Consider the following 122,998-nt stretch of genomic DNA (forward strand, 5'->3'; position numbering starts at 1 on the left):
ATTCACTCACAGGGATGTTGTTCGCAGGCTTGTGGGATCCGCACCCATCATTCGATGGTCGGCGACAATCAAATGATGGTGAAGATGTACGCTTATAAGAGTGACTTATATATGCGTGGACATTCGGGGGGAAGTGGGCGGGCAGCGGTGATGTAAGCTGCCCCCCCCCAACCGCGTTATCGGCATGAGAACACCCAGCTTTCTCCTATACGCTAATGGCCAACCCATGCACCTTCTCCCGCAAGGATGGATGCATGCACCCTGCGCATGTGCACATGCAAAACAACGGACCCCTTGCGAACAAAGGGGTCCATAAGCACACCCTGAATAAGGTCCATGCAGCGGCGTAACTATAGCACCGCAGCCCCCGCCACCGCGCGGGGGGGGGGGGGCGTTGTGCATGTGGGGGCGCCGGGGGCAGCGGTGCTATAGTTACACCCCCCCCCCAATCCCCTGCAGCCTTACCTATCTCGCTGGTCCCGGCGGCTCCGTTCTTCTGCTGAGGACCACCACAAAATGGCCACCCCCATATAGCACACAGTTCTCTGAAACTGTCTGCTGTATGGGGCGGCCATTTTGTGGTGGTCCTCATCAGAAGAAGAACAGAGCCACCGGGACCAGCGTGATAGGTAAGGCTGCAGGGGATTGGGGGGGGGGGGGGTTTGCATGGGCGGCGGGGGATTGGGGGTGCTTGGTGGGGCGGCGGGGGCGCCCAAAACTTAGTTACGCCACTGGGTCCATGGTTTGTTCCAGACACAAACTTATAAGATTTAGAATCAGGCCTTTAAGACGGAAATATTTTTAGAAGATAGCACTTAGCGATTCTGATATTGATTGAATTATGAAATATCCAGGCCTAAGCGATTTATTCAATATGTTTATTTAGAATCATGCATGCACCGCGCTGTCTTATGGACGCACTAAATCAGAAGTGACCCTGTAAAAAGCACACACGTACAAACATCCAGAATCCGATTTCATTTTTTTTTCTTTCTTTTCTTTTTGAGAACTTTGATACAATGAATAAAAATACTTCTTTTTTTTTTATAATATACATATTCTTATCATCAAATAAAGAAGCTGACAATAGCTTCATACTGTTTAAATATTGGCTTTTCCAAGTAAACGGTGTCATCAGCTGCGTTTCGGGCGTAGGTTGTTGGCGCAGTGGGAGGAGCAGCGGTAGCAACAGATAAAACTGGGGGGTCAGCATTTTGAGCCACTATATAAAGAGAGAAAAATACTATTTCAAATATCCCCCCCCCCCCCCCCCAAAAAAAAAAAAAAATTAAATAAAAGTATTTACAGAACTGAAACGGTTGTGGTGAACACAATAGGATCCATTTGTAGAAAAGGAGTTTGCACTTAGAAGCCGTTGTCTGAGTTCGTGCTCCACAATAAGATATCTGTCCATTCCCACCGCTGGCACCAAGTTAAGCGGCTTAATGACCTCTGTGTGGTCAGAAGTGGTCTTCAGGTTGAAACACGAGGAGGACACAGGACACTTGCAGGGGATAAGCAGCTCTCCCAGATGGCTATGTTTTGGGATGGTCATATTGGTAAATGTAACCATAATGCAGTAAAGACATTCATAGCAATTTTCTTCCCCCCTTGCCCGGATAAAGATCAACTGGAGGATGTTTAGTAATGTAGCGTTGTGTCCGTTCTACGCTAGCACCAGCTATTTCTCCCGCTCCTACGTCATGACCGGCTTCTCTTTGGTTTATTTGTTGCCGAACAGATGAGCTAAGATTTGGACTTCCTGTTTTTCCTTCACGGAGTTGAAAGAAAACCACAAAAAAAAAGGCAGATATTAATTGAGGCAAAATAATGTACAACCACCACCAACAGCAAAGAGCGATAAAGCGGATTGTTTCCTAGAATAACAATTTCAGCAGTTACAGTCCAAGCGTTGGCTTGGGAGTTCCGGCACTGCGCGGACACATGGTCTATATCTAAACAGATTGTATGTGGTCTGTCCATCTGCATGGAATCTGCTGAACATAACCCTCTACAAATGTCCACCGCCTTGGAGTAGACTGATGCTAGCGGTCCTACTGGACCTCTAGCGTCTGTCAGGGGAGTGGAGTGCGTATATTGTTTTCGGAAGTGCAACCTCTGGCGCCAGAAACATTTTTGGAAAGGGGGGTGGATGCAACATTTCCACTTACACTACTGAGTTCTAGTACCCCATTTAATTACATTTCTTCTGTTTTCGAGCGATACTTCACTACCATAGAACTTCCATACATCCTTCTAGTTGATGGAATCGCTGTGAGAGGTAACCCTCCTACAGTCCCATAACAATCACCATTGATAACAAGGATACGTTTACAAGAGCTCAACTTACAGACTGAGCTTCCGGGACTGAGCATCTTTGCTACCATTGGTCTTCTGGTCGACTGTACCGCCCCCGCTGCGGGAGGAAGTGGTTGCAGAGCTGGAGAACGCCCCCGAGGAGCTGGCACTGCTGGTTCTAGCTTTCAGTGAGTCCTCTGAAAGACATGCACACCATGACAAAATATCTGTATGTAGGATGTTTATTATTGATCAGTACTGGTGCATAAAAGTCACACCCGACAGATGCAATTATTAAGCGACTTCATCAAACTTTTAAGATATTTTGTTGCACCATGGACGTTTCTTTGTCCCAATTAATTACCCATCCCATCATGATGTTCTCCCCTCTCGTCTTGGTCCCATTCTTTCCTCCTTTTATTAAGATGTTCATTCGTTTCATTCAAATGTTTCTCCTAGAACTTCAACCTCTTGCTTTAGATCGACCTCTCCCGTTTTTTACATAAATGGCACCTCTATTCCTCTCATAAAGGGAATGTAAACTTCACAATGTCCTCAGCGGACCTGTACATAATACTGCACGTAATAGTGTAGTGTGTACACTGTGTGTACATCATTAATGACCCCATCTGTGTATGCAGCTCAATCTGACTACATTGTCAGCAACTGGATGCACAGGTGGGCATCACTGAACAATATTAACCGATATTATTCAGTGCACTACATCGTTTGCCCTACTGCCGATACAATTAACTATAATCGGTGATGCTGCTAATCGGGTATTGTGTATTTAGAAAGAGAACGTAAACACTGGTATTTCTAGTGAAAGGTGAGTGCTGCAGGCAGACTTACAGTACTAGCAGGGCTGCAAAGAGATGAGACGGCCTGGGTACTGAGGGAGTGGCCAAATCAGGAGGGGGTTAAGTTGCCACCCCGCCTCCAGAAAATGGCCTGGCGATGACTGGATGGATCAGTTGCTTCACGTTCACCTGTACCACTTCTTCTCTACCCACTAAAAGCACAGTGGGCAGCAATGGAGGCCGCTGCTCAGCAAGTGATACGTTAATAACAGGCTTCCCTAACCTGTATGTATGGAGGTTTTGATACACCCCCATGCCACGCCCACAAGTAATGGTGGCTATGTGCTTGTGTTTGTGTGTTTGCATTGTATGGAAAAACTTGATATTAGCATCCGTGCTAAGCGATCTGTATGATTTAAAATCAGGCCCTATATTTCTTGAAACAATGGGGTAGAGAATTTTAAATGCCTTTGTCATTTTGCCATCCAGAAATCAGACCCCCTTAGTGAACGATGGGTGTTATTTTGGTTCACTCTTTCTGACAAATTCCTCCTTAGATGGACAAATCCATGTGCACTGCAGGTGGGGCAGATGTAAAATGTGCAGAGAGAGTTAGATTTGGGTGAGTTATTTTGTTTCTGTGCAGGGTAAATACTGGCTCCATCATTTTTACAGTGCAATGTAGATCTCACTTTGAACTAAAACCCCACCCAAATCTAATTCTCTCTGCACAAGTAACATCTGCCCCACCTGCAGTGCACATGGTTTTGTCCAGCTAAGAAGGAATTTGTCAGAAAGAGTGAACCAAAATAACCCCCTAGGTTGTCTCATAAACTGTAAAATGAGTACTAGGTATTTGGCGGCAGATATTTTATTATTACTTACCAACAAAGGGCAGCAAAACATTTTTCCCAACTCCTATCACGGAATTACTTTTGCTGCAAAAGAGGTAAAATAGAATAAAATAAAAATAATAATAAAAATAACAGAGTGACGGATACATCCGTACGATGGCCACAACTCCGCTCTCTGATAGGTTGAGAAGAAGGATGAGCGAGATATAAGATAAACACAACTGTACACAGAAAACAAGAACCAACAATCTCCCGTCTCATCCAGGTTTGGCCTACTGCGATTCCGGAACGCCCAATCGCTTTACAAGTGTACGGTATTTATCGCTACAGGTTTTTCACACAAATTTTAAGGAGGTGATTTTACGTCAGTAAATGACCTTCGTGACCTTGATGCCCAATGGCTGATGGAGAAAGGTCACAGAGCATAGACATATCTGATTGGTTTCTGCGTCCATGATCTGTCACCTACATCAGACTCTGCTCTCTGCGCTGTGGGATGGGCACTGCATACGAGAGCTACTACAGCACACACAACATAAGAGACGTCATACTTAATGGTCTTCTCCATGGTGCTGTGCTTGGGGTGCATGGCGTGGCTGCTGAAGGACTGGCTCCGGATCAGCTTGCTCTTCTTACTTTCTCTGCTGATAACTGTAATCAGACATTAGATACTTAGTGGCACTATATGGAGGAACATACATACAATATGTACTATATAATCCTGCCTGACGCCATACTGTGGCTATGACGTGTAGCGTGGATCAGGCAGTAACGTGCAGCCCCCACACCCCCGCTCAGAGACCCATCTGTTACTATTGATTACCACCAGCCTGGCCTGCACACCCCTGAAGCCAGCCTACCTACTGTACCTCCTCCATGCAGCCTGGACCTGGCAGAAAGGCCGGACTGGCGGTACTCCCACAGAAGGGGATATAAGTTGGAGGGGTGAAAAAACAGAGACAGAGAAAGGGGAATGGGGTGGAAAGAGAGGGAGAAAGGAAATAGAAGGGAGCGAGAAAAGAGAGGTAGAGAAGGGATACAGTCAGGGGCAACACTGTAACAAGCGCGTTCTGTGCTGGTCACGCCTCCTTTACATGTGATGTCAAGCACAGGGGGCGGGGTCGTGAGCGCCTAGAAACTACAGCAGTCTCCGGAGTCCGGGCCGCAGCCGTGTTACTGGCTGTTCCATGCACCCCTCAAACCAGAAGCACGGGCAATGTGGTGGGGGTGACAGTGCCCCCGCACCTAGCTACGGCACTGGATGGGGGTGGGGGGAGAGAAAGGGATAGAGATGGAAAATAACTGGGGAAGAGAAATGGGGTAGAGGGGGACAGAAATAAAATGGTAAAGAAAGGGTAGTGAGAGAAGAACACGTAATAGGAGAGGGGGACAGAAAGGTGGCTTACTCAGCAATGATATCAACACGATAACTATGATGTCATAGAAAACACAATGCCGTTCTCGTTCACCTGTTTGCGTGCCTGACGAGCTTCCCGAAATGACTGTAGGGAGATTTTTTGGCAAAGCTGATCCCGTTTTACTGTCTCTGCCTAAAACAAAGGTACGAGTCAGTGATCAGAGTGAGCTCGGCTTATGGTGACAGAAAGAACACCCTGGTGTGTGCAGGCGATGGGAGAACGTCACCATGTAACATCTCATACTATCCTGAAGGCGAGCAGTTTGTTAGAATGGTATATGGTCATTAGGTCGACAGGAATCGGCCGACACATGAAAAGGGTCAACATGTCTAAAGTCGGCAGGGTCAAAATGTTGACACAAGCATTAGGTCTACAATCGGAATGTTGACAGTCAAAAGGACGACATGGGTTTTTCACGTCTTTTCTTAGCCGACATGTGCCGACAGGTGGTATTTCATGCCCTACCATCCACTACGGCATGGAGGGAGAATATATTACCCCAGTGAGCCATGCAAGGGGACGCGGTACACTTTTTATCGGTGTCCATGGTGACTGTGTCGACATTCGGGACAAAAAACGTGAAAAACTCATGTCGAACTATTGACTGTCGACCTTCTCATTGTCAACCTAATGCCCGTGTTGACCTTTTGACCCTGTCGACCTTCATGTGGTCGACCCAATGACCCATACATGGTAGAATGGCCTATTAAATCACCTAGAGTTCTTACCAGTCCTGTACACTAGGGGGCACTGTGCATTACACAGTGCATTACAGCACAGGACAGCCACAGTCAGGCACTTTACCAAAGTTAGGGAGGCAGATCACCGAGCACTTACGCTTCTTCTCATAATTCTTCTCATTGCTGGATCGTGCTTCACTCTGTTGCTTTTCCTTCTCTATTTGTTCCTGGAAACAAAAGAGATAGAGAAATAGATAAGTAGCCCAGGATCCATGTTCTGCAACCAAACTCTGCATTCCAACAGCAATCCTGCAGCACACAACATTGGGGTAATTCAGCCGTGGCTGGAGAAGCGCCCTGTGACGTAAAGTACCGCCGTGCCTTCGCAGTTACCGCCTGTGCAAATGTGAGTAGCTCTGAGGGTTCCACTCATCTCTGACCGATGCGGGCTGGAAGTGGTGATGTCACAGACTCTCCTTAAAACTGCGTGGGCGCGCCTGAGTTTTTCTAAACACACCCAGAGAAAGACAGATTCTGCCCCCAAACGGCGGCTTCCTGTCAGTCAAGCTGCGGCTGCAATGCTGAATCAGGATGATAGTTGTATAAATGTCCGCTACCGAGTCTCACCATTTCCAGCAGCAAATGCTCCTCTCGCTCCTTTTCCTGGTCCAGTAAATCTTTTTCAAAGAAACGTTTCTGGAACTGAACCCAAAAGAAGCAGGATTACTATGCAGTCAGCACTCATACCTGGGGGTAGATGTATGAAGCAGTGATAAGGGAGGAGAAGTGATAAAGTGCCTGGTATCACCGGCCAATCAGCTCCTGACTGCCCCTTTTAAAGCCCAGCCTCTAACTTAACAGTCAGGAGCTGATTGGCCGGTCATAAAGTACCAGGCACTTTATCACTTCTCCCTTATCACTGCTTCATTCATCTACCCCACAGTACCTACAAGGCGGCCTGGTACTTACCGTTTCCATGCACATCTCCATTCGGTCCAGTTCCAGCACAGTCTGTACAGAGAGGGAGGAAAGGCAGTTCTGTTAGATGAGAGAATGTCAGCAGCTGCGTATCTCTATGATCACAGGCGTTAGGCTGAATCTGGCAGATACCAAAAAGATCACTGGACACGTAACCGCTACAATCAGTGGCGGCTGGCACGAGCGGAGGTTGGTCTAACCCAGTTATCATGAGACTGCAGCCAATCAATTCACTAGGAACTAATGACATCACTGAAGAATTTGCGGGGGAAGATAAAATTGCGGTACTGTATACGAGTATGATGAGACGTGTATAACATGTGCTCCGCCCAGCAGATATGTCACCCTGATGTCACTCACCCTTTTAACCACAGCCAAAACATCCTTGTCCTTTTCCTGACACAACAATTTCCTGACGCACAATTCCAGCTGCTGCAGCAAATGTTTGTCAGCCGGCAGCTTCAGGGTGGACTTCAGCTTTGGCAGCATGTAGCATACCTTCATCCTGTAAATGACAGCGGCACATATGTCATGCGCTAACACACACTGAGCAGCGGCACTGCAGCGCCTCTTCTTGCCAGTATGCCAATTTGATCACAGGTATGTCCAACTGCACAGGGGAGGGTGAGGGCTGGCACAGAGATCACTAATCTTCAGTGTCGGTTTTTACCTCAGGGCTGCATTACTGCCTCACATCACTGAGGTCATGGGTTAGATTCCCACCATGGCCCTAACTGTGTGGAGTTTATATATTCTCCATGTACTTGCATGGGTTTACTTTGGGTACTCTGAACCACACATATCTACATGCTGGTGCCCCTTCAGGGCACGGAGCCCTGCAGCAGGTGGTCACCAATGTCTCTGGGAGTTCCGCCCTTGTTGAAGTAAAAGTTGTCATCACAGTTTAAACAAGTACAGAAGCATGCATGACACCAGACACAATACAAAGCAGGTATGTATTAAGTGTGATAAGGGAGGAGAAGTGAGCCAATGGAGAAGTTGCCCATGACAACCAATCAGCTGCTCTGTATAATTTTATATTATGCAAATTAAACAGGTTACTTCAGTGACGATTGATTGGTATAAGCAAGTTCTCCATTGGCTCACCTCTCCTCCTTTACCACTGCTTCATACATCTACCCCAGTGTTACATATTAGGAAGAAGATCTCTTACCTGACATTGGCGACAGGGTCACTAGTTAGCTCCAGGACGGACATATAAAAGTATTTACAGAAGAAAGACTTAGAGAAAAACTCCATGATATATTCACAAGTGTCCAGGAACCTCTGCCTGTTCCAGTAGCTCTTTCCTTGACCTAACTCTGTGACAACACAAAAAGAGCATTGTGAGATGTGGTCCCCGGAAGTGTTACACACAAGACACATCGCAGTGTGATCAGTAACTAGGCATTTCCTGCAGTGCAGAACTATTACATCGGGTATGCTTTGTATCCTACCTATAGTAACTAATTGGTGCTCTAGTGACTAATCAGAGGTGGTTTAAATACTTTAGTAGACAGTTGCTCACTCGCTGGGCAGTCCGCAGAGGGGAGGGAGGGACAGTGGCTGTTGGGGGCGGTGCTGGGCCATGGAATGCTGGTTGTTCTCATGGGTGGCAGGTGGCTGACGTCATGCGAGGGGGTGTGTCTTCCTTATTCGGCGGTGCTGTGTCACAGGGACACATTTAGAATGACCCCCTATGTCCTTCAAACATTTCCTATTCACCAGCAACATATCTCGTGTTGGAAACCAGAAATCAACTCTGAGAATTGAAGTTACCTAGAGAACTGTAAGCCAATGACGTAGCACTATGACTCATCGCATGATGTCTGATGAAACTGTGTGCTTCTCCGCCACGTTCATCTTATTCCGGAATGGGGTACATCACTCAACCTAAACCCAACTAATCTGTTCTTCTGTACTCGCATCTTGGCCCAGGAATAGTGCAAGGCATGTAGTATTACATACATCCAGGGCTATTTTTCAGCAGGCTCCAGCAGGAACTGAGGCCCTTATTCTAGTTCACTCTTTCTGACAACATATTTCTTAGATGGACAAAACCATGTGCACTGCAGGTGAGGCAGGTGTTACTTGTGCAGAGATAATTAGATTTGGGTGGGGTTTTACACCTGCCTCACCTGCAGTGCACATGGTTTTGTCCATCTAAGAAATATTTTGTCAGAAAGAGTGAACTAGAATAAGGGCCTCAGTTCCTGCTGGAGCCCGCTGAAAAATAGCCCTGCATACATCTGTATAACAGGTCCGTCATTTGGCTGCTTTATGTAATTTAGCAATCCACAGTTTAGGGGTGCACATGTTCTGTAACATCATTGCCCCTGCATCAGTCTCAGTACTGTAATAAAGTAATGATAATAACAATGGTATTGCTAATAATGTACTCACGCTCCACCAGTTTCTGTATAATCTCATGCCGCTGCTCCTGCTTGCGGTTATAGCGCAGGAATATACACAGGGTCCGACTCGCCGCTTTCTGCACCGGTAGAACATTCTACAGATAATAGAACACAATTACTATTGTACATTTGCTGTTAGTCAAGATACTATATACGGTACCTACAGTTGTGTACCTACAGTTGGGTACCTATTGTTATGGATTATTACATATATAGCTTGACACTGGGTAATTTAGCAGTCACATGTACGTGTTAGGGTGACGACATCTCATAGCATTATACAGGGGCCACAACAGTTGATATGGTAACTGTACAGTATATGGGCCTAATTCAGGCTTGATTGCGGGACAAATTTGTTATAAAAATGTGCAAAACCATGCTGCACTGCAGGTGGGGCAGATGTAACATGTGCAGAGAGTTACATGTGGGTGGGGGGTGTTCAAACTTAAATCTAAATTGCAGTTTACGAATAAAGCAGGCAGTATTTACCCTGCACGGAAATAAAATAATTCACCCACATCTAACTCTCTCTGCATGTGTTACATCTGACCCACCTGCAGTGCAGCATTTTCCTAGGCACGCCTGCATTTTTCTCAGCACTCCCACTAAATGGCTGGGTTCCACCCCCATAAGCCTCCTTCCTGTCAATCGCCTTGCGAACAGCCAGCGATTAAAAAAAGTAGCAGGATTTCATTGCAGCCCAGTCTCGCACATGCGTTCTGCGAAACGCACGTATGCACAGTGTGTCTATAATCCACCACCGTGCGATCAGGCCTGAATTACCCCTTTAGTTATGTGTAACGTCAAACACTGCGCTGTGCATATTACTAGATGGATTTTCATACTGGCTCATTCGGACCAAATTATGTCTTAGTAAATGCGTTCAGAGTTTGGCAACAGACCGACACAACTAGCAGCGCACAACCGACAATCACAGCGAACGTCCGGAGGCTCACATTGTTCAAGATGATTGCGAACAACCGATGCAGGAAGCGGTAATAAATCTGGTCACTGGAAATAATGTGCGGCAGGCAGGAGAACTTCTGTAATAGCTTCTCGTGGCTCCGCCATTTCAACGAGTTGGCGACTCTCTGTTCCGCTAAGGTCAGGGCTGGGACCAGGTCAGGAACTATGACAAGCTGGAATACAGACACATTTACATTATTTCAGGTAACTGAATATGCCAACACGTCAGAAGGGTTAGCTACCCAACATGCTACATAACAGTGCTGCTCATCTGCGGATGCGTTCAGCAACCCTCCAAATGGGATGATGGCAATCAGGATACCATTGCCGCCATCCTGACGACTGCCATGGGACCAGTGCCGGAATGCCGACTATCATCAGCATCCCACACATAAGTATGTGGGGAGTGGTAGCATTATGCAGAGGGGGTGTGAGGGTTAAGGTTAGGCTACAGGGATGGGGGTTAGGTTTAGGTGGAGTATGGAAGTTAGGGACTAGCGGGGCACTTAGGGTTAGACTGCGGTGAGTGAGGGTTAGTGGGGGGGGGGAGCGGCAGGGGAAGGTCAGGATTCCCTCCTTAAGGATGCCGGCGGCGGTTTGTTGACTGCCAGTATCCCCACTGACGGTCATCCATATGTACCCCCTCATCTGCATGTCGAAACTATACATGCTGTGTAATTATACTAAACTGGAACAATTCACTTAAAAAACTGTAACTGTGCAGATCAGGAGACAGATAACCCACACAGGTCTGACGACTAGAACACAATTATCTGCACGGCGCTGCGTAATCTATTGGCACTATACAGAGAGTAATAAAATATTGGAGATGGTGCTCACCTTGTTATCTAACCCTGAGTTGTCCCCTCCACTTGTCATAAGCTCCAGAGTTTCCGGGAGGTAATTTAATAAAGAATCTACAACCTGCAAACAGAGGGAGAGATCAGCATCATAGATCAGGCCAGAGTCATTGTGCAGAAGGGTACATCAGTATATAAAGTATAACTACCAATTTTTACATACAGACATGTTTAACCCTTTGGGTGCCAACATCTCTGTGAGAGATGTTGAAAATATCCGCTAAAAATTCCAGGTTCGCTCACATTTGTTACATAAATTCAAATAATGTTGTCTAAAAAAAAAATTATATATGCTGTATAAGGTAACATAACAAGTCATTATGATGAATAAAAATATTTGCTTGCCAATTTCCACACCTATTTTGACAAATTCACGTGGCACGCAAAGAGTTAATGTATTCACTCTGTTACACATAACTAGTTAATGATCAGGTTATTGCGTGGTGTGAAGGTGAAATATGTATTGCAGAGTATACACACAGATGAGCAAAGGGATAATTCCTGACCAGAACGTGTGCTAGTGTGACAGACTGACCAGAATGTGTGCTAGTGTGATAGACTGACCAGAATGTGTGCTAGTGTGATAGACTGACCAGAATGTGTGCTAGTGTGATAGACTGACCAGAATGTGTGGTAGTGTGATAGACTGACCAGAATGTGTGCTAGTGTGACAGACTGACCAGAATGTGTGCTACTGTGACAGACTGACCAGAATGCGTGCTAGTGTGACAGACTGGCCAGAATGCGTGCTAGTGTGATAGACTGACCAGAATGTCTGCTACTGTGACAGACTGACCACAATGTCTGCTAGTGTGACAGACTGACCAGAATGCGTGCTAGTGTGATAGACTGACCAGAATGTCTGCTAGTGTGATAGACTGACCAGAATGTCTGCTAGTGTGATAAACTGACCAGAATGTGTGCTAGTGTGATAGACTGACCAGAATGCGTGCTAGTGTGATAGACTGACCAGAATGCGTGCTAGTGTGACAGACTGACCAGAATGCGTGCTAGTGTGACAGACTGACCAGAATGCGTGCTAGTGTGACAGACTGACCAGAATGCGTGCTAGTGTGACAGACTGACCAGAATGCGTGCTAGTGTGACAGACTGGGCAGAATGCGTGCTAGTGTGACAGACTGGGCAGAATGCGTGCTAGTGTGACAGACTGACCAGAATGCGTGCTAGTGTGACAGACTGACCAAGATGCGTGTTAGTGTGACAGACTGACCAGAATGCGTGTTAGTGTGACAGACTGGCCAGAATGCGTGCTAGTGTGACAGACTGGCCAGAATGCGTGCTAGTGTGACAGACTGACCAGAATGCGTGCTAGTGTGATAGAATGACCAGAATGCGTGCTAGTGTGACAGACTGACCAGAATGCGTGCTAGTGTGACAGACTGACCAGAATGCGTGCTAGTGTGACAGACTGACCAGAATGCATGCTAGTGTGACAGACTGACCAGAATGCGTGCTAGTGTGACAGATTGACCAGAATGTGTGCTAGTGTGATAGACTGACCAGAATGCGTGCTAGTGTGACAGACTGGGCAGAATGTATGCTAGTGTGACAGACTGGGCAGAAAGCGTGCTAGTGTGACAGACTGACCAGAATGCGTGCTAGTGTGATAGACTGACCAGAATGCGTGCTAGTGTGACAGACTGGCCAGAATGCGTGCTAGTGTGACAGACTGACCAGAATGCGTGCTAGTGTGATAGAATGACCAGAATGCGTGCTAGTGTGACAGACTGACCAGAATGCGTGCTAGTGTGACAGACTGACCAGAATGCGTGCTAGTGTGACAGACTGACCAGAATGCATGCTAGTGTGACAGACTGACCAGAATGCGTGCTAGTGTGACAGACTGACCAGAATGTGTGCTAGTGTGATAGACTGACCAGAATGCGTGCTAGTGTGACAGACTGGGCAGAATGTATGCTAGTGTGACAGACTGGGCAGAAAGCGTGCTAGTGTGACAGACTGACCAGAATGCGTGCTAGTGTGATAGACTGACCAGAATGCGTGCTAGTGTGACAGACTGACCAGAATGCGTGCTAGTGTGACAGACTGACCAGAATGCGTGCTAGTGTGACAGACTGACCAGAATGCGTGCTAGTGTGATAGAATGACCAGAATGCGTGCTAGTGTGACAGACTGACCAGAATGCGTGCTAGTGTGATAGACTGACCAGAATGCGTGCTAGTGTGATAGACTGACCAGAATGCGTGCTAGTGTGATAGACTGACCATAATGCATGCTAGTGTGATAGACTGACCAGAATGCGTGTTAGTGTTTGAGCCCAAATCGTGCTGAGCGCAGCGAGCCCCGCGAGGGGACACGGAATACATGTAAAGTAATCTGCGTCCCCTCGCAGGGCTCGCCACGCTTCGGGCTCGCCACGCTTCGGGCTCGGACACTTTAGAAACTCAACTCCATGCCGACGTGGATAGTGGGGGTATGAAAAGGTCAGGGGGGCTTGCTGCGCTCGCCACACTTCGGGGAGATGTGGGGGTGTGTGGTTAGTGGGGGTGTGCTAAATCACATTGCATCGTATCAAAGTGGATATTGGGGGGTGTGCTAAATCGCATGCGATCACATGCAATTTGCATGCGATCCGCGGCCAGGGGGCAGTGAAAATGAACTAGTACCATCGAATCGCATGCAAAATTGCATGTGATGCGATGCGAACTCACTATGCACAATAGGGCACTAAGCTACTTGCTTAGTGGGCGCCCTGATAATACCCAAGTAACTGCATTTTAGTTGCAGGATTAAAAAAAAAAAAAAAAGAAAGAAAAAGCCCAGGACCAGTTTGGTTCCGCCTCTATAGAAACGGCTTCTTAGAATATTGTTGTAAATGTACTGGAAAAAAAAAAAAGTCATGGCTGCCCTCCGCAGTAATCTGCTCACAGACCTCTAATGAGTCATCTTGTAGTAAGGCGACTAGTTCTTTGTGTATTAAATACACATTGGATCCTAAGAGCTTACAGACCTGCAAAACAAAAAATACATAGATCACATCAAATGAAAAGCTTTTATTTGCACCACCCCTATACAGCGCACACGCTGTACCCATTATGTTCAATACTAAGCCAGGTGTGTGCTATGGCAGCCTTGTAAAAGCGCTGGGAAAATGGTATGGTGGCCATATTCCTGGCGTTTTGCGCATGTGCAGTAGGTGGTATTTAATGAAAAAATGGCCACTGCATCATTTCCCCAGATCCCTGCACAGAATAGTGGACTCTAATCCAGTGCTACTCTACTAGCAGCTACCGGCATGAGAAAGACGACACTGCACACAGGCTCCAACCTCTTAAAAATGCAACATTTAAGATTATAAGCAGATTTTTAAAAGACTAAAAAGTATTTTTTATTCTTCTGGCATTAGCTGCCAAACTTACTCTATGGGTATAGGAGAAATGTGTTGGGTACGGGATCCTGGCACTTAGAATGCTAGTGGTCACAAGACCAATAGCTGCACCCCGCTGCTAAAAAACCCAAGCCCTAGTGGTAAAGTATGCTGACTCTCTGCATAATCGTAACCCTCTCTTCCCACTGCCTAACCCTAGCTCTCCTCCCACAGCCTAACCCTAGCTCTCCTCCTACAGCCTAACCCTTACTCCCATCCCACAGCCTAACCCTAACTCCCATCCCACAGCCTCCCACAGCCTAACCCTAACCCAGGGATGGGGAACCTTTTTTGTGCCAAGGGCCGTTTGTATGGGGAAAAAAATCCTTCGGGGGCCATATGTAAAAAATTCTCTTACAAATTATCCTGCTGCAGCCGTCCCACGCTCCGGAATAGGATTGACAGTCTCCGGCTGCTGTTGATTAAGAGGAATCTCATGAGAACTACCGTCGTCTCGCGAGATTTCCCCTGTATTTGACTCCCGGAAAAGCCACCGGGCGGGTTGGCGGGCCACTCAGACCGGCTACGAGGGCCGCATATGGCCCCCGGGCCTGAGGTTCCCCACCCCTGCCCTAACCCCACAGCCTAACCCTAACTCCCATCACACAGCCTCCCACAGCCTAACCCTAACCCACCTCCCACAGCCTAACCCTAACTCCCATCCCACAGCCTAACCCTAACCCTCCTCCCACAGCCTAACCCTAACTCCCATCCCGCAGCCTAACCCTAACTCTTCTCCCACAGCCTAACCCTAACTCCCATCCCACAGCCTAACCCTAACCCTCCTCCCACAGCCTAACCCTAACTCCCATCCCGCAGCCTAACCCTAACTCCCATCCCACAGCCTAACCCTAACCCTCCTCCCACAGCCTAACCCTAACTCCCATCCCGCAGCCTAACCCTAACTCTTCTCCCACAGCCTAACCCTAACTCTCCTGTCACAGCCTAACCCTCCCCTCCCACAGCCTAACCCTAATCCTCCCACAATCTAACTCTAACCCTCCCACAGCCTAACCCTTATCCTCCCACAGTCTAACCCTAGCCCTCCTACAGCCTAACCCTAACGATCACTTCTTGCAGCCTAACCCTAACGATCACTTCTTGCAGCCTAACCCTAGCCTTACACAAAGTCATTTTGCTGACAGGACTGTTTGGGCATGCTTGAAAATGACCTAATGTCTGGCCAATATAATAACATTAATCGGATAGCGTTAAGCACTATTACATAACAATTGCTGAACAATAGATTACTTTATAAGAAAGAGAAACTAGAATACCTCGGACAATTACTCACATGACATAGGACATAGGGGGTTATTGTGGTCCACATGCAATGCTGCGATTTTCACAGTGTTGCATGTGGACTAAACGCTGCCTGAAGATCTGCCGGTCAAACCCCCCCTCCCGCACGCTGGGCTGCCCGCACAGCTGCGAATGGGTGTTTTGCCAAAATCGAATGATGTGGAATGTACATGCATATTTCAGGTCACTTAGATATGCATGCACCTTTGACAGGAACAGGGTGGATAGCTGTCATTCCGTGATGTCAGCTGCCCCCTCCCCGCACCCGTGTTCCCATGGGTGAATTCTCCAACCCGCACGGGGGACCCAACAAATTAGAATAAGCCCCATAATGTAATTTACATCTTTTACGGTTATGGAAACTATTACAGAGATTATTGTCACTCTTTAAACTGTCCAATCACAGAGGAGGTGAGGTTTCTGGGCTGGGCTTATCCACAGACCTGATCTAGCACTGTCCAATCACAGAGGAGGTGAGGTTTCTGGGCTGGGCTTATCCACAGACATGATCTGGCACTGTCCTGACCGACCCACTAAATCCTAATAATCCAGCAATCTGCTGAACGGAGAGCTCCATACTCACTTCACAGAAGCCGAGAGCCATAGTACATCTGATGGGCTCATCGGGGTCGTGGCACAGACAGAAGAACGTGGCATACAGCTCTATGTGGAAGTTTTTAGCCCCAACAAACACAACCATGGCCTGAAAGATATGAATGAACGGTTCAGTAAGAGATTACAGGTCATTAAGGTAGACAGACTTCATTACAAAAGAAAACAAAGTGGCCAATTCAGACCCATTCGTTTGGGTCTGAATTCTGCCCTTTCCCCGATGGTAGGGAGCCAGAGGCTTTGGTGAGTTTCGTACACGCCTAACCATTCACTCCAGGAAGGGAGGGACGGGCAGGGGGGCGGCAGCAAGGGAACGGCCAGAGGATTTTTGTCAAGGATGCCGACTCCGGAATACCAAATGTAAGTATGCCAAGGTGGGTTAGGGTAGGGCCGGGGAAGGGACAGTGGGGTTAGGCTCTAGGGGGCAACCAGTGGTATAACAATAGCCCCCGCAGAGGGTGGCTTGGTGGCGGTGGGGGTCTGCAGGAGCTACAGCCCTGCAGATACTTGTCAGCAGTCCCGGCTGTGCATGCTTCTACTGAAAATGACCCTCTAAAAATGGCTACCGCCATTATGATGGATGTTAGAGGAGGCAGTGTCCCTTTTTTGGGAGGGTCATTGCTGAGTTCAGGAGTGACGGACCCGGCGGGGCCAGTGGCTCTTGGAGGAAGGGAGGGGGGAATTTGCGGACACCCTAATGAGCAGGACATGGTGCAGCCCATGACAAGGAGCAGGAGGGGGCGGGGGGCACTTACGGAGCCCGTCAGGATTCACCATATCGGGATACCGGGGTCTGTCTTTTAATACACCGTCCCTGCGAGGTCTAGTATTGGTCTTATCTCTTTACAGCACATACAGTGAATATTCTTAAGTGTGCCCTATATATGGGCTCCCTGGTGCTTTCTTGTGTACCATCTGTCCTCCCCCTTGGCTCCACCCCTCCTCCATCTCCCAGTCCTAGGAGCACTGCAGAAAACTGATGCACACTTCGGTCCCTGGTCTAAAGGTCAACATGGGGTTTTTCACTTTTGTTTGAGCAGACAGGTGCCAACAGGCGGCATTTTCTGCCCTACCATTCACTAGGGCATGGTGGGAGAATAAAACTATGCTCTGCTCTGACCCTATAGCATGGGGAGCACAGCAAGCGATGTGAGGGGACACGGTGCACGGTTTCAATGTCCTCTGATGAAATTCAGGACAAAAAAAGTTAAAAAAAAAACAATGTCAACCTAATGAAGCTGTCAATCTGAGCCCATATTGACCTTGGCTCAAGTCGACCCTCAGTGGTCCACAATAGTGCTGTCGACCCATAACCCCCCCCCCCCCCCCCGGGGAAGCGCATATATTATACACAACATTACATGTTACCCGGCCCCCCCATTGTGTGTTACCCGGATACCGACAAGACACGGAAGCTTCTGACGCCACAGAAACAGACTCACTGGAAAGTTATAGGCACAGTTTTTTCTCACGGCAGAATACTTCTTCTCCAGCTCTATGTTCTGGATCTGGTTGTCATTGTGGCCATTCTCCTGATGGAGACCCAACCTGCAGAGCTTCTTGTAGAATTCAAGGAACCATATCTGCTGATCCTGAGAGAATAGGCCTTAGAGAGAGGAACGAGGCAATGTTACACAATGCGGCCGATAGGACAGTTCTCTCTCATATAAGGGGCTGTCTCTGATATAAGGGGTCTCCTGCAATCTATGTGCCAGATACACTACAAGGACACTACAAACATAAAAAGAGAAAAGAAAGATCACATGCTGGTGCGCTGGGTACACTTTAAAATAGAGGCCCTTATTCTGGTTCACTCACAAAGGCAAATGGACAAAACCATGTGCACTGCAGGTGGGGCAGATGTAACTTGTGCAGAGAGAATTAGATTTGGGTGGGGTTTTACTTCAAAGTGAGATCTATATTGCAGCGTAAAAAGAAAGCAGTCAGTATTTACCCTGCACAGAAACAAAATAACTCACCCAAATCTAATTCTCTCTGCGCCTGTTACATCTCCCCCACCTGCAGTGCACGTGGTTTTGTCCATTTGAGAAGGAATTTGCCTTTGCGAGTGAACCAGAATAAGGGCCACAATACCATTCAGTAGCGAGTTGCAGGTTACCTAATACGTTTTTAGTTGTTTCCACTGTATTCCCAGCCCATACAATCACTAATAGAATCATTCATGTCCATCTAGACCAGTGGTTCCCAACCTGGGGTACTAGTACCCCTGGGGGTACTCTGCAGACTAGTTGGGGGTACTTGGAAATAATATTGATAATGGCGGAAGAAGAAAACGTCTCCCAATGGCATAAGAAGTCTACCATTGACATGGAAACAAGCCACGTTGTGCCATTTCCAGTTCCATCTGCAGCGTCAACAGCGTCTCCTCGTGCTTTTGCCCAACCAGCAATTCACTGAGAGCTACCGGTGAACATCTGCCCCGCACTGACATGGGTGGAAGAAGCATTAATCCTACAGGCGTTAGCTGGAACTCTGGAGACAATACACAGCCAGCGGCCAGACAAAGACGGACCTGATTCCTGACCATATACTAGTCCACGGCTACTCCTTAATATTAGGACACGCACAGGGGCAGGATAAAATGACAGGGGGGGCACCATGATAAAAGAGGGTTTAGGTGGGGGAGGGGCAGTGTTAGTGGTGCCAGTGTACATGCTAAGAGAGCGGCAGAGAGAGGGTGGGAATGGGATTAAAAATAGGCCCTGGCATTTAAAGTATGCAGGCCCACCATGGCGACAAAAGCGAAGGATGTAGTTGTACGCGCGCCGAAGGCGCGCTCTGGAAAAGGGGTGTGGCCACTCAACAAAGGTGTGTCCTTGAGTGTAGTCTACAACACCATACACAACTTCTACACATTATGCAACAAAATACTAGACCCCTTTATACTTCCCCCTTACACATGATGCCAAATGGAATGAAACTAAATTCACATAATGCCACATGGATTGTGTCAAAATTCACATAATGCCACATGGATTGAGCCAAAATTTACATAATGCCACACGGATTGAGCCAAAATTCACATAATGCCAGATGGATTGAGCCAAAATTCACATAATGCCACACGGATTGAGACAAAATTCACATAATGCCACACGGATTGAGCCAAAATTCACATAATGCCACATATATTGAGCCAAAATTCACATAATGCCACACGGATTGAGCCAAAATTCACATAATGCCACAAAGATTAAGCCAAAATTCACAATACGCTTCATAAACAGGGACATTATCCACCAAAGACACGGATTAAACATTTACACCATAATGTCCATTACACGTTCAGTTACACGCCATTATGTCCATTATGATTTATGCCAAACACCATAATGCCTATTAAAAATTATGCTACATAAGTGCTGCTTATCTACATGCTCATTGCCAAGGGTTCCATGCTCATTGCCAGAGGTTCCATGCTCATTGCCAGAGGTTCCATGCTCGTTGCCAAGGGGGAGTACATGCTCGCGGTAAATGGGGGACAGCCGCCTCCAGGCAGAAGTGATAGCCACTGACAGTGACAGAGCCTGGCTGTATTCAGAGCACTGCAGGTACTGGCTATTTGAAATAATACCCCTTTCACACAAGAAAATGCATTCCCAGTTTGGCCCCTTTTACACCAGCCTAGTCCCTGCATTTTCTGGTGTGAGGGGGAGAGAAAACCACCCCTCCCCCGCCCCTTCCCCCTTTAACCAGTTATCTCATTTAACCGGCTATATCTTCGGAAGCAACTGACCCATTTACATGAGTATCATATTTAAGAACTTTTGAGTGGGCTTTGAATGATTTTGGTCCAGTGAAACTGTAACGTTTGGTTCCAGAGTAATCTGCCCTCAAAGAACATGAACAGCCATGAAATTACATTTCAAAAATAAAAAAATTGGTTTACAAGCAATATCTCTGGAACCGATTGACCGATATGGACCAGCCTAGTATCATTTTGAAGGCCCAGCGATTTGGAATTTAATGAGATCAACCCCAAGCTTCTGTGATGCCAGAACGGGAACTGGCAGCCGTCGGAACTGGGTGGGGGTCGGAATTGACGGGTCCCATATTATCCTATCAGGAAAAAAACGTTACAGCTTTGCCAAGTGATATCTCCGGTTCCCGGGGGGCTAGAGACACGGGGCTGGGCTCGTTGGAAAGCCCTGGTCCTCAGCTACACGTGCCCGGGTGCCCCTCCCCTGAATCCGCCACTGGACACGCATACCGCTCACTTCCACTCATAAGTACTGTGGAAAATTCAAATTGAGAGGAGGGGTACTTATAAATGAAAAACCTAATCAAGGGGGTACAGGAGAGAAAAAAGGTTGGGAACCACCGATCTAGACCACAGGATCTCAAACTCGGTCCTCAGAACACCCCACAGTTTTTGTTTTCCAGGTCACCTTTAAAATGTGACAGTTGGTAATACACAGCTCTCCTGCCATTGACCTGGTAAACATGACGTGTTTGGGGGTCCCGAGTCTGAAAACCACCGATCTAGACTCAGCTTGGCAGAGGAAAGACCCCCATTGGTATTGACACGAAGCGTGCGGTACCTTGCAGTCCGTGACAGAGCTTTCCTAAGTGTAAAGACAGAGAAGTGAGGACGGATTCATCTGCTTTAAAGGACTTCTCACAGAAGGACTTCACCATCGGGAGAACGATCTGACTTCTGTCATCTGTGATAAAACAAGACGCACAGCTTATAGTACGATGCTGTACATGGCAATATTGCTGTTATTACAGACTGGAGAAAAGTATCATTACAGGGTACATAGGGGCCCATGTATTATGGATCTCGTATTCAATGCGATCTGGGTGGGATCTTACCATACAGGACTGAATTGCAATATGCGATGCCATTGTCAGCATGTATAAATGGGCACACAATGGGACAGGGGGCCTCTTCCCGGGAGGGGTTCTGGGTGACCCTTTGTCCTCAGAACCCCAAACAGTGCATGTTTTCCAGTTCTCCTCACAGAATCACAGGGAAAGAATTATCTCTGCCTGTGGATCTTTAAAAATGTGTCAGTAAGTAATGAGTGCACCTGTGCTCCTGCTGGGTGACCTGGAAAACATGAACTGTTTGGGGGTCCTGAGGACCGAGTTTGAGTATGTGCTGTAGGGCTTTGGGATTGAAATGAGCCGATTTTGTGGGCCACTCCAAGGGCAGGAAAGCCAGTGACACTGCCTAGAGCATTGATGGCTACGCTTGACACTCCAGCTGTTGTTGAACTACACATCCCTGCTATAGTTTTACTATTTAGCCATGCTAAAACTGATGCAGGGCATCTTGGGATGTGTAGTTCAACAACAGCTGGAGCGTCAAGGTTAGCCATCACTGGCCTAGAGAATATTACTTACAGCAGCACGTTATTTGGTTCCTGGTGGCGGATGGAATGTTCTAATGTACTAACCGCAGCTAACATCATGCACATGGTTTATTACTAATTGTATTTACGTGCAGTAGCATTTTTTATGTCTTCTACCTTTTCTTGGGTCTCCAACTGCCCGTTCTAAACATAGAAAAGGGGACAAGGCCACGCCTGCTTTACCCATGACCACGCCCCTTCTGGACTTTGTACCGATTTTTGCTCTTCAGTATGTGATCCTAATATCGAGCTATCCAATTACAGACCATTTCTACCCTGCGGTAAAACACGTTTCTCATCCAATAACATACGGGAAGTTATCCAGAATCCCCTGTGTTACCGCCCGTTAATGGGTCTCCTGGGGCGGCTTATCTGGAATCCTGCTTCACTCTATCCACGGGATTAATTCGTTAGCTCCGGGGGATCCATTAGCTGCGGTAATTTCCCAATGAGCAATACAGGGCATAACATATAAAACAACCTACAGAGACCTACCGTGGTCGAACATAACTAGTAAATTAACGAGAGTCTCGAAGGCCGCGAGTCGCACGCTGCTCCCCTCATCCCTGGCCAGCTCTATGAGCTCCGGAAGAATGGCAGATTTTGTTAATTCTGTCCTGCAACAAATAACATTGGCACATTACAAACCTATCCACCAGGAAACCATCAAAGGTTTCTCCTGCTTGATAGTCATCCTTGCGCTATGACTGCAAGCCAATCAGAGCCTGGGGGCGGGGCTTTGTGGGAGCATCAGGCGGTGCAGCTCTGCTCTGTTCCGGTCATTAAGATTTATCAGGGACTTTCTACCATCGATGGTGGAGATCCATTTGTTCTCTATCATCAATGGCCAAACTATCTGCTATCAATCATTGATGGTTTATCGATATTGACGGTTGATATCGACTCTAGGGTTGCACCATTCATTTACACTGCCCATCTAAAATGCCGCTTGGTTTCTTTGCCTCATGTTTGCAATGATACATTACATTCAGGGGAGTTCATGTGTTAAAGCGCAGGCGTTGCCCCTAGCAACAAATCAACTATGACATTGTATAGACTGTGCTAGATAAATGATAGAACATATGAGCAACTTCGTCCCTCGATCTGTGTCCAAGGTTTGGTACATCTCCCCCTGTTGCCTGCACTATATACATGGAACTCTATAACAGGGGAGTGAAGGTCACCTGCTCCCAGGACCAGGGGCACTGCAGTAGCACGAAGGTGAATCACGTAACCATGGAGATTGTGAGTGATACTGGGCCCATCATAATCCCACTGCAATCATTTCTCTCCGAGCTATTAAGAGACACTCAGCGGTGAGTCATGAGCAGTGCATAACAGCATTAAGCAACGTGGATGAATGGATATTCTAGAACTGGAATCTGCGCCTTTGTTTGTATCCCGCTGTCTCTTTGTGTCACTACCGGGTCAAGGCGAGTCCCCCTCCTCCTCCTCCTCCATATTCGCAGCATACTGCAGCACAAACACAGCCCACATGTATACACCCCCACATATACTGCACGATTCTGGACTAACGCCTAGGACTTCTGGATTCAGCGGCCGTTGTACGCTACAGAGATGTGGACCTGGGAGCGGACAGCGTAAAGGGCCTTTGCTGGAGCCTGATGGGGCTCCAGCCTCTTACACACAACGGGAGGAATGTAATAGGATGACATCTTTTAGGAATCTAAAATATCGCACCAAATCGCACGAGTGATATTGGGCTGAAAATCGCACATACAGGGCCCGATTCAGAACCACTCGCTAAGCAGCGGTCGTTCACTGCTTAGCGAGCGCCTTAAGGCTGCCTGCCCCCCCCTGCCGAATCCCTTCGTTACCACGTGAGAGGATTAATGCGAACACATGCGACCCTTCGCAAATGAAAGGTGATCTAAACTGACTTTTATTTCCGTCGGAGTCTGCCGAAAAGGCATCGTCGGGCATCGCCCCGCACGAGATCCCAGGGGACTGCCTGGCGTTTTAATGGGGATGCCCGTAATACGGTGGGGGTTCCCCTGATGCCCCGCCCACTGCATGCCCCCCTCCCCTACCCGTGAGAATGCCTAGGCGGGTGTGATACTTGCCGAAGGTATTCGCACAGGGGGGGCTGCCGGTCATGTCAGGGGATCAGGGATTTTTAACATGTTTTAAAAAATCGCAATCCTCCGATCGCCGTGGGAATTGGGGACTTTTTTACAATTTCCGGCAAAAATCGCTGGATGATGCGACTGGATTTGCAGCTGTACGACGATCGGCGATATTTCCGCCAGCCATTCACAGACCTGTACACGGCGGGATCTCGCCAACGGGTTCTGCAAAAACGCACAACAGCGATCAGCTCTGAATAAGCGCATAAATTGGAAACAGTAGAACAAGCCTTTGCTATGAGTAACAGCACTATTACATACCCCCCCCCCCCCCACACACACTTGTTAATATTGCATTATAATGGAGAATAACCTTCATTTCTCTCTTTTAATACTGCATTATGGGTATGGCCTAATTAAAAGACTGATAAGTTTTAATACTTTCTAAAGTCATCCTTTCCTTTAATGAATACTTAACCACATTCATTCCACTAGAGATTACGCTAATTAAAAAAGTAGTGCCTAGAGTTTGCCTGAGGAAGTTCCTTTCTGCAGAACTTAATATATTGCTGCACAGAAAGCCACAGCTGTCAGTAATATTGGTGCGTCAGTTCCTAACTCACCAGCCGGATTCAGACTCTGTATAGACCAGTATACGTCAATCACTGCGGTAATTAAAGAAAAGTGGAAAAATGTCACAGGCATCACATCCTGCTTTGCACTCAGTCACCCACATGTCTGCCTGGCACATACACAGTAGATAGAAGTTATACGTAAATTCTGGGTCTTACAATGGCTCCTGGAAAACTGTATAACTGCCCCTGCTGGATTTCATGGGATGCTACGGAAATAGACGACCTGAAATTGACGACCGCCGCAAAAACACAGGTTTTTTTCCCTTGTGGACCCGGGTGGAGTGGAGGTGTAAAATGGGTTAACCCGTGTCCCTTTACACGGGACCGAGTGCAGTGTAAACTGGTGCGCTGGGTCATCCAACTCAGCTCCCGGGAGGAGGTGAATGGATGCCTGTATGCGGCATCCATTCACCTCTCGGACGGGGGCTGAGGGGGTGCACAGCGGCTGGGGGAAGCCCAGCATGTTACCTTGGTTCTGGGCTTGCCCCCAGCGTGACGATCGGCGGTCCCGGCAGGGTGCTCGGCGGCCCCGGTGCTTGGAGATGATGTAATCTCTAAGCACCGCCCCCATTTACACGGCGAGTCGGCACCACAGTGTAAATGGTGCAAATCCCGAATCCAACCTGGCTTGGATCCGTGTTTCAAAGACAGGATCGGATCCAGGATTTGGGTGTAAAAGGGGTATTACAAATGCGTCCTCATACATCTAGCCTCAATATGCAGGGTGAAATCCCTGGCATTAGTCAGCCGCCAGATCCCGCGAAAATCTGCTAATAACAGGCATCTTTCTTTGTCCAAAAATGCATCTTGGTCGTAACGCAATGTGGCTACGATGCATTTCGGCATAAAAGAAGCCAGGGGCTGGAAGATTCCCATTTAACCTAGCGTGCCAAGAGGCGCTGTTTGATGTTTTTGAAGTCAAGATGTATGAAGACATATCTACCTAGAAGAGGGGTGAAATAGAATGGTCTTCATTTAGGCCAGCGATTTTTCAACCTTTTTCAAGTCGCGGCACATCATACAATATTTTTAAATTGCCATGGCACTCCATTAGACCCCCACATGGAAAAACACATTTGCCCCCACGGGGGAAGAAAAAACCATTGGCCCCCATGTGAAAAACAATCACACTGGTCCCCACAGGTAACAAAAATAAAATATATTGGCCCTCACATGAAAACAAGAAACCACTGAATAACAGTTGAGCTGGTGGTGGTTTTTAAGACACATCTCTACACTCTCTGCTCTCTTTAAACTTCTTACTTAGTCTCTGGGGAACACAAATTCTCTTTCTAGAGACACTTCTGCAAATAAGAATCGCAGGGAAAAGGAATCAACCTCTTAAGAGCTGACCCTGAAGTCAGATACAATTTCCCTTGAACTCCCCCTGTACCTTCCCGGGAGTAATTCCATCCGATTTGGTATTCTGGTGTATTTCTTGCATAAGATATATCGAATGCGATTGATCAAGCCAATATAATTCACATGAGTTATATCTTATGGTATGCAATTGTACCATGAGATCTATCTGATGGGCTGGATAAGGGGGCTAGGGGGGGCTGGAAATGCCAGTCAAACTTCCTGCGATAAATTGCATGCGATATATCGCATGCACAAAAAGCACTCCATTTTCCATCTGATTCTATGTGATTCCGTTCAATCAACGGTGCAGTTCGAGCGATCTAGAGGCACCTGTCCGACACTTACGGGACCACGCATTGGATCAGATGGAAAACACGTCCGTTTTTCCACTTTACTAACGATATATCAGCCTGAATCGTGCAAAATCGTTGTAGTGTATGGGGGCCTTTACACTCCAGCTGCACCCATTTTCAGTAAATAAAACATATACAGTATGTCATATGTGTAATGTTCAATTTGGCGCCACCATGGCAAAATCCATAAACAGGAGTGTGGGGTAACTGGGACTTTATTACACATACATCTTTTGATTTTGAAGGTTTGTTTTACATTGGACAAAGCCCCTATAAATGCACTAATCTACCATAGAGACACTGAGAAATCACCTTACAATAGTGCAGAACAAGATGACGGCAGCCAGAGTTGGAGTAAAATCAGGAACTTTTTAGCAGTGGAAGGACACTAAAAATGAATCAATGAACTGCGTTGGAACAGTGGGGAAGCGCCTATTAAGCTAATACCTGCAGAATCTTACTTGGAATTGTTTTTGGACATCATTCGTAGGTTATACTGTATCGATCTCTGTATCGTAGGGGTGTGGTATAGGGTTCCGACAGTCGGGATACCGACAGTCATTAGCCCGACATCGGGATCACGACTGGGCAGACTCAGACAGCATGGCGAGCACAACAAAGCCCCTCGCTGAGCTCGCCACGCTGAGGGCACAGTGGCTCGCTACACTCGCCACCTATTCTATTCTCCCTCTATGGGGGTCATGGACCCACATGAGGGAGAATAGCCGGTGGCCGCCGGTGTAAATGACGTTGGGTAAATGACTGTCGGGACCCCGTCTGGCACCTGTATCGTAGGCATATTATGGCAATAACTGAACATCACTCCTGTCCTAGATGCAGCTCTCAGAGGGCTGAATTACTGCACTGTTTATGGGCATGTCCAGTAATAAGGGGATTGTGGACCAAAGTATGGGATTATATTAATCGCTATTTAGTTAATTGTCTACCTCTAACCGGGCAAAGGGCCTTATTCTGGTCCGTTGGTATGGACCAGAACATTCGCACAGGGACCGATGGTGGGCTTATGCGCATGCACTGGGTACGTGCAGCCCACGACGAACAGTCTGTTGGCTGGGCGCACGCACCCAAGGCTGCAGCCGGGGGGGCGTGGGGAGTGAGCGTATAGTTGCGCCTATGGGAACGCCCAACGCTCCCATGTAAATGCTGGGCGTTCCCATGGTTTATCGGCCCGTGACATCAGTGCCAGAGTCCGGCAGATGACATCACCGGATGTGAGCTGCCCGCCCACTTCCTCCCAAGGCTGCACGCATATGTAAGTGACTTGAGAGCCATTTTTATACGCGTGCACTTTGGCTATCATTCGATGGTCGCCAACCCTCGAATGATGTGATGTTCCCCTGCAGCCTGTGATTGGATGTGATTGGGGTGGGGGGGGGTTGTTGGTGCCGAATATTGGGGGTTATTCTGGTTGACTCGCAAGGCTGCAAGTTCGCTTTGCGGGTCAATCACAATAACCCCCAATATTCAGCATCTCAAATAGCCCATGGAGTAAGGAACCTGGGATAGCTATCGGCTATAGCTAAGACATATATCCTGTGTATTCGGCCCATACAGCCTGTTTCCCTCTTTTTACACATATTATAGCTTTATAAAGGACAGGTCAGAGACTCGTTACACAAGAAGAGATTTACGGAGAGGATTTTTGAGACATGGGAAAGTTGCATTGAGATCCTCACCCAGCAAGGAACACATTTTGAAGTGTTTTAGGAACAGGCTATAGGCTATACCACAATGGTCCACATTTTAAGTATACCCATGCTTGACCACAGGTGAGTTGTTGGTACTGCAGTCAATTTGATTTAACCATCTGTGCTGAGCCATAGCTATACTTAAAACCGTTGGTGTGCCTTGAGCACTGTTTTTGGGAACCAATATGCCAGGGGTGGGGAACCTTTTTTGTGCCAAGGGCCATTTGTATGGGGAATTTTTTTTTCGGGGGCCATATGTAAAAGTTTCTCTTACAAATTGTCCTGCTGCAGCCGCCCCACGCTGCCGCGGCTGCCGCTGACTAGGACTGACAGTCTCCGGCTGCTGTTGATTAAGAGGAATCTCATGAGAACTACCGACCTCTTGCAAGAATTCCCCTGTACTTGACTCCTGGCAAAGCCGCCATGCCGGTGGCCGGGCCACTCAGACCGCATACGGCCCCCGGGTCTGAGGTTCCCCACCCCTGCTCTATGCTGTGGTAAAAAGCTCATGCCTACTACAAGACCCCATTGATCTCCTCACCGATGATTACATCATGGCTAATGTTTGCCTTTGTGACCTTTTTCTTTTTTTCTGTTTTTCCCAGGGCAGGGTAGATCCACTGAGCACTCCATCAACTGCCGCCCGGCACTGCCCCTGGCAACCCAGCTGTGTGTGGCGTGAGGTTAGCAAGGTCACGCCGCACACAGCCGGGGGAAGGAGGCAGGGCCAGACGGCAGCTGAAGCTGAGCGCAGCACTGATCTCATCGCTCAGCGGCGCTGCCCGGCAGGAGGGAGCGCAGGCGTGGGCACTCCGGAGAATTTTCCGGGTTTGCCAATCTGCACACTGGAGCGTAACACGGAAAATTCTCTGGAGTACCAGGGAAGGGGTTGAAGTAGCGGCTACTTATTAGTCATTATTTGGTTGATAGGCGCAGTCCTTTTGTGTAATCTAGATGGAGCAATGGGTGTGATTCCTTCAATCCTGGAAACGTCATATTTTATGCTTACCCTATGCCTTGAGCAATGTATTCCAGCTGGCGACACATACACGAGCGGACTTCATACTCTACGTCCTGACACAAAGATTCCACTAGGGGGAATATGTCTCGCTTCACTCTGCAATAGAAGGTAAACAAGGCGGATTGTTAGTAAATAACTGCAGGATTCTGCATGCTACCAGACCAAACTCTCCGGCCAAGATAACAACGTCCGTTTCGCTGCTCTGTGAGTTACATGCCATATACTCATACGCACACTATCAGCTTCTATAATACAGCCTGGTGCATCATGAGACCCCACCATTAATCCCCCCCATCTAAACGCACACAAGTCTCAGCCACCTCCCGGCCACCGCACAGGGACGGGCAAACATGTAGAAGACGCTTCTCGGTGCATGCGTCTGAAATCGCTACCAGATGCATGCACAGTGCAGGCATGGGTGATTGAGTCGACACCTGAAGGTCGACAGGGTTAAGGTCAACACCTGAAATAGGTTGACGTGGCTAAGGTCGACATGGTTGGAAGGTCGACACAAGCATTAGGCCAACAATGGGAAGGTCGACAGTCAAAATGTCGCCATGAGGTTTTCACATTTTTGCCCCGAATGTCGACACAGTCGACATGGGCACCGCCAAGGTGTACCGCTGCGCTCGCCAAGCTTCCAACACGGTGCCTCGCTGCGCTCTGCACACTATTTCATTCTCCCACCGCGCCGTATTAGATGGTAGGGCATGAAATATCGTCTGCCGGCACATGTCGGCTCAAAAAAAAAAACATGGAAAAATCATGTCGACCCAAATCCAAATCTCTCTGCACATGTTTCCCCCCCCCCCCCCTGCAGTGTAGCATGGTTTTGACCAGTTGAGAAGGAATTGGCCTTTGCGAGTGAACCAGAATAAGGGCCATTCTCCGGGATTTCCCTCCCTGCTTCTAAATCTTAGCAGCAGAGCATTTAGTAAGTGTGAGTGCTGCAGTTAGTATCACACTGCCTGAGGGTGTACACAGATACTTACATGTGTGCTTCAAACTTGTTCGCTACTTTCCCGAGGATTTTACAGCTATTGAGACGAGACTGTAACGTCTGTGACAGTTGTGTTTTGGACACAAGTGGATTTAAAATCTGAACAGAGAAAACAAAGAGGGTAATGAAGCAAAGGAAGTAAAATATATCTATGACACAAATATCGACACACTAAAACCGTTAACCCTCTTGCGTAGATCATAGTGCAACCTAACATGAAATAAAACTGGACATGGTTAGCATTGCTGCCTCAGAGCGCTGAGGTCATGGGTTCAATTCCCGCCATGGCCATAACTGTGTGGAGTTTGTATATCCTCCCCGCGCTTGTGTGGGTTTCCTCCGGGTAGTCCGGGCTCATCCTACAATCCAAAAATATACTGGTAGGTAACAAAATTAACCCTAGAAAGAATGTGTGTGCGTGTACATGTGGTAGGGAATATAGAGTGTAAGCTCCAATGGGGCAGGGACTGGTGTGAATGTTCAGATATTCTCTGTAAAGCGCTGCGGGATATGTGTGCGCTATATAAATAACTGGTAATAAAAAGACATCTTTGCATTGTGTATTCTATCCTTATGCGTTAGAAATCAGAGTGCTGTAGTACCTTAGTGTAACCTGTAGATGTCCCTGTTACAGCTGTCTATAAATGTCCAATTTACATCACACGATGCAATAGGATTATTATAACAAAAATGTTAATTCCAATAACAATACATGTATTTACGGAAAATGTTTGTATCAGCTGTAGGCGGGCTTATCCCTATTTAGCAAGAAGGTCAGCAAATGTTATTTTTGAGTATCACCGGAATTCGCATCCTTGCAAATCAACCAGAATAACCCCCAATGTGCATCATTGACACACACACACATATAAACATTTCACATTATCCATTATGTACATCCAAGGGGCAGCCAAGCAGAGACAGAGCCGACGGCATTTCACATACGGTGCAGGCCACAAGCCAATCGAAGCTTGTGGCCCAACAGCCAATCAGGAACCGCTGTTGTGGCTGCTCTTGATTGGCTGCTAGTCCTGGAGTTCTTGCGACTGTCTATGTGTTCAAAATCCCACCACCACTCTTTCTGCCTGGCTGCCACCAGGTGCCCCAGCTGCAATCAGCTGGTATTACCGATCAACACAGTTGCCACCCAGGCCCCCTGTCTGGTACGCCAAGGCCCACAATAAACCCCCCGGGCTGCAGCTGGACATTATTATTATTATTATTATTGTTTATTTATATGGTGCCACAAGGGTTCCGCAGCGCCTGACAATACATAGACGAGCAAAGAACAATTCAAGAAAGATTGTGATTTACAGACAAATGCAAATTAGAACAAGTACATAGTAAATTAAAAAAACAGTTGCAACAGCGGGCACTGAGGCAATTATAACAGTGGCAGAGATATATTCTAAGAAAAGCACACGAGGAGAGAGGGCCCTGCTCGTCAGAGCTTACATTCTAAAGGAACATGTAGTTCCATGACAGCTGGTATGCCATAACTTTCTTATTTATTGGTAAATTATGCAAATAACCAGGTTTTCACCCATATGCTGGCCCAGCCAATGTTCTCACTTAACTCTGCGTTTCCCAGGCAGAAGCAGTCGATGCCAGAGACACATACTGATAGAGTGTAATGGAATAATGGGATGGTCACCCAGCAACCTGCACCCTACAGTGTCTCGGAGAAAGGAACCGGTTACTGTACAATAAATATGCCGCTCTGATTTGCATTGCAGATTGTCTGCGCTAGGACTGCCAGTTACCAAGGAGTGAACAGCACTCAGATTGTTAAGTACTTGCCAATTTACTAACATAATTCACTTGTCTTGGAAGACATCTCTGGTCTGTTCTGTGAATATACAGAGAATGAAGAACTGTTTTTCTTTTACGCTTGTCAGCATTAAAGGGACGCGGTAGAAAGATGAAGGTAGAAATACAATAGGTCGACCATTAAAGGTTGACAGGGCTTGGTCGGACGTTTTCACAAAAACATTAGGGAAAGTCGGCAGTCAAAAGGTTGACATGAGTTTTTCCCGTTATTTTGTCCGGAATTTCAAAGTAAGTCGACATGGACACCGTATCAGTGCACCGCGCCCCCTTGCTACGCTCGGAACACTGTGATATTCACCCTCCACGCCCTAGTGGATGGTAAGGTATGAAATAACGCCTGTCGACAAAAGTCGGCTAAAGTGACCTTTTGACCTTCCCATTGCCGACCTAATGCTTGTGTAGACCTTCAGACGCTGTCCACCTATTCCATGTGTCGACCCAAGCCCTGTGCACCTTTAGTGGATGACCTAATGTATGTCAACCTTCACACTGTCGACCTAGTGACCGTGTCGCCTCCTGTGTACCCAGCTTTAATCTCCGGTTTGCATACAGCTGAACAATGCAAATGATACGTTTAGACACAATTATCACGGACATACAGTAAAGGGAAACATTGAAAAAATATGTTTCAAAAAGATTTAGCATCTCTGGGGGGTATTTAATCCCGGTCCTTCAATCTATGGAGAGTATACGTCCCAACAGCCGTGACCCTGGCCCGTTTTGGTTTTGCTCGCCTGCATCAGCGAAAGGAGGGCGTGTCCGCGTAAACTACCGTGGATCGCCGAGATCCAGCCGTGATAGCGACAATCCGCAGCCGTTCTGGGCTAAACGGACCTGACAGCTTTTAAAGTGGGGCCCGTTCTGTCAATCGGGTTGGGATCATTTGGTCTATAGCATGATGGTCGCCATTCATTAGGTCGACACCCTTAGGTCGACATGGGAAAATGTCGACGTGGTTATAGGTTCAACAATGTCTAGGTTGACAGTGAAAAGGTCGACATGGGGCTTTTCACTGTTTTTTCACCTGAATGTCAACACAGTCGACATGGACACAGTTTAAAGTGCACTCGCGATGCATCGGGCACATTATTTTATTCTCCCACCACCAGTGGCGGAACTTGTGAGTGGTGGGCCCAGGTGCAAAAGTATAATTTAGGCCCCGCACCAGTGGGTGACAAGGGTACAAGCTGCTTGTCTGGGCAGCAATGGGCCCCTTGGGCATGAAATACCGCCTGTCGGCACAAATCCAGTGAAAAACACCCTGTCGACCTTATTACTGTTGACCTAGACACTGTCGAACTAATGACCTGTAGAACTAACGACCTGTCGAACTAATGACCTTTCGACCTAGACCCATGTCAACCTAGATCCACGTCGACCTTTTCTTATGTCGACCTAATGGTGTCAGCCTAATGACCGCATCCCCTGTCGATCTACCTCTTCAATGCCGTCAGGAAATTTCTATAATTCGCCCGTCGGAAAGAGCCGAGGGGATTGAATATCCCTCCAAATGGTAGAAACAAATCTAACAGGAATCTAGTATTTCTGTCTGAATGGAGAGTGAGCTGTAAGCCGTCTGCTCCCCCTTCTGCTGGTAAGAGATCCTGCCAAAAACTCCCTCTCCCGCTGAGTACACATATGTATCAGTGATTCGCTGCAAACTCCTGCAGATACTAAGGGGGACATATATATGAAAGACATGTTGGTGAAATTCCCCCAAAGCCAAAACTCCCTAGGACTGAAGATGAAGCTGGGACTGCAGGAGATGTCTCCTGGGCTTGCATGGTGTTCCTCCAGGTACTCTGGATTTCTGCTAGAATTCCAATACTGGAAGGTCAATTGTCTTCCCCAAAAATTAGCCCTAGAATGTTTGTGTATGTGTGTGGGTGTACATATGGTAGGGAATATAGATTGTAAATAGGGTTGACAATCCCGGAGCATTTTTTCAATCCCGGAATTCGGAATTGAAAAATGCCCGATCCCGGGATTGGCTTCCTTATTTAAAAAAACCCGTCCCGCATATTTAATTACATGTGTGGTGCGGCCGGGAGGGTGGGCGGCTGATCACTGATGAAGCAGCGGGTAGGCATGCAGGCGGGCGGGTAGGCAGGCGGGCGGGTAGGCAGGCGGGCGGGCGGGTAGGCAGGCGGGCGATGTAGCCATGCTGCGCGCCCAGGATGGGTCTGTGCAGCTACTTGGCCTGCACACCGTGACCTCTGGCTTCGTCACGCTGCGCAATACGGAATATGGGGTTTATTCTGGTTAATTCGCCAGACTGTGAATTTGCAGTCTCGCAAGTCCACCAAACCCCGCCTTGTGAATGGCGGCCTGGCCGCCACCCATTCACAAGGGGAGGTTCGCTCACAGGGCCTGCGAATGGACATGCACAGCCTTAGGGGATCCTCCCCCATCATTCGCTGGTCGGTAAAGGTGCCGGCATACAAAAGGGACTCTCAAGTCACTTATACATGCGTGGACGCTCAGGGTGATGTCAGTTGCCGCCCCCCCTTCCCGCATCATCGGCCCATTAGATTAGGAACACCCATGAAACGCTGGGCATTCCCATATGCAAATGGGCTGGCCCGCAACCCCACACCCCTTTCTGCTCCCCACCCGCACACTTGGGTGCGTGCGCCTGGTGAACACCATGTTCGCATGGACACACGCACCCGGCGTATGCACCTGACCATGCGCATGTGCATACGCAACTATCGATGCCCTTGCAAAGGTTCTGGTCCATGTGAATGGACCAGAATAAGGGCCTATGTGTGCGCTATATAAATAACTGGTAATAACTAATAATCATGTATAAATTCTACCGATATAGGGGAAGTACCTCCAATAACTAATAAACACTGATCTATGAATTCTACCGATACAGGGGAAGTACCTCCAATAACTAATAAACACTGATCTATGAATTCTACCGATACAGGGGAAGTACCTCCAATAACTAATAAACAATGATCTATGAATTCTACCGATACAGGGGAAGTACCTCCAATAACTAATAATCAATGATCTATGAATTCTACCGATACAGGGGAAGTACCTCCAATAACTAATAAACACTGATCTATAAATTCTACCGATACAGGGGAAGTACCTCCAATAACTAATAAACACTGATCTATAAATTCTACCGATACAGGGGAAGTACCTCCAATAACTAATAAACACTGATCTATGAATTCTACCGATACAGGGGAAGTACCTCCAATAACTAATAAACAATGATCTATGAATTCTACCGATACAGGGGAAGTACCTCCAATAACTAATAAACACTGATCTATGAATTCTACCGATACAGGGGAAGTACCTCCAATAACTAATAAACAAAGATCTATGAATTCTACCGATACAGGGGAAGTACCTCCAATAACTAATAAACAATGATCTATGAATTCTACCGATACAGGGGAAGTACCTCCAATAACTAATAAACACTGATCTATGAATTCTACCGATACAGGGGAAGTACCTCCAATAACTAATAAACACTGATCTATGAATTCTACGATACAGGGGACGTACCTCCAATAACTAATAAACACTGATCTATGAATTCTACCGATACAGGGGAAGTACCTCCAATAACTAATAAACAAAGATCTATGAATTCTACCGATACACAGGGAAGTACCTCCAATAACTAATAAACAAAGATCTATGAATTCTACCGATACAGGGGAAGTACCTCCAATAACTAATAAACACTGATCTATGAATTCTACCGATACAGGGGAAGTACCTCCAATAACTAATAAACACTGATCTATGAATTCTACGATACAGGGGACGTACCTCCAATAACTAATAAACATTGATCTATGAATTCTACCGATACAGGGGAAGTACCTCCAATAACTAATAATCAATGATCTACAAATTCTACCGATACAGGGGAAGTATCTCCAATAACTAATAAACATTGATCTATAAATTCTACCGATACAGGGGAAGTACCTCCAATAACTAATAAACATTGATCTATAAATTCTACCGATACAGGGGAAGTACCTCCAATAACTAATAATCAATGATCTATAAATTCTACCGATACAGGGGAAGTATCTCCAATAACTAATAATCAATGATCTATAAATTCTACCGATACAGGGGACGTACCTCCAATAACTAATAATCAATGATCTATGAATTCTACCGATACAGGGGAAGTACCTCCAATAACTAATAAACACTGATCTATGAATTCTACCGATACAGGGGAAGTACCTCTAATAACTAATAATCAATGATCTATAAATTCTACCGATACAGGGGAAGTATCTCCAATAACTGATAAACACTGATCTATAAATTCTACCGATACAGGGGACGTACCTCCAATAACTAATAATCAATGATCTATGAATTCTACCGTTACAGGGAAAGTACCTCCAATAACTAATAAACATTGATCTATAAATTCTACCGATACAGGGGACGTACCTCCAATAACTAATAATCAATGATCTATAAATTCTACCGATACAGGGGAAGTACCTCCAATAACTAATAAACATTGATCTATAAATTCTACCGATATAGGGGAAGTACCTCCAATAACTAATAATCAATGATCTATAAATTCTACCGATACAGGGGACGTACCTCCAATAACTAATAATCAATGATCTATGAATTCTACCGATACAGGGGAAGTACCTCCAATAACTAATAAACATTGATCTATAAATTCTACCGATACAGGGGACGTACCTCCAATAACTAATAATCAATGATCTATAAATTCTACCGATACAGGGGAAGTACCTCCAATAACTAATAAACATTGATCTATAAATTCTACCGATACAGGGGAAGTACCTCCAATAACTAATAAACACTGATCTATGAATTCTACCGATACAGGGGAAGTACCTCCAATAACTAATAATCAATGATCTATAAATTCTCCCGATACAGGGGAAGTACCTCCAATAACTAATAAACATTGATCTATAAATTCTACCGATACAGGGTAAGTACCTCCAATAACTAATAAACATTGATCTATAAATTCTACCGATACAGGGGAAGTACCTCCAATAACTAATAAACACTGATCTACGAATTCTACCGATACAGGGGAAGTACCTCCAATAACTAATAATCAATGATCTACGAATTCTACCGATACAGGGGACGTACCTCCAATAACTAATAATCAATGATCTATGAATTCTGCCGATACAGGGGAAGTACCTCCAATAACTAATAAACATTGATCTATCAATTCTACCGATACAGGGGACGTACCTCCAATAACTAATAATCAATGATCTATAAATTCTACCGATACAGGGGAAGTACCTCCAATAACTAATAAACATTGATCTATGAATTCTACCGATACAGGGGAAGTACCTCCAATAACTAATAAACACTGATCTATGAATTCTACCGATACAGGGGAAGTACCTCCAATAACTAATAATCAATGATCTATAAATTCTCCCGATACAGGGGAAGTACCTCCAATAACTAATAAACATTGATCTATAAATTCTACCGATACAGGGTAAGTACCTCCAATAACTAATAAACATTGATCTATAAATTCTACCGATACAGGGGAAGTACCTCCAATAACTAATAATCAATGATCTATAAATTCTACCGATACAGGGGAAGTACCTCCAATAACTAATAAACACTGATCTATGAATTCTACCGATAAAGGGGAAGTACCTCCAATAACTAATAAACACTGATCTATGAATTCTACCGATACAGGGGAAGTATCTCCAATAACTAATAAACATTGATCTATGAATTCTACCGATACAGGGGAAGTACCTCCAATAACTAATAAACAATGATCTATGAATTCTACCAATACAGGGGAAGTACCTCCAATAACTAATAAACACTGATCTATAAATTCTACCGATACAGTGGATGTACCTCCAATAACTAATAAACAATGATCTATGAATTCTACCGATACAGGGGAAGTACCTCCAATAACTAATAAACACTGATCTATGAATTCTACCGATACAGGGGAAGTACCTCCAATAACTAATAAACACTGATCTATGAATTCTACCGATACAGGGGAAGTACCTCCAATAACTAATAATCAATGATCTATGAATTCTACCGATACAGGGGACGTACCTCCAATAACTAATAAACATTGATCTATAAATTCTACCGATACAGGGGAAGTACCTCCAATAACTAATAATCAATGATCTATGAATTCTACCGATACAGGGGAAGTACCTCCAATAACTAATAAACACTGATCTATTAATTCTACCGATACAGGGGAAGTACCTCCAATAACTAATAAACACTGATCTATGAATTCTACCGATACAGGGGAAGTACCTCCAATAACTAATAATCAATGATCTATGAATTCTACCGATACAGGGGAAGTACCTCCAATAACTAATAAACATTGATCTACAAATTCTACCGATACAGGGGAAGTACCTCCAATAACTAATAAACAATGATCTATAAAGTCTACCGATACAGGGGAAGTACCTCCAATAACTAATAAACATTGATCTATGAATTCTACCGATACAGGGGAAGTACCTCCAATAACTAATAAACATTGATCTATCAATTCTACCGATACAGGGGAAGTACCTCCAATAACTAATAAACACTGATCTATGAATTCTACCGATACAGGGGAAGTACCTCCAATAACTAATAATCAATGATCTATAAATTCTACCGATACAGGGGAAGTACCTCCAATAACTAATAAACAAAGATCTATGAATTCTACCGATACAGGGGAAGTACCTCCAATAACTAATAATCAATGATCTATGAATTCTACCGATACAGGGGAAGTACCTCCAATAACTAATAAACATTGATCTATGAATTCTACCGATACAGGGGACGTACCTCCAATAACTAATAAACACTGATCTATAAATTCTACCGATACAGGGGAAGTACCTCCAATAACTAATAAACACTGATCTATGAATTCTACCGATACAGGGGAAGTACCTCCAATAACTAATAAACACTGATCTATGAATTCTACCGATACAGGGGAAGTACCTCCAATAACTAATAATCAATGATCTATAAATTCTACCGATACAGGGGAAGTACCTCCAATAACTAATAAACATTGATCTATAAATTCTACCGATACAGGAGAAGTACCTGCAATAACTAATAAACACTGATCTATAAATTCTACCGATACAGGGGAAGTACCTCCAATAACTAATAAACAATGATCTATGAATTATACCGATACAGGGGAAGTACCTCTATGACAGAGAGGTAAGGGGCTAGCATTGTTAGCTCTCTTACGGCTCTGTAATACGAGGTGTCGCTTGTATATTCTAAACTCTCTGAACATTAGTTTTTATATTACTGTTTTGCTGCCCTGGTACTGATGGGAAGGAAGAATATATAATACTATACAAGACGTGAAGGGTGGAGATATATCTGCCGTTACCTCATGTCTGATGGTCTCCTTTGGCAAGACATCTATGACGGCGAGGAGGGTGTCCAGCCACGCACTGCTAACACCTGCCACGGGGACACATAAAATAACAATGATTACGGTACATCCTCCCAGTGGAGCGTTTGGTGGTCTGTCACCTGGGACATAACTGCAGGGTGCTAATCTGCTTTCTCATTGGTTCCCTATTACTGAATGAACATCATGAGACCGATTCGTTCATCAAGGAACCTACTATTAGGACAGGCCAAACTGTGGCCCTCCAGATGTTGTGAAACTACAATTCCCAGCATGCCTAGCCACAGTTTTAACACTCCTTTATAGCAAAACTGTGGCAAGGCATGATGGGATTTGTAGTTGGACAACATCTGGAGAGCCACAGGTTGGCCAGGCCTGTAACTAGATGATCTTAACAAGGGGATACGGTCACTAGGTCTTCAAGCATTAGGTCGACACCACTAGGTCGTCATGCATGAAGATTGACATGACTGAAGGTCAACATGGGTTAGGTCGACAGGGTCTTTAGATCAACACAATCATTAGGTCGACATGGGGCAGGTCAATAGTCAAAAGGTCAATATGGGGTTCTTCACGTTTTATTTGGAACCGACATGTGCCGACAGGCGGTATTTCATGCACTACCATCAACTAGGGCATGGTGGGAGAATAAAATAGTGTGCCGAGCATAGCGAGGAACCGTGCCCAAAGCACGGTGAGTGTAGTGAGCCATGAGAGGGGACACGGTGCTACGTTTCAGCGTCCATGTCGATGTTCTCTGTCAACTGTGTCATCGCCCAGGGCAAAAACCTTCAAAAAACCCCATGTCGACCTTTTTACTGTCAACCTTTCAATTGTCAACCTAATGACCCTGGTCGACCTAACCCATGTTGACCTTCAGTCATGTCGACCTTCATGCATGTCGACCTAGTGGTGTCGACCTAATGCTTGTAGACCTATTTTCTGTCTATCCAATGATCCCATTCCTTACAAAGAACCATTTCCGTTAGGGTCCGTGGGTCACCTGTTACTTGCGTAGAATCCAATTTTAGGGGCTACAATACATACAGTGAGTACATGATTTCCTGACATATGTTTCTTATGGTAATTGTGCCTGGTACTAATTGATCTCATCTTCTGAAGATATAAATAAATGAATATATAGCAGCAGTCTCACTTTGAGAAGTGACATCAGGAACCCACAGAACCGGATACATCCAGATCTTACCTTCCAGCTGCCATTTGGGTCAATTTAAAAGCCACAAATACAAAACAACTCCAATGATCTGGATAAGTTCATATATGGCTTGTGTTCAATTGATCCATTTACCGATCCGACGCCCACTGGGAACGATCCGTCCCCTGCTACATTGCAGAGTAGTTTCTGAAGTAACTCACGTGACCCTTCCGGGCAGCGGCACGAGCCAGAACATATTCTAATTATGAACAGCAACAGAAAGTAAAGTGGGAAGAATTGAGGGATTTCCATACAAACATTCAGCTGGAGGTTTTCCTTTTAGTCAATAGAGGAAGATGGTACTAAAGTCTTGGGGCGAGATGTATCAAATGGAAAATGCGGTAAAACCCCGGTTTTACCGCATTTTCCTATGTATCAAAAATGATACCGCAGTGAAGGGTATCGCCACCCAAAGGTGCCTATGGGCTTCTTTTCGCCGCCCGCCGACGCAAACCCGCCGCCTCGCCGACCCCCCCTCTGGCTTACCTTCCTGAAGGGTCCTCCTGGACGACGGAAGGTAAGCCCTGCCTCCCCCTAGTGAAGCAGCCGGACATCCTTCCGGCTGCAGGGGGAGGAGGAAGCGCCGGGGACAGCATGCATAGCTGTCCCTGGCGTGAGGGGAGAGCGTGGCGGCAGGGAGGTGACGGAGACCCCCCGCACACCAGTGTACAGGTATCGCAGGGGGCCTCCGTCACCGCACCGCGATGCCAGCCGCATATGTTAGTACATATGCGGCAGCATCGCGGCGAAGGGCGGCAATGTATTTTAATACATCCCGCCCTTGGAGAGTTATAAAGTGGAAAGGGCCTAATTTAGAGCTGTTCGCTAGGGAGCATATATTCTCTGTGTAGCGGGCAGGTTACCGCTGCCCCGCCGATCACCCGCCCCCACCACCCAAATCCCTTCACTAGCGTGTGAGCAAACGCATTCACTTACACATCCGCTCGTACGCGGCGCACAACGGAGAAATCAATCGATGTTTGCTCACCATCGGATGATTTCTCCAGGCTTTGCTCTGAAAAGTAAGTCTATACTTAGTTTTTAGATGCCCGCTATCAGCCGAATTGGGGGGCAGGGGCTGAGGTCATGTGACGTCAGCCGCCTGCTCCAAGCAGGCATCGCCAGGAGTACGTCCAGCGTTTTCGTGGGCACGCTCATAAAACACCAGGTGGTCACCGGCGTCTGCTTCTTGTCCACTCATCCTGGTGCAAACGGGGGTATGGATCATTGGGTAGACAGCAGGATGGTCGACACCATTAGGTCAACAAGCATTAAGGTCGACATGACTTTAGGTCAACATGGGTTAGGTCGACACAAGCATTAAGTGCAGTTTTTCACAATTTTTGTGAGCCGACATGTGCTGACATCATATCGACCTTCCTGCATGTTGACATAATGCTTGTTGACTGTATCCCGCAAATGCACCCATCTGAGCCAATCAGCCCCTAACTGCCATGTTCCATATTCACATATACATAATACGCACACGCATATTTATAGAATAAAGGTTTTGCATTTGTTCCTCTGTATATAAAGGATGATCTGGAACGTCCACCGTTACACACTTGCCCGGGCACAGCCGTTTGCTCTGTTGCCCTTAGATGACAGCCAATCTGTTACGCAGACACAATTGTTTCAAATGGCCGGGCCTAAACATCGTCGCTAAGGGCAACCAGAATACACAAATCTGCCTGTACAATGCATTCTCCGCCTGACAATGATGGCTACACAAACGTCACCTGTGTCCCGGTGCTCCAGGTTCTGCAGGATTACTTGCAGGAACGACAGGCAGTAGGAATGGACGGGAACAGACTCCTCTTGTAGGATCGTCAGGAAGGAATACGCCGCAGTCAGCTGCATCTCTACTCCTGCAACATGGAGAACCTCCTGTCAACAGGGGAACATCAGAACAGGGAGAATATTAGGCGACATTAACAGCGTACCGTCAGTCAGCTGCATCTCTACTCCTGCAACATGGAGAACCTCCTGTCAACAGGGGAACATCAGAACAGGGAGAATATTAGGCGACATTAACAGCGTACCGTCATAGGTGCGGCCTCTCACCGGGAGATCCTGGCAGTGCCGGTCAGGGGCAGAGGTTACCAGCAAGGCAATTAGCCACACCCAGTACCACTGATAATCTCTGCTATAATACACTGCTATAATCTCCGGTCAGAAGTCCCCACCGACACTTATTATACAAATCAGCATTTTCGGGTATGGATCATTGGACAGACAGCAACTAGGTCAACAAGCATTAGGTTGACACCACAAGGTCGACATGCCTCAAGGTCGACATGCACACTGAAATGTAGAACCGCGTCCCCTTGCATGGCATGCTGCGCTCGCCATGCTTCGGGCACGGTGACTTGCTACGCTCGGCACACTATTTTATTCTCCCACAATGCCCTAGTGGATGGTAGGGCATGAAATACCGCCTGTCGACACGTGTCGGCTCAAAAAAAAAAGTGAAAACCCCATGTTGACCTTTTGACTGTCGACCTTCCCTATGTCGACCTAATGACCCTGTTGACCTAACTCCATGTCGACCTTGAGGCATGTCAACCTTGTGGTGTTGACCTAATGCTTGTAGACCTAGTGACCGTATCCCACATTTTCCTTCCCAGTATATATATACATTTAGATGAGATTGATCAGACAGCAAGTAACCCAATGGACCAAATTTGTGTACCCAGTGACAAAGACCTGGCAGGGTGCCGACATGGTTGCCAGCGGTAGCAAAAGAGGGGGGGGCGTTAAAGATGTGCTCGGTTGTCTGAACATGCAGGCCGACGGAGAAGCCCGTTAACGACTGGCATGAGCACGCTTTGTTGACGATATAAAGCATACGCACTAAGCGATATTTTAAACGATATTGCTAAGAAGGGGAAGAGCTAGCAATAGCATATACAATATCGCTAAAGGCCCATACACACTGGGCGACTTTGAGCTGAATGTCGCTCAAAACAGCAGGTTTGAGCGGCTTTCAGCTCAAAGCCGCCCAGTGTGTATGCCCCGGAGATGAGCGCTGCTGCGCTTATACCAGCAGATGAACGGCTTTCAGGATGGCTTTGCATAGCGCTACGCTATGCAACGCCGTCGTCCCCACTCCGAAGGGGAAAAAAGTCACTTACTCACTCTCTAGGATGCGAATATACGCGGTCTGACTTATGCCCTCTGTGTTTGCCTCTGGACTGAGCGGGAAGCAGTTGATTTACCGACGAACATAATATGGACGGTCATAATCCCAACACCTATTGACTGACAAATTACCATCACGGTCAAAATACCGACTTTCATTATGCCGACATGGTCAAAATACAGACATGGTCAAAATACCAACATTTGAAATGCTGACAGGTCAAAATGTTGACGTAAGTTTTAAAGGGACCGTTGCCCCCCAAAATTAGTTGTTCATACATTACCATCCCAGTGGACCTGGCAGCGTGACACGCGAAGGGACACTGTACACGTAAATGGTGTCATGTTGACCTATGTCGACACAGAAAAAAAAAAACATAGAAACTCATGTTGACATTTTGACCCATCTGCATTTCGAATGTCTGTATTTTGAACAAGTCCGCATAATGAATGTTGGTATTTTGTCCGTGCCGTCGGTCAATGAGTGTCGGTATTGTGTCCATCGGGAAATCATACAGAACCCGACTGAGTGTAAGTACTGAGACAAGAACGGAACACAGAATAACAAAGTTTACAGAGCCAGTCACGACCGCCTGTAGCTCACAGAGTACTGAAGTGTCTGATCTGCCCGACATTGTTTTACCGTGCTAAAAATGCTTCAGAAATCATCTGGCTGTTACCATGACAACCATTTCAAAGCCTTGTCTATATACTCATAGGAATGTAGGGGGGGGGGGGGGGCGTGTAGTGGGCGGCAGCAGGGAAAATGCCGGGAGTTGCCCGTAGAAGCAGGTGTGGCGATGTCTGTTTGGGGCGTGCGACTGATATCACGTCAGTGTCCGCACCGTCTTCGGCAAGCAGCGACGGAATAAAAAATCAGTACGGACGGACTTTTATTACCGAAGGGGAGAGAAAACATTTAATGGTCAGGGAATGATCTCTGTCCCCTTCGGCCACATGCAATGTACCGAGGGGATTCGTTTTTTTGGTAGCCGGCGGTGCTTAAGGGCTTGCAAGGAAACCAATGTACGCTGCCTAACAAGCCAACCTGAAACAGGCCCGAAGACAGAGCGAGAGGAAGAGGGAGACACAAAAAAGAGCATTCCCGTAACGCTATAACATTCCCGTTATCTATTCCTACATTTCAGATCCGCCAGGAGATTTTGGGTCTAATTCAACCAGATCGCAAGGCAAATTTGTTTTCAAAATGGACAAAACCCTACTGCATTGCAGGTGGGGCAGATGTAACATGTGCAGAGAGGGTGGTTTAGTCTTACACTGCAATTTAGATTTCAGTTTGAACACACCTCACCCAAATCTAACTTTCTCTGCATGTTACATCTGCCCCACCTGCAGTGCAGCATGGTTTTGCCCATTTTGAGACGAAATTGGTCCTTTGATCCAGTCTGAATTAGGCCCTTTGTCCTGGATGGCAATGCAAAATGATCCCTTAATTACTGCCCAGGGTTAAACGAGGTCTAGTTAAATCACCAACATAATAAATTGCATATAACAATTCAGTGACAATCCCATTACAGACTTCTGAGATATAGTAGACAGTCCGATATGGTAATAGACAGACCCATCTGCCCTGGAAAGTGCGGCCAACAATGTATGAAATGCAAACATCACACAAAACCAGGTTGTAAAAGGGGAATTCTACTGTTTCTCCAATCTGTCTTACTCTTTATCTGTCATTTTAACGGGGAATCGGTACAGACTTAGGTCTACAGTCATTAGGTCGACCCCGGAAGGTCGACTGGCCCCAAGGTCGACAGGGTTAAAGGTCGACACGGGCCAAGGTCAACATGGGTTTAGGTCGACAGTCATTAGGTCGACATGATTTTTTCACAGGTTTTTTTTTACCCGAATGTCGACACAGTTGGAGATGCACCGCAGCCCCTCGCATCACTCGCAATGCTTCGGGCATGGTGCCTTGCTACGCTCGGCACACTATTTTATTCTGCCACCATGCCCTAGTGCACGGGTGTCAAACACAAGGCCCGCGGGCCAAATCCGGCCCTCCAGACCTCGTCATGTGGCCCGCGCAAGGAGATAGCACGCAGGGGCAGTGTGTCCCAGCTCCTGCCTAGGCCACCTCCTCTCACCCACCCCCACCCCGTGTGCACTCGCTCGCTCGCCGGATTTGCAGGGTTGGTTGCTGGGACTGGGACGTCACGCAGCTGGCGATCCGTGCTGGACTGCTGGTAGTAGCGGTAACCGTGTGTGCGAGGCGGCTGACTGAAATAAGTTAGTAGTGTATAGCTCGGGCTGGTCGTTGTACGTGGGGATCTCTGTCACTGAGGGTGACATTTACATACCAGGCCATGCTCTCCTCTAGTCACTGCGTGTCTATCTTGCTAGCCCACATTAAAATGTCTTTCCCAAAATGGTGTCACCTCCTCTAGCATCCCTAAGAACGGTCTTCATAAGGTGGTGACCATTTCAAGAGATACACTTTTAATGGACGGGTGCAACGGGACTGCAGACCAGTATCTGCAGGACCGGGCAGTGGAATGGCTGTTGGCAATGTCCTACTTCAGGATGCTGAAGCCATGCCTCAGCTGGGGGTGCACATACTGTACACAAGCCCCCTGAATAGTTGAGCAGTGTTCAGCTAATTGTCAGTGTTAAAGTGTGACTGGCCAGCTCATTTCAATCCTCTCCCCTGCAGCTCTGTACCTTCTGTCCCTGTCTACCACTGAACCCTGCACCTCAATATAATTAGTACTGGATGTGGAATTACATTTCTGCAGCATAGCTCTGTGTTTGATGGCCCACCATTTTTGTTATCGCATTATTGTTATATGCATGTCCTGTTTCATACTGCTTTAAAGTACACCTTGTACAAGTTTTCTGTCATTTGTACTTTTTGGGGGACCGGCCCTTTAAGGGCGACCAAACTGCTGATGCGGCCCCCGATGAATTTGAGTTTGACACCCCTGCCCTAGTGCATGGTAGGGCATGAAATACCGCTTGTCGGCACGTCAGCTCAAAAAACAGTGAAAAACTCATGTCGACCTAATGACTGTCGACCTAAACCCATGTCGACCTTAAGTCATGTCGACCTTGACCCATGTCGACCTTGGGGCCAGTCGACCTTCCGGGGTCGACCTAATGACTGTAGACCTAAGTCTGTTCTGACAGATGACCGTTTCCCATTAACGGAGACCTGAAAGAACTACATGACGAGGAACGGGAAGCTCTTCCATCATTTGTCACAGAACCTTACCTGTATCCAAACCAGGCATGTCCAAACTGTGGCCCTCCAGCTGTTGTCAAACTACACATCCCAGCATGCCTTGCCAGGTTTAGCATTCTCTAATACCAAAACTGTGGCAAGGCATGATGGGACTTGTAGTTTCACAACAGGGCCATAATTTGGACATGCCTGACTTTAAACTGATCAGCAGTAGAAATGCAAGACTGAGTTTCTGCTATTACTATTCAGTAATAGGTCTGCGAAAAATGGTACTTGTGTAGTTTCACGGTGCCACGTTACGCTGCGCTGTCAGCGTAGGCGAACGGGCAGCCTAGCGTAGTCAGCGTAGTGTCCCCGCGAGCCCGAAGCATGGCGAGTGCAGCATGAGGGGACTTAGAATACATGTAAAGTAATCCGAAAGTCGCATCGCTGCATGCCTTTCTCAGTCCGCCCGCCGCTCGCACATGCCACCACCCCTCCCCTTCGCAGGGCAAATTCGCCCGCACGACTTGCATAAACATCCATTCGCAGACTACGGAGCGACACCCACATCATTCGATGGTCGCGGACCATCGAACGATGTGATGTGCACGCACAAATCTAAGACATACCCCCATTCCCACTGGCGGGTGCGGGCACCGGCAAACACGCTGCTCGCCATGGCCGCTCTCACCCGGCGCATGCACAGAAATGCCTATGCGTATGCGCAGTTGTAAAACATTGCACACCCGTGCGAATTTGCATGGGTGCGCATGAACCAGAATAAGGTCCCATATCTGTTTAGGAACTATACCAAATAAGGCTTGGCAGAGCAAATCTCATTAAAGTGTGAAACTAGGTCAACGCTATGATGGTTGACATCAGGTCAACACGGCTTAGGGTGACAGATGAAATAGGTCGACATGGCTAAGAACCTTTATCCATGCAGCCGGCCAGTAACGGCGCAGAAGCCGAGACAAAGTTACCATAGAGAACACTTACTCTGACTTTTGGCACCACCCTCCGCAGCGTGTCCGTAGGATTCTGCCGAATGAGAACGGGCAGATTGGCCACAACACTGGTTCCCTGGATGTCTTGGCCGGAGCTGGAAGATAAAAACATTTTGGAGGTGAACAAGGATCTGATTGTTTTGGAAAATTAACCTTGAGTATATGATAAGAGGACCCCACAAGACAAATCATACATTAAGGGGGTGATTCAGGTCGGTTTGCAAACACAAACTCCTTGTTTAATGGGCAAAGCCATGCTGCGCTGCAGGTGGGGCAGATGTAACATGTGCAAAGAGAGTTAGATTTGGGTGAGTTACTTTGTTTCTGCGCAGGGTAGATACTGGCTGCTTTATTTTTACACTGCACTATAGATATCAGTTTGAACAAACCCCCCCCAAATGTAACTCTCTGCACATGTTACATCTGCCCCACCTGCAGTGTAGCATGGTTTTATCCATTAAAGAAGGAGTTTTTGTTAAGTCTGGGTGCCTGAAATATCCAGAAGCAAAATGCTACTAATCTGCACTTAATAGCAGTTCTTGCAATGGGCATACTTGCCTACCCTCCTGCATTCTTCAGGAGACTCCCTGACATAACAGCAATCTCCCTCTCTCCCTCATTAGTCTAGCAATCTTCCTCGTGTCACCTAGCCCACATTACACTGTTACATCATAGTTACCTCCCCTCCTGCATACTGCAGGAGACTTCCTGACATAGCAGCAATCTCCCTCTCTCCCTCATTAGTCTAGCAATCTCCCTCATGTCACCTAGCCCACATTACACTGTTACATCATAGTTACCTCCCCTCCTGCATTCTGCAGGAGACTCCCTGAATTAGCAGCAATATCCCTCTCTCCCTCATTAGTCTAGCAATCTCCCTCATGTCACCTAGCCCACATTACAATGGTACATTTTTTGGGGGAAAAGGAATGAGAGACAGATACATTTACATTGAATCATCAGTACCATTTCCCAGCACTTTACCAAGTGTAGTAGCTCTTACTAACTGCTTTGGGGCTCATCTACATTTCGATATAAGTCATTTAAAAAGATTCCTTTCAGATGTAGCAGTACACACCCGCGTTTCTAGGTGCCACGTTCACAATCTCTTTTCACAATCTCTCCATACATGGAACTAGACACGCCCTTTGGGTGGAGCCTGACACGCCCCTCAATGGGGCTCTGTGCAAAATTCTATTACTAACTATAATCTCCCTGAAACTAGTTTTCAAAAGTAGGCAAGTATGGCATGGGTCATAGGGTCAACTCAATAACGGCCAACATACATTGGGAGACCACTGATGATCGATAAGGCTTAGGTAGACACCTGAACTAGGTTGACATGGCTAAGGTCGACAGGGTCGGAATGTTAACACAAGCATTAGGTCGAAAATTGGATTGTCGACAGTTAAAAGTTGTCATGAGTTTTTCAGGTTTATTTTGTCCCAAATGTTGACATAGTCGACATGGACACGTCGGCATGGCTCAATGCGCTCGGCACACAATTATATTCTCCCTCCACGCCGTAGTGGATGGTAGGGTATGAAATACCACCTGTCGGCACATGTCAACTCAAAAAAAAACACCTTGAAAATATAATGTTGACTATTGACCTTTCCGTTGTTGACCTAATGCTTGTGTCAACATTCTGTCCCTATCGAACAATTACAGGCATGGAACTCAGAAAACTCAGGCATGGAACTCAGGCATGGAACTCAGGAAACTCAGACATGGAACTCAGGAAACTCAGGCATGGAACTCAGGCAACTCAGGCATGGAACTCAGGCAACTCAGGCATGGAACTCAGGCATGGAACTCAGGAAACTCAGACATGGAACTCAAGAAACTCAGGCATGGAGCTCAGGCATGGAACTCCGGCAACTCAGGCATGGAACTCAGGCAACTCAGGCATGGAACTCAGGAAACTCAGACATGGAACTCAGGAAACTCAGGCATGGAACTCAGGCAACTCAGGCATGGAACTCAGGCATGGAACTCAGGCATGGAACTCAGGAAACTCAGACATGGAACTCAAGAAACTCAGGCATGGAGCTCAGGCATGGAACTCCGGCAACTCAGGCATGGAACTCAGGCAACTCAGGCATGGAACTCAGGCATGGAACTCAGGAAACTCAGACATGGAACTCAAGAAACTCAGGCATGGAACTCAAGAAACTCAGGCATGGAACTCAGGCAACTCAGGCATGGAACTCAGGCATGGAACTCAGGAAACTCAGACATGGAACTCAAGAAACTCAGGCATGGAGCTCAGGCATGGAACTCCGGCAACTCAGGCATGGAGCTCAGGCAACTCAGGCATGGAACTCAGGCATGGAACTCAGGAAACTCAGACATGGAACTCAAGAAACTCAGGCATGGAGCTCAGGCATGGAACTTACCATGTTATCGCTTTAGTGCAATTTAGAGCCTATTTCACCACTTTCATGTTCGAAAATAGTCAACAAAGTCAGGAAAGTCACCTGGAGATTTACCAATGCCCTAACTGGCCAACTGTTACGTTATCCGGACATTAGTTATTAGATTGACAGTTATTAGTTTGACCACTATTGGTCAACATGCTGTGGACATGGTCAATATGTCAACGTGATAATGAGCGACATTCGTTTTTCACAACTTTTTTTTCTTAATTTTGGAACTCTTTTATACTTTACCAACCAAGAGGATTATAATCGGGAATGGTAAAGTGTGTGGTAGCGCAGAGAGGAACCATGCCCAAGACTTGTCAAGCACAGCAAGCCATGTGAGGGGACCCGTTACACTAATTGGGGGTCCATGTGCTGCAGGGTAAAAATTGACACCCTAAAAAACCCTCAAAAAATCTCAAGCAACTTTTTCATGTAGTGCCCATAACCTTTTGCTTGTGTCCTTTATCTGCATGTCGACCTTTTGTTATTAACTGTCGACCTAATAACTGCTGACCATATGATCTGCACCCAACTGGCACTGATACGGTACACATATTGTGACAGAGATATAGAAATTGCGGTACTTGTGAGTTATCTGGGCTGCCGATTTTTTGATTGTATGCCTTAAGTTAAGGCATACAATCAGATGCGATGCGATGCGATATCACATCGCATCGCATCGCATGCGATCATCGGATGCGATGACCCGATTTTTCCATAGGAATCAATGTTAAAATTGACTGAGTCCATTTTAACATGGAATTCAATGGGAAAAAGGGGTCCTTTTCATACCCCTACTATCCAAGTGGGCATGGAGTTGGATATAAACCTGTGGCGAGCGTAGCGAGCCACCGAGCCCGAAGCGTGGCGAGCGAAGCGAGCCCCGCGAGGGGCCGGTATTCTGTGTCCCCTCGCGGGGCTCGCTACGCTCGCCACGCTTCGGGCTCGGTGGCTCGCTACGCTCGCCACAGGTTTATATCCAACTCCATGCCCACTTGGATAGTAGGGGTATGAAAAGGACCCCTTTTTCCCATTGAATTCCATGTTAAAATGGACTCAGTCCATTTTAACATTGATTCCTATGGAAAAATCGGGTCATCGCATCGCATCCGATGGTCGCATTCGATGCGATGCGATGTGCCCGATCCGACCCGATTTAGAAATCGGCAGCCCGGATAACTCACAAGTACCGAAATTGCTTCTTTGTAAAGTGATACTGTAGTTTGTGCAGCAGAGTCTATACTAAGATACAAGCCTTGGAGGTCAATGGGGGACACTGCGCATGGACGAGGCTGCGTACTCGGGGGTATAGATTCTAGGGGGGGGGGGGGGCGAGGGATTCTTTCCACTCTATGGGCCTTATTCAGACCTGCTTGCTGTGCTGCAAGTGTTCGGAGCCCAGCGAGCAGGTGAATGCCGCCCCATCGAGCACACCCGCCCCTGTGCACATGTTGGAAATCTCTTACCATCAAATGATTTTTCCTGTGTGCGCAGTCTATGCGTAGCCCAGGCCTTGGTCTCGGTGGCTGCGACAGAAACAGGCTGATTGGGCCCTGAGCTGATGTCACACGCCTTCCCCTAAAACGCCTGGGACCGTCTCCGTTTTCCCTGACACTCCCAGAAAACAGCCAGTTACCACCCACAAACGCCAGCTTCCCGTCAATCACCTAGCGGGCGCGCCATCGAAGAAAAAATGTAAATATTTAAATATTCAACAAAATGCTGCTGAAACGGCCTTTTCTGCGCACAGTACTAGGCAGAGACCGTCAGTGAATATGTTGACGGAAGAATCCCGGCGGGTGGGTCGGCATTAATGGAACAAATGAGGAACATGCGACATGTTTTGACATTGGCTTAATCATTACAGATAAATGCAGATTTATGATTCTTATCATGAGATGCGTTTTCTATAAGACTTTATAATGGTTCCCCAGCTGTCTAGCTGAAATCAGACTCTAGAGGTGAAACACATAAGACAAGGAGACTGCTCCTCCGCACGTCATAACAGCTGTAATGCTACACTACAATACGTATCCCTGATCTTGTGCTGGAGACAGGAAAGAACGCAACGTCAGGCTAATGGGCTGCTAGTGTGCCAGCGGATCAGGGGTAGGTGCGCTGATGTCCATGAGAACACCAAGACCAACCACGCCCTGGACAGGAGAGAAGAGATAGAAAAGCATCATTTTACCCTTCTTGGTCCAACCGCCGTCAACACCCCTGTCCGCCCAGCGACTGTGTAACTCGCCAAAACCATAAGTTGCCGGGGTCTGCACATGCGCAAATGCACGTCTGCGCGCGCAGACCCCGCACCATCGTAATGGGACCTAATTCTCCACATTCCAAAAGGTTCTCAATTGGCCTCAAAATGACCAGGGGTATATCAAGAATGTAGCAGCCACATCAAGGACAATTTCACAAGGGTCCTAAAGTTGAGCTTGGCTTGGCCATATGCATTTCATTTGTACCTACACTTACAGAGGGATGGAACTGGGGATGGGGGGGGCATTCTTACATAGGCAAGGACCAATATTGGCACGTTTATCATATCTTATTCTTATTCTGGTAGTTGCCTGCTAAGCGGAGTATATTTTATATGATGTATGCAGTATATGATGAGGAGGAGGACTTAATAAAGTATAGAAATAAACTATATATATATATATATATAATGCTCAGAGTTGGGTACATCCAGGTCTGTGCATATGTAGGTTATCAACATTTCATCAAAGCATGCAGGGGTGTTTTAATAAATAAGGGCGCAGACTTTTCCTCTGTATTGCACAGCAGACTATGCAGAGTATTTAATCCCGGGTCACGACTGTCGATCCATCCCAACAGATATGACCGTGGCCTGTTAGCGTTTTGCTCGACAGCACATCACAAGGCGGGATGTGAGGCAGGAAGGTGGTGTAGGACAGGGGGGTGAGGCAGGAAGGTGGTGTAGGAAAGGGGGTGTGAGGCAGGAAGGTGGTGTAGGACAGGGGGTGTGAGGCAGGACGGTGGTGTAGGACGGGGGGTATGAGGCAGGAAGGTGGTGTAGGACATTGGTGTGAGGCAGGAAGGTGGTGTAGGACAGGTTGTGTGAGGCAGGAAGGTAGTGTAGGACAGGGGGGTATGAGGCAGGAAGGTGGTGTAGGACTGGGGGTGTGAGGCAGGAAGGTGGTGTAGGACAGGGGGTGTGAGGCAGGACGGTGGTGTAGGATAGTGTGCTGTGAGGCAGGAAGGTGGTGTAGGACAGGGTGCTGTGAGGCAGGAAGGTGGTGTAGGACAGGGGGGTCTGAGGCAGGAAGGTGGTGTAGGACAGGGGGGTGTGAGGCAGGAAGGTGGTGTAGGACAGGGGGTGTGAGGCAGGAAGGTGGTGTAGGACAGGGGGGTGTGAGGCAGGAAGGTGGTGTAGGACAGGGGGTGTGAGGCAGGAAGGTGGTGTAGGACAGGGGGGTATGAGGCAGGAAGGTGTTGTAGGACAGGGGGGGGTGAGGCAGGAAGGTGGTGTAGGACAGGGGGTGTGAGGCAGGAAGGTGGTGTAGGGCGGGGGGTGAGGCAGGAAGGTGGTGTAGGACAGGGGGTGTGAGGCAAAAAGGTGGTGTAGGACAGGGGGGTATGAGGCAGGAAGGTGGTTTAGGACAGGGAGGTGTGAGGCAGGAAGATGGTGTAGGACAGGGGGGTGTGAGGCAGGAAGGTGGTGTAGGACAGGGAAATGTGAGGCAAGAAGTTGGTGTAGGACAGGGGGTGTGAGGGAGGAAGGTGGTGTAGGACAGGGGGTGTGAGGCAGGAAGGTGGTGTAGGACAGGGGGGTGTGAGGCAGGAAGGTGGTGTAGGACAGGGCGGTGTGAGGCAGGAAGGTGGTGTAGGACAGGGGGGGTGTGAGGCAAGAAGTTGGTGTAGGACAGGGAGGTGTGAGGCAGGAAGGTGGTGTAGGACAGGGGGGGGGTGAGGCAGGAAGATGTTGTAGGACAGGGGGGTGTGAGGCAGGAAGGCGGTGTAGGACAGGGGGGTGTGAGGCAGGAAAATGGTGTAGGATAGGGTGCTGTGAGGAAGGAAGGTGGTGTAGGACAGGGGGGTGTGAGGCAGGAAGGTGGTGTAGGACGGGGGGGTGTGAGGCAAGAAGTTGGTGTAGGACAGGGAGGTGTGAGGCAGGAAGGTGGTGTAGGACAGGGGGTGTGAGGCAGGAAGGTGGTGTAGGACAGGGGGGTGTGAGGCAGGAAGGTGGTGTAGGAATGGGGGGTGTGAGGCAGGAAGGTGGTGTAGGAATGGGGGGTGTGAGGCAGGAAGGTGGTGTAGGACAGGGGGGTGTGAGGCAGGAAGGTGGTGTAGGAAAGGGGGGTGTGAGGCAGGAAGGTGGTGTAGGACAGGGGGTGTGAGGCAGGAAGGTGGTGTAGGATAGGGTGCTGTGAGAAAGGAAGGTGGTGTAGGATAGGGTGCTGTGAGAAAGAAAGGTGGTGTCGGACAGGGGGGTGTGAGGCAGGAAGGTGGTGTAGGACATTGGGTGTGAGGCAGGAAGGTGGTGTAGAACAGGGGGTGTGAGGCAGGAAGGTGGTGTAGGACAGGGGGTGTGAGGCAGGAAGGTGGTGTAGGATAGGGTGCTGTGAGAAAGGAAGGTGGTGTAGGATAGGGTGCTGTGAGAAAGGAAGGTGTTGTAGGACAGGGGGGTGTGAGGCAGGAGGGTGGTGTAGGACAGGGGGTGTGAGGCAGGAAGATGGTGTAGGACAGGGGGGTGTGAGGCATGAAGTTGGTGTAGGACATTGGGTGTGAGGCAGGAAGGTGGTGTAGAACAGGGGGTGTGAGGCAGGAAGGTGGTGTAGGACAGGTGGTGTGAGGCAGGACGGTGGTGTAGGACAGGGGGGTGTGAGGCAGGACGGTGGTGTAGTATAGGGTGCTGTGAGGAAGGTGGTGTAGGACAGGGGGTGTGAGGCAGGAAGGTGGTGTAGGACAGGGGGTGTGAGGAAGGTGGTGTAGGACAGGTGTGAGGCAGGAAGGTGGTGTAGGACAGGGGTGTGAGGCAGGAAGATGGTGTAGGACAGGGGGGGTGAGGCAGGAAGGAGGTGTAGGACAGGGGGTGTGAGGCAGGAAGTTGGTGTAGGACAGGGGGGTGTGAGGCAGGAATTTGGTGTAGGACAGGGGGTGTGAGGAAGGTGGTGTAGGACAGGGGGGGTGAGGCAGGAAGGTGGTGTAGGACAGGGGGTGTGAGGCAGGAAGGTGGTGTAGGACAGGGGGGTGTGAGGCAGGAAGGTGGTGTAGGACAGGGTGGTGTGAGGCAGGAAGGTGGTGTAGGACAGGGGGGTGTGAGGCAAGAAGTTGGTGTAGGACAGGGAGGTGTGAGGCAGGAAGGTGGTGTAGGACAGGGGGGGGGTGAGGCAGGAAGATGTTGTAGGACAGGGGGGTGTGAGGCAGGAAGGCGGTGTAGGACAGGGGGGTGTGAGGCAGGAAAATGGTGTAGGATAGGGTGCTGTGAGGAAGGAAGGTGGTGTAGGACAGGGGGGTGTGAGGCAGGAAGGTGGTGTAGGACAGGGGGGGTGTGAGGCAAGAAGTTGGTGTAGGACAGGGAGGTGTGAGGCAGGAAGGTGGTGTAGGACAGGGGGTGTGAGGCAGGAAGGTGGTGTAGGACAGGGGGGTGTGAGGCAGGAAGGTGGTGTAGGAATGGGGGGTGTGAGGCAGGAAGGTGGTGTAGGACAGGGGGTGTGAGGCAGGAAGGTGGTGTAGGACAGGGGTGTGTGAGGCAGGAAGGTGGTGTAGGAAAGGGGGGTGTGAGGCAGGAAGGTGGTGTAGGACAGGGGGTGTGAGGCAGGAAGGTGGTGTAGGATAGGGTGCTGTGAGAAAGGAAGGTGGTGTAGGATAGGGTGCTGTGAGAAAGAAAGGTGGTGTCGGACAGGGGGGTGTGAGGCAGGAAGGTGGTGTAGGACATTGGGTGTGAGGCAGGAAGGTGGTGTAGAACAGGGGGTGTGAGGCAGGAAGGTGGTGTAGGACAGGGGGTGTGAGGCAGGAAGGTGGTGTAGGATAGGGTGCTGTGAGAAAGGAAGGTGGTGTAGGATAGGGTGCTGTGAGAAAGGAAGGTGTTGTAGGACAGGGGGGTGTGAGGCAGGAAGGTGGTGTAGGACAGGGGGTGTGAGGCAGGAAGATGGTGTAGGACAGGGGGGTGTGAGGCATGAAGTTGGTGTAGGACATTGGGTGTGAGGCAGGAAGGTGGTGTAGAACAGGGGGTGTGAGGCAGGAAGGTGGTGTAGGACAGGTGGTGTGAGGCAGGACGGTGGTGTAGGACAGGGGGGTGTGAGGCAGGACGGTGGTGTAGTATAGGGTGCTGTGAGGCAGGAAGGTGGTGTAGGACAGGGTGCTGTGAGGCAGAAAGGTGGTGTAGGACAGGGGGTATGAGGCAGGAAGGTGTTGTAGGACGGGGAGGGTGAGGCAGGAAGTTGGTGTAGGACAGGGGGTGTGAGGCAGGAAGGTGGTGTAGGACAGGGGGTGTGAGGAAGGTGGTGTAGGACAGGGGGTGTGAGGCAGGAAGGTGGTGTAGGACAGGGGGTGTGAGGAAGGTGGTGTAGGACAGGTGTGAGGCAGGAAGGTGGTGTAGGACAGGGGTGTGAGGCAGGAAGATGGTGTAGGACAGGGGGGGTGAGGCAGGAAGGAGGTGTAGGACAGGGGGTGTGAGGCAGGAAGTTGGTGTAGGACAGGGGGGTGTGAGGCAGGAATTTGGTGTAGGACAGGGGGTGTGAGGAAGGTGGTGTAGGACGGGGGGGTGAGGCAGGAAGGTGGTGTAGGACAGGGGGTATGAGGCAGGAAGATGGTGTAGGACGGGGGGGGTGTGAGGCAGGAAGTTGGTGTAGGACAGGAGGGGTGAGGCAGGAAGGTGGTGTAGGACAGGGGGGGTGAGACAGGAAGGTGGTGTAGGACAGGGGGTGTGAGGCAGGTAGTTGGTGTAGGACAGGGGGGTGTGAGGCAGGAAGGTGGTGTAGGACAGGGGGTGTGAGGCTGAAGGTGGTGTAGAACAGGGGGGTGTCAGGCAGGAATTTGGTGTAGGACAGGGGGGTGTGAGGCAGGAAGGTGGTGTAGGACAGGAGGGTGTGAGGCAGGAAGGTGGTGTAGGACAGGGGTATGAGGCAGGAAGGTGGTGTAGGACAGGATGGTGTGAGGCAGGAAGGTGGTGTAGGATAGGGTGCTGTGAGGCAGGAAGGTGGTGTAGGACAGGGGGTGTGAGGCAGGAAGTTGGTGTAGGACAGGGGGTGTGAGGCAGGAATTTGGTGTAGGACAGGGGGTGTGAGGCAGGAAGGTGGTGTAGGACAGGGGGTGTGAGGCAGGAAGGTGGTGTAGGACAGGGGGTGTGAGGCAGGAAGGTGGTGTAGGACAGGGGGTGTGAGGCAGGAAGGTGGTGTAAAAAAATGGAATGACAAGGAAATGTAAACCACCTTACAACAAACACTACAAATAAATAAAATCTATCTGCTTGTGAGCTGCTAAATGATGGGTAAAAATACTAATGTAACAATAATAATAATGCTAACGACACTAACAATGATGTGCAATATAATCTATTGATTACCGCATCTCTGAGGTCCTGGCTACAATATATAAGAGGTAACAGCACTGACGCTTCCCAGTGACAGTGCACATGACACTACGCCAACGTGTATCCCAAGCAATCCTAGTGGCATTACTACCACCAGCGTGGCATGACTGCTGAACAAAATGTCATTTTATTGTGTTCCATGTGTGTTCTCAGACACGTGACTCATGTCTTATTGTCCCCTGTTGAATTGATAGGCGGCGTTGTCACGCACATTGCTTCAGCCCACTGCATAGCTGCCCCCTCTGTGTGTGGGAGACAGACGCATGTTAATACAAAGCTGTGTACCTCTGACTGATGAATGCATTACTGATAACACTCTATAGGAAGCTGTATGGGATAGGAGAGGAAGACCCCACCTGGTCTCCTCAGGAAAATACACCAACAAATATTACTGATGCTGCCCATACATTACTACGATATTGTATACAATCCTTCGATTTCGACGGCATCTGTGCAATAAATCGGAGGATTGTATGCACATCAATGGGAGCTAGCGGGCGGCAGCAGAATTTTTTTTTAAAAAAAGTTAAAAACATTGGGGCGGCCCTGATTGGCTGAGAGAATGCTCCCTTAACCAATCAGTGGCCATCTGAATGTGAGGCCTCTGATTACCTGAGAGCTCTTTCAGCCAATCAGAGGGCAGTCCAGTGTTTTAAACTTAAAAAAATAGATATATAAATATGCCGCCACTGCTGACTCCCGCCGCCCACTATCGCCCCTTCATAGCACTACACTCCATCACCGCCCCCCGCCAGCCCTCTTCCAGCACCCGATGTGTCATCGCAGATGGCATGCGACATCAGGTGCTCAAAGAGGACACTTTTGGCACCATAAGCCCAACGCCAGATTTCTGCCAGCCAAGTTACAATGAGATTGCAAATAAATAAATTGCAGTTTTTGTTATTGCTGTTTGGCTTTGTGCATGTGCGCTACAATCTATACGCAACTGCAGACGAATTATACGTTATTACGATGAAAGTGGAACTGGTATACTATGTACTGGCTTCCAGTTACCTGGGAATGTGTGAAAGTAAAAGCGCAAATACATCCTGAAAAATGAGCAAGAGGAAATCTTTGTTCTTTGCAGCATCTCCATAAATAATAATATTATTTATACAGCGCTCTTTCTCCAAAACGACTCAGGGCACTTAACAGATAGAATGAATGTAATACAGTACAGGAACAATGAAGTATTTTAAAGCTTTTCATAAACGATACTTTAGAAAGAAAAAGGGAAATGCTTGAGTAAACAGGAAAGTCTTGACTCCGTTTTTAAAGGATTCTAGAGTGGGGATCCAAAAGTACTGGCATGTATGGCAGCAAGTGGCAGGGGGGACATAACAGGGCATGGTTTTTGCCTTGTAATTGATTGCCCCTTCAAAAAAACTCTGAGTTGAGCCGACAACCCGCATGGGGGATGTGATGCTGCCCAATTTACCAATATCTGAAGTATTCCCGATATTAATCCCTGCATGGTCCCCGTATCCGGTAGACGGATCAGCAAAAAAACATGAAAAACTCATGTCGACTATGTGACCGTCAACTACGCTCCCATTGCTCTAACGCTGGGGTCTAACTTCCGTTACTGTCGATCTAAATGCGGTCGGCTAGCTTTAGGCGTCTGACTAGATGGGTTCGACTAAGGGTGGTGGACCACATATGTTGGATCTACACAGTTAGTCCAATGCCCCCCCCCCCCCCCCCATTCCTGATCCCACACTCTGACAACAATGGTTACTTACCAAGAAGAGGACCCTGCCAGCCGCTCACACAGCCAATGAGAACGCTGCTAGTACCGCTTTCCTTCTCTATGACATAACAGGAGAAGCACTGAGGCACTTGCAATGCGATAATCCTACATGAGATGCTGAGATTGCCAAATAGGACTACAAGGTTATACTCATTAATTTCCCTGCCTGTCTCCTGTAATTGATCGGGGCGAGCTGCCCTTGCAGCAAATGCACAGAGGGAAAGAACGAGTCAGAAATACATTATTATTAATGCACTTCCATTACCTGTAAATAATTCTGCCAGTGCCCAGGGAAAATAAGTCTCTGGCACGTCACCCGACTGGTACTGTACATAGTGGGCAACACTTTAATATGCTGGGATCACTTGGTCACATTGCATAGGGCGACTTATCGGGGGTAACCGACATGGGCTCTAGCAGATGGCTGATGACATGGGACCTTATTCTAGTCCCTTCGCTCCCCTGTGCCTTCGCACCGGGGAGTGATGGTTTGCGACGGCGCATGCTCAAACACATGTATGCGCATGCATAAGCGTCTACAAATGTGCACCGAACTCCCTCGGGAAATATGAAAACAAGCAGCTTTGACTTCTCAGAGGGCAAAGGTTCATGCGCTAGGCATTCGGATCGCCCAATTAGTACGCCCGCACCTTAAATACTCGCAGCTGAGCACAATAAAATCTACTCCTCTGGTCATTACTGATTAATTAAACACTTTCCACAGGTTCAGTTGGAACCACTAAAGGTGCCTACACACTAGAACGATTTGTTGGCCGATTGGCCGATTTCCGATAAATCGACCGATATATCGTCCGATGTTTACCGATAATCGGTCGTAAATCGGCCGATTTTGATCCGATGTGCGCTCCCGTGGATCTTTTGCTAAATCTTCTGATCTTACGTGCTGCATGAAAGATCAGAAGATTTAACAAAAGATCCATAGGAACGCACACGGGATCTTAAAAAAAAATCGGTACTTGTGTATTATCTGGGCGCCCGATTTTTTCATCGCATGTCATTGTACAACCAAAAATCGGTCACATCGCATGCGATCAGATCGCGAGGGGACGTGCATTACTTCACATATATTCCGCGTCCCCTCGCGGGGCATGCTGCGCTTGCCACGCTTCGGGCTCGCCACACTATATAAAATCAACTTAAAAAAACTCTGTTTTTGGATTGTACACGATAAACGCAAACCCGAAGCGTGGTGAGTGCAGCGAGCCCACGAGGGGCGGCGGCATACGTGTCCTCCGACCTTTTCATACCCCCACTATCCACGTCGGCGTGGAGTTGATATTATATAGTGTGGCGAGCGCAGCGAGCCCCGCGAGGGGACGCGCATTACTTCACATGTATTCCGCGTCCCCTCGCGGGGCTCGCCACACTATATAAAATCAACTCCACGCCGACTTGGATAGTGGGGGTATGAAAAGGTCGGAGGACGCGTTGTGTTAACAATGGGAGGATATTTTACCTAATAATTAACCATCATGGTGGGTATACAATTAAAAATCGGGTCTGGGGGGCCATTTAACATTGGGTACAATGTAAAAATCGGGTCGGTCACGTCGCATCGCATGCCGATGCAACTGATTTTTACATTGTACAAGGAACGTCTAAAAAGCACGAAAATCGGGTCCCATCGCGTCTCGGGCGCCCAGATATTACTTAAGTACCGAAAAATCTTTGGTAAAGATGTGCGCTTGCCTTAAATCTTTTGTCCAGGACAGGCAAAAGATTTGAAGGCTAATTTATGCGCAGATCTTACGATCGCAGATCTTTCTAGTGTGTGGGCACCATTAGACAGGTAAAGGTGCAACAATGAACTAATAAAACTTAACATGATGTAAGGGTTAACCTCAATAGAAAGTAATGTGTTTAAAGGCCCCCATACACTAGGGCGACTTGTCCTTAGGACAAGTCGCCCCCGACTTCCCCCTGAGCTTCCCCGGCTGCTCCCCGGGGGAGCTTGATTAGATTGGCACTTGATGTGCCATTTTTTACATGTGATAAATCGTCTCGATTTATCACATGTAAAAAACCCGGGGAGCAGGGGGGGGGGCTACAGAGCAGGGCTGCTGGTGGGAGCAGGGGGGGCTGGGGACGCTGCGGGGGACACAGGCGGCATAGAGCCGGGAGCTGTCAGTGCTAGAAAAAAAAAGCCTATACAATGAATATATAATTGCATAAGTGTGTAATGTGGGTGAAGCATGATTTCCGAATAGATTTGTGAGGTGGGCGCAAAAACGCCAACTTGGTGCGTATGGTCAGCTTTGCGTCCGTTCGGACGCAGTTGGACCATGCAAAATCGTAGAGTTCCGACCGCACACGGACGTGTGGATGCAGTCCGAAGACACTCCCTCTTCTTCGAAAGTCCGTCCGAACGGATGCGGATGACATGTAGGCAAGCGTTCGGTCATTTCCGAACGAACGCGCATCCGTAAGAGTGAACTAGAATAAGGCCCTTAGTGAGGAGACCTGGAAAACATGCACTGTTACTAGCTCTAGAGGACTGGAGTTGAAGCAACATCCCATGTGATATAGAACTCCCATCCTAGTAAATTTCCCACTGAGAGTGACATGACAGCAGACACCTCTCAGCTCTGCTCATTGGGGATAATTCAGCCTCGTACGCTGGGCTGCGATTATGAGAGGACTGCCCATTCGCAAGTCCTCAGTGTGATTACAGCGAGCGATGGTCTGTGCACTAAAGATTTGCAGTGATTATGTCTGAATAAGGCCCATTGTCTTTCCCAGTAATACATTTTATTGCGCTCTCCTTGTAGACTTGTTGAGCCAGGCATGAGGATAAGCAGTTCCCAGGATAATGTGGGACAATCACAATAAATCTTCTTGGCTCTAAAGCTGTTTATATCCAGGGCACAAATACAGACAAGTAACTAAACCTGTCCACAAGATAACACTGAACAATAGCTCAGATCACGAAAGGCAATACTAGTTTCTGCTGATAACAATTACTTAAGAATATTCCACGTATTTAGCATATTCTATTCTCGTCTATTGAAATAGGATTTTTGAAAGATGCCCAAATCTTCGGTTTATAAATCCAACTGTCAATCCCCATTTTATAAAGGATGATATTCTGACGCTCCGCTCAGTAATCTGTATGGGATAAGAAATGGCTGGATATAAAACGGTCTTCTTTGAACTTGTCCGTTTTCCAGTAGTGGATGCTGCCATGCAATTAATTGAATACATAAACACTGATAATCTGCCATGCACAACTTTGGCTCCATCTTTGGGACTGATTCAGCTTGGATGGTATGCTGAGATAGTCGCAGCAGCTTAGCATATGCGATTCTCAAGCAATGCAAATGCCTGCTACCCCCAGCCTGCACGTGCAACTGCATCGAAGTGTCATCCAATATCAGTTTAGAAGAACATCGCAAACATCAGTTGTGGTGTCCCTCTGTGACTGCGGCCTGAGTAAGCCCAAGGTAGTAGTACCCTTTACACATTATACCCACACTAGTAGTGCCCTTTACACATTATGCCCACAGTATCAGTGCTCCCTACAATCATGCCCACAGTAGTAGTGCGCTGTACACATTACACCCACAGTAGTAGTGCTCTTTACACAATACGCCCACAGTAGTAGTGCTCATTACACATTACACCCACAGTAGTAGTGCTCCCTACACATGACACCCACAGTAGTAGTGCTAGTCATTACACCCACAGTAGTAGTGCTCATTGCACATTACACCCACAGTAGTAGTGCTCATTACACCCACAGTAGTAGTGCTCCTTACACATTACACCCACAGTAGTAGTGCTCCTTACACATTTCATCTACAGTAGTGCTCTTTACACATTTCACCCACAGTACTAGAGCTCTTTACACATTACACCCACAGTAGTAGTGCTCCTTACACATTACACCCACAGTAGTAGTGCTCCTTACACATTACACCCACAGTAGTAGTGCTCCTTACAAAATATACCCACGGCAGTAGTGCTCCTTACACATTATACCCACAGTAGTAGTGCTCCTTACACATTACACCCACAGTACTAAAGCTCTTTACACAATATGCCCACAGTACTAGAGCTCTTTACACAATATAACCACAGTAGTAGTGCTCCTTACACAATATGCCCACAGTAATAGTGCTCCTTACACATTACACCCACAGTAGTAGTGCTCCTTACACATTTCACCCACAGTACTAGAGCTCTTTACACAATATGCCCACAGTAGTAGTGCTCCTTACACATCACACCCACAGAAGTTTGAGGTACAAACCCCACCCAAATCTATCTCTCTCTGCACATTTCACATCTGCCCCCCCCCCCCCCTGCAGTGCACATGGTGTTGTCCATTAAAGAGAGAATTTGCATTTGCGTGTGAACCAGGATCATGGCCTATTATCACTTTTGAGTTGCAGAAAAAGAACAATGGGGATCACATGTTTACTGCTGCTTTCAGTTGAATGGGAAGACTCACTTGCCATCTTCTCCTTGGTAACCAGCAGTGCTGAAACACCTCCAGGTAACTTGTGACAGGCATCAGACACATCATATGTAAAAAACTGGAGCACCTGAACCAGACTGAGAAACGTGTTCCACAACCTATCCCTGGGATCTCGCAATCTACTGTATGTTCCTGCTTTACTGCTTGGGTTATTTACCTGTGCGCGCCCCTCTTACTAATACACCTGTCATTATGCTATACGGTTGTTGGGTCAACCACATATTCGGTTTACATGCATTGGGTCGATCACTGAAGGTCGACACGGGAAATAGGTTGACATGGCTAAACAAAGCATTAGGTCAACAATGTCTAGGTCCACAGTCAAAAAGTCGACATGAAGGGTTTTTTCAGGGTATTTTTAGCCGACATGTGCCGACAGGCAGTATTTCATGGCTTACCATCCATTAGGGCGTGGAGGGAGAATAGATTATTGTGCCTGAAGCATGGAGAGCGGACGCGGTACACTGTGACGGTGTCCATGTCGACATTCGGTACAAGAAAAGTAAAAAACTCATGTCGACCTGTTGACTGTCGACCTAGTCATTGTCGACTTTCCCATGTCAACTTTCTGTGGTCGACACAATGCATGTCGAACTAATATTGGTGGACCCTATGACCCACACCCATCATTACAGTAACGGTGGTGTTATATAGAGTGTGGCAAATGACGGAATACATATATTTTAAATTGCCTGAGGATTGTATTATAAAGATCATTCAAATCAAGTATTAACCCCATACTTACCAACTCTGAAGACTACTGTGTAGGGATGTATTTGCGTGCTTTCGCCTTGCGGCCAGAATAAGGGGCGTAGCCCTGCGGCTAATGGGCGTAGCCTTGTGGGAAGTGACACTGGTCACGAGCCATGCATCGTTTTCCCTCACTGTGATCCCAACTGCCCACCTCACCGCAGGACACTGCTGTCTGTGGCTGGGACAGCAAGAAAGTGCCCAAAAAATCAGGACAGCTGGGAGGTAAGATCAAACCTTCTAAAGAGGAAAATTGCCATTAGCAGCCAATCAAACTGTAGCTATCATTTATCTAGCATATTCTATACAATGCTTATTAGAATTTGATTGGTTGTTGTCGGCAACACCTCCACTTAGAAACCAATGAACATGTCTATAGAGCCCAGAGGACACTTACATTTCTACAGGGGAGAAACGCGTCAGAGGCTTCTCTGTCCAAGTCCTGACCCCACTGACCGCTTCCACAGAAGAGGATCTCCCCCCCTGCAGCTGCTTATTGATACTGGCACTTTACCAGACTGACGAATATTCCATTCCTGCCATTATGCTGCCAAACACCGCACTGCTGCAGAGTTGGTCCCTGGGATACAGGTGGGACACCTACCACTGGTGTCCCGCTCTGCCAACCGGCTACTTGATGCGCACCTGGCGCATGCACATGTGCACAAATGCTCATGCGCATTTCGAAGACATTGCACTCGCATGCGAGCGTACGGACCTGAATAAGGTCCAATATTCTATCATCCTTGGACTCATATTACTTTTAATCATACTTTGGGTCTCTGGACTTCTGTCAGTGCACTCAATATTTTATATATATATATTTTTTTTTGGGGGGTACTTGTTTCCTTAGACGGCGCCAGCGATTTTATTTGCATCCATCGGGACCCAAAAATCGGGTCGATCGCAACGCATGCAACCAAATCGCATGCGATGCGATCAACGCGATTTTTACATTGGAATCAATGTAAAATGGTCCCTGAGACCCGACTTTACATTGGGCCCAATGTAAAATGCCCCCCAGACCCCAATATTCATTGTATACCCACCCTCATGGGTGAAATGCCCCCCCAATGTTAACGCCACCCCACGATCAACGCCAACCCGAAGCATGCGAGCGCAGTGAGCCCGCGAGGGGCGGCGGTATGCGTCCTCCGACCTTTTCAAACCCCACTATCCACGTCGGTGTGGAGTTGATTTTATATAAGCCTGAAGCGTGGCGAGCACAGCGAGCCCCGCGAGGGGACGCGCATTACTTCACAGGTATTACGCGTCCCCTCGCGGGGCACACTGCGCTCGCCACACTATATAAAATCAACTCCATGCCGACGTGGATAGTGGGGATATGAAAAGGTCGGAGGACGCGTACCGCTGCCCCTCGCAGGCTCGCTACGCTTTCGGGTTGGCGTTAATCGTGGGTTGCCGTTAACAATGGGGGGGCATTTAACATACACATTACCCATTACGGTGCCTATACAATCAAAAATCGGAGCCATTGGACCATTTAACATTGTTCCCTATGTAAAATCGCGTTGATTGCGTCGGTCGCATCGTATGCCATTATAATGGCATGCGATGGACACGATCAACGCGATTTTCTCATTGCCGGCAATAAAGGCTAAAAATAGCCAAATATTGCATCGGTCGCGTCAAAAGCATACCTTAAGTTAAGGTATGCGATGACCCACGACGGGCGCCATGCTAGGAAACAAGTACCTTTTTTTTTTATTGTTATATACACATTGCTACCTTGTTTCCTCGATAATAAGACAATCCCCCGAAAATAAGACCTCCCCCAGATTTTGGACATATGTCCAAAATAAGACCTCCCCCGAAAATAAGGCAGATTCAAATTTCAATCCTGTGCATTGCAAAACAATAAATACAAGACCCCGCTAACCTCCGCTAACCTCCAGGTGATCTTCAATCACCTCTGAGGTATTTAGAGACCTCCGGCTTCTACAGATGCCGCTTTGCTCCTGGTCCCAGGGATGCATTGCGGGAGCCGCGTGACGTCGCCGCGCACATCACGCGGCTGCAGCAGAGCGGCTGTAGCAGAGCAAGGAGCGCTGGCGTTGATGAGACAGAGAGGAGGAGAGGTGTGTAAAGGAGGCTACTGTACGTTCCCTCTCTTTAACTGGGGACATGTTTACAAGGAGCACTGGGGGCATGTTTACAAGGAGCACTGGGGGCATGTTTACAAGGGGCACTGGGGCATGTTTACAAGGGGCACTGGGGCATGTTAACAAGGAGCACTGGGGGCATGTTTAAAAGGAGGACAGGGGCATGTTTACCATATCAAGGGGGTTTGGGGAATGTCAAAGATGGCACCTGTTTTTTGACATTTGCTGCCAATGTGTACCATATTAAAATAAGACCTCCCCTGAAAATAAGGCCTATGGTGTTTTTTGTTGGTTGAAAAAAAAAATAAGACAGTGTCTTATTATCGGGGAAACACGGTACATATATGACTTTTTTTTTTATATGCGTATATTATTGTCTAATATTTATTAATTTGAATTCGTATTAGAATAAAAATCAATCAAAATAAGCGCTCCTGGTTAGTCGTGTGACTTTATGAGAAGTGTTTGCTTCATTACGCTTAGTATTCAAGTTCAATACTGATTGCAGTGTTCATGAACAATAAAGCTTTGTATATTATAATGAAGGATTCTGGGAATGCTTAATAAGAATGGTATTCGGAAGATAGATTCTACCGTGTCTCGGTAGACAGTCAATATGTGTCCGACGTGCATTGGGACCCCAGGTATAAAAGTTTGACAGGTTTGACACACATGGTCAACATGTTTTTTGGGGTTTCACATGTTTTACCAACATTTGCTTGATTTACTATCTACGTGGACTACAATGGGGAATAGTAACTTGTGACAAACACAAAGGTAGTGTAACAAGCCTTGCACAAAGTAAACCAGCGAAGGTACAATTTGGAATGATAGAATTCACATAACATGGAATATACAAGATTTGGCAGAAAAAAAAACCCACAACCCGTTGATATCTCGTATCAAGTCATATTTGTATAATTTAACTCCGTCCCTTTACCTCAGACCCACAAATCACAGAATTTTGCAGACTGGTAGGCAGGGCTTAATTAATGCCACATGCTTCTCCCAGAGAGGAACTTTCTAAACAAAGATAAATATGATACAATATAGTAATTGAGGGCACCAAGCCTGAGATTTTTTTTTTTTTAAAGTTACCTACCAATTTAATTTCCCACAATAATACATACACATAACAATTACACATAGTATAAAAAAAAAAGTTACAAAAATGTAATTGTACAATTGGGATTCGGCTGTAGCTAAGAGACAAACAGGCCGTAAAAGTACTGCATTTAATACTTAACTCCTGTATTATATATATGCTTGCCTACCCTCCCGGAAAGCTGACGATTTTTAGGGGTGTAGTGCCACAAGTGTAGGAAGCTCTCCCGCATCCTGTTCTAGTGAACTGGCCAGGATTGTATGTTACTCACCGTCAATAGCGGGAGCTGTGGGAAGGGGCGGAGCTAAATGACTGGAATGTACCATTTAGCTCCACCCCTCACTGCTGATCTATAAATTGCAGGTGTTTCCATATGTTGGGGGTGGGGCCTAATCACAAAAACCTGATCAGCTGCTACAGCTACCTCTGTTCCTGGGAATTGTGTATTCTGAGACCTTATACGGTACAGATAGTTACCATGTACTTAATCACATCACATCCGAGGATACCTTGAAGCTCATTTCACTATCATCGATCATCATCACTGAACATATTAGAACTAGACAAGTAGGCTTCCATTACGGTTGGGCCTAGGGGCGCCCTCACCCCTAATTCCGTCCCTCATAGGGAGCATACCTCATGAGAGATCATTCTAAATTGGGCTGTTTACTCCAACAGTTAAGCGGTTAAATGAGACAATAATTGGATGCTCAATAAAATGCGCGGTGACCGTTATTGTATTGTCCCGATCTCTCGTGTAACAGTGTGTTGCCATGGCATTCTCTAAAGGAAAATGCAGAGCCGTCGAAAGCGAACCTTGTAATTTTGGAAACAGTAGGCGGAATCTGAATCCCTGATTCACTTGTTCGAAGGAAAATTTCACACTTTGCATTTGAAAATAATGAAGTGTGCGACGATTAAAACACCTTCAAATTGTAATACGGAGAACAGGTGGTGAAATTATGGCCCTGCGACAGTAAAACACAAATTATTTTAATCATAGCATATGCTAGAAGTGTGATATCTTAGTAAACTGATATTGGGGATGGGGGACGCTGAATAGCTGTAATATACAAGACCGTATCATGTACAAGGGTACAAGTAACACATATGTCACCACAAATAACCAGATAACCACCCAAATGCTTGATGACAGCTTCAACAGCCATAATGTCTGTGGCTGCATCGTGTCCACGGCCGGTACAAGGCATGCCAGAACCCCAGGCAAAGCTTCAGCTTATTTCTCTCAAAACCACCTACCCACCCAATACCGACTTTCCAGATCCTCAGATAAAAGTGCGGAAATGGCGTCTTAAAAGTTCAACACCTGTCGGTTATGATTACGTTTATGATAGTCAGACTCGGGGTTGCCCCCCAGATTCTGGAGACCCTAGACAGCTGCCAAAATCCACATATGGGCAGAGCCGGCCCTGGTAATGTGTGCAGTTGTGTGTGTGTGTGTGTGTTTGGTGGGGTGGGGGGTTTTGGGGAGAAGGGGGGGTTGATATAGTGAGTACACATTAGCCGACATGTACGATAACATCATTGACAATATCTTGCACATCGTTAATGATTATGGCATAATGTGTACGAACCTTTAGGGACAGGATTTGCTTCTGTTTGTCCACATATTTTATAATGGGAAGCCACAATCATTGATTTTGCCTAATACGTTGACCATAAATAATTGTAATTGGTCTTGGACCACCAACAAAGGGCATTCCATTCATGTATCCCAAGGAACCCCAGTGTGCCACGGAACCCAGGGCCCGAAACGAAAATGTTTTACTACAATGTCCCTTTAATGCTGTTTTACCTGCAGTCCTGTATGAGATTAGCAGAATATGTTTATTTAATGACGGACGCTGGCAGGTGATCACAGTATAAATCACTTGTGTCTGACATTAATGGAATGTCGGCATGTGAAGTTATAGGTAAGTGCCGTATTGTATGACACCGCCGTGCGCCCTTTGTACAAGGCAGCGACTGCGGACTAGACAATGTAATGAATGAGTTCTTCAATTGCCACTAAGTCAAAATGTGACATTGGGCAGACACTGAGTCTGTGCTCCGCCAAGACACAAGTCTGCTCCATCTGCGTTGCAGAACACACTGGTACATTGCCCGCACTGAACGTCTGCGTCTGGAGTTATTCGTTATCATAACTTCCAGCATGGAAAGACCATTTCTGATCTCTAAAGCCCCATATAGTCTAAGCGATGTTTTATACGATATCACTCGATATTTTATACGATATCACTTATTTAGGCCCTTCTGAGCGATATTGTTTGTAATATCGTCTAGTGTGTATGCTCAACATCATTAACGATGTGCACTCCAAAGGGTCATCAATGATGTCCTCGGTCATCTGTACAATTACTGTATGTAATTGCATGTACAAACCCGGGACAGGACGACGTCACTGAAACCCATTCTTTCCCCTCACATTCCTGTCACCTGACAGACTTATTAATACCTCTTTCGGGTAATTGCCGAGGTGGACCCGGGTCACTGTGCCATGTGAAAGGGCCATTTGAAAAACACCGGGTCCAGCAACCCAGCAATCCAACCCATTTAAAAAGAAGGGTTCTATCCGGGTCGGACCCGGGTTGCTGGGTTGCGGGTAACCCAGGTCAAGCGACCTGGGTCCTATTGACTTCGTTAGAGGTGGCAGCAGCGTCACCTTAACACTGCCTTCTCACCCACCCCTACAGGGCACGCCTCCGCCTTGCCCCGCCTCTCACATGACGCCAGCGACACAGCAATGAGCCGGGTCGCTGTGAGCCCCCAGGTAGTACAAATGCCGGGACTGACCTGTGTCCAAATCCCGGCATTTGTGATGTGAAAGCAGCATTATTATTGTGCCGGTGCAGGGAAGGGGGGGGGGGGGCCCTCTCGTGCTCACCCGCCCCCCCCAGGCGGCGGGAGGTATCAGGCAGGAGGCCACGCTCAAAGTCGATAGTGAATGTCGACCTTTTGTTTTTTGACCAATAGTGGTTGACCTTATGACTGTTAATCTAGACACAGTGAAGTAGATTGTAGTTCTATTGAAGATTGGGACGTTGCCCGTAGCAACCAATCAGATTCTACCTATTACAGGGTCGCCTACCCTCCTGGAATAGCCGGGAGGCTCCTGAAAATCGGGTCCCCCTCCCAGCCCCACGGAAAGGTTGGCAAACCTACCAGACACCGCTGGAAGCCCCCGATTCTCCCTGGCCGCATTGGTAAACTACCACGATTTGCAGCTTTTCAGGGGAGGAGCTATAGATGCAAATTGCATCCTTGCAGGATTTGCCGTACTGGGCGACTTAATGACATCTACATCCGTGTCCTCCCCCCCCCCCCCCCCTCCCCCCCGAAGTGCTGCTCCTGGAGAGGAGACTTTCACAGTAGGCAACCCTGATCTATTATCATCTAGAGGGTGCTAACAAAAAAGTAGAATCTGATTGGTTGCGATGGGCAATATCCCAAATTCAGTAGAACCCCCATCTTCGAACATTTACCCCCATGCGGAGGTGGTGATATAAGTAAGGAGTCCTGTAATGCGTGGTTTGGGGGGACCCTTTTGCAGTATTCCTACTGTTGTGTCCGGAGTGACTAGCATCCGCATGCGGCCATGTAAACACGGCTTTCTTCTCTCCACTCCTTATTCTTTTGTTCTACAGTGGAAGGGAGGAGAAGCGGATACTTACATAAGGAAAACCGATCTCTATGGAGCAACAGCCAAGAACATAACAGAGAACAGACAGGAATAAAAGCAGCAGCCTGCACAAAGGAGTAGGGACAATACTGTGTTTTATAGCGCACTCGCTGCCACCAGAGTGTAAGGAAGAAGCCGGTTACATGTAACGTCCTATTCAAAATAAGTCACTCCCAGCGTTATTTCTGGCACACCTGCGTTTTCCCGGACACCTCCAGAGTTATTTCTGGCACACCTGCGTTTTCCTGGACACTCCCAGCGTTATTTCTGGCACACCTGCGTTTTCCTGGACACCCAGCGTTATTTCTGGCACGCCTGCGTTTTCCTGGACACTCCCAGCGTTATTTCTGGCACACCTGCGTTTTCCTGGACACCCAGAGTTATTTCTGGCACACCTGCGTTTTCCTGGACACCCAGAGTTATTTCTGGCACACCTGCCGTTTTCCCGGACACTCCCAGCGTTATTCATGGCACGCCTGCGTTTTCCCGGACACTCCCAGCGTTATTTCTGGCACACCTGCGTTTTCCCGGACACTCCCAGCGTTATTCATGGCACGCCTGCGTTTTCCAGGATACTCCCAGCGTTATTTACGGCACACCTGCGTTTTCCTGGACATCCAGCGTTATTTCTGGCATGCCTGCGTTTTCCTGGACACACCCAGCATTATTTCTGGCACACCTGCATTTTCCGGACACTCCCAGCGATTTCTGGCACACCTGCATTTTTCTGGACACTCCCAGTGCTATTTATGGCACACCTGCATTTTCCCGGACACTCCCAGCGTTATTTCTGGCACACCTGTGTTTTCCCGGACACTCCCAGCGTTATTTCTGGCACACCTGCCGTTTTCCCGGACACTCCCAGCGTTATTACTGGCACACCTGCGTTTTCTCGGACACTCCCTGCGTTATTTCTGGCACGCCTGCGTTTTCCAGGACACACCCAGCGTTATTTTTGGCACGCCTGCATTTTCCCGGACAATCCCAGCGTTATTTCTAGCACACCTGCTTTTTCCTGGACACTCCCAGCGTTATTTCTGGCACACCTGCGTTTTCTTGGACACCCAGCGTTATTTCTGGCACGCCTGCGTTTTCTCTGACACTCCCAGCGTTATTTCTGGCACGCCTGCGTTTTCCAGGACACACCCAGCGTTATTTCTGGCACGCCTGCATTTTCTCGGACACTCCCTGCGTTATTTCTGGCACGCCTGCGTTTTCTCGGACACACCCAGCATTATTTCTGGCACATCTGCGTTTTCCTGGACACTCTCAGCGTTATTTCTGGCACGCCTGCGTTTTCTCGGACACTCCCAGCGTTATTTCTGGCACGCCTGCGTTTTCCAGGACACACCCAGCGTTATTTCTGGCACGCCTGCATTTTCTCGGACACTCCCTGCGCTATTTCTGGCACGCCTGCGTTTTCTCGGACACACCCAGCATTTTTTCTGGCACATCTGCGTTTTCCTGGACACTCCCAGCATTATTTCTGGCACATCTGCGTTTTACTTGAGACTCCCAGCATTATTTCTGGCACACCTGCGTTTTCCTGGACACTCCCAGCATTATTTCTGGCACATCTGCGTTTTCCTAGAGACTCCCAGCGTTATTTCTGGCACGCCTGCATTTTCCTGGACACTCCCAGCGTTTCTTTCTGGCACACCTGCATTTTCCTGGACACTCTCAGCGTTATTTCTGGCACACCTGCGTTTTCCTGGACACTCCCAGCATTATTTCTGGCACACCTGTGTTTTCCTGGACACTCCCAGCATTATTTCTGGCACGCCTGCGTTTTCCTGGACACTCCCAGCGTTTTTTCAGGCACACCTGCATTTTCCTGGACACTCCCAGCGTTATTTCTGGCACACCTGCGTTTTCCTGGACACTCCCAGCGTTATTTCTGGCACACCTGCGTTTTCCTGGACACTTCCAGCGTTATTTCTGGCACACCTGCGTTTTCCAGGACACACCCAGCGTTATTTTTGGCACGCCTGCATTTTCCCGGACACTCCCTGCGTTATTTCTGGCACGCCTGCGTTTTCTCGGACACACCCAGCATTTTTTCTGGCACATCTGCGTTTTCCTGGACACTCCCAGCATTATTTCTGGCACATCTGCGTTTTACTTGAGACTCCCAGCATTATTTCTGGCACACCTGCGTTTTCCTGGACACTCCCAGCATTATTTCTGGCACATCTGCGTTTTCCTAGAGACTCCCAGCGTTATTTCTGGCACGCCTGCATTTTCCTGGACACTCCCAGCGTTTCTTTCTGGCACACCTGCATTTTCCTGGACACTCTCAGCGTTATTTCTGGCACACCTGCGTTTTCCTGGACACTCCCAGCATTATTTCTGGCACACCTGTGTTTTCCTGGACACTCCCAGCATTATTTCTGGCACGCCTGCGTTTTCCTGGACACTCCCAGCGTTTTTTCAGGCACACCTGCATTTTCCTGGACACTCCCAGCATTATTTCTGGCACATCTGCCGTTTTCCTAGAGACTCCCAGCGTTATTTCTGGCACGCCTGCATTTTCCTGGACACTCCCAGCGTTTCTTTCTGGCACACCTGCATTTTCCTGGACACTCTCAGCGTTATTTCTGGCACACCTGCGTTTTCCTGGACACTCCCAGCATTATTTCTGGCACACCTGTGTTTTCCTGGACACTCCCAGCATTATTTCTGGCACGCCTGCGTTTTCCTGGACACTCCCAGCGTTTTTTCAGGCACACCTGCATTTTCCTGGACACTCCCAGCGTTATTTCTGGCACACCTGCGTTTTCCTGGACACTCCCAGCGTTATTTCTGGCACACCTGCGTTTTCCCGGATACTCCCAGCGTTATTTCTGGCACACCTGCGTTTTCCCGGACACTCCCAGCGTTATTTCTGGAACACCTGCGTTTTCCCGGAAACTCCCAGCGTTATTTCTGGCACACCTGTGTTTTCCTGGACACTCCCAGCATTATTTCTGGCACACCGGCGTTTTCCCGGACACTCCCAGCGTTATTTCTGGCACACCTGCATTTTCCCGGACACTCCCAGCATTATTTCTGGAACACCTGTGTTTTCCCGGACACTCCCAGCATTATTTTTGGAACACCTGTGTTTTCCCGGACACTCCCAGCATTATTTCTGGAACACCTGTGTTTTCCTGGACACTCCCAGCGTTATTTCTGGAATACCTGTGTTTTCCCGGACACTCCCAGCATTATTTCTGGAACACCTGTGTTTTCCCGGACACTCCCAGCATTATTTCTGGCACACCTGCGTTTTCCCGGACACTCCCAGCATTGTTTCTGGAACACCTGTGTTTTCCTGGACACTCCCAGCATTATTTCTGGCACGCCTGCGTTTTCCTGGACACTCCCAGCGTTTTTTCAGGCACACCTGCATTTTCCTGGACACTCCCAGCGTTATTTCTGGCACACCTGCGTTTTCCTGGACACTCCCAGCGTTATTTCTGGCACACCTGCGTTTTCCCGGATACTCCCAGCGTTATTTCTGGCACACCTGCGTTTTCCCGGACACTCCCAGCGTTATTTCTGGAACACCTGCGTTTTCCCGGAAACTCCCAGCGTTATTTCTGGCACACCTGCGTTTTCCTGGACACTCCCAGCATTATTTCTGGCACACCGGCGTTTTCCCGGACACTCCCAGCGTTATTTCTGGCACACCTGCATTTTCCCGGACACTCCCAGCATTATTTCTGGAACACCTGTGTTTTCCCGGACACTCCCAGCATTATTTTTGGAACACCTGTGTTTTCCCGGACACTCCCAGCATTATTTCTGGAACACCTGTGTTTTCCTGGACACTCCCAGCATTATTTCTGGAACACCTGTGTTTTCCTGGACACTCCCAGCGTTATTTCTGGAATACCTGTGTTTTCCCGGACACTCCCAGCATTATTTCTGGAACACCTGTGTTTTCCCGGACACTCCCAGCATTATTTCTGGCACACCTGCGTTTTCCCGGACACTCCCAGCATTGTTTCTGGAACACCTGTGTTTTCCTGGACACTCCCAGCATTATTTCTGGCACGCCTGCGTTTTCCTGGACACTCCCAGCGTTTTTTCAGGCACACCTGCATTTTCCTGGACACTCCCAGCGTTATTTCTGGCACACCTGCGTTTTCCTGGACACTCCCAGCGTTATTTCTGGCACACCTGCGTTTTCCCGGATACTCCCAGCGTTATTTCTGGCACACCTGCGTTTTCCCGGACACTCCCAGCGTTATTTCTGGAACACCTGCGTTTTCCCGGAAACTCCCAGCGTTATTTCTGGCACACCTGTGTTTTCCTGGACACTCCCAGCATTATTTCTGGCACACCGGCGTTTTCCCGGACACTCCCAGCGTTATTTCTGGCACACCTGCATTTTCCCGGACACTCCCAGCATTATTTCTGGAACACCTGTGTTTTCCCGGACACTCCCAGCATTATTTTTGGAACACCTGTGTTTTCCCGGACACTCCCAGCATTATTTCTGGAACACCTGTGTTTTCCTGGACACTCCCAGCATTATTTCTGGAACACCTGTGTTTTCCTGGACACTCCCAGTGTTATTTCTGGAATACCTGTGTTTTCCCGGACACTCCCAGCATTATTTCTGGAACACCTGTGTTTTCCCGGACACTCCCAGCATTATTTCTGGCACACCTGCGTTTTCCCGGACACTCCCAGCATTGTTTCTGGAACACCTGTGTTTTCCTGGACACTCCCAGCATTATTTCTGGAACACCTGTGTTTTCCTGGACACTCCCAGCATTATTTCTGGAACACCTGTGTTTTCCTGGACACTCCCAGCGTTATTTCTGGAATACCTGTGTTTTCCCGGACACTCCCAGCATTATTTCTGGAACACCTGTGTTTTCCCGGACACTCCCAGCATTATTTCTGGCACACCTGCGTTTTCCCGGACACTCCCAGCATTGTTTCTGGAACACCTGTGTTTTCCTGGACACTCCCAGCATTATTTCTGGCACACCTCTCTGTCTTAGCACTGCCACTAAGGGGGAAATTTACTAAAGGAAATTTGTAAAAAATAGGTGTATTTGTATCCAGAAATACACTTATTTTTGACATTTACTATACCGAAAATACGGCAATTCGTATTCGTATTGATGTGCTATCAATACGAATACGAATTGCCGTATTTTCGGGATAGTAAATGTCAAAAATAAGTGTATTTCTGGATACAAATACACCTATTTTTTACAAATTTCCTTTAGTAAATTTCCCCCTAAACGTCTGGTTTCCACCCCCAGGCTCCTACTTCCATTGCAGCACAGCTTCGCGCATGGGTAGCACAGGCTGCACTCGTGCGCAGTTGATAAATAAGGTGCGATCAGGTCTAAATTACCCCAGTCTGTCATCTATGTTAAGCCCCATACACACTAGAAGTTATTTACGCACAAGATAGTCAACGATTTCCAGGGAGAACAATACAGTACATTCACAGTGAACGATATTGCTAACCAGGTCCTTCTTCATTTTTAATGAATGAGGGAGGGGCCATTAACATTGCATCTAGGGGCCCATATATCATATAATATTTGTAGCTAATTCCCCGAAAACGGGTTAGTCGCAAATATTAAATGTCACCAGAATGTATGTACGAGGGACCGCAGCAGGAATCTCTGATCCCTGAAGCAATCCCTCCTGCACCGCTCCCGGCCGCATCCTCCATAGGTTACCATGGGGGATGCGAAGCTGGCGATGTAACAATATCGGGCAGAATCGCAGTGAGTCCTGGGGCTATCACATGGGCTACAGACCACAGCCGAGGTCAGCGCTACCTGTACATGTGCAGACCACGGGCACCCAGTGAAGCCGAGTGCAGAGGCGCGTTTGCAGGTTGATACATTCAGCCGAATGGGTCGCATACTGCAATGTGTTCCTGGGCGGTAAATGCTGTCCAGATTGAATTGAATAAGCTATTAAATAATAAATGGGCCCCCTAGTGTGTATGGGGCTTTACTCTCAGACACTATGGACCTTATTCTGGTCCCCACGCAATTCTGAGAATTGCGTGTGGATTAAATGCCGCCCGCCGCTTGCACAGCCCACCTCGTTTGGCAAGTTCCACGCACGGCTACTAATGGATGTTTTCATAAACATCCATTTGTAGCCTTGGTTGTGGGGGCCGCCGCTCACACCCAGCGTATGCACATGTGCAAAAATGCGCATAAGGAAAACATCGGACGGGGGAGCGTGTAAACCAGAAGAAGGCCCAATGATTCTGTGTATTTTAATGGACATCACAGATTTGATTTATATGGCACCATAAGGGATCCGAGGCATCCAATTACAGAGTACATAACCGAGTAAGCAAAACAGGAGACAGTGACTGACAGATGAATACAATATAATACAAGTACAAGAGACATAACCATAACTGCATCAGCCGCGGGCACTGAGGTAAGTATCAGGGTGGCAGAAAACCGTGGGGGATTTGGCATACCCCTAACATTGCCGGGCAGGCAGGAGGGAAGCTTCGCACACCAGTGGCACACGTCCGAAATTTTGGGGGTGTGGTCACGCCCCCTTGCCGCAAGGCCATGCCCCCCTTTTCGCCGCTGTGGGGGGCATGCTTAGCGGCTCTGGTAGCTGCTGGCTATGTCCCCAGACCATGGGGCTGCACGAATAGACGCTGTGCACAATAGACAGGGGGGACTCCCAATTGCACCCCTCCCCCCACCACGGGACACTGCCGGCTGCAGGAGGGATGCGGGAACATCCCAAAAAAATGGGGGACAGTGGATTTGGTGCCATCAAAGGTGGAGTAAGGAAAACGGCCCTGGTAGTGTGAGCTTACATTCCAAATGATCATTTCCTTAGAAAATATTGTTACGTTTAGGCCAGGAATGTCCAAACTGTGGCCCTCCAGCTGTTGTGAAACTACACATCCCAGCATGCCTTGCCATAGTTTTAGCATTCCCTACTAGCAAAACTGTGGCAATGCATGATGGGACTTGTAGATTCACAACAGCTGGAGGGACGTAGTTTGGACATGCCTGGTTTAGGCAGATTCAAACCAGCGTCCTTTCTAACCATCGCTAGAGAAGCCTTGGGAACATAGTCTCCTTACCCAACCATTGCATCGCTGTGCCTGGCTGATCAGCAGCTGCCATTGCTACATAACCTTGGCAGGCTCACAAATTGGCTGTTTGTCTAAATTAGATTCCTACTAACTGGCTCTCATTCAGGAAGGATACAAAGAAATATGAAACTTCAATTAACCAAGCTGATCTTGGTAAATAAGGTTACTATGAATACAAAGCTGTCACGGGTATACAGCTGTATATGAGCTTTTTACTTTCAAACAAAAGCAGATTAGCTGATAACACAACAGAACGAAACAGGCCGGGAGATTAGGAAGAGTCCATACAGGACTGTTGTGCTTCTCGCTTTAGTAAATGCTGACAGGTCCCCTAGAGGAACGGAAATCTCATGCAAATACTTATCCAAACATAAATACCTCAAATTTCTGTTTGTTTTATATATTAATATAGATGCATGTAAGAACTGCTGATACATCTAGAGGGCCCGGTACAGGGAGGGGGCATGTCCAACTCAGGGCAGGGCCAGCGCCACCACTAGGCAGCTTTAGGCATATGTCTGGGGCGCCGGCCACTGGAGGGCGGCAGGAGGGAGCAGGATGGAGGTGAGTAACTCTCCCCCCCCCCCATTCCTTGTGGAGCGAGTCGGCGCATCACCCAGCCAAACCCCCTCCCCCACCCCCACACCTTCTTAGTAGCGACGCGGCGACCCGTGTCGCATCACCCGGCAAAACTCAAACCCCCCTCCCCCCATGGAGCGGCGTGGAGGTCGCGTTAACAATACCCCGCTCCTCCCCCGTTGGAGCAACCCTGCGCATCACCCCCCCCACGTGGAACGACGAATAAACCCGCACCACAACACATTCCCCCCCCCTAATGGATCGGGTGCCTTCCACTGGCCCTGACTCAGGGAGCTGTGGCCAGGACCCATTCTTACTAAAATGTAAAAAATATACCATGCGCACGTTACACATGGTTGGCGGGCATGATTAAAGGTTCCAGGTGCCCTAGGCTAATAAACATGTACCTCCCCTTGTAATGCTGCTAAACACATGTGTATGGGCGCTCAGGGACTCGCCAGTCATACTGCCCTTGTGCAATGTAACGAAGGTTATACAACAGGCATGTAGGATCTAATGCTTGTGGCGTGTGAATACAATAGCTTCCTCTTGCATTAAACAGCTCATCTCATTTGCAAAATGGAGTAGACACACAATCAGCTTCTGCTGATTAAAATGATATGCGGCATGTCTATATTTTATGTGTGGCTGCTGCTGCTGTATCTGCATTTAAAATGCCTATCTTACACTGTTTTCCAGGGAAAACACTGTAACATTCAGTTTCTTATGCAGATGCAGCGGCACTCACTCACTGAACAAAGACATGTCTCATATCATTTTAATCAGCAGAAGCTGTTTAGGCATCCTGTTTAATTAATTTTGCAGATACAACATTATATAACCAGAAGTCACAAAATAAGCCTGGTGCTACTGTGTCACACATTATGTACAGTGTCTGTCCGGAAAGTAATGAGACTGATTGTTTTCACGTCACACCAAACAGGAATGGGTGGAGGGGTGTCTCAGCTACACATTCCCATCGGTGGCAGTTGCCTGTGAGCCTTTACAGTGTATGAATCGAGCATTCGTCGAGGTTCGAGCGATGATAAGCGATCAAATTTTGTGTTAAACTAGGGAAATCGGTTTCTGAGACGACTGAAATGCTTCAAAAGGTCTTTGGGGAGGGATTATTTTTCAAGGCACAAGTTTACCGCTGGTTCAATTACTTTGAGGAGGGCAGAGAAGATGTTAGAGATGAACTACGCTCTTGATGGTCTTCAACAAGCTGAAATTAACAAAATGTACATGATGTTTTGGGGTCACGGAAGTCGAGCTTGCTCGACCGTCGTGACCCTGTCCCGTTCTCGGTCAGCTTGACCGAGAATTTGCAGGCAGGATTCGATGTCCCGCCTGCAGAGGGCGTGTTGCGGCCAGGAAGAGGCGAGCTGCGGCCGAGATCTCGTCATTTCCCGGCTGTTCTCAGCAGAACAAGACAGACTGCTTGTGAAGTCAGGCTCGTTCTGACGACCTACCCTGTTCAATGCTGTCGAGGAAGACAACCTTGAATAAGGCCTGGGGCCATCTCCCCCATCGGGAGAGACTCGCCAGTGATTGGATACCCCTTAGAATGATATCAGAAAGGTTTTGACTTCCAAAAACGACTGTCAGATAGTGACAAACGAATTACCATGCGGCAGGTGTCCGATTGCTATCCATGGTTTTGACTCATAATCAAGCTTGTGGCAATTTCCTGCAAAAATTTGGAGCGTGTGCAAATTGGATTATTTAATACGATCTGTACACACCATCGTCGCCTCGCCCCATGAAGGGCCAAATGAGCCAATCAAAGACCAAATCCATGCCCATTGTGTTTTACGGCTTGAAGGGTGTGGTCCACAAGGAATTTCTACCTACCGGACAAACTGTCAACAATAAATTTTACACGGAAGTGCCCAGTTCCTTGAGAAACAGGGTCCTCCGTGTCCACAAGGAGATTGCCACTACCTGGGCCCTCCACCACAAAAATCTGCCAAGTCACACATCGCTGCAAGTGAGAGATTCTGGCCAAGCGAAACGTGACAACGCTTCCTCAAATACCCTACAGTCCGGATCTGGCCTGGCTGACGTTTTTTTGTTTCCCTGGTTGAAATGCGGACTAATAGGACAACGTTTTCACACCGTAGACAAAGTAGAAGCGTCCGCGAAAGGGCACTCAAGAATGTTCCGGTTAATGCCTTCCAGGAGACATACTAAGCTTGGCAGACATGCTGGCAAAGGTGTTTTGATGCTCAAGGGTCATACCTTGAAGATTAGTAACCCTATGTATCTAAAAGTTTAATAAAAAAAAATTTTTATGGGCTGATTCTGGTTAGCTCAGCTTACCGAGCTCCAGAAATGCCGCCCTGCCGAATACCACCACCACCCCAAAGCCACCCCCCCTGCAATTTAACCTCACAGCCATGCGATGCCGCCTATGCAGGAGAAATCAATCGATGGTCACCGAACATCGAATGATTTCTGCTTCCTTCTGTCTGAATGACTTTTATTTGCATATGTCGAAGACGGAGCGAACGGCTGAAGTCTTGTGAATCGGCCAACCCGTGGGAATGTCCCGCACATCAAATGCTTGGCGTTCCCATGGGCCATCCCAATCCACGCCGCCGACCCTCCCTCCAAGCTGCAAACGGCCCGAGTGTGTAACTCGCCGCGCCCCATTTGCTGTCAGGCTTTGCACATGCGCAGAAATATGCATGCGCAAACCCTGACCATCGGGGCAGGGACCAAATTCGGATCACTGTGTGTGATCCAGAATCTGGCCCCTTAGTCATTACTTTCCGGACAGACCCTGTATAACGTGACTCGATTCACACCGATGATGGGGTTATGTGGACACATCTGTAGTTTTGAATCATGAGTCAGCAAAAGGAAGAATAATATTGAGTCAGCTTCATGTGATACATCGCTGTCAAACTGATATGTTGCCTTGTTCTAGTGGTTTCCTTATTCGCGTATCCAGTGTGTGTTTATTTTAAGACAATATAAGAATTCAGTAAAAGATTTAAAGGAGCGCCAGTTTTTAATTTAATTTCCTCTAGGCGCCATCAACCCTAGTTACCATACTGCCTGTCATCTGATAACAACAGGAGGTGGCCATTGTGTATACTGTACTACACCAATATTCGCATGACGATTCATTGGGAACCAATGTTATGGATAAATCAGGAGTGTTGCTATGGGCAACCAATCAGATTCTATTGGTTATCTTCTAGGAGGGGCTAAATAAATAAGTAGAATCTGATTGGTTTGCAACATCCCATCTTCTACAGAACTCCCATCTTGGTAAATAAACCCCATTGGCTAAGACCTTTACCCAGACCTAATATCTAGACCAGTGGTCAGGGAACAAGGGAAATGGTGTAAAAATGAAATTCACGGATGTAATGGATGGTCGTGCTGCGGAGACACAGCCAGGCATGCATATGAATCTATATGCATGCCCGGCTGTGTATCGGCAGCGCAACCGTAAATTACCCCCAGGGAATTTAATTTTGTTGCATATAGAATACATATACAATAAATGCTCGAAACGTTGCTTTAAACCTATGATTGACTTAAGTGTCATTTATTGAGCGTATTTACTAAAGCCCGCAGAGTGCCTTCTCCCTTCGTTTGATATATTGAGTGGACTTCCACTGTCTACAGCGCACCACGGCAGCAACTAAAACTTATCAGCAACTGAGTGCCTATCTACGAAACATATATATATGTTATATGTACATGCCCGGCAGTGTGTGTTATAGTACTGTAATGTACAAGACAGATTGACAGAAGGGGCCCGACTTTAAAAGCTGTAGGGCCCAGTTTTGCTGAGAATGGTCGTGAATTGTCGTGATCAAGATCGGATCTCGACAATCCTTGGCCATTTACGCGGACACGCCTCCCTTTCACTGATCGCCAGGCAGTACATTGAATCCCGTCTGGCGAGTTGTGGTCCAGCAAAATAGAAATGGCCCGGGGTCACAGTTATCGGGACGGACCGATGGTCGTGACCCAGGACTGAATACCCTCCCTAGTCACATAACGGGATGTGCGCATTATGTCTATGTACAGCCAGATTTCCATGAGACAGTCTCCTATCTTTGGTTGCCAACTCTCTGTTCAAATGGGATTTGGCACCAAAGTTACTTTACTAATAGGGTGGAAACATGACAGATATACGAACGAAGTCTGGAATATTTTTCCAAAACAGCTGGCAACCGTAATCATATCAATTAAAAAGAAAACCAGATTAGTATGTCAGTTTGCAGTGATGTCACCAGTGTTATTTAGCAGTGATGTCACCAGTGTTATTAAGCAGTGATGTCACCAGTTCCGAAGTTAAATGTCTTCACTGCACATCTTTTGTAAAATGCAAAACAGCGGAGGAACATTTCCATAAATGAATCTTATGATCACTTAAGCCACAAACAAGGCTAAACAAAGCCATTCTTTCATTATAGCCCCTGCCCCACCGAGTTGGTTTCTCCATCCCGGACATTAGGCCCGATTCAGACCTGATCACCAGCTGTGAATGCGACCACAGTCGTACGAATGGGAAAAACTATTTGCAATCACTCACCATCGCATTGTTTTTCCCCCACCCACAGCCCCCGTGTGCAGCGGGCTGAGTAGCAATATACTTACTCAGTGCTGCAAAGATCCTGGGGAGACCAAGGCCCGGAGCTGACGTCAGAGGTCTCCCTTCCAACGCCGGAGCCCGCCTGCATTTTCCACCACCACTCCCAGCGGTGGCCGGGTGCCTCCCCCCAAATGCCGGCTGGCTGTCAATCTTCTTGTGAACGGCCAGCGATGACAAGCCGAGCTGCAAATTCGCTGCCCTGTGAATGGGTCTGAATAAACCCCAAAGATCTTGGCAAAGCCAAGGCCAGATTCTATACAAGTAATTTATGAGAATTTCACTCAAACAGTAAAGGTAATTATGCCACATGGCGTGTTTAGTATCGGCTGTGTCATGTGGATGCTGTAACCTGATAACCAGTGGGAGACGTATTACAAGTTTAATCTCTGATAAGGGTGGTAAAGAGAAGATTAATGTAACCACAAGATGAAGAAAATGCGGTGGCAATATTGCAACGTATTGGCAGGTGAAGATTAACTGAACTATGATATATGGCAATGACATATAGGATGACAATTGGCATAGCAATATCTAATGTCAGCGAAACCAGCCATAGTCGTAACAGTTTATAAGTGTGAATCGGCAACTCACAGTCAGGATACCGGACATCTACATGTGTCATTCTATCAATGCCACATCATTATCTTTGCCAAGTGTCCCGCCCTTACTTATACCACATCCTGACTGAATACATAAGGCTCCAGCCAAATCCATAATATTATTTTATGAGATTAAAGAAAATGAGGGATCTGCATATATTACTAGCCCACACCCACCAATGACAGCGAAGTCCATATGTACGCACCCTCACGACTTCCTATGTCATCTCCCCAGGATAGTCAGTGACAGTGAGTAGTATAGTTTCCATTTGAAATTGACAACAAATATTCTAATGGCAAGTAGGGTGTCTGATTAGCATATAACGGTGATGTGAGGAGGTCTGATGGCATGTGGAGTGTCTGATTAGCATAAAAGTGTGATGTGAAGAGGTCTGATGACATGTGGGGTGTCTGATTAGCGTTTGAGTGATGTGAGGAGGTCTGATGGCATGTGGGGTGTCTGATTAGCGTATAAGGGTGATGTGAGGACTGATGGCATGTGGGGTGTCCGATTAGCGTATAAGAGTGATGTGAGGAGGTCTGATGGCATGTGGGGTGTGTGATTAGCGTATAAGGATGATGTGAGGAGGTCTGATGGCATGTGGGGTGTCTGATTAGCGTATAAGGGGGATGTGAGGAGGTCTGATGGCATGTGGGGTGTCTGATTAGTGCATAAGGGGGATGTGAGGAGGTCTGGTGGCATGTGGGGTGTCTGATTAGCGCATAAGGGTGATGTGAGGAGGTCTGGTGGCATGTGGGGTGTCTGATTAGCGAATAAGGGTGATGTGAGGAGGACTGATGGCATGTGGGGTGTCTGATTAGCGTATAAGGGTGATGTGAGGAGGTCTGATGGCATGTGGGGTGTCTGATTAGCATATAAGGGTGATGTGAGGAGGTCTGATGGCATGTGTGGTGTCTGATTAGCGTATAAGGATGCTGTGAGGAGGTCTGATGGCATGTGGGGGGTCTGATTAGCATACAAGGGTGATGTGATCCAACAACAGATAAATCAATTGATCTGCAGATATATCTGCCGATATGCAAGTACCCAGCTTTACATACACAGTCACAATAATCAGCCGTTTCCATATGGGTTCTTAACAAGTAATAATGACAACTACAGTAGGTCCCATATGTTTATTTAACATTTAAATTAAAAAAAAATCTCTTTTCCTCTACTATTTTTTTTTTGTTGTTTTACAGATGTCATGTAGCACAAGATTCCCTAAAACCCGGCAGCTTGTGATCTGCCGTGAACAGTGATTCAAGACTGTAGGCAGAGGATTATGGGAGATCATATTGTCACTGCGCTGCATCACAGGATTATGGGAGATCATATTGTCACTGCGCTGCCATGCTGCACTCCCAGATCTGTGACAGTTCTACTGAGAGCAGACCTGCCCAAAGTCTGTTTGGCACAACTCAGTGTGCAGCATTACAGTAATCAAATGGCACCAGTGACTTATTCCATTCACCAGATTGCTGCTGGTACACACTGCGCCTATTACAGCTGGGAAGACGATATAACGCAGGCGGAGGAAAGGAACAACATAAGGACTTCTACAAAAATACAAGTATGCCAAAGACTGATAGGAAAGGCAGCACGGTGACTCAGTGGTGAGCATCGCTGCTTCCTAGCACTGGGTTTATGGGTTTTCATTGCAGGACCCAGTCTGTGTGGGTTTTGTATGTTCTCCGATCTTACAAAGCCCAGATACGATCACTTTGTTGACCCTATTTAGGTCGATGTGCAATAGGGTGACCACTGAAGGTCGACAGGGCTTAGATTGACACCTAAAATAGGTGGACATGTCTAAGGTCCACAGGGTTGGAAAGTTGACAAAAGCCTTAGGTCGACAATGGGAAGGTCGACAAGTCAAAAGGTCGTCATGAGGTTTTTTTTTCACTTTTTTTTTTTTTGAGCCGACATGTGCCGACGGGCGCTATTTCATGTTCTACCATCCATTACGGCATGGTGGGAGAATATAATAGTGCGGCGAGGCACCATGCCCGAAGCATGGCGAGCGTAGCAAGCCATGCGAGTGGACGTGCTACACTTAGACGGTGCCCATGTCGACATTCAGGATAAAAACCCATAAAAAGCCTCATTTCAACCATATGACCGTTGACCTACCCATTGTCGACCAAATGCTTGTGTCGACCTTCCAACCCTCTCGACCTTCCTACCCTGTCGACCTTAGACATGTCGACCTAAACTGGGTTAACCCAATGACTCATACCCACAGGACCTCTGACACTTATTACACCTCTTGTCGGTACACAATCCACCCTAAGGCGAAGCACGCGCTGCTGACAGGCTAACCTTCCCTATTGTTTGGAAGCACAGAGTTATTTTGGGCTACGATTTGACAATGGGTTTTTATTTTTATTTTTTTTTCAAACATCAAACTAACACTCAAACACTTTTCTATTGAACTCTATTGGAGTGGCTGCTTCTTTCATGTACTGCAAGACTGTGAATGAAGAAGGGCTTGATGAACACACCTGTAAATCTAGATGTCATTCCTTAAGCTGTTGTCTAAACATGAGCATGTATGTAATGTTCTGGAACTGAATGAGCTCGGCAATCTGATTTATTGTACGTAAATAGACTGACAGCCTGTGTTTGTACACACTATGTAAAGGAAATAGCTCCGAGTGTGAATAAGGGTCAACTGCAGTGCTACCCACTGTGGGAACATAAATCCATAGGCGGTTAGTGTGTTACGGTCTGTGACTAGTGAAGGGAGACTGGCCTACACCCCAAGCTGGAAACTGTCTGAGCTGGTATGTATGATTGGGTGCAGAGTGCTTTACCCTGTGGCTAACTACTGGCAAAAATCCCTGTGGTGTGGGGAAAAGCTATGGTACTTGTTTCCTAGCAGGGCGCCCACGATTTTGATCGTGGGCATCGTTAGTAAAAAAAAATCGCGTCGGTCGCGTCGCATGCTGACAAAAAATCGCATGCGATGCGACCGACGCGATTACCGCGATTTTACATAGGGAACAATGTTAAATGGCCCACAGACCCCAAATACCCACTCTGAAGTGTGAAATGCCCCCCCCCCCCCCCAATTGTTAACGCCACCCCACGATCAACGTCAACCTGAAGGGTGCCCACGAGGGGCAGCGGTACGCGTCCTCCGACCTTTTCATACCCCTACTATCCACTAGGGCGTGGAGTGAGAATAGAATAGTGTGGCGAGCGCAGCGAGCCACCGAGCCCGAAGCGTGGCGAGCGCAGCGAGCCCCGCGAGGGGACGCGGACACCTGTGAAGCCCGCAAGGGGATGTGGATACCTGTGAAGGTATCCGCGTCCCCTCGCCACGCTTCGGGCTCGGTGGCTCGCTGCGCTCGCCACACTATTCTATTCTCACTCCACGCCCTAGTGGATAGTAGGGGTATGAAAAGGTCGGAGGACGCGTACCGCCGCCCCTCGCGGGCTCGCTGCGCTCGCCACGCTTCGGGTTGACGTTGATCGTGGAGTGGCGTTAACAATTGGGGGGGGGGGGGGGCATTTAACATTGTTCCGTATGTGAAATCGGGTCAATTGGGACATTTAACATTGTTCCCTATGTGAAATCGGGTCAATTGGGACATTTAACATTGTTCCCTATGTAAAATCGCGGTAATCGCGTCGGTCGCATCGCATGTCATTATAATGGCATGCGATGTACATGCGATGCCCGCGATGGGCGCCCTGCTAGGAAACAAGTACCAAAGCTATTCAATTAAATAGCCTTTTTCCTGCCCTGGAAAATCGTACGCAAGCTCAGAAACACAAGGATTCCAAATTTCCCCGCACGTGCAACCCAACACTAGCTGCAAGGGTCAGAACGGCCATGGGTACTCCCACGCTAATAGAATACTTCCAGCTGTGGCAATGCACCAATTTGACTACCAGGTCCTGAAGGACAGCGTAAGAATCCAGTAAGGTTAGGTAAGCCAATGGTAAGGTTTGGAAGGCCAGGGAAGGCAGAGAAGAACAGAGGGAGGACTACACAGCAGAGCAATAGTAAAAATGATGACCACTCGTTCATGCTGAGAGGGTAAAGTATAACCCCCAGTCTGGCAGAAATAACAGGTGATAATTATAACCATAAGGTCTTGATAGAAGACAGGTACAAGACTAGGACAATCATGTCCTCCAGAAACAGAAAGAAGAGCTTCCGGGTTATGGAGAAGAGCGGAGTGAGCAGCTCATGTAAAATTCTAGAGGTTTCTGCACTAAGCAATGACCAAACCATGATGGTTGAGAGTTGCAGGGTGTTATTAGGTTCACCATAGTATGTGGTTAATCCACAGCACCAATGATGTACACAGGTTCCAGGTGAATTGCATGCTTGAACATAGACAGCAATAGAACCTGCGTCATTTATAGGGGTCCCAGAATAAATGCACATAACATAGTAATTATAATAAGTGAAATATTGTTAGCGTAAGAATCTTCTGAAAAAAATGACCTCTAGGTCCTGATTGGGCTAAGGTCCTGGCAGCGTGACCTCCAGGTCCTGATTCGGCTGACTAAATGCATGTAAGGTCCTGGCAGAGTGACCTCCAGGTCCTGATTGGGCTGACTAAATGCATGTAAGGTCCTGGCAGCGTGACCTCCAGGTCCTGATTGGGCTGACTAAATGCATGTAAGGTCCTGGCAGCGTGACCTCCAGGTCCTGATTGGGCTGACTAAATGCATGTAAGGTCCTGGCAGAGTGACCTCCAGGTTCTGATTGGGCTGACTAAATGCATGTAAGGTCCTGGCAGAGTGACCTCCAGGTTCTGATTGGGCAGACTAAATGCATGTAAGGTCCTGGCAGAGTGACCTCCAGGTCCTGGTTGGGCAGACTAAATGCATGTAAGGTCCTGGCAGAGTGACCTCCAGGTTCTGATTGGTCTGACTAAATGCATGTAAGGTCCTGGCAGCGTGACCTCCAGGTCCTGATTCGGCTGACTAAATGCATGTAAGGTCCTGGCAGCGTGACCTCCAGGTCCTGATTCGGCTGACTAAATGCATGTAAGGTCCTGGCAGCGTGACCTCCAGGTCCTGATTCGGCTGACTAAATGCATGTAAGGTCCTGGCAAAGTGACCTCCAGGTCCTGATTGGGCAGACTAAATGCATGTAAGGTCCTGGCAGAGTGACCTCCAGGTTCTGATTGGTCTGACTAAATGCATGTAAGGTCCTGGCAGCGTGACCTCCAGGTCCTGATTCGGCTGACTAAATGCATGTAAGGTCCTGGCAGAGGGTAGAGAGCAGGGTACTTGGCGCCCATCGCATCGCATACCACTAATTAAGGTATGCGATGGCATGGGATGGGACCTGATTTGAGGCTTTCCAGGGGCCGAGTGTACAATTTTATTATTGCGTCGCATCGCATGCCATTATAATGGTATGTGATGTGATGCAACGCGATCATACCCGATGTAACATTGTACTGGCACCCTAATGCCTGCTTCCTATGTTAAATGCACCCCCAGACCCAAATTTTAATTGTACAGACACCCTGATGGGTGATTACATTGTTAACACCACCCCCACTATCAACGCCAATCCGAAGCGTGGCGAGCGCAGCGAGCCCGCGAGGGGCGGCGGTACGCGTCCTCCAACCTTTTCATACCCCCACTATCCACGTCGGCGTGGAGTTGATTTTAGATAGTGTGACGAGCGCAGCGAGCCACCGAACCCGAAGCGTGGCGAGCGGCTGCGTAATACATGTGAAGTAATCCGCGTCCGCTCGCCACACTACCTAAAATCAACTCCACGCCGACGTGGATAGTGGGGGTATGAAAAGGTCAGAGGACGCGTACCGCCTGCGCTCGCCACGCTTCGGGTTGGTGTTGATAGTGGGGGTGGCGTTAATAATGGGGGGCATTTCACATACTAATCACACATCAGGGTGGCTGTACAATTAAAAATCGGGTCGCATCGCATCACATGCGATATGATCACATGCGATGCGACCGATTTTTGGTCGTACAATGCCCTACGATAGAAATCTTGGCCCCCCAGATAATACACAAGTACTGAGTGCAGTGTAGTTTATTGTCATGTCCAAAGTGTGTTTCCCAAGTGCACAGAGACACCCAGGGCCTGATTCAGACTTTTGTATGTTCCCAACCTAACGAACAGGTAAACGCTGCCCGGCCAAACACCTCCCACCACCAACACCCCCACCACGCGAATCCCCTCGGAAACATGGGAGGGGGTGTGTATGTTATCCCCTCGCCTGCGGCCGAAAGGAGGAGAAATCGTTCGACGGTCACTCACCATGAAATTATTTCTGCAGCCTTCGGTCTGAAAAGTAAGACGCCACTTTCTTTTCAGATGGCCGCTGTCATTCGAATTTGAGGCGGGTGCTGACATCATAAGACGTCAGCCGTCACAAGCATGCATTAGTAGGGGAATAGCCATACCCCCCCCCCCCATTTGGAAACCACTATTCTACACAATATTGGAGAATTAGGCCGATACTGCCGCACATGTGGCCTGAACACTACATTGCAGTCTGATAATAATCTAAACCAGTGTGTTTTGGCAAGGTCTTAAACCTAATTGGGCATCTTTCAAAGCATTTTCCGACACCTGTTAAAAATCATTTCAAGGTTCCGGTTAGATATATCACACATTGTGATATAAGTTTGAATTGGCAAAACATTCAGTTGGGCATACTAAAGGTACAAGAACATGGTGCGATTTTATCTATGGCCGATATTACCCAAGCGATTTTCTTTTAACTCCAGAACCACCGATACTGACTATACACATGGTGCGATTTTGGCTATGGATGTTTTTGACTATATAGTACTAGCTCACTGAAGTACTGAGTTAGGATTTCAACTTCTGCTTTCCTCCGTAGGGAGTGGCTCTGATGACATATATCGTTATCGCCGGCTTTTATTGGTCACTTCCATACACACGCACCGATACGAATCGGATTGTAGACAAAACTGAGCTGCCTACATAGTCTTTTTTTTTTTTTATACCGACCTCACGGTGGCGCACATCGCAAGCTGGGCTGGTAAGTATATGCCTACTTGCAACAGGTACTGCCTAACTGCCGCATATATACCTATAGATTGTAAGCTTGAAGCGGGGCCCTCCTACCTCCAAGTCTGTCTGTTGTTACCCAGTTTGTCTTATCACTGTCTACTATTGTAAAGCGCAACGGAATCTGCTACGCTATATAATACACTGTAACGGAATCTGCTGCGCTATATAAGAAACTGTAACGGAATCTGCTACGCTATATAAGACACTGTAACGGAATCTGCTGCACTATATAAGACATTGTAACGGAATCTGCTGCGCTATATAAGACACTGTAACGGAATCTGCTGTGCTATATGAGACACTGTAACGGAATCTGCTGCGCTATATAAGACACTGTAACGGAATCTGCTGCGCTATATAAGACACTGTAACGGAATCTGCTGCACTATATAAGACATTGTAACGGAATCTGCTGCGCTATATAAGACACTGTAACGGAATCTGCTGTGCTATATGAGACACTGTAACGGAATCTGCTGCGCTATATAAGACACTGTAACGGAATCTGCTGCGCTATATAAGACACTGTAACGGAATCTGCTGCGCTATATAAGACACTAACGGAATCTTCGGCGCTATACAAGACACTGTAACAGAATCTGCTGCGTTATATAAGACACTGTAACAGAATCTGCTGCGCTATATAAGACACTAACAGAATCTTCGGCGCTATACAAGACACTGTAACAGAATCTGCTGCGTTATATAAGACACTGTAACGGAATCTGCTGCGCTATATAAGACGCTGTGACAGAATCTGCTGCGCTATATAAGACACTGTGACAGAATCTGCTGCGCTATATAAGACACTGTAATGGAATCTGCTGCGCTATATAAGACGCTGTGACAGAATCTGCTGCGCTATATAAGACACTGTAACGGAAGCTGCTGCGCTATATAAGGCACTGTGACGGAATCTGCTGCGCTATATAAGAAACTGTAAATAAATAAATAAATATATGCTTATTCGAGACAAAAAGTATAAGTTCATCCTGTGAACACTTGTACGCCTTCACTGGTATTTGGATTCCACAGACATTTCTTATGTGGGGCAATTGAAGGGATATACACTAGGGGGGGTTACAGGAAAACATTTCCTGCCGAGGTGGGGTACCTGCCACAGAGAGGGTGAGGAGGCTAATGCATCTGAGTGGATGAAACCTTCTTTTGTCATTTCTAGGCAGCGATGGATCTGAGTGAAAGGGATCCTAGAAACACAACTAATTAAAGGTTGTGATGTTACACAGAACAATATCCTTTTTCACTCCGGAGAACGTTTTGCTACTTGAAACTGAACCGGCGAACAATTCAAGATGTACTTAAAGCGCTGCACAGCCTAGCAGAGCCGCACGCAGCAACAGCGGGGACGTAGAAGGAAATAATGCAAAACTCGCTGCCGGTCTCAAGAGTTCAATTAGGTTGAAAGGAAAAACAGCACCTTAGAGAGGGTGAGATGACAGAGAGGGCTTACAGTGAGGCTCACGCATTCTTCTGTACGTACAAAGAACAGAATCAAACGCTCCGCCGCGCTTGCCAAGGTAGTCTCTATGAAGAGGCTAATGTGCACATGGCTGCGATCTAACACAGCTAATCTCAGGTACAGAGAAACAAAGGGTTCTAGGTTAAGAGCTTGGGACTTCTGTGAACAAGACTGAGGGTACTGACACAGGTATAGAGAAAAGTTCTAACACAGGGGGTGGCCAAACCGGTCCTCAAGATCTACCAAAGGTCCACATTTTGAAAATCACCTAGCTGGTGCACAGCTGTAGTCATCACTAACTGTCAAAATCCCCAAATCACCTAGCTGGTACACAGCTGTAGTCATTACTAACTGTCACATTTCCCAGACCACCTAGCTGGTGCACAGCTGTAGTCATCACTAACTGTCACATTTCCCAGATCACCTAGCTGGTGCACAGCCTGTAGTCATTACTAAATGTCACATTCCCCAGATCATCTAGCTGGTGCACAGCTGTAGTCATTACTAACTGTCACATTTCCCAGATCACCTAGCTGGTGCACAGCTGTAGTCATTACTAACTGTCACAATCCCCAGATCACCTAGCTGGTGCACAGCTGTAGTCATTACTAACTGGCACATTCCCCAGATCATCTAGCTGGTGCACAGCTGTAGTCATTACTAACTGTCACATTCCCCAGATCACCTAGCTGGTGCACAGCTGTAGTCATTCATTACTAACGGTCACATTCCACAGATCACCTGGCTGGTGCACAGCTGTAGTCATTACTAACTGTCACATTCCCCAGATCACTTAGCTGGTGCACAACTGTAGTCATTACTAACTGTCACATTTCCCAGATCATCTAGCTGGTGCACAGCCTGTAGTCATTACTAACTGTCACATTTCCCAGATCATCTAGCTGGTGCACAGCTGTAGTCATTACTAACTGTCACATTCCCCAGATCACCTAGCTGGTGCACAGCTGTAGTCATTCATTACTAACGGTCACATTTCCCAGATCACCTAGCTGGAGCACAGTCTGTAGTCATTACTAAGGCTGGTTTCACACACTCCGGCTTCTGCCGGACGGTGAAATCCCGCACGGCCAGGGAGCCGTGCCGCACACACTAGTTTATCATGGAGGGGATGGCCACAGCCCGGCAGCCGTCCCTTCCAGTGGCGGGATCCGGCTGCAACCGTGCGGCCGGGTCGTGGCCGTCCCGTGTGAATGGACACAATAGTGTCCATTCACAACTAATGTGTGCGGCACGGCTCCCTGGCCGTGCGGGATTTAACCGTCCGGCAGGAGCCGGAGTGTGTGAAACCAGCCTGACTGTCACATTTCCCAGATCACCTAGCTGGTGCACAGCCTGTAGTCATTACTAAATGTCACATTTACCAGAGGTCCTAGCTGGTGCACAGCTGTAGTCATTACTAACTGTCACATTCCCCAGATCACCTCGCTGGTGCACAGCTGTAGTCATTACTAACTGTCACATTCCCCAGATCACCTAGCTGGAGCACAGTCTGTAGTCATTACTAACTGTCACATTTCCCAGATCACCTAGCTGGTGCACAGCTGTAGTCATTACTAACTGTCACATTTTCAAACCTGCTGCATTCATTAATACTATAGATCCCCAGGTTGTCTGATATACATGGACTGTTGGTAGATCTTGAGGACAGGTTTGGCCACCTCTGTTCTAACACAATACAATTAACTACATTAAACACAATTCAACAATATCATTATAACTTCAAATGCTGCTAAATGAAACAACGATCACCCACAGACACACACTGGATGAGCACGGATGGTGTAGTGGTTAGCATTGCCATCTCTCAGGACGGAGGTCATTGGTTCAATTCCCACCAAGGCTTTAATGGTGCAGAGTTTGTATGTTCTCCCATGTTTGTGTGGATTTCCCTTGAGTGCTCTGATTGATAGCCAGGGTACGGGTCATAGGGTTGACACTATAAAGGACGACATACATTAGATCGACCACTAAAGGTCGACAGGGCTTAGGACAGGGTTCCCTACCTGACCCTCTCCTTCAGGGAGAAAATGCTCTGTTCCTGGACTTCCCTGGGAATGTAGGATTGCCATCACCTGTGGGGAGCTAGGGAATTGCCAAGAAAGGTGTTTAACCACAGGTGATGGCTATCCTACATTACCGGGGAAGGCCAGGAACAGAGCATTTTCTCCCAGAAGGAGCGGGTCAGGTAGGCAACCCTGGCTTAGGTCAGGGGTAGTCAACTACGGTCCTCGAGAGCTACCAACAGTTCATGTTTTTCAGACAACCTAGCTGCAGTACAGGTGCACTCATTACTGACTAACGCATTTTAAATGATCCACAGGTGGAGCTAATTACTTCACTTGTGATTCTGTGAGGCTTCCCAGAGGAGCAGGCTGGTCACCCTACTAGGTGGGCGGGGACACGGGATATCATGCGGCAAGCACTGAGTTTGCAGGGTATGATGACACAATTAGCGTAAACACCAATCACATAAATGGCATCATCAAGCCACGCCCATCTCTGTCCATTAGGAATTAGAAGTCATTTGCACTAAACAAAAGCAATTAGCTGAATACTTTCATTGTACGACACAGATCAGAGTTAATTGGTGGTATGGCTGCCGTGGGTCAGTGCTAAGTGCAATGTTACTAAGGACTTACTTAATGCACCTACTCAATGCTACTGATACCTATCGGTCTAATGACGGGGATACTCTCTGCTTCTCTGTATCATGACAACCACCAACTCCTGCACAATAACAGACATGGCACCGAGCACAGAGACCGGATGGCAGAGGAGTGTACTAGACAACTCACTGCCAACCAGGCCATATCTACCATGCCAACCAGTAGCGGAACTTGTGGGTGGTGGGCCCAGGTGCAAAAATATCATTTGGGCCCCGCTCCTCCACCCCAACCCAAGTTCACAATATGCAACACTGCAGTGGGTGACAGTGAGAGGCAGAGGGTGACAGGGAGAGGAAGAGGGTGATAGGGAGAGGCAGTGAGTGACAGGGAGAGGCAGAGGGTGATAGGGAGAGGCAAAGGGTGACAAGGAGAGGCAGGGGGTGATAGGGAGAGGCAGGGGGTGATAGGGAGAGGCAGAGGGTGACAGGGAGAGGAAGGGTGTGACAGGGAGAGGCAGGGTGTGACAGGGAGAGGCAGAGGGTGACAGGGAGAGGCAGGAGGTGACAGGGAGAGGCAGAGAGTGACAGGGAGAGGCAGTGAGTGACAGGGAGAGGCAGAGGGTGATAGGGAGAGGCAAAGGGTGACAAGGAGAGGCAGGGGGTGATAGGGAGAGGCAGGTGGTGACAGGGAGAGGCAGAGGGTGATAGGGAGAGGCAGAGAGTGACAGGGAGAGGCAGGGGTTATAGGGAGAGGCAGAGGGTGACAGGGCGAGGCAGGGGGTGACATGGAGAGGCAGAGTGTGACAGGTAGAGGCAGAGTGTGACAGGGAGAGACAGGGTGTGACAGGGAGAGGCAGATGGTGACAGGGAGAGGCAGAGGGTGACAGGTAGAGGCAGAGTGTGACAGGGAGAGACAGGGTGTGACAGGGAGAGGCAGATGGTGACAGGGAGAGGCAGAGGGTGACAGGGAGAGGCAGAGGGTGACAGGGAGAGGCAGATGGTGACAGGGAGAGGCAGAGGGTGACAGGGAGAGGCAGATGGTGACAGGGAGAGGCAGAGGGTGACAGGTAGAATCAGAGTGTGACAGGGAGAGACAGGGTGTGACAGGGAGAGGCAGATGGTGACAGGGAGAGACAGGGTGTGACAGGGAGAGGCAGATGGTGACATGGAGAGGCAGAGTGTGACAGGTAGAGGCAGAGTGTGACAGGGAGAGACAGGGTGTGACAGGGAGAGGCAGATGGTGACAGGGAGAGGCAGAGGGTGACAGGGAGAGGCAGGAGGTGACAGGGAGAGCCAGGGGTGACAGGGAGAGGCAGGGTGTGACAGGGAGAGGCAGATGGTGACAGGGAGAGGGAGGGTGTGACAGAGAGAGGCAGATGATGACAGGGAGAAGCAGAGGGTGACAGAGAGAGGCAGGGTGTGACAGGGAAAAGCAGATGGTGACAGAGAGAGGCAGAGGGTGACAGGGAGAGGCAGCAGGTGACAGGGAGAGGCAGGGGGTGATAGGGAGAGGCAGAGGGTGACAGGGAGAGGCAGCAGGTGACAGGGAGAGGCAGCAGGTGACAGGGAGAGGCAGGGGGTGATAGGGAGAGGCAGAGGGTCACAGGGAGAGGCAGGGGGTTTATACTAAACAGAGCCCATTAACTGGTCACCTGGCACTCGGGCGAATTAAAGGTACAAGTCGCACCTAGGAACAACATTATCAGCCGCTGCCAGTATGTCACTGTCATCATGTGAGAGCTTCCCAATTACCATAGGAACACTACCCTCACCCCTCCCCTCACATCTACACCCACAGATCATTCATCATTCTCGCCCCTCTCTGCCTGTCCTCAGCTGGCCATTGGCCTCGGAGGCTCTCTGGCAGGTGCCGATCTCCCCGGGATGCGCTCGTGCACGGCCCTTATCCGCATCCCAGGCTGTAATAACATTATATGATGCAATACTTCCCAGCTCTCCCTGATAAAGCAGCAATCTCCCCGACTCCCTCAAGATGGGATGTTGCTATGGGCAACCAATCAGTTTCTAGCTATTATCTATTAGCAGGTACAATATAAATAAGTCAATTCTGATTGGTTGCTATGGGCAACATCCCGTCTTCAACAGAACTTCCATTGTTGTAAATAAGGCCCGAATTTGGGGGCCACATGTTAATGGTATAGGGATATGCACTAGGTCGACCACTGAAGGTCGACATGTCTTATGTCAACACAAGAATTAGGTCGACATGGCTAGGGTCGACAGGGTGTTTGAAAGGTCAACACAAGCATTAGGTCGACAATGGCTAGGTCGACAGTCAAAAGGTCGACATGTATTTTTCAAATTCTTTCAGCCGACATGTGCCAACATGGAGGTATTTCATGCCCTGCCATCAACTAGGGCGTGGAGGTAGAAATAGTGTGCCAAGCGAAGCGAGGCACCGTGCCCGAAGCATGGCAATCGCAGAGAGCCATGCGAGGGGACAAGGCACAATTTGACGGTGTCCATGTCAACTAAGTCGACATTTGGGGCAAAAAATAACGTGAAAAAAGCGCACATCGATTTTTTTGACTGTCGACCTCATGCTTCTGTCAACACACCAACCATGTCGACTTTAGACACGTCGACCTAACTCATATGTCGACCCAATCCATGTCGACCTTGTTGATATCTACAAATTGACACCAAGCAAAAATGAAATATCCATGTTGACCTTTTATCTTTGTTGACGGCGTCCAGAGCTTGTATCTGGTTTTTATGTACTTTACATTATAAATGCTTAAGACTGTAAAATATCTTCCACATACAATATGATTAGAACATGGGGGAGGAGAACCGAGCTGCGTTCTGCGGACAAGGCGACGGAGGCAGAATTGCCATGTTTGTTTGTATTAAATAATGTCAGTGACAAAGGCAGACGGCACGTGAGCACAAGGTAACGAGAAGAATCCTGCTCTCTCTCTGCACCCTGCCCAGAATCTCGTTCCTGTAACAATGGGACCTGCACTACGCAGCAATGGTCAGTGTGTGTAAACAAGAACGTCTCCATGGGAACCAGCCAGCATGCTGCAACGCTGACCTAGATTTGGGGTTATGTTGTAACAAGGCGCAAGCAAAAATGTCACATTACTGGCTGCTGCCTGCAAACACGGCTCCGAAAACGCACTTATGTAGCTGCAAAATAACTGTTCATTCAAGACTACATTATGTGATTATTCGAGGGCTCATAAAATGTATGCAGGGGTATGTATTACCCCTGTATCCCCTCTCTACACACTACAATATCTCTCACAGGGTATGCCTCTTTGGGTCGACCAACCCAAGGTTGGCATGCATTGGGGTTGACCTCTGAAGGTCCACATGGCTTAGGTTGACACCTGAACTAGGTTGACATGGATAGAAGGTCGACACAAGCATTAGGTTGACAATGGCTAGGTCGACAGTCAAAAGGTCGATCAGAAACACTATTCTATTCTCCCTCCAAGCCCTAGTATATGGCAGGGCATGAAATAGCGCCTGCCGGCACATGTCGGCTCAAAACTAAAGTGGAAACCCATGTTGACCTTTTAATTGTCGACCTCATGCTTGTATCGCCCTTCCAGCCATGTCCACCTTAGGCATGTCAACCTATTTCAGGTGTTGTGTCGACCTTAGGTGTGTCGACCTAACGACTATATACCCTCTCACCATGCACACACCTCCTTGCACACACTACACTATTTCACCAATACTACCCTGCAACCCCCCCCCCCCCTGCCATCGAAGTGCCACACCGCAATAATGCCATTCTGCCCTCTATGAGAAGAGGCTAAGGGGATTATTCAGACTTGATCGCACAGCTGCGATTTCACAGGCGAATGCATATAGATCGTAGTACACATGTGCGACGCTGTCCTGCGATAAAATCCTGCTACTTTTTTTTTCATCGCTGGCCGTACGCAAGTTGATTGACAGGAAACTGGCGTTTGGGGTGGTAAATGGACGTTTTCTGGGAGTGTGAGGGAAAACACAGGCGTTTGAGGGGACAGCGTGTGGCGATAGCTCCTGGCCTAAACTGCCTGGTTCTATCGCGGCCGTCGAGTAAGTCCTGGGTTACTCACAGACTGCACACACTGCAGCCGTGCACAGGGCGGGATTTCACTCTTATAGGAAGAAAAAAGGTTGGGTTGTGCAGCGCATGTATTTCAATGATGAGTGAATCATATACGAAATAACATTATTTAATAAAGAAAAAATACAATATCACATGAATAAAAATAATAATAATAAATAATTAAATATGAGTATAATTCATAAATTACTGAATAAAAATGGTTAAAAACACTCAGTGGGACCTGTCAATGAGGTGTGAATCTGCTCCGGACGATAGCTGTCCAAGTCCAATTTGTATCCAAGTTGGTGGAACCAAATTTGATAACCAAGATGATTTGCTGGAGGTGTCCCTGTCCCTTAGGGATTGGCTGAGTCGTGGGGATCCTCTCTGAATGCAAAAATAACTTGGTGCAATATGATGGAAGGTTCCTTGTATCCGCTGGAGGTGTCCCTGTCCAATTGGACTACTTTTGCGTGGGGGTCCTCTCAATAAAGTGCGCTGTGCTTGGAAATTGGAAGGATTGGATTGAAATGGAAGTCCAGAATTCTTAAGCAGATGAATAAAGTGAATGTAGTGACAGGTCCGCTGAAATCACCAACGCGTTTCGCTGTTATAAGAAACAGCTTTTTCAAGGCGCCTTGAAAAAGCTGTTTCTTATAACAGCGAAACGCGTTGGTGATTTCAGCGGACCTGTCACTACATTCACTTTATTCATCTGCTTAAGAATTCTGGACTTCCATTTCAATCCAATCCTTCCAATTTCCAAGCACAGCGCACTTTATTGAGAGGACCCCCACGCAAAAGTAGTCCAATTGGACAGGGACACCTCCAGCGGATACAAGGAACCTTCCATCATATTGCACCAAGTTATTTTTGCATTCAGAGAGGATCCCCACGACTCAGCCAATCCCTAAGGGACGGATTCAGTATTGAATCCCGGCGGTCGGGATCCCGGCGTTCAGAATCCCGACGCCGGAATCCCGACAGCCGAAATGCCGACAAGGGGGGGACGTGGATCGCCCCCCCCCCCCTTGCGGGCTCGCTGCGCTCGCCACGCAGCGGGCCCAGTGCCTCGCTACGCTCGGCACACTAATTTATTCTCCCTCCAGGGGTGTCGTGGACACCCCAGGAGGGAGAATGTGTCGGCATTTCGGCGGTCGGGATTCCGGCGTCGGGATTCTGAACGCCGGGATCCCGACCGCCGGGATTTTAACTGCATCCCCTAAGGGACAGGGACACCTCCAGCAAATCATCTTGGTTATCAAATTTGGTTCCACCAACTTGGATACAAATTGGACTTGGACAGCTATCGTCCGGAGCAGATTCACATCTCATTGACAGGTCCCACTGAGTGTTTTTAACCATTTTTATTCAGTAATTTATGAATTATACTCATATTTAATTATTTATTATTATTCATTTTTATTCATGTGATATTGTATTTTTTCTTTATTAAATAATGTTATTTTGTATATGATTCACTCATCATTGAAATACGAGCGCTGCACAACCCAACCTTTTTTCTTCCTATAATCTTGTGGGATCTGACTAATCCCCGTTGCAGCAGCTCCTTGAGGTTAAACAGCCCTGGTAAGCGCTCTTTACAGTTTTTACTGTTCCTTTTCTTCGGGATTTCACTCTGGCTGGGCGCAGCATACCCTATAGCAGGGCTTGGCAAATAAGCAGCTACATAACCCCCTAAAGTTGGGTACACACTATACAATATCATACGACATCACAATGTAAAATACATTGCCTTGTCTAAATGATCGCCCCTTCTGAGTGTTTTGAACCAAGTGGCAGCAAGTCTGAATTATTATGGCACAATCATAATTGATAAAAGTGGGTACACCCTAGACAATTTGTCTTCTGATCCAGCGGATGGAAGGAACATATGTGGCACATACATTGTGCACCCTATATTGTGCACCCACTATGTTGCTGATGATGCGCAGTCCCGTGTATCGCAGTTACGGGAGACATCGCTAGTGAGGGGCATGCTGCCAGATGCTCAGTCGTTATCAGCAACGGCAAGTGTCTACGCTGCAGATTCCGCCCCCCCCCCCCATGCTAATCTATATGAGCCCACCGATGATGTTACTTTAGCAACGAACAGAAACAGTAACAAAAAATGACAAGAATGAAATACAGTAAGTATCAGGGCCTGATGTGTCAAGCTTCAAAAAGTGATAAACAGCCAGCCAATCAGCTCCTGTGATTTTTCAAACCCAGCCTATGACATGGCAGGTAGGAGCTGATTGGCTGGCTGTTTATCACTCTCCATTTTATCACTTTTTGAAGCTTAGTGCATCTGGCCCACAGTGTGCCAGATGCCACTGGCCAAGAGACTGGATGCCATCAAAGGGATTAGTATGGAGTAGAAAAAACTTTTGCAGCGCACATTTGTTTTCAGCGATTCACACCAGATCTACAGCCAACTAACTCTACAATAGCTATGAATACAGCAGTGCCATGTATGGGAAAACCATCTGTCCCTCTCTATACCTCCATATGTTCACATAGAGCCCTATAGCTGACAGCACCCCCCCCCCCCCCCCCACACACACACACACACACGCACACACATAAAGCCACAGAGCTGTTGCTCAATTCTCTTTTAAAGCGAAAATGTCCATGCACCCTGCACCCAGCAAGTAATGGCTATCAGCCAGGGATGTGCAGTCAGGGGAGGCAGGGAAGGCAGTGCCTCACCGGTCATAAATGATAAAAAAAAAAATACAAAGATATTTAACACACATATAGTGTGCAATAAATATCTTATTTGTATTTTTTTTTATATAATTTATGTGGTGGGACACTGTGGGGAGGCTGGGAGGCATCGGGACCTGTGCCTCCTGCTGACAATGTAAAATTGCCAGCAGCGGGGGGGGCGGATCTAAGGACGGGCACAAAAAGTGGCTGAAAATCCTATTAGAAACCAATGGGGAAGCGGCACATACACATCTGCCTCAGTGACAGGGCTGTCACTGAGACAGATGTCATAGGACAGCAAATACAGGCTGTCATACACTGACAGCCTGTATCCGCTCTCAGAGCCAGCCCTATCTGCCGGGATCAGAGCGTGCAGCAGCAGCTGGACCAGCCGGGGGACACTAAGTACCAGACACCCCCTCCCCAGAAGCTGTTACCTTCGAGGGTCGGGCACTGGCAGCGGGCATCTGCGGTGGCAGGTATCGGCGCAGGCAGCAGGCAGCACGGCGGTAGTGGGCGGCGGGAGCGGGACTCATTCACAGCGCAGGGGCCAGGACGGTAGTGTTCCTTGTGCTGTGTGCAGGGAGCCAGGTAATGTGCTCCTGCAGCCGCACATGTGAAAGCCTGTGTCCTGTCCCCGTAGCTGTCGCTGAGAAACGCAGTAGAAGATCCAGCGGCTGCAGCAGGGTGGTCTGTGAACGGGTGTCCGGTGGGAGAGGAGGGTGAGCGCATACACCGGGAGAGCAGGGCACGGAGAGGCAGCCCTTCCCGCTGCGTGACAAGAGGGAGCACCCTTCTCCTGGTCCTGGCTGGGGGGTGGCTGCTGGTACACACAGACTGCCCGGCCCCAGATGTCTGCTTTATCTTCCAGCCTCAGACTCCGGGGGCCGGCCTGTGTGCTAGCAGCTTGGGGGAGCACAGCATCGGGTGCATACCTCACTGTGTAAGGTGACTTCCAGCACACACATATATATATACTTGGTATCAATCAATCAGAGCCTCACCAGTGACTGACCTCACCGCACGTCACTGCTATCAGCACTATTCCCAATCATAGTATGGGGGTCATTCTGCTTCATTCGCTTCCCCGCGCATTTGTTATTTATAATGATTTATGCTCATGTGCAGGCTCACTTGGCGAACGGCGACTTGCATATCACGGAGCAGTGTGGGACAGGGGTGTCCCCATGAAAATGATGGCCGTTCCCACGGAATTGCGGGCAGGATGAGGAGTGCTGGCGGTGGCCGGAATAGTCTCCACTGACTTATATTTGCGTGGCCTGAAGAAATCATTCGATGTGAGGGGATGTGAGCAGGACATGTGAGGGGATGTGTCTTAGCAGGGCCGCCAATAGGGGGGTGCTGTGGGTACAGCTCTCCTGGACCCCAGCCACTAGAAGGGCCACTGCAACCGCCCGACTGCCTCCGCTGCACTGCCCTCATTGCACGGAACAAAGCAGGTCCCGGAGCGCAGGCTTATTCAACCCAAGATGCCGACGGCCAATTGAAAAATGCTGCACCGGCTTTTTCAGCCAATCTCCTCTTCCGCTGCAGCTCAGCGGAAGAGGAGATGGGGGAGCAGGAGCTGGGTTACGTAAAATGAGGAGGGGGGCCATGGACTAGAAATGAGTCCCGGGCCTTAAAATTCCTGATGGAAGCCCTGCGTCTTACTGACACATCCCCTCGAATGGTTGCGAGGTTATACGGTGGCGGGGGGCAGTGATTCCGCGGGTGGGCCCGCAGATTACTATGTGAACCAGAATCAGGGCCTTTATGTGGAAGATAGATAAAGTAAAAAAAAAAATAGTTGTACAAATTGTGTCGACCGTATGTGTCAATTTGACCTTTTGCACCAGACATCACAGCAATGTCAGTCTGCATTCACTGATGTTTACTATGGAAGCCATTGCTAATTTTCCTGAGCACCTCTATGGACTGCAAGGAACAATTAGCAACGTTTTTTCAACCATCACAACCAATCAGCTTCTCCCTAACATTTTATATAATGCCCTTGATAAATACTAGCCAGAAGATAATCAGTTGCTAAGGGTAACATCTCTACTCTTTTGTATTTTGTAATATACATGTCGTGCTCCACAAATCTTGAGGGGATGCGGTCAGTATCCCAGCAGATGGGATGTCGGCAGTCAGAATACAACAGCGGCAACCCGGCGACGGAATTCCAACATCTTCGAGGATATCGACGCCTTAAACTGCCGACATGTATACTTCTATCCTCTCTCTGGCTTGGCCAAATGGGATACGGTCACTATATCTACAAGCATTTGGTCGACATGCATTAAGGTCGACAGAGTCATTAGGTTGACACAAGCATTAGGTCGACATGGGGTTTTCCACATTTTTTTATTTGGAGCCAACATGTGCCATGTGCCACGGTATTCCATGCCCTACCATCCACTAGGGCAGGGCTGGGCAACACCGGCCCTCCAGATGTTGATGAACTACACATCCCAGCATGCCTTGCATCAGTTTCAGCATGGCCACATAGCAAAATGAATGCAAAGCATCCTGGGATGTGTAGTTCACTAACATCTGGAGGGCCGGTGTTGCCCAGCCCTGCACTAGGGCGTGGTGGGAGAATAAAGCGTTGCGAGGCACCACTTTTCCTACATGGACGCTGTTGTATTTTTTATTACCAGTTACATATTTCGCGCACACATATTCCTGCCCCAGTGGAGCTTACAATCTATATTCCCTACCGCATGTACACGCACACACATTCACTCTGGTTTATTTTTGTGGGGCACCAATTACCTACCAGCATATTTTTTGAAACGTGGGAGGAAATCAGAGTACCCGGAGGAAACCCACAAACATACAAACTCCACACAATTAGGGCCATGGTGGGAATGGAACCCGTGACCTCAGCGCTGTGATGCAGTAACGCTAACCATTACACCATCCGCACTGTATTTGCAAAGCAATGCTAGGAAATCGATGCCCGCTTGCACGCAGCATGACGAAAAACTGATTTTACATTGTACATCGGATGTTTTATGTTCCATACAGAACTCTGTTATGTGTAGAGATAGGTATTCATTACACCTTTTTCACAATCAATAATTAGATTATTGTGATTAAGTCAGATTAAATTGTGATGTTGTTGCGGTCTGATAATAATTACTAGCAGAAGAGTTGATGACGGATCTGGAATTAAGTGCATACAGAAAAACGAGTAATTCCACATATAACAATGAGATGTGATTAGAAGTTATGTAGTGGCGTATTATCATAGATGAGGACTGTCACTGATCAGCAGCACAATGGGCATTAATGAGGTCATCCTGATTCAGTCATGTAACGCTGCAACACAAGAGACTCAGAGACTTGGGATGCAGAGGACAGAACTGCTGGGCAGCTTGTCATAGAGCCTTGATGGCTAACCTTGACACTCCAGATGTTGTCGAACTACACATCCCAGCATGCTCTGCTTCCATTTTGTTATTTGGCCATGCTAAAACTGATGCAGGGCATGCTGGGATGTGTAGTTCAACGACATCCTGCGTGTCAAGGTTAGCCATCAAGGTCATAGTCACCGTAAGGACGGGGCAATGGTAAATGTGCAGCGCCTGAGATTCGCGGTGGTTTCTGTCCCTAGCAATGATCGCAAGGGCTCAGTTGTATTCTGCGTAGCTCATATTGCCGTCATCCGTGGCTTTGGGCCTTATTCTAGTTCACTCTTTCTGACAAAATCCTTCTTAGATGGACAAAACCATGTGCACTGCAGGTGGGGCAGATGTTACTTGTGCAGAGAGAATTAGATTTGGGTGGGGTTTTACTTCAAAGTGAGCTCTATATTGCAGTGTAAAAATAAAGCAGCCAGTATTTACCCTGCACAGAAACAAAATAACTCACCCAAATATAATTCTCTCTGCACATTTTACATCTGCCCCACCTGCAGTGCACATGGTTTTGTCCATCTAAGAAGGATTTTGTCAGAAAGAGTGAACTAGAATAAGGCCCTTTGTTCTAGAGCAGGTATGTCCAAACTGTGGCCCTCCAGCTGCTGTGAAACTACACATCCCAGCATGCCTTGCCATAGTTTTAGCATTCCCTAATAGCAAAACTGTGGCAATGCATGATGGGACTTGTAGTTTCACAACAGCTGGCGGGCCATTGTTTGGACATGCCTGGTCAAGACATAGGTATGGATCATTACGTTGGCCTGATTTAAGTCGACATGCATTGGGCTGAAATAGGTCCAACATGGCTAAAGGTCGACAGTGGCTGGAGGTCGACACGAGCATTAGCTCAACAATGTGAAGGCCTACAGTGAAAAGGTAGACATGCGGTTTTTTACGTTTTTTGTCCCAGATGTCGACATAGTCAACATGGACTCGTCTAAGTGTACCGTGCGCTCGCCATGCTTCGGGAACTGTTTTATTCTCCCCCCACGCCGTCGTAGATGGTGGGGCATGAAATGCTGACATGTCGGCTCAATAAAACATGAAAAATTCTTGTCAACCTTTTAAAATGTCGACCTTTCCATTGTCGACCTAATGCTTGTGTTGGCCTTCCGGCGCGATTTTAGTCATGTCGACCTATTTCAGTGGTCGACTTAATACATGTCAATCTAAATTGGGTCGACCCAATGGCTGTGCTAGCCTGGTTGGGTAATGTGGACGTGGTATAATTGATCTACCCATTTAAATACCCATCCCATACACTGAACCCCCAATTAGCATAACGCGTTCCCAAGAATGGCTCACTGAGCATCTGAATCAGGCCCTAGATTCCCACTTCTTCACTCTTGAAGGTATTATAGCATACATTATTGTAAATACCTTCAAACAAAATGTAAATGTTGACATTGCATTTGAATTCTAAGATATGTGCACCCAGAAGTGTATTGTGCGAGGCTTTTTAGTGAACTACACCTACATTAGCAGTCCGCAGCACATTGTAGTTGACTATCTGCGTGCATCATTTTGCAATTACATAAAAATTATGCCACTCCACAAGATGAATCAGCTCTCAGGAAGAGAACGGAAAAGCGAAATGTGCACTTTATTTCCTGTAACCACCTGAAATACCGTCAGCGTATAAAGGCTCAAGTCAGTTATTTTTTTAAATACGAACATAACTTTATTGTAACTTATCTGAGAGCAACGTAGGGTTGGTAACACAGCTCAACAAAGAGAATATTTGCTTGGTTGTGAATGATATTTGAAGAAATTAAGGGTATTTTGGGGTTGGCGAATTCAAAAATTGAAGTCATTTTTTCGACTTCACTCTAGTTCTTGAGATAGATCGGGCTCTGTCTGGCCATTCTATAAAAGGCCCTGTTTTATTGGCTGAGATCTTTGTGATCTGGTTTCCCCCACTCACTCTGGATAACATGTTTATGGTTCCTTACTTGGTTAAAGGTAAGGAACCGCATTTTGTTGCCGTAGTAAAGGCTTTCGGTAAACTCTCCCCATGAAAATACTTCGGGACTGACCCCCACCATCTGTCCCGAACGGGACATTCATGCAAAGTTAGAGGTACAATTGAACACTGCAAGTGAATGAGGTCGTGGGGGCAGTCTGAGTACCCCAATGACAAAGGAATGACGTGATGGTGGCAGTATGAGTACCCCAATGTGATAAGATAGAGGCCTTTGAAAGGTTCCGGTATAGCAAAACGACGGGTCTAGATCGTCAATCCCATGGTCAATCACTCTTGGTTGAACGTGTCTAGATAGACGCATAAAGGTAGTCGAGAGTGTCTACATTGACAATAAAAAGAGTTGGATGCAAGCGTTTGATCGACGGGAACAAGATCGACAATTACTAGGTAGACATACGTTTTTCACATTTTTTGGGCTGTCCGTCGACAAGAACGCTAAATAAGTGTACCGTGTCCCCTCGCTTCGGGCACGGTGCCTCGCTACGATCGACACACTGTTATAATCTGACACTATGCCCACTTGGATGGTAAAGTATGAACCAAGTCCGTCTTAAGCAAAAAAACATGAAAAACGTGATCAGGTTCCGGTAGATCTGACACTTGCATCTAAGTTTCGTTACTGTCGTCTATCTTTAGAAGTCTAACTAGACGCGCCAACAAGATCCGGTTTGAATTCCTCTATGCGCTATTAACAGCACCGATTTATCCGTTTGAATTCCACTGTGTCTGACGAATTTCTTTGATTGTCATAAAACTTGTAGTTGATTAGAAATTAATGAGATTCTCAGTATTAGGGTGGCGAATCCTGGGATCCCTGGATTTGGCCCCGAAATTGCCGGGACTTAAATCCCGTGATTTTGGGATTAGACTGCGCATACGCAGTCTAATGCCGTGCAGCATCCGAGCACTCGCTCAGACGCTGCCTGGCTGTGCAGCTCTGCGCAGCGTGACCCGGTCAGAGGTCATGCTGCGCAGCCCGATGGCCGCACCCCCACACCGCCGCTGTACAGCTTCCGGCCTCACCGCCAGGGATTCCGGGACCCTCTGCCGCTCCCGCCCGACCGCACTGCCGCTGTTCAGTTCCGGACACTCTACAGTTTACGGCCACACTGCTGGGGAATCCGGGACCCTCCGGATTCTCCCCGGCACCCGCCCGCGTAAGTAAATGTGTGGGGTGGGCAGTTTGTGAGGGGTGGGGACTTTTTTTTTTTAGGGAGGCCAATCCCGGGATCCCGGAATTGAGTATTTTTCAATCCCAGGATTAAAAAAATGTCCCGGGATTTGCATCCCTACTCCGTAAAAACATTCATATTGGAATCAATGATGACCTTACTGCACACTGTTTGTGGCAGGTAATGAAAATATTCAATACATACCTCTTAATCTTAACCCTTTGAGTGCCCAAATCTCTTTGAGGGATGTTCAAAATATCCGCTAAAAATGAAAGCGTCGCTCACATTTGTTATATCAATTCAAATAAAAAAATGTTGTGCAAAAAAATAAAAAGTATCTTTTCCTATATAAAGGTAACATTATGATGAATAAAAATGTTTGCTTGGCAATTTTCCACACCTATTTTGACAAATTTGTTTAGGGTTAATATTAAAGATTTGTCTCCTAAAAATGTATTTCTTGGAACCGGGTTTGTGCTTGATTTTCATCAGCGTTTTCTAATAGAATTTTGTTTAAAAACATAAAATGATTGTGGTTTCCATGCGACGGAAGATTTAAGTGCTTAACACTTCCCAGCACAGGGCCGACCTGCTGATTCCACAGCGAATCACAATGGCTTGTTACAGCACTAAAATGATTACGAGGGCATTAAAACCACACCTCCAGCACAATAGAAAAGGCAAAGAGTAAATGGTATGGACTAATTAAACCCACTCCCACCTGCCGGCGGTGTCGCCTATGCTTATTATGTAAGCGACACAGTGTCACTCAGAGTATAAATCACAGAGCACACGGTCACACCCACCCATGTCTGTGCTAATCTCCCCAGCATAGAGCGCAGAACATTACGTATACAGGGGACGCAGATAAGATTCAGCTTATGTAAAGCTTACATCATGCGTATATAAGCTGCCCACAGGCAATCAGCTCAGTTGAAGTGCCAGGATTGGTCGGTTTTAATGCTCATTTATGGCCAAACTGGCAAAATTCCTTTTTTAGTCACATAATGGGTTGGCCATAGCAACCAATCAGATTCTGTCGGTGCGATCCTTGCAGCCGCCCATATCAGATACTCACTTGCGGGCAATAAACGACGGCAGGGGGAGGAGTGGGGGGGTCATGCAATTACCAATCCTCATATTGTGTCCCATAAAGTTATGCTCCTTGTATCAAATTATACCCCACACAGTAATGCCCCTTACGCCATATTATGCCCCTGACACTATACTATGCCCCACACAATAATGCCCCCTATCAATTATGCCACATGATAAGGCAATACCTAGTTTGTCAGGGGTTTTATGCCGCCCCAGCGTCTGGCAACCCCTGTCACCTGGATCACTGCAGCATCTTCCCCCAGAGAGTCAGCGGTACCCGAAAATTCCGGGACCACTGACTCTCTGGCACCTGCACCTTTCCCTGTTGCTAAAGGTACTCTGGCATCTGTCTCCAGTGAGGTGTTTTGTTAGGAACATTTTCAACTAGGGATGGCCATCCACCATCGATGATTTGAAATCATCGATGGTTCATGGCCGATGTAGAATACTTTTGCCATCGATGGGGGAGAACCAGATGGTTTCCCTCCATCGATGGAACAGCAAAACAATGTTTTGCTTTTTTTTTTTTTTCAAAGTGCCGGGACACTGAGCATAGCTCCGCCCCTGACACCCGCGAAGCCCCGCCTCCGTGTTTTGATTGGCCAATCAAACACAATGGCTGACCATCGATGAAAATATTGATGGTCAGTCATTGCATAGTTTAGCACTATCGATGGCCAGTTGCAGAATTGCCATCGATGGCAACCATCGATGTCAATTGCAACGATGGCCATCCCTATTTTTCAACATTATTCAATGCGAATGACCAGACCGCGTGGAATTCTATCGCATAGACACTGTTTGAAGGCCCTACAAATGACCCTGTACTCCATACCCACAGGCAAGGCTCGACTGCCCTTCTGACCCTATTGGGACAGTTTGGTAACACAGAGAGGTGGGCTGGCCAAGCAGCTCCACCTCCAGGCAGTGTGATTGGCTGCGTCCCCGAGCTCACGCCCACTCACCCCTGACCATGTCTCCTTTTTGCTAGCATCACATCAATACCAGGACTCTAATACAGTCCCAGTCCATCCCTGATCACAGGAACCACATTGCCAGCTGCACACCCTACTAATATCACTGGGGCACATTCAACCCTCACACATACTGGGTGCGGATTATTAGATAGATATTGTCTACATAGACCTAGGCCTAAACGTCGACACGAAATAGGTCAACAGGGTCAAAAGGTTGAAAAGAAAAAAGGTTGGCTTGAAAAAGGTTGACATGGTCAAAAGGTCGCACATGAAAAAGGCAAACATGAAAAAGTCGACATGAGATTTTTCACTTTTTTGTGTGTCATTGTTGACACCTGTCGACACAAACCCACAATTGCTTCAGGCCGGTGCCTTCCTCCGCTTGGCACAATTTACCATTCTCAGTTGTAGTCCACATGACAAAAATTGTGAAAAACTCACGTCAACTTTTTCATGTGTCTACCTATTTCATGTCGAACGTTTGACCCTGTTGAGATCGACCTACTGACTGTCTCTATCTAGAGGCGCGGTAGATCTATCAACCAGAACCAACAGTATTCAGACCTCTCCCATCTATAGCTAACCACAGAGTGCCAAAGACCGCCTCCTTAAAAGGTAGTCCTGCTAGGCCCAACCCCTCCTTTTATAGCTGATGCTAAGCCACGCCCTTTACCGCCAGGAGTCAGGGACCGTTATTCTCCACCTCTTCCCCACTAGCGAATGAGTGCAGATCTGCAATGCTATTCTACTCACTGACAAGAACTGCACTGATTATACAGCAAGAGGGGGGGGGGGACATTAACTAAATACATTTTGAAATCACACATATTATACTACGGTCTTTAATGGACCAAAACCATATTTTTTAATTTCTGAAAAAAGTCTCAATTTAAAGTTGGTATATAAATATATATACACTTAATTAGAATGTAGTAACGCTGCATAGCAGAACAGTGGCCCTGCTGTTGTTCTTGTCTATGAGGGTGTCAACTAAACCTCTTCAGCTTACAAAAGTGGCGTAACTATAGCACCGCAGCTATAGGGGGCGCTGTGCATGTGGGGGCGCCGGGGGGCTGCGGTGCTATAGTAATCCCCCCCGCCCCCCATCCCCCGCAGGCTTACCCGGTGACGTCAGCCACCCGCCCCGAGGATGCATGGACATTACAACATTTCTATGGACCACCCCCATAAAATGCTGGACAGTAACTTGTGTCCACCCGAAGGCATTTGCACATTCGCGCATGTGGTAATGCCCACCATCGGCCGGGGGAGGGAATTCGGACCGCACCGAGCAGGTGTGAATCGCCCACATAGTTAACATATAGCTGTGTTAGACCCCTTTTACACCCAAAATCCCGGATCCGACCCAGCATTTGGAAGAAGGATCCAAGCCGGGTCGGACCCGGGATTTACTCCATTTACACTGCGGTGCCCACCCGCAGTGTAGACGGAGGCGGCGCTTGCAGATGACATCATCTCCAAGCGCTGGGACTGCGGTGATCCCCGCCGGATACGCCGATCACCATGCTGGGGGCAGTCCAGCACCAAGGTAAGCTGCTGGGCTACCCCCAGCCCCCATGCACCCCCCCAGCCGTCATCCGGGAGGAGAATGGATGCCGCACACAGGCATCCATTCACCTCCTCTGCTGCCACCGCTGCTGTCTGCAGAGTATAGCAGACAACAGCGGGGGCTGTGTGTGTGCCCCCCCATCCAACCTGCAGATGCTGCGGTCCGCTCTTTGTACGTCCCCCATTGATGTAAATCATCCGACTTGGGGTACCCATTTACACCACCCTCTACCCAGGTCCTAGCCATGTTCTACCCAGGTCAGGAATGGGGAGAAGTCCCGTGATGCATTTACACCGCCTCCGACCCGGGTCTGACCCGCCGAAGACCCGGAGTTTTGAGGCGGTGTAAAAGGGGTATAAGAGAATGATTATTCATTTTCATCTCTGTCCTTACCCCAGTGCAGCTTCCAGTTTACCTACCACAGGCACAAAAACACATGGGGCAATTTACCTAGAGGCCAGTTCATTTATCCGTATGTTTTTGGGCTGTGCAGGAAAAACCTAAAAAGGCAAGCATTGCAGATAGCGACCTGTTTAATGTTAACCCTGTTATTTAGTATCACAATGCTAACCACTGTTCTACTGTGTTGGGTTTCAACACTATTGACTTTGAAAGGTCACACAGATTAAGCAGTAGAGAGGAAATGGGCACAAATCGGGCACTGAAGGGAGAAAAAGCTGTGGTGACGAGTGGTATCATTTTAGATACAGAAAGTTATTACTTTGTTTTTGTTGTTTTATTTATTCCATGATTGTTTGATTTTTTTTTTTGCAAATATATTTCAAAATCAGGGGTAGATTTATTAAGCTTGGCGAAGTGATAAAGTGTCTGGTTTTTGTCACCGGCCGATCAGCTCTTAACTGTGAAGTTACAGGCTTGGTTTGAAAAATGACAGGTAGGATCTGATTGGCCGGTGATAAAAACCAGAGACTTTATCACTTCACTGAGCTTAATAAATCTGCCCCATAGTTACAAAATAATCAAAAACAGCACATCAAAATGTGTAATGAAAGCCATATACAACAAAGGCTAGTCATCATAATAAATACAAAATAATAAATACAAAACATAGCAGCAATAATTCCAAAATAATAATAATAACTTTATTTATATAGCACTCTTTCTCCAATAGAACTCAAGGCGCTTAACAGATAGGATGAATGTAATACAGTACAGAAACAATGAAGTACAGAAAAGCTTTTCATAAACAATACTTAAGGGACTGAAGGAAACGCTTGAGTAAATAGGAAAGTATTGGGTCTGTTTTTGAAAATAGTCCAGTATAATATACTAAATAGTAGAAAAAATTAAAAAATCTGACATAGGTAACCGGTTGTTACTTTGGATGCTGGGCTACTGAAATAAAAACTGAAATAGGGTGTAAAACTTATTTTAGAAAATTAATAGACATAATTATTTTCAATAACAGTGTAACAACTGTTGACTTGTTTTCCCACTACCACTGAAAAAGAACAATTGTCTATCAATATTCCTTGAAGGGTTCAGTGCCCAAAGTTCTGCAGTGTGTAGTCACTACTTTTTCCGGGTACACAGAATAAACCAAGGTCAGTGATGTTGTGAAGCCAGCTAGATATATTACCAGAGGCCTAAATAACATGTGGCTTTTTAGTTGTTTAACTACAAGTCTCAGCATATCCTGTCAGCTAACATGCTGGGGCTTGTAGTTTCAAAACACTAAGCAGTATATTTATCAACAGTCAGATACTAAATGCAATCTGGGTCCAATATTAACCCCAAAAATCATACTGAGGCACTTACATGCGGGCGATACTAAATATTTGCAGACATCGGTACTTGTTTCCTAGAACGGCCACAATCTTGTCCATCGTGTACCTTAAAGTTAAGGTACACGATGGACGCGATGGACCCGATTTCCTTTGAAATCAGGTCCATTTTGCCGGCAAAGGCAAAATCGGGAGCATCGCGACGGTCGCGTGCATTAACATGGCCCGCGACGCGACCGACGCGATGGACGCGATTTTGCCATAGGCTTTAATGTTAAAATATTTTTAACATTGAAATCAGGAGCATCGCGTCGGTCTTGTGCCATTATAATGGTACAAGATGAGATGGACTTGATTAAGTCCATCTCACATAAGAAACAATGTGAAATGGGCCAATATGACCCATTTCACATTGTATATGGCCCCGTCATGGTTAATAAGTTAACCAACCCCATTGTGAGCGTCACCCCACGATTGACGCCAACCCGAAGCGTGGCGAGCGCAGCGAGCCCGCGAGGGGCGGCGGTGCGCGTCCTCCAACCTTTTCATACCCCTACTATCCACGTCGGTGTGGAGTTGAGAATATAAAGTGTGGCGAGCGCAGCGAGTCACCGAGCCCGAAGTGTGGCGAGCGCAGCAAGCCCCGCGAGGGGACGCGTATACCTGTGAAGTTAAAGCAATGATTGACCTTTTGATCCTGTCGACCTTCAGTGGTCGACCGAATGTATGTCGACCTTCCTTTGGTCGACCTAGTGACTGTATACAGAGAAAAGGGTACTGATAGAGACATATGGAAAACAACCACCATAAGAACACATATAGGCCCTTATTCAGGTTCACTCGCAAAGGCAAATTCCTTCTCAAATGGACAAAACCATGTGCACTGCAGGTGGGGCAGATGTAACATGTGCAGAGAGAATTAGATTTGGGTGGGGTTTTACTTCAAAGTGAGATCTATATTGCAGTGTAAAAATAAAGCAGTCAGTATTTATCCTGCACAGAAACAAAATAACTCACCCAAATCTAATTCTCTCTGCACAAGTTACATCTGCCCCACCTGAAGCGCACATGGTTTTGTCCATATGAGAAGGAATTTGCCTTTGCGAGTGAACCAGAATAAGGGCCATAGTGTCTGGCTTACTTGATGCTGCAGTAAACCATACGTTGAACCCTGACAACGCCAGTATATCACCCCGCTTCCATACTGCCGGCAATGCCACAAACTTTCCAGGAGTTTTTTCTGCTGGGATATGGCCTGCCCATTCCTGGGCCGCTTTGTATCGCACAAGAGTCACCAACACGTTTGTGATTCGTCCAAAAACAACCGTGTGTATACAACAATCCCAAACCTGTCACAGCAGTGACCTGCCTCTCTTAGCAAGTACCAATTGTCAGATGCAGATAACTATCAGTCACAGAGATACTTGATTGCAAAATACTTAACACAACATAAATGTATTTATCGAAAAAGGTAATTACAGTAGAGAGCACACAGCAGTTACCGCGGCTCCATACATCCACAGGACAGGTAAGACCTACCTGAGCAGGTACACGGCCCTTTCAATGTCATTAAGTTCTTCATCTACTGTCAGCCTTTCAATTTCCTCAGGCGACTGCAATAAGATATACAGAAAGTCAGTGGGGGATGCAAAACAGAGTGTTACATGCATTTAGTGACAAAACACTGCCTGTACCGTGCCCAAAATAATCAGAATTCACATTATGTATGCAAGAGCTGACACTGCTCCAAAGGGAATTACACGCACAATTATTGTATGTACCTAAAGACTATAATTATAAGCAGGAAAATCAATACAAAGCCCTGGGATAAAATGACAGAGCCTGTCTCCCACTTTCAACTAATGAAATGGTGTCTTCATTGGAATAGGATGTTCAATCAGATTGCATTGAGTTTGTAGTAGGGAGGCAGAGAAACAGGTGGGAAGGGAAATGATTATATGGGTGCATGTAAATACAAGGCAGCTGTGATGGTGTATATACAGTATGGGCAGTATATAGAGGAATACTTACCTAGTGAACTGTAAGTGGGAGTTTATTAACCCTCATTAATGGTAATGTAGCAATAGACTCATTACAGGCAGGTAAAGGACGGATAGTGGATATGATTTGTAGTCGATGATAATTTTGCATTTGCTAATGAAGCCTATGCAAAAATCAGGTCATTTCTATGTTACCCCCAAACTGCTCTTCTATTCATCCATGGGAGACCCCAATGCCAGCTCTGTGTGCAAGGAGACCTTGGCATGATGCAGCATGGCATCACACCTCACCTGCACTGGGCACTGGTTGGTATATGGGAAGGGGTGGGGGGCAGTAAAGGGCCAAGGCCAGGGGTGGGGATGCAGACAAGTAAATGACGTCACGGGGCCCCCCCTGTACCTTCAGGCTCCTGCGGACCGGCCTCTCGATGATCGCCAGCTCATGCAAATCCTCGATGTAGCCGAACAGGCTGCCCTGGCTGAAATCCATCCTGAAGAAGCCGGTGGGATGCATGGGGAAGTCAAAGAGCCGCACTGGGCATCGCCCGGGAGAGAGTGGCGGCTGCGGGGGCTCTGCACATGCCAGGACCCGGAGATCCTGAGTGTGGGGGCGGCTGGAGAGAGGCAGAGGGTGGCGGGGGAGGACAGGGGAGGAGCCAGCGGCACCGAGATCAATTCACCGGGACTAGTGCGGCTGCTGCGATGGACCAGGGCTGCCCGGAGCTGCTGCTAATAGAGGAGACAGACTGGTAGTGAGGAGGCACAGGGCACTGGTACTGAGGGGGCACAGGGTACTGAGGGGGTACAGGTACTAAGGGGGCACTGGTACTGAGGGGGCACAGGGGATTGGTATTGAGGGGGGCACAGGGGACTGGTACTGAGAGGGGCACAGGGGACTGGTACTGAGGGGGTACAGGTACTTAGGGGGCACAGGGGACTGGTACTGAGGGAGGCACAGGTGACTAGTACTGAGGGGGTACAGGGGACTTGTACTGAGGGGGTACAGGGGACTTGTACTGAGGGGGGCACAGGTGACTGGTACTGAGGGGGCACAGGGGACTGGTATTGAGGGGGCACAGGGGACTGGTACGGAGAGGGGCACAGGGACTGGTACTGAGAGGGGCACAGGGGACTGGTACTGAGAGGGGCACAGGGGACCGGTACTGAGAGGGGCACAGGGACTGGTACCGAGGGCACAGATGACTGGTACTGAGGGGGCACAGGGGACTGGTACTGAGAGGGGCACAGGGACTGGTACTGAGGGGGCACAGGGGACTGGTACTGAGAGGGGCACAGGGTTCTGGCACTGAGGGGGTACAGGTACTGAGGGGGCACAGGGGACTGGTACTGAGGGAGACACAGGAGACTCGTAGTGAAGGGGCACAGGGACTGGTGGTGAGGGGGGCACAGGGACTAGTAGGGAGACTCGTAGTGAATGGGCACAGGGGACTGGTACTGAGGGGGGCAGAGGGGACAGGTTCTAAGGGGGCACATGGGACTGGTACTGGGGGGGCACAGGGGACTGGTACCGAGGGGGCACAGGGGACTGGTACCGAGGGGGCACAGGGGACTGGTACCGAGGGGGCACAGGGGACTGGTAGTGAGGGGCACAGGGGACTGGTAGTGAGGGGGCAAAGGTGACTAGCACTGAGGGGGTACAGAGGAGTGGTATATAAAGGGAACAGGGGTCTGGTACTGAGGGAGCACAGGAGACTGGTAGTTGGGTGACAAATGGGACTGGCACTGAGGGTGCACAGGGGACTGGCATTGAAGTAACAGGTGACTATCACTGAGGGGGCATCGAGTAGTATCAATTAGGTAGCACAAACGACTAGCACTGAGTGGCACTCGGGACTGGCACTAAGGGGTAAGTACATGTGGGGTACGTTTACAGACAGTGAGGGGATACAGGAGTTAAAAGTACTGAGTGGGCACAGGCTTGTAGGACTGAGTGGGGACAGGTTAGTAGTACTGAGGGGGTGCAGGTTAGTAGAACTAAGGGGGCGCAGGTTAGTAGGACTAAGGGGGCACGGGAGGACTGAGGGGGTGCAGGTTAGTAGGACTGATATGACTGAGGGGTGCAGGATAGTAGGACTGAGGGGGCGCAGGTTAGTAGGACTGAGGGGGCGCAGGTTAGTAAGACTGAGGGGCGCAGGTTAGTAGGACTGAGGGGGCCCAGTTTAGTAGGACTGAGGGGCGCAGGATAGTAGGACTGAGGGGCGCAGGATAGTAGGACTGAGGGGGCCCAGGTTAGTAGGACTGAGGGACGCAGGATAGTTGGACTGAGGGGCGCAGGTTAGTAGGACTGAGGGGGCGCAGGTTAGTAGGACTGAAGGGGCGCAGGTCAGTAGGACTGAGGGGGCCCAGGTTAGTCGGACTTAGGGGGCGCAGGTTAGTAGGACTGAGGGGGCCCAGGTTAGTAGGACTGAGGGGGCGCAGGTTAGTAGGACTGAAGGGGCCCAGGTTAGTAGGACTGAGGGGGCGCAGGTTAATAGGTCTGAGGGGGCGCAGGATAGTAGGACTGAGGGGGCCCTGGTTAGTAGGACTGAGGAGGCGCAGGTTAGTAGGACTGAGGGGGCCCAGGTTAGTAGGACTGAGGGGGCGCAGGATAGTAGGACTGAGGGGGCGCAGGATAGTAGGACTGAGGGGGCCCTGGTTAGTAGGACTGAGGAGGCGCAGGTTAGTAGGTCTGAGGGGGCGCAGGTTAGTAGGACTGATGGGGTGCAGGTTAGTAGGACTGAGGGGGCCCAGGTTAGTAGCACTGAGGGGGCGCAGGTTAGTAGGACTGAGGGGGCCCAGGTTAGTAGGACTGAGGGGGCGCAGGTTAGTAGGACTGAGGGGGCGCAGGTTAGTAGGACTGAGGGGGTGCAGGATATCAGTAGGAGGCAATGGAACTATCAGGGCACGAAGACCAGTGCTGTGCCCGGGGTGTAGGGGGCACCAGTGCTGTGGCCGGGCTGCAGGGGGCACCAGTGCTGTGCCCGGGGTGCAGGGGGCACCAGTGCTGTGCAGGGGGCACCAGTGCTGTGCCCGGGGTGTAGGGGGCACCAGTGCTGTACCCGGGGTGCAGGGGGCACCAGTGTTGTGCCCGAGGTGCAGGGGGCACCACTGCTGTACCCGAGGTGCAGGGGGCACCAGTGCTGTGCTCGGGGTGCAGGGGGCACCAGTGCTGTGCTCGGGGTGCAGGGGGTCCAGTGCTGTGCCCGGGGTGCAGGGGGCACCAATGCTGTGCTCGGGGTGCAGGGTGGCACCAGTGCTGTGCCCGGGAGCTGGCACCAGGCGGCTGGCTGAGTAGGGCAGCGCTCACTGGCGGAGGATCGGGCCTCGGGTGTCCGGAGCTGGCTGGCGGCTATGCGGCTCTGGTTGAGCGGGGCTGAGTGTGCCAGTGTGGCTGGGAGCAGGAGGCGGCGCCCGTCTCCATAGCAACGCATCACTCACTGTGCTGCTGCTGCTGCTGCTGCCTCACAGCGCACCAGCCCGGCTCCTGTACTGCTGCCGGTGTGCGTGTACGTGGGGGGAGCATACTCTGCACGGGTATCGGGGACACCCTGGTGCGGGCGTGACCATACCGTGGGCCTGATTCAGACCCGTTCGCAGCCCAGACGATTATCGAACTACCGTGTATGCGCGCAGTACGCATGCGCGAGCCGTGTGTCTGATGCCAGAGAGGTCAGGCTCTCTGCTCCCAGTGTGATTGACACCCTGCGGGCCTTTTCTGGGCAAGATCACGTGTTGCAATCCGAATTCGGTCCCAGACAGTCCCAATGGTTTCTGTACATATCAAGGCAACGAACGGCTTCAGCGAGTTACACACTTTCCGGGCCATTCGCTGTGGGGAGGGAGGGCCGGAGGTGTGCAGCGGGGGGCAACAGGGGAACGTCCCCATAAAAACGCTGGCCGTTCCCCTGTAGAAGCAGGCGTTGCGGCTGATGTCACATGATGTCAGTGCAGGGACTGACTTTAGCAAGCAGCGAAGGGAATAAAAGTCAATATAGGCCGACCTTTATTACCGAAGGAGAAAGAATTCATTCGATGGTCAGCAACCATCGACTGATGTCTCCCGCACCTTCGGCCTTGGGGAGGGGGGGGGGGGGTCGCTCAGCCAGGTGATGTGATGCGATTTAGTCCAAAAAGTACCCGCAGCACATACTTTTTGTGCTATGGGATGTGCGCCAGAGAGCGCTTCGATTCGCAGGCCCAAAACGCTCCGTGTGTGTGTGCACCTTAACACAATCCGACGGAGCACACTCACTATTGTTTTGTATACAAGTTTCCTTTTGCACAACGTCTCTGATCTTTTCTAGAAATAATTGTGCGACCCGACCGCAACAGCGCACACTCAGGGTAACACATGCGCCTGAAGGCCCCCCAACGGGCGGTTTAGTCCGATTGAGACCAATCGGCCCATTAAATCGGACCAGATCGTCCCTCCCTGACATGCCGTCGGGTCCGATGCGCGGTCCCGTACGCATCGGACCCGACCAGGTTGTCAGGCCGGCAGGCCGTCCGACCACCCGTTCCTCCTGGTGACGAGGCGGGCGGGAAGCAGGGATGCATGCGATCCATCACAACATATCGCATGCATCCCTGCTGCCTGGAAGGTCCCGGCGGCTCGCAGGCTGTCGGGTGTCCGTACACTGCTGCGAGACATGGCAGACAGTGTATGGGCACCTTTAGGGGTTACAGAATTTTTCTTGTATGCCTATTTGCAAATAAACCCTGCATACGTTCCGCTCAGGACCTGGGTGTCATCAGATTTGCAAGATGCAAACACTGACAAGGACAACAGAAATCAGGACCGGTTTGGGCGATTTGCAGACCTACAGGAGTCGCACTTCTTTAATGCCATAGGGACTGGGGAGCAATTATTAGAAGTAAAGGTTTGTTCTTTAACAACAGAAATCCTGATCTCTATATAATCCCTACGTTTGTTTTGTTGCTGTTATTAGTGGATCTTTTCCTATGGAGACCTCCTGTCTCTTGACCATATAGGGTTGTGATAGTGACTCCATGCTCTCCTAGCCTTGCCTATGAATGACAGTGAGAACTGCTTATTATGTGAGTTTAATGGTGATCATAGTTGTCATCTATAATTATTAGCAACAATCTTTAAAGGCAGCTGCAACTAACAGATATTAAAATGAAACTTGTTAAAAAAAAAAAAGTAAAGTTGACCCGTAACACAGTGGGGTTACAATAGCGTCGCAGACCCCGCGGTGCCGCTGAGTAAGTGAGGGCGTCGGGGGTCTACGGTAACTATTGCTACTCTGCTGCCCTCCGGGACCTGCCTTATCCTACCGCCGGATCTGTGGCCGGGAGTTGGGACCCGCAGATCTAATAGTCTGCGTCCCGGTGCTCCTACAGGCTCCCTATGAAAACTGTCCCTCACAAAATGGCCGCCCTTGTACAGCAGACAGTTTTTGAGGATGCTAGAGGAGGCCTGGCCACAGAGTGACTTGAAGGGGTAAGGCAGGGCGGGGGGGGGGATCTTAAATTTACTGATGGGGGGGCGCAACGAGATTTTTATTTCACATGTGGAGCTAATTATTTCACTTGTGATTCTGTGTGGAGACCTGCAAAACATAGACAGTGTGGGGTCCTGAGGACCGAGTTTAAGAACCTGTAATCTAGACATTGTCTACCCACTGACTGCATACCTAATGATTTCTATACATTCTAGTCTCAAAACCAAATTTCTCATCGGGATCTCTCCGAGGAGCCGGGCCCTAGACATCGGCAGTATTGGCAAATACGTAGACACCTCTGAAAACTTCGGGGCATCTGGGCAGGCTGGACATGTAAGGGGGACTTAATTTGAGATCAAGGTAGCAAACAGTGATAGCCACGTCACGATACCAATTTTGTTTTAGAAAAGTTTGTGGGGTTTTCAGCGCATATGAAAAAAAGATACTCCCCGTCCGGTGATCTCAGCGGCTCCCATTGGGCTCCTCTTCATGGTCACACTAGGAGGGGGCTTCTGAATACAGAAAACACAGGGTCCTGGCCACCATAGTCATGGGACTGCCAAATTCTTTCCTGGGGCACCTGATTGGTCAGCGCAGGCTCCGCCCCTATAGGAGCAGCTTTAATCATGGAATTAGATTAAAACTAATTTACCAGAAATAATAATAAAGAGAATCAAAGCTTACGGAGAAAAGCAGACGAGAACATACTTTAACTTTGCAAATGTAGACAAATGGTGTTCTTTATAAGCATGACACTTTGCGTTATTTAAATCAGATGCAGCTTGCAGAATGAACGCGTCTTGCAGCAGATAAATTATCTCCAG

General features: G+C 48.0%; 1 protein-coding gene across 5 annotated transcripts; it reads right to left on the reverse strand.

Moving 5' to 3' along the window:
• Positions 1-755: 755 nt before the first annotated feature.
• PPP4R4 (protein phosphatase 4 regulatory subunit 4) lies at positions 756-117,439 on the reverse strand. 5 transcript variants are annotated; one of them, XM_083166898.1, is made up of 26 exons: positions 117,110-117,430; positions 116,249-116,322; positions 47,987-48,089; positions 42,606-42,648; positions 42,402-42,530; positions 39,423-39,496; positions 30,129-30,235; positions 29,125-29,232; positions 22,465-22,586; positions 21,154-21,276; positions 18,034-18,197; positions 16,563-16,682; positions 14,183-14,260; positions 11,249-11,332; positions 10,399-10,581; positions 9,432-9,537; positions 8,203-8,350; positions 7,389-7,533; positions 7,020-7,061; positions 6,678-6,752; positions 6,208-6,277; positions 5,422-5,502; positions 4,504-4,603; positions 3,984-4,036; positions 2,351-2,495; positions 779-1,771 (listed from the first exon to the last, which is right to left on the reverse strand). In XM_083166898.1, the coding sequence occupies exons 1-26, from the start codon at positions 117,221-117,223 to the stop codon at positions 1,747-1,749; spliced, it is 2,616 nt and encodes an 871-aa protein (XP_083023024.1). In that variant the 5' UTR covers positions 117,224-117,430; the 3' UTR covers positions 779-1,746. The 5 variants fall into 5 exon arrangements, with proteins under 5 accessions (XP_083023026.1, XP_083023024.1, XP_083023027.1 ...); XM_083166901.1 differs by lacking the exon at positions 117,110-117,430 and adding an exon at positions 116,741-116,951; XM_083166900.1 differs by lacking the exon at positions 5,422-5,502 and having other exon boundaries at positions 756-1,771; positions 117,110-117,439.
• Between the last annotated feature and the right edge of the window lie 5,559 nt (positions 117,440-122,998).

Source organism: Crinia signifera, chromosome 12 (genome assembly GCF_055691185.1).
Source record: "Crinia signifera chromosome 12, ASM5569118v1, whole genome shotgun sequence".
In the NCBI taxonomy this organism is placed as follows: Eukaryota; Metazoa; Chordata; class Amphibia; order Anura; family Myobatrachidae; genus Crinia; species Crinia signifera.

Coding starts and splice junctions, on each gene's coding strand:
- PPP4R4 (XM_083166898.1), bottom strand. CDS start 117,223: ATGCATCCCACCGGCTTCTTCAGGATGGATTTCAGCCAGGGCAGCCTG. Junction 21,277..22,464: donor ACTAGTTATGTTCGACCACG/GTAGGTCTCTGT, acceptor GTTTTATCACAG/ATGACAGAAGTCAGATCGTT. Junction 7,062..7,388: donor TTTTGGCTGTGGTTAAAAGG/GTGAGTGACATC, acceptor CTCTCTGTACAG/ACTGTGCTGGAACTGGACCG.